The sequence below is a fragment of the Rhinatrema bivittatum genome, unplaced genomic scaffold (assembly GCF_901001135.1).
Source record: "Rhinatrema bivittatum unplaced genomic scaffold, aRhiBiv1.1, whole genome shotgun sequence".
Taxonomy (NCBI): domain Eukaryota; kingdom Metazoa; phylum Chordata; class Amphibia; order Gymnophiona; family Rhinatrematidae; genus Rhinatrema; species Rhinatrema bivittatum.
Window position 1 is genome coordinate 159,893 of NW_021820700.1, and position 132,416 is coordinate 292,308.

General features: G+C 45.3%; 1 protein-coding gene across 1 annotated transcript; it reads left to right on the forward strand.

The window, feature by feature from the left end:
* Nucleotides 1–13,214: 13,214 nt before the first annotated feature.
* On the forward strand, nucleotides 13,215–121,565 carry LOC115081971 (dedicator of cytokinesis protein 5-like; the record flags this gene model as incomplete). The annotated part of the gene is made up of 6 exons (XM_029586208.1): nucleotides 13,215–13,712; nucleotides 84,789–84,872; nucleotides 98,917–98,957; nucleotides 108,949–109,004; nucleotides 109,736–109,832; nucleotides 121,417–121,565. Coding segments are annotated over exons 1-6 (470 nt in total), but the record flags the coding sequence as incomplete, so codon positions are not given.
* Nucleotides 121,566–132,416: the final 10,851 nt, after the last annotated feature.

Sequence of the window (132,416 nt, forward strand, 5' to 3'; positions counted from 1 at the left end):
GCGTGCGCCGACCCCGGATTTTATAAGATACACGCGGCTACGCGTGTATCTTATAAAATCCATCGTACTTTCGTTCGCGCGCGTGCGTATGTTTTTAAAATCTACCTCAGCGTGCGCAATGGCTAAGATAAAATGTCACTGCAGAAACTCAGAATAAATAGAGAGGGAGAGACACACACACGTATGCACACATATAGGAACATGGGTCTCAGTCCTTATAGTTCATATTCCCCTGACTTTAACAGAACAGCAGTGCTGTGTGGCTTAGACCAGTAAAATGTTTTGGGAGATTGTGCTTCTTTAAACGGTATGATGAGGGTACCAGAAAATTTTGAATTGCAGGTACTCAGAGCTTGAACATTTCAGCTCTGCAGAGAACCCTGTTGGGTCCTTCCGGTTGGGATGTACCATAATTGCAGGAGGAACGGAAGTCGTTTGGGTGTAGCTCCCCCCATGTGGGAGGCTGTAATGGTAGCGTCCTGACTCTATAAAAACTACTGCTGCGATTGTGCAGGGTGCCTTTGAGGGAGCAAAAAGTTTCAACTTCTTGAACTTTCACAGCTAAGATTGTTTTCTAGATGCCAGGAAGAAGTTATGGGAGGTCTTGAAGTTGCAATGTGATTGTGACTGCTTTTGATAGTTAGCAAGATTTTTTGCAGCCTTTTGTTAATTTTCTTTGTGCGTTCCTATTTGGTTTCTGTTAGGCTAATTAGCTCCATAGCTCTTTATCTTTCCTGAATCGACATGTTTTTGTTCTAATTTGAAATATGTATCTATCTTGTTTATTTGTGTTATTTTTTTTCATTTTGATGTGGATGGATATATTTATTTATATATATATTTCACTTTTCAATAAAATATTATTGTATTTATTGTACCGCTAAAATGTAAATAAAAAAAAAAACAAAAAGAAAATGCTTAAATGAAACTAAATAAACGTTTTTGCCATGTATAATATGTTGGGATGATTAAAGTTGCCATGAAAGAGGAGCAGTTCAACAGTAAGAGGACTAATAGAGTTACTGGACGTCTGTTTTGAGTCGTGAGTACGTCCTGTATGTTTAGGAGGAGCTGTAGGCCTCCCCCCACCCCCTTTTTGCGTTCCCATAACTTGATGTTTATGTTAAATATCTTTACTAGCATTATAATCAGTGCAACAATATAGTTAGACAACCTGGGTATTTTATAGCAAGATAATGCTCCATAATAATTCCAGACACAATCCTTTCCAAGCCAGGAGTTTGTTTCTTATACTCCAGAAAGCCCTCCAGGTCCCTCCTCCAACCCAATCACACAATAACGACATCAATTAGGCCATCATGGAGATTAAGAAAAACCCGTCTTCCTTTCCCTGATAGACTAGTGAGATACGCTCCCCAAATCTTTAGGAACCTTGTTTTTAAAGAAAAAGCAGTCTTGGCAGCTCGGGATTGCATGACTAACATCTGAGGAAGCGCATTTATGATGGGGAGGCCCTGATCCTTCCACACGTAACTTTCTAGCTGGGAGCTAGAGGTCAGTCCCCTTCTCTCTCTCTCTCTCTTCCCTCCCCCTCCCTTTTTCTCCCCTCTTTTTGATTCTCCCTTAATCCTGTCAATCATTTAATCTTTCCTCCCGTCCTTCCTCCCCTCCCCTCCCCCCTTTACTCTCCCCTTCCTTTTGTTCATCTCTTCCCCCTTTCACCACCTCCCCATTCTTTTCCCATCCCCTTCCCTCTCCTTCTTTCCCTTCCCCTTTTCCCCTTTCCTCCCTCCCCTCCTCCTTCTCCCCTCCCATGTTCCCTTCTCCCTTTTTTCCCTTTTTTCTTTGTTTCTTTATCTCCTTATTCTTTCTCCTCCTTTTTCGTTGTTCTTTTTGTATTTAATTTGTATTATTTATATCTTCTTGCCTTTGTTTTTGAGGCTATTTTAATGTATTTACAAACAGTTTTAATACAGGTGCCATAGGGATTTCACGTATTCTTGTTTTACGCTGCTCTTTTCTACACTCACACTTAAGGGATATTTAAGCGATGTTTTGGTTTTTGTGTGTTTCTAACTTACAGGTCGATACTGTAACATGCGGTTGAAGATTTCCCGTCTGTAACGTGCTGGGAGCGCACAATTCGGACGCGTAAGGCGATTCAGCGATACAGTCTCCAGTTTCATGCGTCCTTAGCACTTCTTAAAACAGACGCATAACCCTTTCCGCACGCAGCGTGTATATGATATGTAAATGAACGAATTAGCTGTATAATGAAGGAATTAGCTATTCCCCTACGATACTGTGACGCGCGCTCAGATTATCTCCTTTGTAACCCGCTATTTTGCCGCGTCCTTAACCTGTTAGTTTACCGCCTACCCTCTACTTGGTGTTAGTGTGGTGTTCGAAAATTAAAACGGGAATAAAGTGTAAAATATGGGGGTAAAACCAAAGGGAGTAAAGTGTAAAAAACATTGCAGCGTAAGTTGTTTATATATATGTATAAATACCTGTCACTTTCCGAATCCCCCAGGCGTGTGGTCTTCGAGGCGGCGGCGGGAGCCAGGCGGATGGGCGCCCGTTCATCCAGGCGGCGGCGGCAGGAGCCGGCGAGCGGGTGGGCGCGCATTGGATCCAGGCGGCGGTGGGAGCCGGCGGGCGGGTGGGCGCGTGTTCGATCCAGGCCGTGGCCGGGTGGGCGTGCATTCATCCAGGCAGAGGGAGCCGGCGGCGAAAGCGGCCTCCGGCTCCCTCTGCCTGGATGAATGCACGGCCCCCGCCGGCAGTGAATGAATGCCCGTGCAATTTCGGCGCTCAAGGCAGTCACATGCCGTGACGTCAAGCATCGTGACGTCACGCCTTGAGCGCCGAAATCGCACGGGCATTCATTCACTGCCGGCGGGGGCCGTGCATTCATCCAGGCAGAGGGAGCCGGCGGCGAAAGCGGCCTCCGGCTCCCTCTGCCTGGATGAATGCACGGCCGCCTTGAGCGCCGAAATCGGGAGGAGAGGAGAAGGGAGAAGGGACTACCGTAGCAGGCCCGAGCCTTGCTACTTTTTCGGGTTTTTTTTTTTTTTTGCTTCTGGAGGAGGGGACAGGACTGGGGCTGCACCGGAGACCGGACGGGGCCACGGCAGGTGAGCGGGGGCTGGGGGAAAGTTTGCCAAGCATCGGGCAACATAACTGGCCACTTCCTGGTACCTGTCATTTCAAATGTCATTTGAAATGACAGGTACCAGCGCGGCCGTGAAGCGTTAGGCCCGCGAACCCAGGATACTGTATAGGCGCTCTATACAGTAAAATGGGTTGCGCGGGCCTAACGCTTGCCTAAGGCTTCGCAGCCGCGGCATGCATTTGCATGCAATTTGAAGAGAGTATCGAGCGGTAGGTGAAGAGAACTGTGCGTGCGGGGAACGAGGGTGCACCTGACACTGCCGCACTCTTTCTACCGCGGCCTTAGAGTATCGATCTGTTAGGGGGTTATTTATCCCATGCGAAAAGGACCTTTTCGCATTCGATAGAATGCAAATTAGGAGAGGGGAGGAGCCGGGTGGGAAGGGGCGTAGTTGGGGCAGGGAGGGGCAGAGTCGTGGTGTCTTCTCTGCCGGCGATAATATTACTAACATTATCGTCGGCAGTAGCTCGTCGAATAGCACCATCTTTCACGGTTGCGCTATGTGGTCCGAAAGCCAGCAGCCGGCACACCGCTGTGGTGTGAAGGCTGCAGGCTTTCGCAGGCCCGCCTCTCTACACCCCCCCCCCCCCCCCCCCCCCCCCCCCTGTTTTCACAGGATCCATCATTCTGCGAGGAATGATGAATCCAGGCCTTAGATTTAATTGGTTCTACTGCTTGCCCCTGGCTGCTATGCATAAAGTACATTATTATATTTATTTGCTTATTTTCAATGCATGATTTATGGTGTGACATGAATCTGTATGCTATATCTATTATTTTTCTTATAGAATTATTGTCCCGTCCCTGATGCCCCTGAGTCGTTAGCCAAAACATGGGCCATGTTGGGTTTTGCATTTGAATGTGGTTTATGTTTTGGGTTTTACAAGTTTGTATTTTAGTATCTCTATTTAAAATTGGTTTTATATAAAATTCATGTTATATTATTTCTCTTTATATATACTGTCTTTACTTTGTATTTTGTGTTCCTTTAATATATTTTATATGTTTTTCCACTAACATCACTTTTTTTCCATCCTCTTGCTGTAGGACTGCTCCTCTTTGATGCCTATTGCTCAGAGCAGTTTTCCTTTTGCTTCTCCCTGTTTGTTTTCTGATGAAAGTTGTCACAGCCCATAAGGAATCCATGCAAAAAGGAAGAGATTTCCCCGGAAAATGATTAGAGTTTAAAAAAAACAAAGAAACATTTGAGCACCTCAACAAACAGAGCAAATCTCCTCATAAATGTGACTTCCACTATAATTAGTATTTCCCCACTTCTATAATATTCAGCCAGTGGCCGTCCTTCGTGCTATGGCTGTAGGGGTTTTGTTTGGTGGGAAGAAACAAGCCCTGAATCCCCGGAGTGGTGCACTGTACTCTGTGCTAGAGAGTGGTCAAAATATTGCAGTTTGATACTTAATTTAAAGCTCGTTCCTGCTCCCCCCCCCCCCCCCAAAAAAAGTGACTTACAGGTACAGTGCTCCTCATAGTGATCTCGGGGGATTGCATAGAACCGATCTGGCAAAATCATGTTAACTTCTATTCTAATGCTGTTTGCACATCCAGAGTAGATATCCCAGGAGTATCTAATGCCGGATGGAACCCAAACCATCAGCAACTATTTAAATCCTGGAGCATTTTCTCAGTGTGAACGGAACAAAGGAGTGAAACCAGATTAACTAATCGGGACTAGAATACTCCATTTACTAATGGGCTTCTTTAATTTCAATGTGACCATCTAGTCAGAGCTGGAGTTTAGAGCTTTATGTCACGTAATCTTGAACTGTGATATTTCAGCTTTCCTTTTCTGCACTTCAATGGCATCTTCCCTTCCTCCCTCCCTCCGGATATGTTTCAGCTTTGCTGAATTTTTTTGAAGATCTTCTTTGGTACATTGCCCAAGGTCGAGATTCCAGGATACTTAATAACACTACACTTTCTTGTGGCTTCTGGATGCTGACATAAAGGTCAACAAACAAGTTGTAGGTGAAATGCCCTTTGTATTGGACAAACATAATACATCTCTGACTTCTCTTTTGAGGGCTCTGTTCACTTCATCAGATCAGGTTACTGCAAAGGATGATATTGCTCGAATTTACAAGTTGTGTTACAGTGGTGGCACAAAGTAAAAGGCTTGGGATGAGGTGGAAGAGGGGGGCGATATGTTAAAAAGGGAGAAGAGTGACAGACAGGGCCAGTGAAAGGGTATTAGGTGCAAACCTTACAGTCTTGCTCCCCCCACCAAACACACACAATTAAAAATGATGTATTTATAATAGATTTTACGTGAAAAAGGACACATAAAAATAATCACAACATATATATTAAATGCAAACCAGGAAACCCTAGAAAAGAGACGCTTGGAACTCATATGGTATAAGGCCTACTACATACAAAAACATGTGTTTGGTATGAGCCTGACCTTCGGAAAGCCATGAGTAAACTGAATTACAAACCAGAAGATCATTAACTGCTAGCACTCAAACAGTAACATCACTACTTATAAAAAGGCAACACTGGAAATACGACACCAGGCTCTTAATCACCAATACACCTCTTATTAGGAAAACAGAAAAAGCCAGGCTGTTATAAATCCCTCCACCAAAACTACACACTAGCACAGGGGTGGCCAACTCTGGTCCTTAAGGGCCACAAACAGGCCTGGTTTTTAGGATATCTGCAATGAATATGCACTGCCCCCTTTGTATGCAAAACTATCTCATACACATTCATCGTGGATGGTGTGAAAACCTGGTCTGTTTGTGGCTCTCCAGGACCGGAGTTGGCCATCCCAGCATTAGCAAAATACCTCATCTTGGTCACACGTGCAAAATGCAGTTAGACCCTCACCAAAAACAGAATAAAGAGACCATAAAGTATAAATAGAAATGTGTAGTCAAACACTGAACTGGAAACAGCAACAAGCCAGACTCTGTATTTAGTGCAACAATTAAAAAACAGAAACACCACCATACCTCATAAAACATCAAACAGCATCAAGAAACTTAAAACAATCATACCATACTAATAAAACCATACTAGTAAAACATATTTCAAAACAGCTAAAGAACAGCATAACAGGAAAGGCAGGATAAAAAAATATCTCAAAATAGCAGATACATTAAACAACCACCAATAAACTAATAAGAATTTTTTAAAAATTCCGTGTGCTCCATATCTGGGAACTTTTGATTTCCAATCACCTTGGGATTGTCGTTCATTGGTGAAGGGTGGGGGTTGAGCAAAAACATTCCCGTCTCTCTCGCTCTCTCTCATACTTACACTGATGCTTTCTCTCACACACACACACACACAGTCATACTGTCACATACACACACACACTCATGCTCACACACACACACATGCTCACACACACACACACACACACACACACATTCATGCTCACACCACACACACACACACACATGCTCACACACACACTCACACACACACACATGCTCACACACACTCATGCTCACACACACACATGCTCACACCACACTCACACACACACACATTCATGCTCACACCACACACACACACATGCTCACACACACTCACACATTCATGCTCACACCACACACACACACACATGCTCACACACACACACTCATGCTCTACTTTCACTCTCCCTCCTTCCTCCAGGAACGCATAAGGAACAGCAGCAGTAGTAGCATCCTTGGGCAGGTCCCGTTTCCTCTCTTGTTTGCAGCCAGCCAAACTGCTTCTGCACAGTACTCCTCTCTTCTTGCTGCTGTGACTGCCACCGTGTGGGCTCAAGCAATGCCACTCCTCTCTTGGGCCTCCCGGGCAGCCTGCGTTGCTCCTGCTCAGTGCTCCTCTTCCCTCGCTGGTTTCTTTGGCTGTGTGGGCTGGCTGATGTTGCTTTGCCTCCAAAGTCCTTTCTTCTGGCCCGCAGGGCCAATGCCCTTCCTGCTCCTTACTGCTGCTGCGATTGGACCTCCTTCTTCCTGCCCCATAGCCTAAGAAACACGACTTCCTCTTCCTGCCAAAGTGAGGATAGGGGTGATGGGAAAAAGGAGCTCTAATTACCAAACGTCTTGGCAACAGCTAAGAGTCCGGAGGCTATGCTGCTGCTTAAAGATGATATCTGAGTAGGGCCGATAAAGGTGCTAAGGGTTTGCCCCCTGTGATGGCCGCTTAGTCTGCCTAGTGCTTGCACTGACCTTGTGACAGAGAGACAGCAGGATTGTGTCTGGTAATGGATGAGGAAACCTGTGTCCCTATTAAATCCTTTTATTTTTATTTTATTTAGATTTATATTCCGCTTTTTGCACTTTTTTCAGCGCTTCAAAGTGGATTACATTCAGGTACTGTAGGTATTTCCCTATCCCCAGAGGGCTTACAATCTAACAGGCGGAGCGCACTGTTAACCCGTGTTTGGACGCTCATTTTCGACGCGCTAGCTTTACCCCTTATTCAGTAAGGGGTAATGCATGTTGATGTATGTTGCATGTTGATGGCCCTATTAGGTATTCCCGCGCGATACAGAAAGTAAAATGTGCAGCCAAGCCGCTCAGTTTACTTTCAGAAACTAGCGCCTACCCAAAGGTAGGCGCTAATTTCTGCCGGCACCAGGAACGTGCACAGAGACGCAGTAAAACTGCTTTTTTGTACTCCCTCCGACTTAATATCATGGCGATATTAAGTCGGAGGCCCCAAAAGTTAAAAATAATAAAAAAAAAAATAAATTTAAAATCAGCCCGCGGCTCGCGGGTTGAAAACCGGACACTCAATTTTGCCGGTGTCCAGTTTACGAACCCATGGCTGTCAGCGGGTTTGAGAACCAACGCCAGCAAAATTGAGCGTCAGCTGTCAAACCCACTGACAGGAGAGTGGCCTGTGCGCGCGCCGGGAGAGCAGGCGCTCTCCCGCGAATTTTACTGTATCGGCCTGTACGTTTGTACCTGAGATAATGGAGGATAAAGTGACTTGCCCAAGGTCACAAGGAGCGATAGTGGGACTCGAAAGTTTGTTTTAGAGTATTTGGTCATATAATTGTGAATATCTCAAATTATTGGTTAACTCTGTTTGTCCTTTTTGCTATCCTGATCATTGATTCAGTGGTCTGACTGGAGAAATGTCTCCTCCTCCCTCCACCTACCAAGGTTTTGCCTTCTTCTTTGTGATGCATTATCTTGTTTCTTCAGTAGCTTTATTCTTGTCCTTTAACATATGCCCTGTTTTGCCAAAATAGCATCCCTCTTCACATTTTCTGCACTGAATAATATATACTACAATAGAGGAGGTGCATGAACTGGTTCCCCTTATGCTGAATGTTTTTCCCAGGGAGAAGATGAATGCAGGAAACACTGCCAGGTTACACTGAAAGATTCATGACTTTTCAGACTAAAACCACACACAGGCCCCGATGAAATAAGACATACGTAGGGTCCTTTATTTTCTGTTTAAACCGATTATCACCCTAATTTTAGACTGATTAAACAGCAGCTCCAGAGTTGCAGAAGCAGTGTTTCAAGGCCTTCAGCCACTGCTGGAAAGCAGTGCAGGGCAAAACACCTGCAGCTTTACAAATCCCACCCTCCACCAATGAAAGTGCTCACCCTCCAGTGCCACTGATGTGCTGTTTCAAGTCCCACCCCCCACCAATGAAAGCGCTCACCCTCCAGTGCCACTGATGTGCTGTTTCAAGTCCCACCCTCCACCAATGAAAGCGCTCGCCCTCCAGTGCCACTGATGTGCTGTTTCAAGTCCCACCCTCCACCAATGAAAGCGCTCACCCTCCAGTGCCGCTGATGTGCTGTTTCAAGTCCCACCCTCCACCAATGAAAGCGCTCGCCCTCCAGTGGCGCTGATGTGCTGTTTCAAGTCCCACCCTCCACCAATGAAAGTGCTCGCCCTCCAGTGCCACTGATGTGCTGTTTCAAGTCCCACCCTCCACCAATGAAAGTGCTCGCCCTCCAGTGCCACTGATGTGCTGTTTCAAGTATTGCGCCCCCCCTCCCCCCACCAAGCAGCCAAAGGGGTAGATTTTATAAAGTTGCGCGAGCGCGTACTTTTGTTCGCGCAGCAGGCGCGAACAAAAGTACGCTGGATTTTATAAGGTATGCGCTTAGCCGCGCGTATCTTATAAAATCCGGGGTCGGCGCGCGCAAGGGGGTGCACATTTGTGCAACTTGCGCACGCCGAGCCCGGCGCGCGCTGCCTGTTCCCTCCAAGGCCGCTCCGAAATCGGAGCGGCCTCGGAGGGAACTTTCTTTCCACCCCCTGCACCTTCCCCTCCCTAACCCACCCCCCCAGCCCTATCTAAACCCCCCCCCTTCCTTTGTTGGCAGATTTACGCCTGCTGAAAGCAGGCGTAAATCTGCGCGTGCCAGCAGGCTGCTGGCGTGCCATCACCCGACCCGGGGGCTGGTCCGGAGGCCTCGACCACGCCCCCGGGCCAGCGCCACGCCCCCGGTCCCGGCCCAAACCGCCCCCTGACCCCAGACACGCCCCCAGACACACCCCCTCCCCGCCCCTTTTACGAAGCCCCGGGACTTACGCGCGTCCCGGGGCTGTGCGCACGCCGGCGGCCTATGCAAAATAGGTGCGCCAGCGCGCGAGTGCCCTGCGCGCGTAAATCCAGCCGGATTTACGCGCGCAGGGCCTTTAAAATCCAGCCCAAAGTGCCTGCTCTGGCCTTCAGGAGCACTTCACGGCAGGCTCTCTGGCCCCACAAAAAAGACGTGCAATGCTGCAGAGCGTGGGAGCCTCAGCTGAAGGAGAGAGCAGATACCTGGAGCCACCACTTGTAAGGAGGAATTGCTGTTGTAATGGTGGGGGAAAGAGAGATTCTTATTGGGGGTGAGGGGAAAGGGAGGGACATGCTAGGCAGGGAGTGCAAGTACAGATAGGGACAGGGATGATGCTGAGTGGGTGAATAGGAGAATCAGCTTAATATTCTTTTATTGTCCTGGTTTCTGTCCACCAAAATAAACTCCTATATTTACCCAGAAACAGAATGAGTCACATGTTTACATTGATTTTCTTCTGATTTTGTTCTTGTCATAATAAACACTGATAAACTCCAGAGTAAATTTTAAAAAATAAAAGACAAAAATGAGGGTCCCTAGATACTTTATTCATGCATTACAAAAAAGGTTAATTCCTGATGCAGTAAGCTAATGACCTGGGAGTTAAAATAATGTGCTAACCCCAAACTGTGCATACAAAGATATGCCTACCATACATAAAACATGACTTATGCGCCTAATCATTTTATTTGCATAAATCCCCACTCAACGAACTCCAGGTTCATCCTTATAGACAAACACTAGCCCTAGTAACTTTACTTCACCTCTGACCAGGAGACACATATCTAGTGTTAAGAAAATATCAGTTAAGCATATTACTCCTGGGGCAATTCTGTGCAAAAACAATTTAAAATTCTGCACACAAAAATTTAAAATTCTGCAAAATTCTGCATACTTTATATTGGTAAAAATAACACAATATATAACAGTCTTTAAATAATTAATGTTAAATGTAATACAGAAAAACGTATTACTTGAAGATGCAGTTTTAAATATTTGAGCAGAATTTCCCTAGAAGTTCACTGTAAGAGTGTCTCTTCCACCCTCTCTCCTTACTCCCCTGGCCACTTTGCCCTCTCAGGCCCCAACTCCTCCACCTGCCACTATCTCTCCCCTCCCCCTCTAGGCTCAATCCCTTCCACTCTATCTCCCAGAGTTTGACCCCTCTCTAAGTATTACCCATCACACAGGCTCCCTCTGTCTCTCTCTCTCTCACACACACAAAGGCTCCCTCTGTCTAGTGTATATACAACCCCTGTCATACAGGCTCCCTCTCTCTCTCATGCACACACACATACACCCTCATACACTCCCTCGCTCTTTTTGCACACTGACACACACACACACACACACACACACCCCCTCATACAGTTTCCCTTTCTCTCTCCCACAGGCTACCTATGTCTTTCTCACACATTTCTGCACATTGGCCCCCTCTCTCGTTCACCCACCCTACACATATGCTCCCTCTCTCTGTCTCTCTCCCAAACACATACACCCCTTCACACAGGCTCTTTCACACACATACACACATCCCTTTACACAGGTTCCCACTCTTACAAACAAGTGCCCTCACATACACACAATCCCTTTTTCATACACTCCAGTTCCCAATCTCTTACACATATACACACTCCTTCACAGTCTCCACACATAGGCTCTCTCTCTCTGGCCCTCACACCCTCACACTCACTCTCTTTCTCACTCCCCAGGCTCTCAGTCTTACACACACACACACACACAGACACACAGACACACACACACACACAGCCTGCTCCATCTTCACCACAAGCGGTTTGGCCTTTGCTGGCGACACGCCTGGGCCTGCTTCATCTTTGCTGTGAGTGGAAGGGTCTATGCTCACAGCATGTCGGGGCTTGTTCCATCTTCGTTGCGAATGGGATGGCTTCCACTAGCGGCACACCGGGGTCTGCTCCTTCTTTGCCATGAGTGGGATGGGCTCCGCTCGTGGTAAGAACATAAAAACATAAGAACATGCCTTACTGGGTCAGACCAAGGGTCTATCAAGCCCAGCATCCTGTCTCCAACAGTGGCCAATCCAGGCCATAAGAACCTGGCAAGTACCCAAAAACTAAGTCTATTCCATGTTACTGTTGCTAGTAATAGCAGTGGCTATTTTCTAAGTCAACTTAATTAATAGCAGGTAATGGACTTCTCCTCCAAGAACTTATCCAATCCTCTTTTAAACACAGCTATACTAACTGAACTAACCACGTCCTCTGGCAACAAATTTCAGAGTTTAATTGTGCGTTCAGTGAAAAAGAACTTTCTCCGATTAGTTTTAAATGTGCTACATGCTAACTTCATGGAGTGCCCCCTAGTCTTTCCATTATCTGAAAGAGTAAATAACCTATTCACATCTACCCGTTCTAGACCTCTCATGATTTTAAACACCTCTATCATATTCCCCCTCAGCCGTATCTTCTCCAAGCTGAAAAGTCCTAACCTCTTCAGCCTTTCCTCATAGGGGAGCTGTTCCATTCTCTTTATCATTTTGGTTGCCCTTCTCTGTACCTTCTCCATCGCAATTATATCTTTTTTGAGATGCAGCGACCAGAATTGTACACAGTATTCAAGATGCGGTCTCACCATGGAGCGATACAGAGGCATTATGACATTTTCCATTTTATTCACCATTCCCTTTCTAATAATTCCCATCAATCTGTTTGCTTTTTTGACTGCCGCAGCATACTGAACCGACGATTTCAATGTGTTATCCACTATGACGCCTAGATCTCTTTCTTGGGTTGTAGCACCTAATATGGAACCCAACATTGTGTAATTATAGCATAGGTTATTTTTCCCTATATGCATCACCTTGCACTTATCCACAATAAATTTCATCTGCCATTTGGATGCCCAATTTTCCAGTCTCACAAGGTCTTCCTGCAATTTATCACAATCTGCTTGTGATTTAACTACTCTGAACAATTTTGTATCATCTGCAAATTTGACTACCTCACTCATATTTCTTTCCAGATCATTTATAAATATATTGAAAAGTAAGGGTCCCAATACAGATCCCTGAGGCACTCCACTGTCCACTCCCTTCCACTGAGAAAATTGTCCATTTAATCCTACTCTCTGTTTCCTGTCTTTTAGCTGGGGCCTGCCAAATTCTGCCCTCCGCAGTAATGCAGAATTGCCCCAGGACTAGCATATACACCACTCTGCATTGAGGAATGCTAGCATCTAATGCTTTGATTAATAGATTTGAATGGAGGACCACTAATTGTTTAGCACAGTTTTACGCTTGAATGCACAATTTTTTTGTGAGCTAACTTTGGAAGTAAAGTTATACACACAAAAGAGTGCACATAACCATACATTAATATGTGTGCACAACTGAGTGCACCTTATTACACTGAGGCCTGAAGGAGAGAAGCCAAAGAGATTCAGAGGAAAATGCAAGAATCACAGAAAGCTTCAGTAGGTGGCAGCAAGAACTCCGAGAGGAGGAGTTAATGGACTATCCAGAAAAAAAAAAAAAAATCCCAGAAGTTTGCTTGGGTTCTGAACGCTCGACCGGGCCGAGGCCCGGCACCTGATAGGGTGGAATCAACCCGGATCTGTCATGCTGAAAACCGAAAGGGCTACATCTCGCAGGCTCAGCAGAGACCCTCCCAGCTCCAGCCCTTGCTAGCCGACCTGCCATAGCAAAGCCACGCATCGCTTAAAGCAGAAGAGAAGGGAAAAGTAACAATCACAGCAGCAGCAGCAGCAGCAGCAGGAGGAGGAGGAAGGGAAAAAGGAGGGGGAGGGGACAGGGAGACTTGTCACTTCTGGAATGTGCGGCTAAGAGCAAGGACAGGAAGAGAAAGAGAAGTTTTTCTGCAGCCTGCGTCCAGCTGCTGCGTGTCTGGGCGGCGATGCCGGGGCGCCGGCCGCGGGCTGGAGGGGCGCAGGAGCGCAGGGAGCGCTGAAAAAGGCACGCAGGAGACCTGCGCGAGCAGACATGGCTCGCTGGATCCCCACCAAGAGGGAGAAGTACGGGGTCGGTGAGTACGGTTTCTACCTCCCCTGGACCCTGCGGTTTCCAGCCAGGATTGATTCAATGGCTGCTCTCCGGACGTGATCGGAAGTGATTCCGTTTCGTCTTGTTTGAAATCTCATTTCGAAGGTGACGTCTGGGATGTCAGTTCTGTGCCAAATCTCAGGAAGGGGCTGGTTGGGATTTCCCCCCTCCCCCCCCCTAAGGCTATGGTTGGGGATCTGGTCTACAAACGGCCTTTAACGCCCTACAAATGAAATCACAGCAGCTTGGGCAGATGTCTGCAAAGGAAAAGTGGGGCTTTGCTGTTCGGGGGGTTTAAGGAAAGGCTCTGCAGGGGGGGGGGGGGGGGAAGGGTCGGATGATGCCTGAGAGAGCTGCGTTGGGTTTAAACAGAGGGGGGGGGGGGGGGGTGTTGTAGATTTCTTTGATCGTCCCTTTCCCGGAGTCTGTTTCATCTCCTTTGATTGCCCTGTGAAGTTTTGCTGGAGAAAGGTAATTACAGGACCGCAAGCATAATAACCCCCAGAGGCGGCTGCACCCTATGAAACCAAGCTTGGAGCCTGTCATAGGGACCCGACGGGGATGGGGAAGCCGTGTTTAGGTGGCCACTGTTTTCGGTGATCCTGTCTGATCACACATGTAAGGCGTGCACAGGATTGAACTGAGACCCTGGGGCTTCCTCCATATCTTCCCTGCGTTGCTTGTTCAGAGCACTTAATAAAATTAAGTCTCCCCCCCCCCCCCCCCCAAACCGCTGAATTACTGCAGAGCCAACCTGGCTGAGTAAACCTAAGCTGTGTTCTCCCTTTATTAGTTGTAAACCTTGGGCAATTAGGAAATTCCCATTTCGGTGAAAAGAGCTTGAATTTCTATTGTTAGCAGAGTGTGAGGCTAGTGAGAAGTGTGTAATAGGGAAATGAACTAGACAAAGTGTCAGCTGAGCCCTTGGCTGGATGTCAGTGCTGCTGCCAGTTAGGGTAGGTGTGGCAGTGTGACCGTATGCCCCCTGGCACCAAGTGTACCCTACCTGCAGCACCTGAAGGCATTCCACGCTGAAGCACCAGAAAAAGCAGAATAGAAATCAAATCAAAATAAATACCCAGGGGTATCCTAACTCCCACTAAAGTGCCCTTAACCCTCCAGAGGCTTTCTGATACGATAATACGTTTTAGGCTCCCTTTCCAGTTTTGAAAATTCCAATGATGCTTAAGGTGTCTTGTGGCAGTGTTTCCCAACCTTTTCCTGGAGGCACGCCTAAACAGTCTCCAATCGGTCTCATGCATATTCATTATGGACATCCTGAAACCCCACTGGTTAGGTGTGCCTCCAGGAGCAGGTTGGGAAAGAGTTTATTTATGTATCTATTACTTGAATTACAAACAAGTCATTTGTAGCTTCACATTAGAAAGTGTAAACAGTTTGGAGTAGCAGTAATATCACAATATAATTTGATAAATGTAAGCTGTTCCTCCAAATCTAAACTCTAAATAGATGAACAATATGCCTAAGCTCCAGTGGTTGTGACTCTAAGGAGAGCTAGCCCCATTGCAAACTCTGGATTGTAGCAGTTTGTTTAAGGCAGTTTGAGGTGGGTTCTGCTATTAGCATTAAAGGCCTGATAGAAAAGCCAGGCATTTATTTGTTTCCTGAAGTAAGAGTAGTCATGCATTTGTCAGAGCTCTTCAGGGAGGCAGTTCCAAAGGGCAGGTGCTGCTCCCAGGAAGGACTGATTTTGTGTATCTGTTCTTCTGATCTCTTTTGTTGATAGGGTTGTTATGAATTGTGTGTGTGTGTCTTACGGATCTGGAAGGCAGGTATGAAGAGAGCCTTTCGCTCTGCTACTTTTAGTCCATCTCCTCTTAGAGCCTTGTAAGTCAGTGTCAGAGTTTTGAATTTTGTTCTGTATGTTATTGCGAGCCAGCGTGGTACAAGTATGAATGATGTGGTGGTTTTTTTGTGGAGGGGCCTTATCTGATCGACAACGGTTGGCCAGCTCCAGCTCTTGAGAGCCACTAACTGGCCAGGTTTTCAGGATATCCACAGTGAATAACGCATGAAATAGATCTGCATGCAATGGAGGTGGCGCATGCAGATATGTTAACATGTGGCTACTGTGGCATGAAATAACCGCACCTAGGCTTCACTTCTCAATGAAGCAGGTGCGGCCTTTGTAAATTGCATAGTTGAAGGTTGTGGCCCTTTACGGTTGCTTGGATTTGTGACAGTTTTTTTCTCTTAGCCCATTTGTTTTGCTGAGCCCTTACTGATTGTTCTATAAGTAGCCCCAGGAAAGGAATATTTGATACTGGGAAGTAGTTTTCAGGTTTATCTATTTATTAGTAGCAGCACCACAGCGTTTTATTTTAGTTCTGTAGGAAGCATGCCCTCAGAGAGGGAGGAGATTACAATTTGGATTTATTAGAATTTAGGTGCTTATAAGTCCCTGCCCCAAAGAGCTTACAGTCTAGATGAAGCAAAAGAAGATAAAGTGACCTTCCCCAGGTCACGAATAGCATCAGTTAGGGAAAGTGGGATTTGAACCCTAGTTTCCCGGGTTCTTGCCGCTTCGCTATGACTGCGGGGACCACTGCTGAGACGTAAGCGTCCAGGAGCGGGAAGTCTGCGGGCAGAACCGGCAGCCGGTCCAGCCCAGTAAGGGGCCGATGCAGTATTTGTCAGCAGAAAACGGGCGCTCAGCGTTAAGCGCCTGTTTCCCTAATGCGCGCCCAGCCACCTCTCCTGAGCACACATGGCAATATTTAAATTAGGGGTTGAGCCAAAAAAGGAGGCGCTAGGGAAAATGTGTTCGCCCCTAGTGCCTCCTGGGCATCGGGCGCACAGGAGAAGAGGCTGTCCAGCGGGTTGGGAAAACAGACGCTCAATCTACGAGCGTCTGTTTTCTCCCCAACTACCGGCATAGACACGCACAAGATACCCGGCCCGCTACGATACTATTAGGAGGAATCACAGAAAGCAGGCGTTTTCTTTTTTTTTTTTTTCAATGCACCCTTGAGCATGGCGTGCCTTTATACCAGCCCCGGGTTGGTGTAAAATTTGCCGCGTAGCGGTGGGTGCATTGGCCGTGATGAGCGCTGTTAGCTACGCAGTGATTTGGAGGCGCGTTTTGGATGCGCTAATCCCCGTGTTGCATCGGCGGTTATGGACGCACGTCCACTTGCTTGTCAGACTGTGCGCTAGCCACTGCACATGGTATTGCATCGGCCCCCTAAGTGAGCAGCTCTGGGCCAGTCTGCAGGCTTTGGCAGAGGAAAGTTTGGGCAGTAATGTGCTGCTATGGACTGAGACCCGGACCGCTCTTGTAGAATGTTAATTTAATAATAAGAGAGCGCTGGTTTTTCCCTCGTGAAACCCAAGCCTCTATGGCCTCTTTCTCCTTGGTTACTGGGTCCTCTGGGACAAGCTATCCTTTTCTCTCTGTTGGGATCCTGAAAGCTGTTAGTGGGCAAAACTGAATTATGTGTGTGCTTTAGAATTCGGTAATCACAGGCTATTCCTAGGATAATGCCTTACATCTGGCATTCCTGTGTTGAAACTATGGCAGTAGGAGAGTGGTGGTGTTAAACCGTTGGTGAGACCTATAGCACTTCTTCAAGGCTTGCAAATGGGTCCATTTTTTTTTTTTTTTTTTTAGGATAGGTTGATGCAATGCTAGTTTTACTCCCACCGCTGAATGCATGGGACTGTGGTTTCAATTTCTGCATTGATTTAAAAGCAAGACTGCATCTCCCAGCATGCACTGGAGTAAAACCAGGACTGGATCAGCCTGTCATGAAACATTGGACACCACATATGGAAAGTTAAAGGGCCACATGTTTTGTCTGTAGCAGCTGAGCAGCAAAACAAAGTGCTGTAGGACAGAAGAGCTGCTATTGAGAAACAGAACAGGTGGCCAGTAGAAATAGGAACACAAAAGGATTTTACAACTTAAGGGGCCGATGCAATAAAGTCACGTAGAAAGCGGGCACTGAACAGTCAGCGCCCGCTCTCTTAACATGCCCCAGGTGCCCCCAAGGGGGGAGGTATGCAATATTTAAATTAGGGGGTTGCGTCAGCAAGGAGGCGCTAGGGTCGCGCCGGTCACGAAAACCGATGCCGATAAACCTGGCAGACAGCCATCACGAAAACTGAAGCCGATAGACCCGGCGTCAGTTTTCCTTACCGGTGGACGGCAGTCACGAAAATTGACCCCGGGTTTATCGGCGTCAGTTTTCGTGATGGGTCCAACTGTCTATTATTTTTTTTTTAACTTTTTTTGTTTCTTTTATTTTTCATTCTACTTAATATCATAACGATATCACAACGATATTAAGTAGGAGGCAGTACAGAAAAGCAGTTTTTTTCTGCTTTTCTGTACTTGTTTTTGATGTGCACAGCTATTAACGCCTGCTCCAGGCAGGCGTTAATAGATGACAGATAAAAGTGCGTCCGAGATGCACATTTTTTTTTTTTTTTTTTGCATCAGGAGTGAATGTCTAATAGCCTCAGTCACATGTGTTTGCGTGTGATGAGCGCTATTAGATTCACTCCGCGTTGGACGCGCGTTGAATATGCGCTAATCCCCTTATTGCATTAGGGGATTGATTAGCACCTATTCTATCCGCGTTCGACTGCGGGCTAATAGTGTACTCGGCTGAGCACACTGTACTGCATCGGCCCCTAAGTGACTTACCACTCAATCCAAATAATTGGCATACTTCTCTTGGGAATATAGACGCTGATGTTCGGAAGCCGTTTAGACGGATAACTGAAAAGCTGTATGCGGCCTAGAATTTAGCTGCATAATTCGGGGGCGTGTGGAAGGCATTTCGAGACGGGCCAGAGTTAGCCGCATAAATTAGCCGCTTAACCAAATCAGTTAACTCTGGTCGCACCATAGGGCTGTCCTAAAGTTAGCCGGATATATTTATTTGGCTAATTTTAAGATCGCTAGGTATATTCAGTGGCGTAGCCACGTTGCTGAATATCCCTGGTGCAAAGGAGATTACCCGGGGGTGAACAAGAAATTCCTAGCTTACATTTACCCTCAGATTACACAAACAATTTTTCGTAAGTGTTTTCTCTTGTACGGAGCGGCCAGGAGTGTATTTGGGCAGGTGCATCCGTGGTAAATGTTGCAGGCTGGACAGCAGCATCGGGTGATTATACAACTGCCTGCCCGCAAAAAAAGGGATGGGCCGAGTAAGTCCTGGCCTTATTCCCATTGTATGCAAGGTGTTGTAGTTTTGCTTTCCTTAGAACTACATCTTCCTGCATGCAGCGGGGTAAGACCAGGCCTGGCCCAAACTGTCCCTTTTGACATGGAGCAACATGGTCACCCTCGGTCAGCTAGGCTAAAGTGAGACAGCTCACGCTTAGAAGTCCCGATCTCTTTCATTACCCTCATCCCTGCACTGCAGGCTTCTTGACTGGCTGCATCTGTTCATTTAGGATTAGTGGGGCTGTAATTCTGAAGGCATGATAATACATGAAGCCCAAACCCATTCATTTTGCATTCCATTTCAGGCAGGCCTCGGGTAAACGTCTTCCTAGCTTCCTGGCATGGACGGGGCTGGGTTTTTGCTTTGGATCTGTTCTCCTAATGTTTCTCACTTCCTTGAGCAGAACAGGGGCATCTTGTTGCACCATTAATACAGGGGGTTGGAAATCTCCTCAGATTACAGAGAGAGAAGGTCTGAGAGAAAGAATGTGAGGAAGACAGACAGAATATGTAGAACAGTTTTCCACTTAATAAAAAGATTTATTCTCACCGAATGCAAATAAAGGAAACGGATATAACTCACAAGATGAAGAACCAAGAATTGGCCCAGGAATCCCCTTCCTTCCTTCCTTCCTTCCTGTCTGAGCAATGAGTGGAGGTCCATTTAATTAATATTCCTGTTTCCCTCACTTCACTCTCTCCTTCCCACATATAACAGGGCAATCGTTACGGCTCTTCATCATAGCCACAGAGCCTGGGCTTATTTTTCAAAATTGTTTCTTCTGAGCTAACTCTGCGGTCCCTTTTCCTTAATGAGCAAAGCAGAACTCGGGTGTCAGGGGAAGTGAGTAGAGCGCGCCCCCCCCCCTCCATGAAGCAGCCCTGAGAGGGCCTGATACAGCGCAGGACGTCCAGTGCCCATAACACAAGAGAGGGGAGGGCCCGGCTGAAGAGACCCCCTAGGCAGGGAAGAAGCAGGGACAATTCTATCATACAAGACAAAGCCTATCCAAACCACTAAACTCCAGTGGAGCTGTGCAGTGCTGGAGGGGCGCCAGCAGGGGGGGGGGGATATAGTGTAGGAGAACGGTGACGGTGGGAAGGGGAGCTGCTGGAGTGCAGTGACAGTGGGGGGGAGTGTGGGGCTGGAGCCTGCTGGCAGTGGAGAGGAATAGTGTAGGAGAACGGTGACGGTGGGAAGGGGAGCTGCTGGAGTGCAGTGACAGTGGGGGGAGTGTGGGGCTGGAGCCTGCTGGCAGTGGAGAGGAATAGTGTAGGAGAACGGTGACGGTGGGAAGGGGAGCTGCTGGAGTGCAGTGACAGTGGGGGGAGTGTGGGGCTGGAGCCTGCTGGCAGTGAACACTGTGCGCCCAGTCTGCCTCACAGTTGGTCCAATTAGACGCTCTGTAGAGCTTCCCTCGTTAGTCGCTGAGCATGTTAGGCCTTCCTGCCTACAGCAGCTTTCTCCCAAAGTGGTGGGGGGGGGGGGGGGTTTGCTGGGCCACTCCTGGGCTATTAGATCCCAGAAACTGCACTCTCCTCTGTTTTAGCAGCGATTCCATTAATTTACTCAGCACCGAGGGTCAGCCCTCCCAGCCTTTAGTTTTCAGACTCCGCCTTCCTTCCACTTTGTGAAGCTGCCAGGCCAGTTCTGTTGCTTTACTTTTAGTTTTGCTGGCTCCTCGCGCACATACAGTCTTCAGAAAATTATTTGAAATCTGCTTCACTTCCATTCCTATTTGTGGTAGTTTCCTGTGGTCCTGCTCTGCCTCTGGGCCCTTTCTTGGTGAACACTGAAGAGAAATATTTGTTAAGCAATTCTGCTTTCTCCTCATCAGCCTCTGTATACAGTATGTACCCCCCATCACCTTTGAGTCTTATACTTCCACTTTTCCACTTCCTCCTGTCACTAATATATCTAAAAAAAATTGTCTCCTTGCTTTACATTAGCTAATTTTTCTTCCATTAGTGCCTTTGCTCTTTTGACTACTTTCTTAGCTTCTCATAGCTTTTCCAGATATTGCCCCTGTCTTCCTCTTTCTGCCATCTCTTGTAGATTATGAATGCTAATTTTTTCCTCACCTTTTCAGCCACTTTAGAAAACCAAAATGGCCTCTTTTCCATTTTCCCTTTATTTACTTTTCAAACAAAAAGGTTTGTTGCCCTTATGATGTCTCCTTTGAGTTGTTCCCACTGCTCTGTACTCTGGCTTATCCCATCCAGTTAAAGCCTCCTTGAGGCTTTCCCCCATTGATTCACTAAAGCTTTTCTCCCATTCTGTGTCTATGGGGAAAATGCTTACTAAGTGAGATCCTTAGTTTTTCTGAAGTCCAGGACCCTTGCCTTTGAATGAGCCACTACTGCTTGTAATCTGATACTGAACTGCGCCATCCTGGGATCCTCATCAGAAAAACTCCCTGTTTCTCAGTACCAAGTCCTGTGTCCCCCTTTCACATGCTGCTTCTGTGACCAGCTGTCACCCTTAACAGTGACCATTCATTTCCCTCTCCTAACCCTCTGTGGCTGTGATTGCTACCTTCGCAGCATCCCCAACCCCAGCTGACTCAGGGGTCGATGCAATACAGTGCGCTCACACGAGCGCACTGTTTAACTCACTGTCAGACGCGGGTTAAATAGGCGCTAATCCACCCCCTAATGCAATAGAGGGATTAACGCCTATTTAACCCTCGTCCAACGCGGAGTGAATGCAATAGCACTCATCACATGCAAATGCATGTGAAAGAGGCTATTACTCATTCACTCCACATTCAAAAAAATAAATGTGCGTCTCAGACGCACATTTATCGCTCGGATATTAACGCCTGCCTGGGGCAGGCGTTAATAGCTGAGCGCATGTAAAAGAAGTACAAAAAAGCAGAAAAAACCTGCTTTTCAGTACTCCTTCAGTAAAAAAGCAAACAAACAAAAATACTTTGGCAGACCACCGAGTTATTGAAGACCGACGCCGGTAAACTCGGCATCGGTTTTCATAACTGCCGTCTGCCAGTAATGAAAACGATTACCGATAAATTCGGCATCTGTTTTTATTACTGGCAGACAGCCGATTATGAAAACCGATGCCGAGTTTACCCCCTAATTTGCCTATTGCATGGCGCCCCACTTGCAGGCGCCATGCGTGCGTTAAGAAAGCAGGCGCTGAAAAGTCAGCGCCTGCTTTCCGCGAAAATTATTGTAATTGGCCCCTCAGATTGCCGAAGACCCAAATCAAAACAGAGACCTTCTACATTGCAGCAGTGGTGTAGCCACGGGTGGACCTGGGTGGGCCATGGCCCGTCCACTTTAAGCTTAGGCCCAGCAACTTAGCCCGGCAACCTGAGAAGCTGTGGTGAAAGAGGGAAGGCAGCCCAGGAGGCTGCCGGTGGACCCTGTTCCACCGGTGACCAAAGAGAAGGTGACCTGCGAGGCCACCGGTGGCTCCCATCCCACTGGAGGCCAGAAACAGAATGAGGCCTGGGAGGCCGCCAGTGGACCACATCCTACCGGCGGCCGAGAAGAGCAACCCGACCGGAGAGAGCTTGTTCACCTGCTCTTCCTCCTCCTCTTCATGTGCTGGCCCTACTGAACTGAAAACGCTTGCAGCTATCGTGTGCTCTATGCTGATCTCGCAATGCATGAGATCAGCATAGTGGAAGTGATAGCCGCAAGAGTTTTAAATAGCACAGGGGCCGGCACACGGGAAGGAGCAGCAGCAGAACGAGCTCCCCCTTCTGCTCCTCATGGGAGGACTGCCTGTGTCGACATGTTTTCGAGTGAATGGGAGCCTGCCGTGTGTGTGTAAGCCTGCCTGGGAAAGGGGGTGTTGGTGTGACTGGGAGCCTGCCTGGGGGAGGGGAGTGTTTTGTGTGTGAGCCTGCCTGGGGGAGGGGGGGTGTTCGTGTAATTGGGAGCCTGCCTGGGGGAGGGGGGTATTGGAGTGACTGAGAGCCTGTCTGGGGGAGGGGGGTGCTGGTGTGACTGGGAGCCTGCCAGGAAGTGTGTGCGTGAGAGAACATGGGAATGGAGAAGCTGTGTGTACGTGTGAGGGAGAATATGTGCGTGGAAGTGAGAGCCTATGTGTGAAGGAGTGTATAAGAGTGGGAGCCTCTGTGTGTGTGTGTGTGTGTGTGTGTGTGTGTATGAGCCTGCATGCGAGAGCCAGTGTGTTTGTGTGGGAATGTGAACCTTAGTGTGAGAGAGAGAATGTAAAAGTGAGAGCTTGTGTGTGTCTGTGAGGGGGGAATGGGAGCCTGCCTGTGACAGTGCGAGCCTGGTGTGTGTGGGAGTGGGAACATGTGAGTGAGCCTGCATGTGACAGTGAGAGCCTGCGTGTGAGGGAGAGCATATGAGAGTGGGAACCTGAGTGGGAGCCTGTGTGTATGTGAGAGAGAGCATGCAAGAGTGGGAGCCTTGTGAGAGAAAGCATGTGTTTGAGAGAGTGCATGTGAGAGAGAATCTGTGTGTGTTTATGAAGAAGAAAGGAAAGAAGACAAGAGGAGAGAGAAGAAACAGAAAGAATAAGAGACCCTGAAAAAGGAATTAGGAAAAGACAGACAAGAGGAACAAAGAAACTGGGACCAACCAATTTGAAAAATAAGATCAGACAACAAAGATAAAAAAACAAATATTTTGACTTTCAGCAATTGGAATATGCTATCTTTAGGAATGTGCATTACTTATAAATTTGTATTTTGCTGTTTCTTCAGTATGCCACTGTTCACAGAGTCTGAGGCTGGTTTCTCAGGCTTTCCATTTCAGTTCTGTCTGTATGCCACTTGTTCTGTATTGCACATGGTGACAGAAGTGCAGTATTTTGGCTAGTTGTTGTTTCTCAGTAGGGATTTGTTGCAGTTAGGCTTGTTCTGTATGCCCACTATGTAGTGTATTAGTGTTCTAGGGCTTGGTGTAATGTTTGCCTTTGCTGCCTTTTTGTAGATAAGGTTGCTGCTGTTTGAGTCCTCAGAATTACTGCTGTTATGATATAGCATGGGAAGGTTCTAGGTGTTTAGATTTTATTTTGTAGGGATTTGTTTTACTTCACAAAGTGTTTGGCATTGGAGGGAGTTTGTTTTGCTGTCACTGAGGTGGCACCAGCATTTGAATATATTTTTTTTGCATGTCCTAGTTCTGTTCTGCACCTGTTATAAATCTTAAGTTCTTGGGATGATTATTATGATTACTGCTGTTTTATTGTGGTTATGATATTCTCTGCATATTTGGAAAGAGAATTCATAAAAGAGTACATTGATATTTGTTTTATTATGTAATTCGATCTGATGTTTCTGTTAAACTTATGTTACTTTTTACATGATATGTATTTATAAACTGCAATACATATACAATACATTAATATAGATTAATAAGGTATTTTTAATGCTGGTAAATGCTTGAAATAATAGAATTAAAATATTTTAAAGCATCTCTTAGAGATCCACTATCAGATGCACTGTAAGGCATTATTTATGAATATGAGTACAAATAGTAGGGCCTAGGCTTGTATGTCAACTGCCCACCCATGTTAACCTTGGCCCCCCCCCCCCCCCCAAAAAAAATAAATTCATGTCTGACTGTGCCACTGCATTGCAGTGCTCAGTCTTGCCACTGTTTCACCAGGCTGACTCAGCTCTGCATTTCATTATTGCACCAGGCACTTCGCCAGTCTGGGGTCAGCACTGCTTAGCAGTGAGCAAGGCTAAAAACAAATCCAAGGTGTATGCCTTTTGTAGTTCAGTTCAAGGTTGTTGGAACCTTTTCAAAAGAGTGGGGGGGAGGTAGCCCAGACTAGAAGGCAAGGGTGGGGGCCATCCTTATGCTGCTGACATCATCTTGACCCCTTCCTCCTGAATGTCATTGCTCATGGCCAGGTTTAGACCTTATGTCTCCTGCACGTCACCTCACCCCCTCCTCCTGACCTCATGATTTCCCCTCTCCCCTGATGCCGTATCCTGTCCCCCTCAAAACTTCCCTGCTTGCTCTCACCCCAACCTACCATGGCTTCCTTGTTTATTCCCTTTTCCCCATGGCTTTCCCACTTGTTCCGCCCACCATAAATGTGCATTCATTGTAAACGAATGCAAAAAAAATAACATTTTTGGTTCATATGAATGATACGTACTGAAAATAGGCCTCAAATATACACACAAATATTTTTGTATATTCATACTTGTTCAGTAAAAAAAAACAAAAAACAGGTCTCCGGTGGGACCAGGACTTGGCCTAGTCCTGTCTCTGGGGTCTGGGCCTGAGTCTAGGCCTAGGTATGATGCCAAGACCTAGGTCTAGACCTGAGGCCGTCTCCCATTGCTGAAGCCTAGGCCTGGTGGGTCTGATGCTGGGGCCCGGCCAAGGCTGGCTCCTGTCACCGAGATCCAGACTTAGGCCCGATCCCAGCACTGGGCTTCTGACATCTTATTTTTTTGATCCACCAATAAAAATGACATCCTTTGCCCAGAGGATGTGCAGCAGTGAAATTGCCCTGGAGGAAAAGCAGAATATAAATAAAAATAAATACATGTCTAGGCCAAGGACATTATTTCTAGTCACTGGATCAAGAAAAAGTGCTGGAAGGCCTGCTCCTAGGCCTCAGGTCCAAAGCCCTTGGCCTTAGCAGTACCCAGGTTTTGGCGACGGAACCCGCCATGGGCCAGGACCAAGCCACGGATTTAGGCCTGGACCTCGGTGACAGGGACCGGGTCTCCTGCTCGGCGCTGGCATTGGGCATAGGCTTAGTCCCAGGTCTGAGTCTCGGTGACCGGGGCCAGGCCGAAGCTGGACCCAGCATTGGGCCTAGCCCGGGTCTCAGTGACTGGGACCTGGTTCTAGGCCTGGGCCTCAGCAACCGGGATCCGGCTTTAGCTGGGCCCCAGTGTCAGGCCCTAGGGTCGGACCCAGGCTTTCACTTTGGCAACCAGAACCTGGTCTCAGGCCTAGGTTTAGGCCCAGGTCCGGGCCTCTTCAATAGGACCCAACTTCAGGTCTAGGGCTTGGCAAAGGAATCCAACCCCGTGCTGGATCCTAGCATTGGGCCTGGGCGTCGGCCTGTTATTCTTTTACAGTGAAGTCGATGGGGACCTTCCCCTTTTCATTGTAAAATGAAAAATGAATGGAACAAATGAACAAATATATTTTTTTTGTTCCAGAACTAATGAAACTAATCGAGATATCCACACAAAGGACAACAAACCAAAACAAAATTTTTCAAGACTGGTTTTTCCACACTCTCCCAGTGCCCCTTCCCCTCCCCCTCCAAATTTCCTGGGTTTCACTCTCTCCTCTCTCACCAAAGTGAACCGGTCTGTACTGACTTTAGATGGCTCTCTCAGCAGAGCACCAGTAGTGCTAGCAGGATCAATTAATGTGAGGACTCACTGAGGCCACATGCACTGACAGGCCTCCCCTCTATGCTGGCTTCCCAATGGGAGGTGGGGTATGTGAATGCACATGGGCTCATTTTGCCCCTTGCTAACTCTCTGCTTCACTGTTGTTGCTACATTTAAGGTGCTATGAGTTCTACGGCCATGGGGTAGGAGTTTTTTGTTGAAAGGATGGGTGCCTTGACCAGCCCATTCCAGCATCATCCTGTCAGCAAGTAGCGAGATTGATCAACCATTCGCCACCTGGTTCCATCAATAATATAAGATCCTATGAACTGAAAACGCAAACGAACCCAAACTCAACGTTTTGCTGTTGGACACTGGAGGAGGGGAGTGATCTGCTGTCATGGCTTCCCCCAGAGAATGTGTAATGTGAGAAAAATGCCTGACCCACCCTTGATTTCTGGCTTGTCTAACATCATTCCCAAGGAAGAAACATTCTGAGTTTTATCTTTTTTTTTTGTGTTCACTGCATCTGGTGGTGAAAAAATATGCAGTTTTAACTTGTAAAAAGCTTTTAGTGAGTGATTTTCCTACAAGCAGACCACTGATCTCTGCTTAATAAGGAGGACTTTTCACTGCTGGGGAACCGTTTCATCGGTCTCAGCCTTTCATGTAACACTCGAAGGAGTGGAGAAGAACCCAAAGTCTGAAGTGTTGGATGGCAAAGGATCAATAAGGGAAGGAAGGGTTGGGATTGGATCTTCCCTGGGATGACACTGGGAAGGTTTGAGGACCTGATCCCAGAGGATTCCTTAGCATGCTGGGCAGATAGATGGAAAACTCTTAGCTGTAAATATGCATATCAACAAGATGTTTGGGAGCAGATTTTGCAGACCTACTGCTTAAGAAGACCAAGAACATTTCTGTTTCTTTCCTTCAGTTTTAATTACAGTACAAAACGATTAGTGGATTCACCAGGCCCTATATAACGAGCAGGGCACCTACAAATCTGAAAATCTGATAGCCACAAGAAACAGTGTAACCTGATTTTACATCTGATATCATGTCCCCATCAAGACCGAATTTAAGATTTTGGCCCCCTTAGGGACAGTGTGATGATGGCGCCCGCTGCCTATGCCTAAATACAGGTCAGGTCCCCAACCTAGATCTTTCTTTTTAGAAATGACCCTCGTGCTTGGCAAGAAGTGAAACGAGCAACCTCCATTTCATTTGACTAGCTGATATGGTGTACATCAGTGGTCCCCAACCCTGTCCTGGGGGCCCACCAGCCAGTCAGGTTTTCAGGATATCCTCAATGAATATGCATGAGAGAACATTTGCATGCACTGCCTCCATAACATGCAAATTTTCTCTCATGCATATTAATTGTGGATATCCTGAAAACCTGACTGGCTGGTGCACCCCCAGGACAGGGTTGGGGACCACTGGTGTACAAGACAGTAACAGCAGCTTAGAGAACAAGGCCAGGGGCAAAATCAGTAAGACAGGGGAACAATAGACAGCTCAGCTTTTTAGGATATCCCCCTCACATATGTTGCCATATTCTGATTATCCCAGACACCAGACCTGATGGTGACCTTTGGAGGCCAGCATTGTCTTACGATATGGAACTATCTGCTGACTGCATGGAAGGAACCAAAGAAGAGAAACCATGGCAGCTTCCATAGGAGCGCAGTCTATTTATTTATTTATTTATTTACTTGTTGAGTTTTATATACCGTCATTCGGTGAAGCCATCACAACGGTTTACAAGATTCAAAAGGTAGTCTCTTGACATATGCGAATTAAGGGAGTCAATCAAGAGAGTCAATGCCATATCTATGACGTAGTAAAACCTCTGAAGGTAATAAACTAACCCTAGGGGAGCCTCATAGGTTGCATGATGTTGGTGCACCATTACACTACTAACTGCAAGCTCCAGCAAGATGATAATAAACAGATGAAAATCAATAATAGAACTGTTCATGTTCTGAACATGGGGACGGGCTATATAAGACCTTGCTAGAACATGCCTCTTATTGCCCTGTTGACTGTTTATGTTAAAAGCCTGCTCAATAAAAAATGTCTTGAACATCTTTTTAAAGATTGGGTATAGGTCATGATATGGAATATCACAGAATAGTGGACCAGTAACAGAGAAAGCTCTGCCATGTAAGCGAATCATGGAGAGGGTGCCTCCAACAAGCCACATTGCACAAATCTCAGTGCACCCAAAGGTTTAGGGATGTGCAGCATGGCACTGGCCCAGAGAGATGAGCTATTACTCAGAAGCATGTGAATTAGCATTACCGTTTTATGTTGACTCCTCCACTGGACTGGTAGCCAATGGGGGCACCAGGGTATAGGAATGAGGACTGAGCCCTGAACTGAGTTTTTAGGTTATGAACGTGCAACATTTTTCTCCCTCCCTCCCCCCCCCCCCAACCCTCTGTTAGCTGAGTTGTCTGAGTTTGCAGCCGTCCTTCATCTAAAATCTGGTGTATCACTCACAATGGCAGCCGCTCCAGCAAGCGTCCAGCATTCATCCAGCCGCTCCAGCAAGCGTCCAGCATTCATCCAGCCGCTCCAGCAAGCGTCCAGCATTCATCCAGCCGCTCCAGCAAGCGTCCAGCATTCATCCAGCCGCTCCAGCAAGCGACCAGCATTCATCCAGCCGCTCCAGCAAGCATCCAGCATTCATCCAGCTGCTCCAGCTGCTGCAGCCGCTCCAGCAAGCGTCCAGCATTCATCCAGCCACTCCAGCCGCTGCAGCCGCTCCAGCAAGCGTCCAGCATTCATCCAGCCGCTCCAGCAAGCGTCCAGCATTCATCCAGCCGCTCCAGCAAGCATCCAGCATTCATCCAGCCGCTCCAGCAAGCATCCAGCATTCATCCAGCCGCTCCAGCAAGCCACAAACATTCATACAACATAGACCGCACAAATGGCCCCATTTTTCACAATTCCAATTCTCCAACATAATACTCCACCTAAAAGAACTTCTTTCCGATTTGCCCAACAACACAACCTTAAATCCCTCTCTTCAATTCTAGTCACTCCTTCCACACAACTGCTAGGCCTCACCCTTTTCTCTTTAAGCCTCTTCAATGCTCAATCCCTTACGAAAAAGTCTGTAATATTGAATGACTACCTCATCGATGTGAAACCGGAGATATGTGCAATCACCGAAACATGGTTAAAACCATCAGACACAGCAATAATTAATCAACTACCTACAGAGGCATACGACTTCTTCTCGCTACCTCGTCATAAAAAAAAGGGAGGAGGCATTCTCTTAGCAACTAAAAAGGACCTCAGATTCTCGCTACAGCAATCCAATTCCAACTCAAAACTTGAATTCGGCTTCTTCACATCAGACAAGCTTCAAATCCTCCTCGTATATGCTCCCCCAGGACTCTTGGAATCAGATGCCTCTCCACTGGTCGAACTAACCTCTTCCCTCATCAACTTTGACTCGCCAGCCATCATTCTAGGGGATTTCAACATGCACGTTGATAACCCTACCCCATCACCTAACTGTGAAACCCTCCTCACAGCTCTCACAGCGCTAGGCTTCACTCAAATAGTTAATAAACCTACCCACAAAGCCGGCCACACGTTAGACTTGATCTTCATTAACACTGCAATCAAGACAGTATCTATACCTAATTGCACAAAGGTCCCGTGGTCAGATCACTATCTCATAACTACTTCATTCTCTATAAAAGATACCAACCCGGCTTACATTCCTTTGCCCTCCTTCAATTACAGGAAAACCTGCTCCCCAGAAGACCTTAACAATCACCTATCTCCACTACTCCACCAACTGGACCTGACAGATCCGAACGCAGCACTTCGATCATGGAACACAATCACCGAAACTATAGCCAACAAACTATGCCCTCTTATTACAAAAAAACCACACCAGAATTCCTCCAAAAGACAGCCATGGTTCTCAGCAGAATTAAGAAAGCTCAAACTCCAACTAAGACAATACGAGGCTAAATGGCGCAAAAACCCAGGAACCAACACCCTTTCAATCTACAAAGCATCTCTGCATCAATACAAATCAAGCACCCTAAGATCCAAGAGGGACTACTACGCCTCAAAGATACACGACCTTGTTTTCGATGCCAAAGCCCTTTTCAGCTATGTAGCCAACCTCACACAAGTTAAACAACCTGAGATCTCTCATGACCAAGCTCAATCAAAAGCAGAAGAACTAGCTCTTTTCTTCAACAATAAAATCAACACTCTCCTATCGCAGCTCCCCACGAACCCCACTGTTCCACTAACCACTCCTCAACCCTCAATCAACTACACTCGTTTAGAAGAACTCGACACAACTTCTTCCGCTGAGATCCAAGGAATCCTAAGGAAAATGAAACCATCCTCTCATCCTTCGGATCACATCCCAGCCAAACTACTACTAGCAATTCCAGAATCTATCTCCAAAACCCTGGCAGACATCATAAATTGCTCCCTCACACAAGGACTCTACCCAGACAACCTCAAACTTGCCTCACTCAAACCCCTTCTCAAAAAACCAAATCTCGACCCAAACGATCCTAAAAATTTCAGACCGATAGCTAACCTCCCATTCATAGCCAAGATAATGGAAAAATTGGTAAATTCACGACTCTCAAACCACATTGAAGACAACAACCTTCTATTTCCATCACAATACGGATTCCGTAAAACCTTAAGCACGGAAGCCCTCCTCATCTCTATGACTGACTACATCATCCTAGGCTTAGACAAAGGACAAGCCTTCCTTCTGATACTACTTGACCTCTCGTCTGCATTTGATACGGTCAATCACTCCCTTCTCATCAACCAATTATCAGCCATAGGTATTTCAGGCACTGCCCTATCATGGTTCAGAACCTTCCTCAGCAATAGAGGATATAAGGTCAAAATTCATAATAAAGAATCCTCTCTACACCCCGCAGCAGTAGGAGTCCCTCAGGGTTCATCCCTGTCTCCTACCTTGTTTAACATTTATCTGTTACCCTTATGTAAACTTCTTACTGACCTCAATCTCAAACATTTTCTATACGCCGACGATATTCAGGTACTGATCCCCATCGAAGAATCGCTCGCAAAAACACTGTTGTACTGGGAATCCTGCCTCCAAAATATCAAACAACTGCTTACAAATCTCAACCTGATAATAAATTCATCAAAAACGGAACTTCTACTCATCACTCCTGAAAACAGTTCCATCACATACACTCATCCTATCGTACCAAGCACTACACAAGTGAGAGATCTTGGAGTTCAAATTGACAATCACCTAAACCTGAAAGCCAACATCAACAAAACCACCAGAGACTGCTTTTATAAGCTCCAAGTGCTGAAAAGAATACGACCTCTCTTCCACACACATGACTTCAGAACGATCCTACAATCAATCATTTTCGCAAAGCTGGACTATTGTAACACCATCATGCTTGGTCTCCCTTCATCACATACCAAACCATTACAAATGGTACAAAATGCCTCCGCCCGTATACTCACCAACACCAGGAGAAGAGAACACATAACACCCATCTTGATGGACCTCCATTGGCTGCCCATCCACTTCAGAATAATCTACAAGGCCATTCTCACCATTTTCAAAAACATCCATCAATTAGCCCCAATCGATCTCCATATTCCTCTCCGATTACACCATTCCACAAGACCGACAAGAGATGCTTACAAAGGATCACTTCAAGTACCTCCAGCCAAGACTACCAGACACATCACGCTTAGAGATCGGGCATTCTCCACAGCCGGTCCAACATTATGGAACTCCATTCCCCCCGATCTTAGAATGGAACCCAACATTTCAACATTCAAGAAAAGACTCAAAACGTGGCTGTTCACACAGGCCTTCCCTAACTCCATCTAACTCCATCCAACTCCATCTAATCTCCCTTCATGCAACAAGTTCCGCTAGCATTAGCGTTAATAGCCACCTTTCACAATGTTATTTATACTTGTATATAACTATCTGATCTTCATTTCCTCTCTCATTCCAAGTTATTGTTATCCTTGTTATATGTAACTGCTTTTCTGCACTATTGTTTAAATGGTAAAGTTTATTATAATTTCACCCCTGTTTCTTGTGAACCAGCATGATGGGACCACCGTCTTGAATGTTGGTATATAAAAAACTTAAATAAATAAATAAATAAATAAATAAGATCACTCAATGGCAAGATAACAAGGATGGTGTTTGCTTCGTCCGGCCACTGGGGCTGAATTGGATTTTTAGGAGCGTGACCATGTGAAGGCACCTGAAGAGGGCAGGCATTACAGTCCCTATCAGCTTGTGCATTGGTTCAGGTCAGCAGCTGCTGATTGTCCTGTGCCTCGCGCATTTCTGACCATAAGAAGTGGGTATTATCTTCTAGGGATATGCTGTCATTTTAAAACGACTGGGAAATAACAACATTTCTTGTTCCATTCTGTGTTGTTCCTCATCTGATGTCATTTCATTTTGTTTCAGTGTGTGCTAAAATGACAGAAGCAAAACAAAACAAAAAAAAACCAACCTACTAGAAAAGACAATGACAAACAAGATGAAAGCTTTTTCTGTACACACCCCTGGTGCTTGGCATTCACTAGTGAACAGTTTTGCCACATAAATAATTAGTTTTTGGACCCCATGAAGTTTTCCTGAATTTTGTAACTATTTTTGAGTTCAGAGCTAAGCTCTCTGCTGAAGTTCTTGATAATTAATGTGGTCGCGTAGCCTGGCAGGACATTTTTCCAAACGTGTGTGGAGTATTGTGAACTATTAACATTTGCACACTGGGTGAGCTTAAACAGGAGGAAAGGAGGATGAAAGAGAGAGAGAGAGTTATATTGGACATATTTTCATGGAAAAACTAATCAGCATCACATGACCTGAGCATTCCTTTCAGGATAGATGGTGAACGTTGAATTAATAGTTTGATTTTTTTTTTTTATAATTCTAAAAATACTTGGCAAAATCACAGGCATTTCTCATAGAAAGGTTGTTTTTTTTTTCTTTTTTTCTTTATTGGATCAATGGAATGGTAATGTTTCTTGGAGGCTTGAATGCATCAAATGTTATGGGAGGCTTTCTGGCATTACTAACCTTTTATTATGCTATATGATTAACTAGTGTATTTTGATCAAAGCTGACATTTATTTCTTTGCTATAAATATATATTTTAAGTCTGGTTTTAAGTCTTTCTTAACCTAATGTTTGTATGTGTGTGGAGTGTGCTGGCTGAGTTCTGCAATGAATGGAGTATTTTGGGCTACACATAAGTAAAATGGGAGTTGTGTCCAAGAGAGTTGAACATTTAGATGGAGCAGTAGAAACAGTTCTGTTGGGCTTTTTTTTAATAACTGCAGTGTTAATTTTATTTGGGCTGCATGTGTGTTTTTGGTACCATGTTCTTTTTTCTGGTAAGCTGGAAAGGTGGTGCTATAGCCCTTATGTGGTGCTAAAGATGTGTAAGTGAAGTTTGCCATGAATATTGAGAGAAGGTGTAGTTGAATGACAGTGGTGGAGAGATTGCCTCTGATGTGGGGTGCTTGGGGGTTTGATTTCTCATTAATGTGTTGTGCAGTGAGTTCAATTCTTGTTAAATGAAGTGGCTGAACATGTTGATAGTTTTACTTTTGTGAAAGTGGATATGTGTCTGTAGTGAGGGGGTATCTAAATTGGGGTATTTAATGTAACAGGGGAGGATGTAGTACTATGGGGGTAATTCATTGTTTCATAGGGGGATGCTAAGTCTTTCTATATTTTATATTCTGCTGTTTGCCTTTTGGGTTCCTGTGCAACAGTAATGGACTGGTTCTTAAGATCTAATTCATCTCCAAGTGGAGATCGGATGCAGGCTCTTTTTCTGCCTGCTAGCTTATGTTCTGTTTTGTATCAGTCTGGTAGAAGGAATTTGTTGTTCTATAGGTGCTTGATATGCTGTTTTTGTTGTGACCTGAATTGTACTTCATAATGCATTGCCTACTCTGGTTGCTTTTATGTTCAGTTTTCCTGATTCAGTATGAAAACGTGATTAATTTTGATGGCATTTAAACTCAGGAGTGTAAAGGTTATTTCCCTTAATATGAATGGGTTTAATTACCCAATCACATGAAAAAATAGGGTGCAGATTTAATGCTTCAAAAAACCCCCAAACATTTATGTTTTTTGAAAGTTTCAAGTGTAAAGGTGACTGGATAGTAGATTGCATCTTTTCCTCTGCAAATAAAAAGAAAAATGGAGTTGTAGTACTTTTTTAGGAGATCCTCTGATGTTCAGATCTTATTGCAGGCATCAGAGACAGATGGGAGATGAGTGTAGCCAATATAGAGGATAAGAAAACTCTAATTTATATGCTCCAACAAAGCACTCACCAGAAGTTTTTCATACACTAGCAAAGAAGATGGAATTTGGGATATATTCCTTTTATATCAGGAGGAGATTATAAGCAACCTCTCGACTTTGTGCTCGATAGACAGTCAAACTGTAGACATACTTATCCTAAAACATTTGCTCTGAAATGTGTGAGGTGGGGGTTAGTGGATCTCCTTCCTCCCGCATACTCACTCTCCTGCCCCCCCCCCCCCAAATACACACACACCTACCCCACAGTCCCATACCTCTCCCCTGCCCTCCCCCCACACACAAGGGTGAGGAGAGGAGAAACAATGGGGGGAGGGGAGCGACAAAGTGAACAGTACAAGGGGGAAAGAGTGCCCCCCAACACACATGTTTACTTGCATTGCCCTACTACCACCCCCACATCACCCATACCACTCCTCACAATCAGTAAAAAAAACTTGGCTTGGAGGCAGTATTTAATGATTGTTGTATTTCTGGTTTATAATATTTATGATAAATTGCTATTTATTGTATTATTTTTGTGTTTTGTGAACTGCTTTGTGTTGGACTATGTCCAAGGAAGGTGGTGTACAAATATAACATAACTTCCATAGGGCGCTACACCTGGCTAGTAGGGATGGAGTGGAGGGGGTAAATAGCCTAGTGGTCAGCACAGTAGCCTGTGACCCAGCAAAGCCAGGGTGCAACTCCCAGTGCTGTTCCCCATGACCTTGGACAAGTCACGTCAACCCCTATTAGATTGTAAGCCTTCTGGGGAGAAGGAAGTAATTATAGTATCTCAGTGTAAATCCACTGAAAGGTGGAATATAAATACATAATACTAGTACATAGGATGGTGCAGTGCAGAGAAAACCAGAGCAATGGAATTACACTCCTTTTCAATCACTATCAGGCCAGTGCAATATGGACGCGCTAAAACTGTGCGTCCAAACTTGGCGCCCGTTTTCCTAACGCGTATCCATCCATCTCTCCTGGGTGCGCAATGCAGTAGGCAAATGAGCTGCAGTGCTAAAAAGGAGGCACTAGGGGACATTGTGCGTCCCTAGCGCCTCCCCGGCATCAGACGCCCAGGAGAAGTGGCTGTCCGTTTTACGGGTGTCTGTTCCTAATCTGACCGCTGGCAAGACATTTTAAAATTTATGTATTTTTTTTTACCTTACTCCTTTTTTCGGTTCCTTTGATTTAACATCGCCACACTATTAAGTCGGAGGAACTATAGAAAAGCAGCATTTTCTGCTTTTCCGTTAACTTTAGGGGCTTCTCAAGACTTGATGCCTGCTCCGGGGCAGACAATTATTGAGAGTAAAAATGCGTGCATCAGGCTCACATTTTTGTTTTTACATAAGTGGATAATAGCTAATAGCCTCATTAATATGAATTTACATGTAAGGAGGGCTATTAGCTATGCGCTGGTTTGGATGTGCGTTTTAGACGCGCTAATCCCCTTACTGCATAAGGGATTATGGACGTGCGTGCAAAACGTGCGTCCAAGCGCTCATTAATCTGTGTGCTAGGCTCAACGCACAATATTGCATCGGCTCGTATATGCTGAGTGTTCAAGCCAAGCAGGATGTGGTCTTTGGAGCAGGCATGCTTTGAACAGCCTTGACTTGTCGTTAGTATGGGCTTGGGTACATCCCACACATTTGGACTGGTGTAGAAGAATAATAAGGAAGGAGAAATGTAATCTTACCTGTTCATTTCCTTTCCTTGAATCCTGTTAAATCAGTCCAGGACCCTTTTGGGAAGGCAGCAGCTGCACTGATCTGGTCAGCTTAGTTATGAGGCTCAGAGCTTGCAGAAAGTTTTTATTCCCTTCAGGGAGAGTCTGAATCATATCTTAATTCTTCCTTTCAGGTTTTGATGTTCCTCTTGTTTTCGCCTTTTTGGGTCTTAGGGAGGAGGCTTTATCTTGGGGATTTTTTCTGTTTGGTTAAACAAAAAATGTTATGACGGTTTTTAGGGTTGTACTTCCATTTCTTTTGTCATAGAGATATGTCCTTCCTCTGCACTGCATCATCCTTTTTTTAAAATTGTTTATTTATGATTCAAAAATTAAAAGCATTTAAGCCCAAGGATTTAAAGTAATGAACAATAACAAGCAGGAAACAGATTCTGAAGAACATAATTATACATAGCTAGGGTTCCTGTTAGTCCCCCTACTAGGATTTAGTTAGAAGGTACCACTAGTGTGGGGAGGAGACATAGTAGCAGCCTTGTGGGTTTAAGCTCCCCCAGGTAGAAGCTTGTGAATGGTAGGCTCCTCTGGCAATTAAAGCTTTGCCACCATTTTACTGTGTGGATTCCCCTTTTGCTTTTGCAGAGTCTTTTCTTGGCTGCCCTCTTAGTTTCTATATTGAGTTGTTGTCTTCATGAAGCTTTTTCTTTGGATGGAAGTTTTCTTTCCACCCTCCCAATTCATCCTATAGTCTTCCATAAATGTATTTGGAATGCCCACTAACTTGGGCCTCGGTTAAGCTAATTTAATTTCTGCTCTACCATCAAATGGGAGAGGTTCCCTTTATGCAAGCGGGAGCTGGGATCATTAAGACCCAAGGAGAGGATGACTTTCAGCCATCCCGAGGAGAAGCATGAAGAAGGGGAAGCGAAGAGAGGATGTGGGATCTCATTCAGGGCCCAAGGCGCATCTTATGGAGATAAGGAGAAGAGGAGCTACAAGAGTATCATACTGATCCTGAAAGGGAGAGAAGGAGAAGAGCTTGTGCCATTCAGGTACTCTGACGAGATTAAGGAGAGGAAGACAATGAGGAGGAGGCAGGAAATAAATGACTGTGGAATATGAAGTCCATCATTTGATATTTTACCTGCATTGGGAGGGAAGCCATTAACGTGCCCGCTATCCAATGGAAGGGAAAAACCCCTCAACTTAAAAATTATATCAGTTGGAATTAACATCTTAAACTTGAGAAAGACTGCAAGAAGTCAGAAATTTATGTAAAAGTACATCAGTTAGCTGTAAAGAACTTTATTTCATCTTTTTACCATCTGTCAGTAAAAAGTATTGCTGGAAACTACCAAGATATTCAGCGTTGTTCTTATTGCATAGTGACTTTGATGCTTATTCAAGTTGTGATCATCACTGCAGTATACAATAATAAAAATTGGGATTTAAGATAAGCGATGTGAAGGGCCTTGAAAGAGATCTCCCCCCCCCCCTCCCCCACGCAGGAAACCCTGAAATAATATGTTTAGCCATCAGCAAGTGAACTGACAACGCTATAATTTGAGATATGGCCTCTGGAACTACGATCCGGGTTCAGTCATCACAGGGGGTTACGCGTACACTTGAAAAATGAGTACACCATAAGGGAGTAAAGACTAGGGACAAGAATCTAGAGAAAAGGTAATAGAATCAAACAGAAATAAGAGCTGGTTTCAGGATGATAAACTTTATGGAACAGAAGTGTCCTCAGAAGCGCCGCCGTGATCCTGGCCATCAACTTTAAATAAAGGTACTGGGTGGGGGTTGGGTGGGAGAAAGGAAAGGTTTGGGGTGAGTGTAGGGGATCGGAGATTCAGAGGGCCATTAAATAAAAAACTTACGTATTTAAGGGGAGGTTGGTACAGTGGGTGGGGGAGGGGTTCTCCCTGCGCTACTGAATGTTTATTTTATTTAAATGAGCTGTTTTTGGGGGGGGGGGGGTGGAAAGGGCGGCCCCGGAGAGAGGTGGGGGGAAAGGTCGCATTAGGATTTTTTTTTTCTTCAGCGTAACTTAACCGGATATATTATATTCTTCACGAGACACAATATGGTTTCCGTAAATCACATAGCACTTAAACTCTCCTCATCTCCCTCACTGACTACCTCAGTATGGGCCTAGACAAAGGGCACTCTTTCCTATTAGTGCTTCTCGACATCTCCGCAGCGTTCGTCACGGTAAACCATTCCATTTTATTGAATCGTCTTTCAGACATAGGGGTATCTGGATCAGCTCTTCGATGGTTTGACTCATTTCTCAGTGACAGAGGCTACAAAGTCGAAGTCAATAATAAGGAATCCCCACGCATAAATATCCCCTGCTTTCTTAAATTCAGATACCATTTTTGTCTCCACTACCTCCACTGGGAAGCCATTCCATGCATCTACTATCCTTTCTTTAAAGAAATATTTCCTAAGAATATTCCAGAATCTAGTGCCTTTTCACTCTCATCCCATGACCCCTTGTGCTAGAGCCTCCTTTCCATTGAAAAAGGCTAGCTGCCTGTCCATGGAAACCTTGGAAGTATTTAAATGCCTCTATCCTATCTCCCTTATCTTGCCTTCCATCTAGGGCAGCGGTTCTCACCGCTTGGTGACACACTGGTGTCACGATACACCAGTGTGTCACCAAGCACTGGCAGGTGTGTCGCGGCTTCCGTGCCCCGCTTGTGCCTCCCCATTGGTGGGACTGAAGAGTGGAGAGATCTGTGCACCGCTGTTGGAAGCCAGGAGAGACGCTGCGCCACCGCCGGAGCCAAGGCCGGTGGAGCCGAAGAACGGAGAGACACAGCGCCACCACTGGAGCCAAGGCCGGCAGGGCCGAAGAATGGAGAGACGCTGCGCGCCACTGCGGAGCCAAGGCCGGCGGGCCAAAGAACGGAGAATCCCTGCGCACAGCCGGAGGCAGCTGGAGAGTTGTTGCACACCGCCGGAGGTTAGGCCAGCGGCGGCTGATAAGCGGAGATCAGGCTTATTGGACCAAACAATGAGAAGATGATCCATGTGAGCTTGTGTGTGTGTGGTAGAATGGGTGCCTGGGTGCGTGAGTGGCAGCTTTGTCTGTGTGTGTGTGGTAGAATGGGTGCCTGGGTGCGTGAGTGGCAGCTTTGTGTGTGTGGTAGAATGGGTGCCTGGGTGCGTGAGTGGCAGCTTTGTGTGTGTGGTAGAATGGGTGCCTGGGTGCGTGAGTGGCAGCTTTGTGTGTGTGGGTGTGGGTGTGTGTGGTAGAATGGGTGCCTGCGTGCGTGAGTAGCAGCTTTGTGTGTGTGTGTGTGGTAGAATGGGTGCCTGGGTGCATGAGTCGCAGCTTTGTGTGTGTGGGTGTGTGTGTGGTAGAATGGGTGCCTGGGTGAGTGAGTGGCAGCTTTGTGTGTGTGTGTGTGTGGTAGAATGGGTGCCTGGGTGCGTGAGTGGCAGCTTTGTGTGTGTGTGGTAGAATGGGTGCCTGGGGGTGCGAGTGGAAGCTTTGTGGGTTGTGGTAGAATGGGAGCAAAAGCATTTGTGTGTGATTGAGAGCTTGTATGTAAGTGCCAGAGTATGTGTGTGATTGAGAGACAGACTGGTCAGGAAGATGTGTGGTTTGTGTGTGTGTGAGACAGAGACTGGTCAGCGAGGTGACTGGTGTGTGTGAGACAGACTGGTCAGGGAGGTGACTGTGAGAGAGAGATAGAGACTGGTCAGGGAGGTGACTGGTGTGTGTGTGGGGGGGAGAGACAGAGACTGGTCAGGGAGGTGACTGGTGTGTGTGGGGGGGAGAGAGAGACTGGTCAGGGAGGTGACTGGTGTGTGTGTGGGAGAGAGAGACAGAGACTGATCAGGGAGGTGACTGGTGTGTGTGTGGGGGGGAGAGACAGAGACTGGTCAGGGAGGTGACTGGTGTGTGTGTGAGAGAGATAGAGACTGGTCAGGGAGGTGACTGGTGTGTGTGTGTGTGAGGAAGAGATACTAGTTAGGGAGATACTGGTCTGTGTGAGACAGAGACTGGTTGTGACAGGTTGTGGGCCCTAAGGAAGAGGACTGTGAGGACAGAGCTTCAGCAGCCCTTGCTGCTTCTGGTGAGTGTTATTGGCCTGCAAGGGAAAGGAGTAGGAGAGTTGCTGGAGAGGGTAAGTAAAGGCGGCTTTTTACGTTTATTTTTCTTGATTGACTGCCATTTTAATTATTGGGTATTGTGTGATGTGTCTGCTGTTTTGAAATATTTTATTGATATTTGGACAATTTTTAATAATTTTTATGAGTTTTTAATTGTTGGATGTTATTCTGTTCATCAGCTGTTTTATAACATTTATTACAAAATTATTACAATTATTTCTAAGTGGGTATCTATCTATAGCAGCTTGGCTTGCTCTGTTTTCCTAATAGGAGGAGTATTAATGTTTAGGGCCTGGTTAAATATTTGTAGTAGTAAATTACTGTCTTTTCATAAGGAGGGGTATTGTGCCTGCCAGTAAAGAGAATTTGTTGTGCTTTTTCTGAGATGTCATCAGAACCAGAATATCTTTTTTTGTATGGTGAGTTGTACGGGTAATGCCCTAGTTCTGCTCTGCACCCATTTTTGGGGGTCGAGGGGGGTTCATGAGGATGCAGAATGTATATTTACATTTTACCCCGTGACGGTCTCATGTTCAGTGTGTCACGCATGTGAGAACCATCTGTCAGGTGTGTCCCGGACGAAAAAAGGTTGAGAACCACTGATCTAGAATATACGTGTTTAGATCTTTAAGTCTATCACTATAAACTTTTGAAAGACCATTGGTCATTTTAGTAGCTATTCTCTGGACCAACTCCAACCAGTTTATATCCTTTTGAAGGTGGGGTCTCCAGAACTGTACACAGTATTCCAAATGAGGTCTCACCAGGGACCTATACAGGAATAATATCACCTCCCTTTTCTCTGCTGATCATTCCTCTCCCTATGCAGCCAAGCGTCTTTTTGGCTTTTACTGTCACTTTATCTACTGTTTGGCTACCTTAAGATTATCAGATACAATCACCCCCAGATTCCACTCTTCTTTTGTGCCTAGAATAATTTTGCTTTGATTACTTTGTGTGATATTGCGATAAATCTAATAAATAATAATAATAATCACTCCAGTGCTGTACCTCAGTGCATTGGGTTTTGCATCCTAAGTGCATGACTCTGCATTTTTCAGCATTAAATCTTAGCTGCCAGTCTCTAGACCATTCCTCAAGCTTCGCTAGATCGCTCCCCATGTTTTCCACACCTTCCTGACTATTGCAGAAAAACCTTTCCCGACAATCCTTCTGCTATGTCACTGTCAAACATGTTCAAAAGAACCGGTCCCAGGACTGATCCCTGAGGCACCCCACTAGTAACAGCCCCCACCTGAATTTAATCCACTTTGAAGTGCTAAAAAGCGGAATATAATTCAAAATAAATACAAATAAAAACACCACACCTGCACCCTCATGGACCCCATTCCCTCCTAAACCCTCCACCCCCTGCCAGCCTTCCAATCTGCACCCCTTCACATTTTCCCCACTGAGTTCCTTCCGGCATAGACCCTTACCCCCCATTCCTCTACCCACACACCTGGAGCTTCTATGACTCACAAATCCAGAGCGCAGGGATCATAAAAAGCGCTTTTTGAAGTTGGCATGCAATTCTAAACTCCTCTTTTTGGGGTTTTGCCTAGAATCGCCAAAGTTCTGATCACCCTAGAACGGCCACTGGCAAATGTTTTTGCCACTATGTTTTAGGTTGCATAATGGAAAGAAAACAAGTTTTTTTTGGTACACAAATTGATGCTCTGCAATAAGTACAGACAAGAATTCTGCATTTTGTCTATTTATTTCAAACTTTTGTTGGCATAGTCTGTGACACCTAACCGGGAGTGGTTAACACCTTAGAACAACAGAGTTCACGGAAATATTTAACTATATGTTAGGCTCTATATTTGAAAAAAACATAAGAATTCCTTACAATACAAATTAAAATATCTCTATTTCACATTTTAACAGTGTTTTTACAGGTATTTGATGACATTTTTCACATCGAAATACAGTTTCACTAGAACTGCTGCAGGCACTTTTTTATGTAATTGAGAAGTATAAAGGCTAGCACAATCTGTGTACATGATCTCAGCTTATGGCTCTATGACTTTTCATCATTATTACTTTCAGTATTGTACATATCCACAATGTAATTCGTTTGACCTAAATGTACTGTATGATATACAGTACACATATTGACCTAGTTACAGCCTTTGTCAACAAAGGCTAAAACCATCAAGAGTAATCAGTAATCAAGAAGACAGATACAGAAAAACCTTTTCAAACCTTTACAGACCTTTCTCACTTCTGACTCAAAACCTTCCCCTTTCTCTTTCTTTTTAACATGCTTGCACATCTATTAGTATTATACAAATACTTGCCTTTATTTATTCTCTCCACTGTACACTCTACTGTACTCAGGACCTTGTATGTCATTACTATTACTACTAATAATAATGTTACATGACAAAACAGGACAAGCAGAAAAAGAGACGCATTTGCTGGCACGAAAACATGCCACCGGCGGATCTAGGGTGAAACATATTTGGAGCAAAAACTGAAGGGGGTAAGGGTGCAAAATTTTCAGAAATCAAAGGTCATCATAAATGGTGCAAAGTCCAAAAATCTCAACCCACTGCAATCATGTACATTGATTGTGCAAGCCTTTAAACTTTGCACTAGCACAAAAATGCGCCACTGGCGGGCCTAGAATGCAACACATGTGGAGCAGACACAAACTGATAGAGGGCTGAAAGTTTTCAGAGATCAAAGGTCATAAAATTGAGGGAAAGTCACAGAATAGCAACCCGCTGTGATCATGTACATTTAGGGATAGATTTTAAGACCTATGCATGGGCGTACATGTACGCGAGCTACGCGCACACATGTACACCCGATTTTCTAACATGTGCGTGCAGGCGCATGCATGTTATAAAATCGGGGATCGGCGCGCGCAAGAGGGTGCACACGTGCACCTTGCGCATGCCGAGCTGTGCTGCCTTCCCCCGTTCCCTACTGTTGAAGTCCCAAGGGCGGGACACAAAACACTACCCCCCACCCCACCTTCCTTTCCCTTCCCCTACCTCCCCTGCCCTTTCCCCCCTACATTTTTCTTTTGTTTTATTTCAAAACTTACTTCAGCCCTGGGGCTGAAGTAAGTTGGGTGCGCTGGCCAACTGCCGGCGCACGATCCCCAGAACAGCAGCAAATGGCCGCTGTGCCGGGAGCCTCTGACCCCGCCCCCAGGCCACCCCACCCACACCCAGCCCCCAGACTGCCCCTTTAGTAAAGCCCCATGACTTAGACGCGTCCTGGGGCTTTACGAGCATCGCCGGGCCTTTTGAAAATAGGCCCGGCACGAGTAAGACACTCTAAAACGTAAATCCACTGGATTTACGTGCGTAGAACTTTGAAAATCCAGTCCTTATTGTGGAAACCTATTTGCTGGTGGCGGTTCTAGTGTTAACAACCATACACACTCAGTCATGGGAAAAAAAGAAGGCACAGGGTCAATAATTCTCCGTTTTCCTCCTCACTCATCCTTTTATTAGGTCACCAAACAGCATGTCAATACATAATCTTTCAGGTGCCCTATCCAGCCATTCCTTGCATTTTCCATCAAGGTATGAATGAAGAGTCATAAGAATATAAGAACTGCCATACTGGGTCAAGCCAAGGGTCTATCAAGCCCAACATCCTGTTTCCAACAGTGGCCAATCCATCTCACAAGTATCTGTCAAGATCTCAGACAGTAGATAGATCTCATGCTGCTAACACTCAGGGAATAAGTAGTGGTTTTCCTCAAATCTACCTGGTTAATAACAGTTTATAGACTTCTGCTCCAGGAACTTGTCAAAACCGTTTTTAAAACCAGCTACACTAACTGCCTTTATAATGAATTCCAGAACTTAATTGTGCATTGAGTGAAAAATAATTTTCTCTGATTTGTTTTAAATAAGCTATTACTAACTTCATGGATTGTTCTCCCTAGTGTTTGTATTTTTTGAAAGAATAAATAACCGATTCACATTTACCTGTTCTCTTCCAGTTAAGATTTTATAGACCTCTGTCTTATCTCCACTTCACCATCTTTTCTCCTAGCTGAATATCTCTAACCTCTTTACCTTTCCTCATAGGGGAGGCATTCCAACCCTTTATCATTTTGGATGCCCTTCCCTGCATCTTTTCAGTTCAACTATATATTTTTTGAGATGTGGTGACCAAAATTGCACACAGTATTCTAGGTGTGGTCTCACTGTGGAGTGATACAGAGGTATTACAACAGTCTCCATTTTATTTCCATTCCTTTCTTATTAATTCCTAAATTCTGTTTGGTTTTATGACCCCTGCTGCACATTGAGCTGAGAATTTCAAAGTATTGTCCACGATGATACCCAGACACATTTCCTGGGTGGTGACCCCTAATATGGAACCTAATATCATGTAACTACAGTGTGGATTACTTTTCCCTATGTTCATCACTTGTCTATATTAAATTTCATCTGCTATTTGGATGCCCAGTCTCCCAAGGTAATTAAAATTTCCTATTATTACTGTGCTGCAAAATTTGTTAGCTTCCCTAATTTCTGTTAGCATCTCATAGTGTCTGTTAAGTTTGGCCAGGTAGATGGTAGTATACCCCCATTGCTATACTCTTCCCCATCACACATAGAACTTCCACCTATAAAGATTCTGCAGTGAATTTAGTCTTCTAAATTTATCCTGTTGGACTCTATGCCATCCTTACACCATTATCTCATCCATGCATTGAGACTCTGGAGCTCTGCCTGCCTTTGGGATCCTGTGCATGGAACAGGGAGCATTTCAGAGAAAGCTACCCTGGAGGTTCTAGATTTCAGCTTTGTACCTAAGAGCCTAAATTTGGCTTCCAGAATCTCCCTCCAACATCTTCCTATATCATTGATGCCCACATTTCCATGACAACCAACTCCTCCCAAACACTATCTAAAATCCTATCTAGGTACACCAGGCAGGCAAGTTACCAAGCAATCTTTATCTCCACCAGCCACCCAGCTATCTACATTCCTAATAATCAAATCACTAATTATAATGGCCAACCTAACTCTTCCCTCTTGGGCACAAGCACTTGGAGACCCATCCTCAATGTTAGAGCATAATGCATCACCTGGAGAGCAGGTCATTGCTATAGAATCATTTCATGGTATGCCAAGGTGATGCTTACCTCTTCAAGGCAGTATAGGGGCTATCAGACTGGTGTTGGACTATTATTTATTTCTTTGATTTATATTTGGCTTTTCAGGCTCTTCAAAGTGGATTGCATTGAGGTACTATAGGTATTTCCCTGTCCCTAGCGAGCTCACAATCTAAGTTTGCACCTGAGGCAATGGAGAGTGAAATGACTTGCCCAAGGTCACAAGGAGAGCAGTAGGATTTGAACCCTGGCTTCCCTAGTTCAGTTGCTAAAGAAGTAGAAATGCATAAATGAAAGCCCTTTAAATTTATATGGTGTATTTTATGTTACTTTGGCAATGACCTGAGAGGGAACAATTATTAATCAATAGTTAAGAGCTCATTCACTCCCTTGTTTTAGTTAAATCCCTGATTGAAATTTGGTGTGAAAATGTCTCTTGTCCTCTTATATGCGTAAGAAACTATAAATGAATGAATGTGCTTATTAGTGGGTGAGAAAGAAAAAAAGACACACTAAAACATATTCTACCTATCCCTTCTTTTAGTCAGGCACACACTAAACAGTTATCTACCTTTTCTTTCTTTTAATCAAGAACATATCAAAAAATGTTCTAACTTTCCTTTTGTTTAGTGAGGCACACACACTTAAAACATTATCTAACTTTCCAGTGGTGTGGTGGGGAACACAGCCTCTAGAAAACGTTACTATTCTTCACCTGCACCCAGCCCAAGTCAGAGAGCAGCTGGGAAGATGGAAATACTGCACAAGGCATTTTTATTATATTTGAATAAGTGAAAACCTGTGAGATATCACAGAAGCTGTATAATATTAAGTGAAGCCAACCAACCTTTATTATGTACACCAAAATCCACAACCAGAAAAGGTAAGACAGAAACAAGAACCAAAAGAGCATCTATCACCTAAATAAAGCATTCTATACAATTAGTACATCCGCTGCTCATTTATAACACTTCTACGCCATAGGTGATATAATCATCCAGTCCCGGGGTGAGCATACGTTTTGAGCCGCAGCCCCCATTCCATCCATACAATTTGTTGGGCTCCCCACCCACCAAAGTTGGGTAACATCATGTATATAATAAATATATATATATATATATATATATATATATATTTATATATATATACACACACACACACACATCATCATCCACACACACACAAACACATATACACATACACATATATGTCAAAGTCTCTCACCAATCAATCAGTTGTTGAACTGTTTGCCAAATAGCAGGCATTCACGTTGCCAGCCAGAAGCTCAAAATTCCAGTTTTGATTCTCTTCAGGTTGCTGAAAGGAGCAATCAGTTACACACAACACAAAGAGAGGCAGATAGCACACCACATCCAGTCAGGCACCTGACAGCAATAGCAGCACAAACTGCTTCCGCTGCCAGACACACTGTGAATGAACACAAAACCCCGCAAAAAAGACTCAAAATCTATACAGGAAACCTATCATAAGGTAACAGTAGTAACATCAAGGACTCAAACCACAAGAACCCTATATATATGAAAAAGCAGCACTGTCAATATTACACTGGGTCCCAGAATACCAATGCACCATCTATTGAGGAAACAAAACAAACCCAATTGCTATAGATCCCTACACAGACTGTACACACTAGCAGAATCTCTCATCATGGTCACACACACAGAGCAGAAACAGACCCTTACCAAATACAGAATACAAAATAAAGAAACACAAATTAGACAAAAACTGAAATGGAAACCCCCAAGAAGCCAGACTCTGTGTATTAACAATGGAAAAACAGAACCACCATTCCTCATAAAACAAATAAAATCAAGAAACATAAAGCATCAGTTATAATAGTAAAACCATACTAATAAAAGAATATTTTAAAACTACTGACAAATAGAACAACTTCTATTCATTAAAGTCATACTTTTTTTTTCAATTTCCCAAGCACAAATAAAATATTTCAAAACAGCACATTTAACGAATAACACCCAATAATTAAAACTAATAATATTAAAAAGCCCTTGCTGTCCATACTTGGGAACTCTTGATTTCCAGTCACTCAGAAATTGTTGAGGATTAGGGGGCTGGGGGAGCACACAAACTTTACCCTGTCTCTCTCACACACACACATTCTCTTTCACACATACACTGTCATGTACACATACATACATGCTCTCATACATACCCACACACTCTCATACACAGGCTCTAAGTCCCTCTCCCCCTCCACACACACAAGAGCTCTTGCTCCCCCAGATTTCCTCATACACACACAGGCTCTCACCCACTCATACCCCCAGGCAGGCACTCATTCATTGTCTTACACATAACATAGACAGATTCCCAGGTAGGCACCCATTTATTCTCACACACAGACCCCCTGGCAGGCATGCATTCATAATCATACATTCACACACAGACAGACCCGCAGGCAGGCACCCAGTCTCTATCACACACACACACACACACACACACACAAACACAAACACACAGGCATTCATTCTTTCACACACAGACAGACTCCCAGGCAGGCACCCATTCATAATCACACACACACAGAAAACCCCCCAGGCAAGCTCCCATTCTCTCACACACAGACCCCCAAGCAGGCACCCATTCTCTCTCACACACAAGCTCCCATTCATACACGTATCCACACTGAAGGCAGGCCCCCTCTCTTTGTTTTGCTGGCAGCCCTGGAGCCTCTCTCCTCTGCTGCTGCTGCTGCTGTAGTCATCGCCGCTGCCGCCATTGTGTGGCTTTTGGGGAGGAGCCGATCACTCATTGCTGCTTCTGTCTCCTCTGTGCTGGCCCCGCGATATTAAAAATTGGCGGGGCTAGCACTTCCTCCATGCCTATCTCCTGCATCGTGAGGATGAGGTCCACTGGTGGCTGCACGACCTCTCTCCCTGTTTTTTTTGTCCACCAATGGGATCGAGTTCACCAGTGGCCGCATGCACTTTCCGCCCTGGCATGCCACTGGCCGGCTCACTACTGCTGGTGCCCCCCTGGAAGCTCGTTTGCGGGCCCCCGGGGGGAGGGGCATGCCTCCCCATTTGTTCACCCCTGATCCAGTTCAAAATTGTTCCTATGTCTCCATAAGCCCCCACACTCAGTTGGTGGTTCTAATGGCTGTATGTCAATCTCAATCCTTGATGAACCAAGAACACTGTCCTCAAATGGTGGTGGGTCTGGCAGGGTGAGTATGTCTCGAGTTAAAGGAGGAATTGGTGTCACTGGACATCAATGTGACCTCTCAGGTGACCAGTGTGGCGACACCAGATCTGACCATCATTGATCTGGCCTTTGTAAGACAGAGGGCCAGTGATCTTGTTAAGGGAAGCAGGGACCCACTTTGATCCAGCCACATAACCTCTAGCGAACACAGGCTCTTATAGTGTAAATGAGTGCAGGGTAGAGAAGTCCAGGGAGTGCCTCCATTTCCTGCCTGAGCTGTAATTCCGCAATGAGGCTGGGATTGAGATGGTCTAAGCATGTCTTCAGGTGGTGTCCCATAAGCAGTTCTGAAGGACTGACCCCCATTGTTTGACAAGATGTGCCATGTTGCGAGATGAGAACTGGGTCAATCTCGTCGCTCGTTGCTGTGTTGAGCACATTTGTTTGTGAATCAGGGTGCCTGTTGTTCCCCCATGCATTTCACCATTGAGTTTTGATCTGCAAACTCGTTTAAAGTTGCCTTTCTTTTTGCAGAAATGACACTCTACCACTTTAAATCTGGATACGGAATGTCAATGCTCTCCTCAGCAGCTAAAACATGAGTTTGGAAGCACAGCCCCTTGGGTTGGCAGCTGAGTGGCTTTCTTATTGTGGCTGATACTGTCCACACCGATCACTGTGACTTGGATTTCTTTCATGTGCTGAAGCCCGTTTCAGCTGCCGAAGCCTTTTCCTGTGCTGTCACAAGGGTCAGATTTGGCTCAGCAAGGAGATGGCTTTGAAATACTTCATTTTGGACCACACAGACTAGACAGTCACGAAGCTTGTCATTTAAAAATTCACCAAATTTGCAGTACTCTGCGATTCTATATGCAAGGTTACCATTAAAACCTTGATTCCATTTGTGGAACTAAAACCTTTGCACTCTGATGTACAGCGTTGGTGAGAAATGGGCCTTTTGCAGCACCGTGGTCTCCCCATGCATCTTGGACTTTGCCGAGGCTGGCGAGACCAGTGAGCATGTACCGTACTTCCACGCAGTAAGAAAACAGCCCATTTCTGTTCAGGGATCTGACTCTTACTTGCTTCTAAACAGAATGGCAGTTTCTCTGCATACGATCTGTCCCACATCAGATTCCTGAATGTGACCCAATGGCGACCATAGCTGCAGGCGAATGTGTTGCCTTCTGAGCGCCAACTGATCATGCTGGGACTCCCCAGTCAAGAACTGCACAGTCTTGTCCATGTATATCAACAGTAGCAAGATCACCCCGGTGTCACAAGAAAATGGGTGTAGAATAGTAGGTGATGCCAGCAGATACTATATTAACCAACTTTTACATCAGTACACACCTAGGTGGGAGCTCCACAGCCTAAAACGATAAAAGAAAGAAACAAGAACCAAGAGAGTAGCGAGCAGAGAACATGAAACATAGAAACATGACTGCAAAATAGACCCTATGGCCCATCCAGTCTGCCCACCTGTCTAATTGAATTAGCATTATAATCCTCCTCACTTCCTTGGAGATCCTCTGGATTTACCCCATGCTTTCTTGAATTCAGATACTGTTTTTGTCTCCACCAATCCACTGGGAGGCTGTTCCACACATCCACAACTCTCTCTATAAATAAATATATCCTAAGATTACTTTTGAGTCTATCCTCTTTCAACTTCATCATATGACCCCTCGTTCTAGAGTCTCTTTCCATTGAAAAAGGCTCATCTCCTGTGCAGGGAAACCTGTGACATATTTGAATGTCTCTATCGTATCTCCCCTATCTCGCCTTTCCTCTGGAGGTATACATGATCATCCTTTAATCCATGGTTGCAGCAGTTCATTCACCCATGTGAGAGTTGCTGATGGTTTGATCTTTTGGTTTTCTTCTGAAAGTCACTCTGGTGAGTGCATGCAGCTCTGGTTTTCTGAGCATGCAGCTCTGTTGGATCTAGATCCCCGCAGAGCATTTGCAGGCTCCAGGGAGGTTATGCCATCGAATCTGGCTAGATTTCTCCTGGATTGGGAGTCTGCATCAAACCATTCCTGCGGTGAGTAACATGGACTTGCACCAGTCCGTAGATAGTGAGCCTCAGCTAATGAGAATGAACTGCCCGAGTTGGATGGTGAAATGCATCAGAATTAATTTACCAACCTTGCTGTGCACTGATAGTGTAGGATTTTAAAGATTTTTGACATCTATCCCTTGCTGACGATATGATGCAATGTTATGTGTTTGTGTCAAATAAACAAGTTTGGTGGACTCAGCTGAAGTGCCCCCTGTGTTGCTTGACGTGCAGGGTCCAGTAGAACGAGTAAAAACGAGAATACCTGGGGCCGACCTCCTCTGCAGGCTAAGGGTAAGATAGAGAAATTCCATTCAACTAGAGCCCTCCCTGCTGCATGCATAACAGAAGTAGAGCTTTATAAAGAATTTGGGCCCACATCTAGCTTTCTGGTTCTCCTCCTCCTGTGCACCAGGAAAGGGAATTCCCAACCCGTGCTGACTGCTCTCTCCTCCTAGGGAGGGTTCCCTTGATTTGCACTTATTCTCTCTCCTTCTGGGGATCGGGGATCCTTTGGCCCGCATTAATAATTCTCTCTTCTCCCGGGGAGGGGATCCTCCAGTTCTCGCTGTTTTTCTCTTGGTCCGGGAGGGGGTTCTTTGGCCCGCACCCATTCTGTCTCCTCTTGGGGAGGGGATTCCACAGCAGGCACTGATTCTCTGTCCGCCTCTGGAGGAGATCCTTTAGTTCTCCCTGAATCTGCCTCCTTGCCCCACTCTGATTCCCTCTCTCCTCCTGCGATCTGGGGAGGAATTCCCTGGCCCCGTACTCTCACTCCATTTCTGCTCTCCGAAACTGGCAAATATCCTTCTTCTGGAAGTTTTTCTAAGTTTCAAATTTGAGTGACTTAAGATTTATGAATTTCCTTTAGATCACTGGCAAATTTTCTTTTTAACCTGTGTCATTATGAGATAAATGAATGATAGATACATGCAAAGATTATGGGAGACTGACACACTCCTAACCTCTTGTACGTGTTTTTAGTTAGTAACCCAAGAGGCTCACAAGAGCCTGCATTGTGTAATCACAGTTGGTGTCTGCCAGCTCATTGATTAAGAAAGGGGTTGTTGGTGTCTGGTGAGCACAGTGCAGCTCAGACAAGGAAACCAATCTCTCCAGTTGGAAACGTTAATTCTTATCTCAGACTATGAATCCAAAACCCTCCAGCACACCACTCCTGCTCCTGCCAGACGCAGGGCTGGAATTTCATGTTTGAAATCCTCTCTGTATGGCCAACATTCCTAAAATATTTGAAAAGAGATAAAGGAAAGTTGTGTTCAGATGGTCAAGGTTTTCATAGTCTGCATTTTTTTTTTTGCTTTTTGGTTACTGACTTGTAGTCTGTTTTCCGTGTTGAATAGTAAAGAATAGGATGTACACACTTTTATCACACATGCACTCCCTGCCTGAGCCATGTGCCCAGTGCCTTCAGCTGTCCCACCGTATCATAGGAAGTGTGGTTATGTCGGTAATAAAGTATAGCTCGGAGTGGGAATGGGGGCATCAGGTCGTACCCCACTATGCGTACAATTTCCTAGGTGTATCCCTGTGCCATGTGCCTGGTCAGAGAGGCTACCGTACGACTCTCAAGAGTCTGGAAGTGTTGAAAGCAGTCGCATCAAATGGTATGAAATCGGCAGTGGAGCAGACCCAGTGAAAGGAAGGCCAACTCTTGCACGTGCAAGCAGTGTTATTGAAGAAAAGAATAGTTAGCAAGTGGCATAATCCTTGTGGTCTCAAACTTGAAATGAAATTCAATAGCCTGCATTTGCAGAACAGCTGCGTGCAGGCTGATAAAAACTCAGTGGCTATGAGCTGGTTAGTCAGGGAACCCGATGGATTCATTTAAACAGTCAGAGATTCAATGAATGTAAGAAAATGTACTCAAGGGATTTGTTTTTTTAAGTTAAAGATAGAGCCCGCAGTTGAGAAAGCCTGGAGCTCATGAGGGACTGCCGTTGTAATCGTCAGGTCGTCCTTCATCTTATGCTGTTGATTAATCTCCCAAGTTTGTTTTGTTTCAAAGAAAGACAGTGCTATTGTGCCCCAAGGCAGAAAAAAACCCAAGATCTTTGTGCAATAGAAAAAAACAACCCCTAAATGTTCCAAACCAAGTGGGAATCATATTCTGCCCTGTAGGCAGTGCCTGTGTTTTGGATGGTAAAAGTATGTTTGCACATTTGCTTGATTTGTGATTGGGTGACCTACACCAGTCAGCTTCTTAACATAAAGACATAGTAGAGCAGATAAAGACTAACTGGCCCATCCAGCCTGCCCAGTTATTCCTGTTCATAGTGCTAAGGATATAACCCAGCTGCCAGCCATCGAGGATACTGCTTTTTGCCCAAGTCACGGTTTGGTTCTCTACCATCTTAGCAGATGAGCATACAAGTCCCCATACATAGGCCAACACCCACCTCCAACCCAATGTCTTATCCTCAAGCTTTCTAATCTTGCATACTTTTACTTGACCATCTCTTGCGCCCTGTTTTGATCTTCTGCCCAGGTCTCCTTTCTGGTTTTATCTTTTTTTTTTTTTATATTGTCCTCATGCACTTCCATGCATCTGAGAATTCATAGTTTACAGACGAGGTGATAGACCCATGAAGTTGATAATGATCAGCACAGCAAGACTTTCCTACACTAATCTGCCCAGTAGTCCTGGGTTACTTTTTACATTTAAAAATATATTTTCCATTACGTTTTCAGGTAGATTGGCATGCCAGTGTAATCTCTTTTTTTTTTTTTTCATTCATTGACTCTAATGTTCAGCCTTAGGATACTACCTAACCCCCATGCCTGATGCAGTGCCTAATGCAACTACTTATCTTGGGGCCAATATGGCCACGCTAAAAACGGGTGCTCTTATTGAGAGCCCGTTTCCCTAACACACGCCTATTCACCTCTCCCAGGTGGGCAGTGCAATAGGGAAATGAGCTGCTGCGTTAAAAAGGGGACACCGCGGGAAATTCTTTGTCCCTAGTGCCTCCTCGGCAACGGGCGCCTGGGAGAGGTGGCTGTAAGTGCGGCTTAGGAAAATGGACGCCCAGTACGAGTGTCTGTTTTCTCACGCTATTGGCACAATATACACGTATAATATATACGGCCTGGACCGTGTACATTGTGCATGTATATTGTGCACCCTTAAACATTTTTTTCCTGGTCAGCCTTTTTTTTTTTGGTCTTCATTCAGGGTCTGTGGTTCCTCCTACTTAGTATCGCCAGGAACCACAGAAAGCATGATTTTTGGTTTTTTGTTGAGCACTTAAGCGTGGAATGACTTAATGACTTAATGCCATCCCCAAGGCTGGCGTTAAATTTTGCACATTAAATAGGACAAGTTAGGTGCACAGCTATTTTTTGCATCCTGGGATTAATGGCTAATAGCCTCAGCTACTTGAATTTACATGTGATGAGCACTATTAGCTACACTCTCGATTGGGCGCGTGTTTTGGACTCGCTAATACTGTTATTGCTTCAGGCATTAGCTTAGCGTGTCCAAAACATGTATCCAATAGAGAGTTAAACGATGCGCTGGCTTGAGCGCCCGATATTGCATCGGCCTATGCTTTGAATTGATTAGCATGTGCAAGATATGTTGGAGTGGAGTGGTTAGAGCAGTGGGCTGGGAAGCCAGCATTCAAATCCCACTGCCACTTCTTCTGATCTTGCGCAAGTCACTTCACGTTTACTTCCTCAGGTGCAAATTTAAGATTTGCACCTGAGGAAGTAGATTACATCTAGGCATTGTAGATAATTTCCCCTCAGGGAAATTATCTACAATGCCTAGATGTAATCTGCTTTGAAGAGCCTGAAAGGTGGAATATAAATCTAAAATAAATTTGAGTTATTAAGTATTAATTAGCTTTTATGTTGTAAAGAACTGAAAACATGCAAAAAAACAGTTATAAAAAATTAGAATGCTGCTGTTGACATGGAAGCTCTCTGGATACATATTGGGGTCAAAAGCCATTTAGACAGATAATGTAATAGTTAAATGGCTTACCCGGCTATATTCAGCCTTTAGCTGGCTAATAAGTTAGGAGGTAAGAATTTAGCCAAATAAGTTAGGGACAGTCCAAGGGTGTAACTGGGAGGAGTTGAATTAGCCGGCTAAGTTAACTGGCTAACTCCATTATTCAGAGTTAGCTGGATGACTTAGCCAGCTAAGTCTGGTTGAGTCAAAGAGCTGTCTAACTAATTAACAGGGTTATTTTTCAAATCGCATTAGGGCGTTATCGCGCAATAATGCCGTAACGCAAGCGATAATTAGCGCATCGCACATTGCGCATACAAAATAGAAATTAGTATTAAAGTGGGAGGAGTTTGGGTGGAGTTAATGAAAATTGGGGTCTGCTAGTGTTACGTATGATACAGTATCGAAGTCAAAATTAACAATAAAGAGTCACCCTTAACAAAATCAACACTTGGTGTACCACAAGGATCCTCCTTATCTCCAACCCTCTTTAACATATACCTCCTCCCCCTCTGCCAACTGTTAACAGACCTAAACCTAATTCATTATCTGTGCGCAGATGACGTGCAGATTCTAATCCCCATAACTGAATCAATCTCAAAAGCGCTCACCCATTGGAATAAATGCCTTCTATCCATCACTAACCTACTCAACAGCTTAAACTTGGTACTCAACGCCTCAAAGACAGAACTTCTCCACATCTCCTCAAACGAAAACAATATCTCCCCTCCATCACCACTCAATTCTCTCATTGCCTGTAAGCAGGTTAGAGACCTTGGGGCAATTCTAGACAATCGATTAAACCTAAAGAAAATGGTCAATACAACCTCCAAAGACTGCTTCTACAGACTTCAGGTTCTAAAACGACTGAAACCACTCTTATTCTTCCACGACTTCAGGACAGTTCTCCAAGCGCTTCTATTCGCCAAAATAGACTACTGTAGTGCCCTTTTCCTAGGCCTCCCCAAATCCACGACCAAACCACTGCAGATGATACAAAATGCGGCAGCGAGATTGTTGACCAGTACAAGCTGCGGCGAACACATCTCACCCATCCTCAAGAACTTACATTGGCTACCAGTAAATTTCAGGATTCTATACAAATCAATCACCTTAATCCACAAAACCATCCATCATCAACTTCAACTCGACCTGGAAATCCCATTCAAACTCCACTCCTCTAACAGACCTACTAGAGATATTCACAAAGGCACTCTGAAATATCCCCCCACTAAAGCCTCTCGCCTCTCTACGACCAAAGACAGAGCTTTTTCGATAGCAGGCCCATCTATCTGGAATAGCATCCCATCAAATCTCAGATTAGAGCCATGCCTTTTAACTTTCAGAAAAAGACTTAAAACCTGGCTCTTTCACCAAGCCTTCGCCGATCCACCAGTCTTTCACTAGTTGTCCTTCAATCTAACCCAGCCTGGCATTTATACTCATGAACAATGGACTCTGAAACTTCTAGGTTAAACTTCCAGGTTAAAGCACCTTTAAGCTTTAACCCGTACGCTCTTTGGTAATACGTTGTAATACGTTATAATTTCTTCCTGCCTTATCTTCCTTCCAGCTTGTTGCAAGCTTCCAAGTTCTCCTCCCCTGTTGATTGTAACTTTGACTTATTCCTACCTATTGTTATCTTCATTCACTTGAATTGTTACTCCAGTTATACCCCTTGTTAAATGTAAACCGATCCGATATGGTTATTTACTATGAAGGTCGGTATATAAAACTGTTAAATAAATAAATACATAAATTATCACAGGCGAGTAGCAGAGGGTGTACAAGCCTGATGCAGATGCTACAGATCAGGCACACTTCCACAGACTGATTGCCATCCCTGTAGTGGGCCACCTTTGGGATCTGGATGCTACCTGTAAGGTCATCCTTACCTTACACGTATTGGGGTAGATTTTCAAACCGCGCGATTTGGCGTATTTTTGCTGGCGCATCAGGCGCAAGCAAAAGTACGCGGGATTTTAGTAGATACGCGCGTAGCCGCTAAAATCCTGGATCGGCGCGTGCAAGGCTATCAATTCCGTATAGCCGGCATGCGCCGAGCCGCGCAGCCTACCCCCGTTCCCTCCGAGGCTGCTCCGAAATCGGAGCAGCCTCGGAGGGAACTTTCTTTTGCCCTCCCCTCACCTTCCCCTCCCTTCCCCTACCTAACCCACCCGCCCGGCCCTGTCTAAACCCCCCCTTACCTTTGTCGGGGGATTTTCGCCTCCCGGAGGGAGACGTAAATCCCCGCGCACCAGCGGGCCGCTAGCGCGCCGGGACGCGACCTGGGGGCGGGTCCGGGGGGCGCGGCCACGCCCCCAGACCGCCCCGGGCCATAGCCACGCCCCCAGGCCCGCCCCCGGAACGATCCCGACACGCCCCGAAAACGCAGCGCGGTTCGGGCCCGCCCCCGACACGCCCCCCCTCAGAAAACCCCGGGACTTACACGAGTCCCGGGGCTCTGCGTGCGCCGGTAGGCCTATGTAAAATAGGCTCACCAGCGCGCAGGGCCCTGCTCGCCTAAATCCGCCTGGATTTGGGCGGATTTAGGCAAGCAGGGCTCTTAAAATCCGCCCCATTATACCTACACCCAAGCTATGCTCAGACAACCAAAAAGGACTGAAATGTACAGGCTGGGTAAACAAGTGTGGGAGTAGCTTGCTTATTACGGCAGTTACTACCCCTAAACAATTAGCAAGATACTTCACTTAGATGCAGCACCAGCACTGCTATCTATATTTATGGCGGGGGGTGGAAGGGAAATAGAACCAAAAAGTTACTTATAAGGGCCAAGAGTAACAGCTAAGTATGAAAAAAATAAGTGCAAAAGCTTGCTGGGCAGACTGGATGGGCCGTTTGGTCTTCTTCTGCCGTCATTTCTATGTTTCTATGTTTATAGGGGTGGCAAGCAGTCTGTGGAAGTGTGCCTGGTCTGTAGCAACAGCATCAGGTCTATACGTCTGTGGACATTGTGAACCACATTACTACCTCACTCCTCCCCATTTATCACACAGCAGCTGACATTGTATCAGTACACTCAGGAAGTACACATCATATTAGGTTAACAGTGAAAGCTAGAAACAGAGGTGTTCACACACACTTTTATTCCAGACAACAAAAAAGGGGCAGAATATCTAGTCTTGCGAGAGGATGACTAACTTCCAATTAACACTACACATGCTGTACATGTATACAAGATTCAGTGTTGCCATGAAGCAACTTGGCATGTCACATACATGGCCATGTAAGCAGGAATTAGCTAACAGTATGGCGTGTGAAGAAGGCAACAAGAGGCAATGTTGAAGGTCCCCAGTTATGAGCTTCTTCTTAACCTCTGGCTGTCTTCCTTACCAATATACCCTGAGGTTTATGTGGTATGGCCTAGGCCACATGGTCTTACCTGTTAGATAAGTGCCAAGTAGCAATGTGCCAGTGCATTCTAGCATGCAAGGTCATGTGGAGGGCAAGCCTTTAACCATCTCAACCGTTAACACAAAAAGCACACAATGAAAGGAGACGAGGAAGTTTGTTTTTAAAAACAGTGACCACTTTATTAATAAAGACATGTAGTGCATTGTTCGAAATAAAGTTAATTTCTTAGGTAATCACATTATGCAAGGACAAGATAAGAAATAGCACAAAACATTGTTCATTTCATGATCTGCACATTCTGTGTACGCCTGTACAAAAATACACTGAAGGCATCATTACATATACAAGTTTAGCATCTTATCCTTAATGCACAATCATGATTACCACTAAGAACATAGAAAGCAGAAATGGTACCCCAATAACTACTGTACTGCTGCAGTGTTAGAGGTTACAGCAGCACTACTATGTGCTGTACATCCAAAGGCCCCAGACAGTCCATGTTGAAAGAGTGCACTCAAGAGGACAGCCTCAGGGGCAAGGCAGCAGAGTTCAGCATGAAGGCTCTAGACAGTCCTTGTTGAAAGAGTGCATTCAAGGGGACAGCCTAAGGGTCAAGGCAACAAAGTTCAAGTAAAGGCCCCAGACAGTCCATGTTGAAAGAGTGCACTCAAGGGGGACAACCTAAGGGGCAAGGCAGCAAAGTCAGCATGAAGGCCCAGGAAGTCCATGTTGAAAGAGTGCACTCAAGGGGACAGCCTAAGGGGCAAGGCAACAAAGTTCAAGTAAAGGCCCCAGACAGTCCATGTTGAAAGAGTGCACTTAAGGGCACAGCCTCAGGGGCAAGGTAGCAAAGTTCAGCATGAAGATAGCAGGACTAAGACCAAAATGTTCAGCATGAAGGCAGCAGGACCAGGACTGGAGAGTGCAGCATGGACTCAGAAGGGGCAGTAGAAGTCCCAGCAGCATGGAGGCAGCAGAGACCCAGCAGAAGACCCAGCAGCATGGATGCAGCAGGAGTCCCAGGAGGAGGAGACCCAGCAGCATGGAGGCAGCAGGAGGCCTAGCAGAAGACCCAGGAGCATGGAGGCAGCAGGAGGCCTAGCAGAAGATCCAGGAGCATGGAGTCAGCAGGAGTCTCAGGAGGAGACCTAGTAGCATGGAGGCAGTAGGCGGCCCAGGAGGAGACACCAGCAGCATGGAGGCAGCAGTTGCAGGAGCTCAAATGAGACACCAGGCAGTAGTTGCAGGAGCTGATATGAGACACCAGCAGAATTGAGTAGGAGATGAGACATGACGACAAGAGGCAGCAGGTGGACACTGAGTGGAGGGAAGTTAAAGGAGGCTGGAATACATGCAGAATATTCAGGAGGCATTCTTAGTGTGCTGAATGAAAATAGTTGAGAGTACACCATCCGTTCTGCATGCTGGCACAGCAACTCTGTTATGAGGCCCAACCTAGCTGTCTTCTTCCATCTAGACCAGTGGTTCTCAACCTTTTTTTGGCCGGGACACACCTGAGAGATGGTTCTCAGATGAGTGACACACTGAACATGTAACCGTCATGGGGCTAAATGTAAACATATATCATGCATCCTTGACCCCCAACAATGGGTGCAGAGCAGAATTAGGGAATTACCCGTACAATTCACCATACAAAAAAAGATATTCTGTTTCTCCTGACATCTCAGTAAAAGCAAAACAAACTCCCTTTACTGGCAGGTACAATACTTCTCCTTATGAAAAGGCAGTAATTTACCACTAATGCATGTCCTATTGAGAAAACACAACAAATAAGATTTATATAAATGCCTACATGCTAGTAAAATACCTCACTTCGGTTTCACACACAGAACTGACCTTCGCCAAGTACAGAAAGACCACAAATTATAAATATGGAGACAAACTGGAATGGAAAACCAAAAAAGCTACTCTGCATGCAGTGCGAACCTGGAGAAATGGAAAGAGAAATATAGCATCTAACACAGTCCCAGGATCTGCAATAATGCACACAAAATAATCCACATAAAGTTACACCTGCATTATGGAACTCACTCAAACAGTAACAACCCATCTTGGACCCCTAAATTCTCATGCCAAAGTGGCGATCTGCAAAACTTTCCACCACAGGTGCATCTCCTGGAATTGACGTAGATGTGGAGAGCAACGTGATTACAAGGCAGCCCCTGAGAAGACTGCTGACATCACTGTCAGATGTAAAAGGCATATGCTCTTAGACATGCAGCAAACGTGTGCTCAGTAAAAGAGGACATAGGAATGAGATTGTATTGTGAGGACTGGAGAAGGTACAACTTGTTGCAAGTATTTATTTATTTATTTAAAGGCTTTTATATACCGACTTTCTTGATACAAATCAAATCAACTCGGTTTACATCGAACAAGTAGGAACTATAACCAACCAAAAAAATAGAGACAGTTTGAAGGAGTATAAAGTTACATTATAACCAGGAAGTGTTGACTTGGAGTAGGAAATGAGAAGGCGTACGAAGAAAGAGTATAATATTTATTTTATTTATTTATTTATTTATTGTTTTTGTTATACCGAGTTTCATGACAGGCATCACATCAACCCGGTTTACAATTAACAAAGTGTGAAAAGCATAACGTAGCGTATTAAACAATATTCTCAATAAGAACCTTGAACTTTTAAATACAGGGAATCAGAAAAAGGATGTGAGAAAGTTACAATAAAACAGGGAAAAATTAACTTGGAACTGGAAGAGGGGAGAGAAAGAACAGAGCAATATTTACATTTCAGCCAATTAATGTAATAGAGTAGCAAGATGAGTAAATAAGACTATGCGAATAAATGTGGCGGTACATCACTATGAGACGGAACATGCATAACCAGAAGGCTAAATATGACACAGAATATGAATATATGAATAAATATGACACAGTATTTAGATCCAATTGTGCTGTTGCGTGAAGGTTTTATTCAGGGCTTGGAAATGCTTTTTTGAAAAGCCAAGTTTTTAGTCTTTTCCTAAATGTTAGAGAGCATGGCTCCTGTCTCAAATCTGGTGGGATAGAGTTCCAGAGAGCTGGACCTGCTGAAGAGAAGGCTCTGAGACTCAAGGATTTATGTTGGAAGGTTTTGGCCTTTGGAATTTGGAGTGACTCTTTGTAGTATTCCCTGATGGGTCTGACGGAAGTGTATTTTTTAAGTGGTATTTGTAGGTCGATTTGCGTGTGTTGATTGATAGTTTTGTATATGATGTTGATGGTTTTGTACATGATTCTATAATGGATTGGTAGCCAATGGAGGTTTTTGAGGATAGGGGAAATATGGTCAATTTTCCTGGAATTTGTAAGGACTCTGGCTGCAGAGTTCTGAACCATTTGTAGAGGTTTGGTATAAGAAGCTGGGAGGCCTAGTAGTAACGAGTTGCAATAATCTAGTTTGGAAAAGATTATTGCTTGCAAGATTGTTCTAAAGTCCTGAGCGTGGAAAAGTGGTTTAATTCTTTTCAGAATATGCAATTTGTAGAAGCAATCCTTGGTGGTTTGGTTAATGAATGGTTTGAGGTTGAGACGATTGTCTAGTATGGCTCCTAGATCTCTTACATGGGCTGTTTGAAGGAGTGTGGGTGGTTTTGGAAGTATGTTATTGTTTTCCGGTGATATGAGCAGGAATTCTGTTTTCGAAGCGTTGAGCACAAGATTTAGACTGTTGAGGAGAAGTTTAATTTCTAATAAGCAAGTGTCCCAGTATTCCATTGTTTTTGAGATTGATTCTTTTATGGGGATCATACATTGGAGTATGGGGATCATACATTGGAGTATGAATTTATCTTCAGTGTCTGTAGAATACCGGGACCTTAGTGAAGGAAAATGGCCAAGTCAGCAGTTAACTGCATTCAGTTTCAAAGAACTTGGTCCATCTTGGACAGAAGGTGATTGTGGGATGAAGAATGCCATTGCTGCCATCTGTTGCACTAGTCGTCCCGGTGCAGTTTCAGTGTTATACCTGCTGGGGTCCAGTCTATGAGCCTGAAGTTGCTGACACTTTTATGACCCTGGCTAATTTCTCCAGGAACTAAGCTATGGCCTTACCTAACGAAGTACCAATGGCGGAAGAGGTTTCTGAGAGGCCAAGTTCCCCCAAAATGTGCTGGGACCCAGAGCTTGTTGTGCGAGAGGATTTTGAAGGTGAAGGAGACCCTGGTGATGGGGAAATGTTCACCCAAATTACGTGGCGTGAGTGTCACGATGGTGTTGGCCAGAGACAGTGCAAGTCTCAGTCCATTGGAAAGGGTGGAATCCTTAGAGAGGCCTACATGGATGACATTAGAATGAATCCCATTTTACTGGTAAAAGAACCAGAGTCTCCATCAGGGGCTGAGTAGATAGAGACCTGATAGGCGCTTGTGCCTGAGATCTCTGAGAAGGAGAAAGTAGTGGCTGTTGTGCCAGAGCCTTATAATCTAATCTGGCAGTGGATCCAGCTACAAGATGTCCAGTGATGAAAGCCATGGAAGGCTACTTGTGTTTAGCTAGCCTTGCCTTCAGCTTTGTAAGCCAGATTCTGGTGTGAGCCATGAGCTGGCCAAAATAGGCAGTTGCCAAATTGGTTGCCTAGGGAGAAACTGTTGCACCAGTATGTGGAGACGAGGTGGGGGTACACCTCTATGTTCTCTTTGATCTCATGTATTATATTGAGATCCATAGGAATGAATAGTTGAGATCCATAGGAATGTAGATATTATACAACACTTATTTATTTATTTATTTATTTATTTATTTATTTGTGGGTTTTTTTTCTTGACCGGTTATCGTTACCAGTTTCTTGACCGAGATATCATGCCGGTTTACATGTAACAGAGGTAAAAAACAAAGCAGGAAGAGAGCAGTTACAAAAAACAGGGTAACAGAGAACTGGGAGGTGCAGAGGCAGTTGCACGTGGGAGCGAGAGATAAAGGCTAGGAGTTGGAAAAGAGAAACTTAATTACATAATGACGGATCCCAAATTATGAGCAGAAGTCTCATATTTAGTACAAAGTCATATCATATCTTGTGGAAATCATATCATGTGCAAATCATGACCAGAGTACATAAATCCCATTTACTGAGGTTATTCAGAGGATTATCCCTTGGTGTTGGACACTCTAGGCAAGCAACTAGAAATGTGGAAATGGGGCCGCAGCATAAGAAAACATGCTCAAAGGTCTGGGTTTTGCTGGGTGGAACTGATGTAGCAGAGCCTCACCCACAGTGGTACTGTTGAAGAGCCATAGTGACTTGATTGTTCGGATTGTTGACGTTTGAAGTTGGTGTCCAATGAGGTCTGCCAGACTTGGAGGACTGTTACAGACTTGCTGCCTGAAGGGAAACATCAGTTCTATAGTTCTTGATTTATTTAAAGTGAGAGTTGCATCCAGAAAATTAGGTGTCAGAGGAAGTACCCAGAAAAGGGGGGGGGGGGGGGGGGGGGCGGCCTTGACTCAGAGATTTTACCTAACACTTGGATTTTATTTTCTGTTCTGATTGGTGCACTAAGCTGTAATGTACTGGATGTGGATTTTGTTTTTATGCAGTGACCAGAAAAGAACCTTATTTTTTGGACATCTACTGTGTGCCGTGTAAGTCTTTTGGCCTTGACTGAACTATTTGCAGAAGAGCTCCAGAGGAGAGAAAAAACCTCTAATGGCCTTGAAAGATGAACTCTTTTCTCCCTTTGTGGGAAGAACACCCCCTCCCCCACAGAGCTATGTGTCCTGTACTGGTCAATGACCTCCCCCCATGACCCTCTGTGCTAATATAGGAGTCGAGGCAGAGGTTACATGAGAAACCTTGCCTGCTCGATTCCCAATAGCTCCTGCCTCGCCAGTGCTGTTTCTTCTAATGGCTTTTTGCATGAAGTGCAGCTTAGATCCTACTAAAGGTCAAAGCGAATGTATCAGATAACATGGGGGACGTTCTGACAGAAGGATGCCCAAGGGTTAGATATGTTTCTGGTGAGTGATGGTGGATTCCTTCCCCAAGGTGAATGGGACAAAGAAGGGAGCATAAAAATGCCTCCCAAAAGGCACAGGGGGAGTTGGTCAGGAGATTTTGACCAGTAAAAATCTGTGACTTGGTGAAGAGTAAAGAACTGGGATAAAGGGAGGTACTGTAAGATGTTGTCCTAGCCTGACTTTCCAGCCCTTGGAGTGTCCTTTGAAAGGAAGAGAAACCGTTTTTTGGTGGTCCAGAAGTGGGACCTGCAATGCCTGTCCACTAGGAACTGGTGGGGGGATTTTCGTGGGTCATCTATTGAGTTGTGAATACTGTGGGAAAAATCAAAGAGAGACTCTGTAACTTCTTCTGGGAGCAGCAGAGAACCTGGGGAAGAAGGAGCAGAAGGCTAATCCTGGAATAGACATGGAGTGTAAGATCTGATTCCTGGAAAGTAATTTCAGAGGAGTATTGACTTTTTGCATTCTTGTGCCTGGATTTTCTACTATTTTTCTGTGGACATGATTATTGTACTTTTCTTCTGTTTAGAGCACAGCCTTGATGTGGTCATTGTTTTATTTTGAAGGTAACCTACCAAGTTTAACATAAAGAAAAAAACAAAAGAAGTGTACACCCATAAAGGCCAAATTAATATAACAATTTTTGAATCTGGTATCAGAAGAGTTTAGATGCGAAAATTAATCTCTTTGGGGTAAATGTTGAGAGGCCAGCTGGCTAAGCAACATAGCAGATAACACTCATCCGGATAAGTTACAAAGAATGCCGCTGAATAGCCGCATACAATCAAGACTTAGCTGGATAGTAGCCTAGCAACGTCAGACGCAGCACCGGGCTTAGATCGTGGTAGGATGCTACCGCGATCTGGGGAGGAACTTCATCAAATAAAGGTACCGGGGGGGGGGGGGGGGGGGAGAGGGAGAAGGTTGGGGTGGCTGGGGAGGGGGGGAATCTGGAAATCTTCACTTTTTTAATATGGGAAGCAGCAGGGGGTAGGGAAGGGGGGGAATACATGACATTGGGGTTGCGGCCCTAGTATTTTTTTTTTATGTTAAATTCAGAGATCTTTCAGGAGGAGATAGCAAGTTTGGCCTGCTGGGCCTTTGGAGTTTAGGTGGGAGGGAGACGGGGACACATTTGGGCCTGCCAACCCACCATTTGCACTTTTTTTTCCAAGAAATGCCACTTAACTGGTTATATTCTTTTGAATATTTACAGTTGTGTTAATTTATACGGCCACACAAAGCTTAGAAGCAGGTTTAAAGTTATCTGGCTAACTTGGCCAGTTTCATTTGAAAATCGGCTGAGTTAGCCAGTTAACTTTGTCACACCCTAGAACGCCAGCAGAACGCCCCTCTTATCTGGCTAAATTATAATATCCGGCTATAATTTAGCTGGATTACAGGCTGAAGAGCCCACAACTTGCCATTTAGAGGGATAACTTTGTTATCCCTCTAAATGGCTTTTGAATATTGATCCCAATGTCTCTTGACCGCAGTGGGCTTCAGGCAATTCAGAGACATCGCATGATTAAATCATTTACCAGATTATCTTTTAAAGCGATTTTATAATTTGTCAAAAAATGTAAAAAAGTGTCAAATAAATTGTAAATAATAATAATAGACTTAACTTGTTAATGCCAGAAGCTGGTTGAACAATGGTGATTAAAATGCCGCTGTTTTCAATAGTCTGACATTTCAGTTTTAACGGACCAGACATGGATCACGTATTGGCAAATACATTGATTTCCTCCGGAGTTTGTTCAACAATATGTATTAATTGTTTAGAAAAAATGTTGGCGTCCAGTTAATGGCCTAAATCCTCAATGCCCAGGCAATATATGAGAAAAGGGCTCTGCCAGGCCGATCCTCCCACCCTCCAATCCTTTCCTTGTAAACATAAACATTTGCATATCTCAGTTCTGGTTATGGCCTCCCTCCCTTCTATGGTCGCTGAAAATTAAAGGCCCAATTTTAAAAGGGCCGCCCGCGTGCATACAAATGGGGGGTTACACGCATGGCTGTGCACAGTCGATTCTCTTGGCTAAATCAATAAGACCATCCAGGGATTCTAGGTGCTGGAAAAAAAAGACATAGATGGGTTTCACTACCATGGCATGACATCTCTTCTGTAGTTCTTCCTTTCCTGCAGCCCCTCCACAATCTCAGCTTGGTTCTTTGACTCTGTTTGATAGTTGTTTAAACTGGGGTGGTTTGTCCAGAGAAAGCCCTCATTCAGGAGGAAGAAATGCAGAAAAGTTGCTCAAGATTAACCATTTTGATGTTCTGAATGTGATAAAAGTTAGAGTAGTGAGAGAGATTTCATGCAAAACCAGAAAATCAGTACATGGAACACCATGAGGTAGGCTAAAGAACATGGGGAAAGGTTTCTAAATGAAGCAACTATCACCACTTTCCAGGAAAACTACACCACATTTATTAGAGAAATCATTTGGATGTCCTACATGTAATAACCATCTACTTCAATAAGCCCATTTCAGAATAAAATCAAAATTCCACCCAGCAGTTAGGTCAAGTTCAAGCAGGGGAAGAAAATAAAAACTTATTAAAAAATATATTCTTATCAAGGTTATTTTCTTAAAATGAATCTGATAATTGGCACTGTTCCTTAAAAGAATGATTGGCATCCCCCGTGCTTCTATACCTTGCTGCTACCTTACCCCTCATGCTACAGCTTGGGGGTCTTTGTGTCACTCAGCCTTGCATCCATTGCCCAACTTTACACCTTGGAGTTGTCTTTGCCACTGTGCCTTGCTGTCATACCCCAGACCTTACACCTTGGCGTTGTCTTTGCCACTGTGCCTTGCTGTCATACCCCAGACCTTACACCTTGGAGTTGTCTTTGCCACTGTGCCTTGCTGTCATACCCCAGACCTTACACCTTGAGTTTTCTTGCCAGTCTGGGGGGCAGCTTTGCACTTCTCATGTTGCTTTGGTGTCTTGAAGTCATTCTTTGTGTTGCTTGGCCCTTTTATCATTACCTGTCTTGGGGTTTTTTCCTCCTTCATTCCCCCTTCATGGTACGTTATTCCCCTACGTTATTCAATATCTATCTTCTCCCGCTTTGTCATCTCCTTTCCAATCTAAAGTTAACCCATTACTTATATGCAGATGACGTCCAAATCCTTATTCCTTTCACCGAATCACTTCAAAAGACCGTACTTTTTTGGAACTCCTGCCTCCTCTCCATTAACAAACTCCTGTCTAACCTTAACCTGATACTCAACACTGACAAGACAGAATTCCTCCTGATCACTCAAGATGGCACCCTTCCATTGAATAGCTCTCACCTTCCATTGAATAGCTCTCACCTTACGCCGCTCCCAGTTCTCTCCCCACGGGTCAGAAACCTTGGGGTGGTCATGGATAACTATCTGAGCTTTTCTGATTTCATCAACACTACGGTTAAAGAGTGCTACTACAAACTCCAAGTTCTAAAAAGGCTTCGACCCCTCCTTCATTTTCACGATTTCAGGTCAGTGTTACAATCCATCATCTTCTCGAAAATGGACTACTGTAATTCACTGCTTCACAGTCTCCCAGTCTACACCCTAAAGCCTCTTCAACTGTTACAGAACGCTACAGCAAGGTGTCTCACTAAATCCAACAAAAGAGATCATATAACACCAATTCTAAAGAAGCTCCACTGGCTCCCAGTCAAATCTCGAATCCTGTTTAAACTTCTATCAATCACCCACAAAGCCATATTCAACAACACTCCACTGGACCTCAGAATCCCTCTTCAGCTTCACACCTCTTCCCGACCGCTAAGATTAGCACAAAGAGGAACTCTACATGCACCTCCCATGAAAACATCTTTAAGTAAAAGAGCTCTATCCACAGCAGGCCCCAAACAGTGGAATCTGCTTCCTCCGGAGCTAAGGCTGATACATTGCCCCAACACGTTCAAAAAAAGACTCAAGACATGGCTATTCGGTCAAGCATTCCCTTAACTTACTTAGTCTTCCACAGCTACCATAGACTGTTTTCATACTGTTGACGTCCAGAACCTATGCTCATGTTTTTACTCATCAATAAGACATTTCCCCTCCTCCCCCCCTCCACGAACAACCTTCCTTCCCCCTCCCCCCCCATTAGCAAACCTCCCTCCCCATGCGCTAGTTTCGCTCTAATAGTGCATACTGCTACTGTTCCTAGTTATGTTATGTTATATTATCCAAGTTGTTCACTCCCTTGTTCATTGTAAGACATATGTTGTCATTGTTTTTCTACTTGTTATAATGTAAACCGGAGTGATAAGTAATTCTGTTACCTGAACTTCGGTATATAAAAAGTTATAAATAAATAAATAAATGGTACTTTAGGATGCTGATGCCATTTTTGCTGTCAGGTAGCCACTTGAGATGCCATCAGGGGTTCGTGTCAGTGTTGCTGGTGCCTTCTTTTGGTGCCTTAGGGTTTTCTTCGCACCTTTGCTGCTTTTTTGCTCCTCTCACACAGACCGATACAGTACAGTGCGCTCCGGCGGAGCACACTGTTAACCTGCGTTTGGACGCGCGTTTTCGACACGCTAGCTTTACCCCTTATTCAGTAAGGTTTCCGAACCCGTGGCTGTCAGCGGGTTTGAGAACCGATGCCGGCAAAATTGAGCGTTGGCTTCAAACTCGCTGACAGTCGCCGCTCCTGTCAAAAAAAGAGGCGCTAGGGACGCGCTAGTGTCCCTAGCGCCTCTTTTTGCCGTGGGCCCTCATTTGAATACTAAATCGCGCGCACAGGAGAGTGGCCTGTGTGAGTGCCGGGAGAGCGGGTGCTTGCCCGCTCTCCCGCGACTTTTACTGTATCGGCCTGACTGATTTGGAGAGCTCCTGCCAATGCTGGTACCCCTTTTCCCTTTTATGGAGCCTTAGGCTATTCATGCCACTTTTGGTGGCACTTTCCACAGTCTATCTATGTACCTTGGAGTTCTTTCCCCCTTCTGATGATTTCTTCCCAAAAGTTCTAAGCAATTGATCAGATAACTCCAATTCTGGAACCAAAATAAAGGCTGTAATGCTTTCCTCATTGACTTTAATGAAAAATGAATCAAATGAAAAAAAACAATTTCTTTTGTTTTAAAACTACAGAAATGAACTGGGGTCTCTAAAAAACAAATCAACTTTTTCTCTCCTGCATATTCCTAGGTGGCAGTGGCATTTGAATCCTAGTTCTCAACTCACTGCTCTAATGGTTAAAACAAACTTTAATGTTTAAACTTGGAGTCTAGCCACTAGGCCACTCCACTCCTTCTCCCTAATGTTATACATTAATCATAATATTTATTTATTTAAAATATTTCTATACCAATTGACCAAAACGGTTTACAAAAGTAATTAAAATTAAATAATAAAATAAAATATGGTAAAAATAAAATTGCATAAACATAAATAAACATCTAAAAAATCCAAAAGAAATAAACATAATAAATCATAAATAAAAGTTTAGAGAAAAATACAATTTACTTTTTAATCCCTGTACTTCTCTAACATCTTAATAAATCATAAAACTAAAAACTCCCCACAATGCTTTGCAAAAACCAAGAACAGAGAGAAAGTGAAGAACTGAAAAACCTAAAAGAGGGATTTTACAGATATATAAGCCTTCTCTGATTGGCAGGATTTTTAGTGGTCAATAACTGCAAATGCTTCTTTAAAAAGATGTGATTTTAGTGACTTTTTGAATTCTTTGCTGTTGGAAATTTGTCTCAAAGCATTTGGAAGCGAGTTCCATTATATGGGACCTGCTACAGAAAAAGCCCTTTCTCTCGTTATAAAGGGAAGGATGGGTTTTATTTGTGCTCTCTGAGTTAGGCCTCCAGTCTGATATAGAAACAGAGAGGCCCATGCCTTGCCAGTTCCTTTCATGGCGCTGGAAGGTAGAAGGATAGTAAGCAGTTTTTACAGTTTTTTCAAGTTTCTACACTTTTGAACTGTTCCATTCCTGGCAGACTGTATCCCCTGCTCAGAGTGGTCAGGAGGGACTGTATATCTTTTCGACCAGCAAAAGAGGAGGTGGCAGCACCCTGCTATGAGAAGAGATCCCGAGTCAAGTTTTTGCAAGTTTTGTATTTTTCCACCTTTTGGGAAAAGGAGAGAATTTTCTGCCCCCTTTTTTTTCCCCCCGAACTGGAGACTTTTAGTAACTGTTTCCAGTATAGGCCTTTCCTCCTGGGAGGCCATCATCTATCTGTCGAAGAGGAACCATCAAGGGAGCAAAAACAAATCTGGAGACACCCAATGTAGTTTCCACCCTGGGACACAGGACACTGCCAGGTGAAGTCGGGATTCGATGCGGACCTCAGGTACCATGAGAAGGGATCCGGTCAAAGTTAGGATACCCAACCACTTTGGGACCGTGCCAAGGAGGATAAGTCAGTTCCAAGCCCCTGCCTGAGGGGACACATCCGCAGAGTTAGAGAGCATTCAAATCCTGGCTCTTGTAAATCTGGGAATGCTGGAAGTAAATGGACATGGTATATTTTGCATCTGTTGATTCATTTAAGAGGGATTACAGTGAACTTTAATTTGAACACTCATCCAGTGACTCTTCCCTGGTTTGTAAGTGTACCTGCCTCAAAGAGCTATAGTAACACATACACACACACAGAACATCATTACTGCTTGGGCCAAGAAGGTTTCCCCTCTCTTCCATCCCGCTTCCTTAGGGATGGAAGAGAGGGGAATGAGGAGCGTGAAGGCAGTGACACTCCATAACAAAGGGTTACACGTGTATGTCATATTGATGCATCTCCTGCAGCCCCCTTAGTGCTAGGCCTCAGTGGGAAATTGACCCGTTGCAGCAGAGGAGGACCTGGCCCATGTGAGGAATAAACAAAGGATATCTTCCTGGACAGGGAGGTTGAAAGGTGAGACCCAAGGGGGTTAAATTTTACAGCTGTTGTCTTATAATTTATAATAATTGTGGCTCAAATTAGGAAAACAAAAAAACATAAGCCTGAGGTAATGAAAGCAAACCTGTTGCCTTCCTGCAGCGTGAAGTTCTTGGCAATTTGGATTGTGCAGTGCCCGAACTCCTCACCCTGTTCTAATGAGACCGCAAGACTATGAGATCAGCACAGGGATCTGAGCGGCTGTGCTGTCCCTGGAGAGGTGCCAGAGGTGCGCCTGAACAAGGCAAGAGGAAAGTAGCACAGAAACCTTAGCCAAAAACCACTGGTGCAGCCCAATGAAAACTTGATACCCAGTGTCTTGCTAGCATTGATATCTAAGGAAGGAGGAACAGGACATTGAACTGGGAAGTCATCACAAATCCTGGATCATAAATTGAAGACTTCCATCTGCCACTGCTTACCTGCATGGTGGGCATCTCTCTGTGTAGCTTGAACCTCGTGGGAAACAAGGCTCTACGCGGGCCCGGATTTAAGCAAAATTTTGATGGCACCAAATATCCAGGCCAACGAGAAGCCTGCTTGCTATAGTGCCATGTGCCAGCGCAGCTTCAAAGGGGCATCCATCGCTATGGCACTGCCTATGGGCGCCATAGTCTTAAATCCAGCTCTGGTTCTATGCCTTCATTCATCTAGCTGTATTGCTCAAGAAAAGATAATTCTTAATTATGATCGTCATCTATTCTTCACTGTCTCTTTCAATTGTGTTAGGAAACTGCACGAAAATCAAGGCCATGTGGCTGCTCTCATCTCGGGGGACCAGAAATGAACCTGTCACCACCGCTTCTACTCTGTTTGTTTCCGTAGAGAGCTGGAATGATTTATACCACTAGCTCTGCCCCATTTCTTTGGGGGACCCAGAACTGATTTACACCACTGGATCTTAGTCTGCCTTCTTAAGTCTTGGAAAAAAGACTGCCATTCTGGATTGTTCCACCAGAAATTAAGTCCTCTGTAATGGACACAAAAAGGGGTTGAAGTCTTGACTATTGGCATTGTTGCTCATAAGTTTCAAACTTTGTGCTAATTCAATCTTTTTTCCTGTCTGATTTTCGTTTTGCAGCATCTGTTTCAGGATCACTCTTTCTCCTCCACCTCTTCCCTGTAGAAGAGGAGGAGAGGAGCTGGATTATTTATTTATTTATTTAACAGTTTTATATACCGACCTTCATAGTAAATAACCATATCAGATCGGTTTACAATAAACAAGAAAATAACTGGGGTCGCAATTCAAGTGAACGAAAGGTAAACAATAGGTAGGAATGAGTCAAAGTTACAATCAACAGGGTAAGGGAACTTGGAAGCTTGCAGGAAGCTGGAAGGAAGACAAGGCAGGAAATAAATAAAAACAAAGTGATAACATAGTGCGTACGAGTTAAAGCTTAATGGTGCTTTAATCTGGAAGAGTCAGAGTCCATTTGCGTGAGGACAACTAGTGCTTGTCTGGTGGGTCGGCGAAGGCTTGGTGAAAGAGCCAGGTTTTAAGTCGTTTTCTAAAAGTTAACAGGCAAGGCTCTACTCTGAGGCTTGATGGGATGCTATTCCAAATAGATGGGCCAGCTATTGAAAAAGCTCTGTCCTTTGTCATCGAGAGGCGTGAGGCTTTAGTAGGAGGGAATTTCAGAGTGCCTTTGAGAGTATCTCTGGTTGGTCTGTTAGAGGAGTAGAGTTTGAATGGGATTTCCAGGTCGAGTTGAAGATGATGATGGATAGCTTTATGAATTACTGTGATCGATTTGTATAAAATTCTGAAATTGACTGGTAACCAGTGTAGGTTCCTGAGGATGGGAGAGATGTGTTCGCTGCGTCTGGTACTGGTCAGCAATCTCGCAGCCGCGTTTTGTAACATCTGCAGTGGTTTGGTAGTGGATTTGGGGAGGCCTAGGAAAAGGGCACTGCAGTAGTCTATTTTGGCGAACAGTAGCGCTTGGAGGACTGTCCTGAAGTCGTGGAAGAATAAGAGTGGTTTGAGACGTTTCAGAATCTGTAATCTGAAGAAACAGTCTTTGGAGGTTGTGTTGACCATTTTCTTAAGGTTTAGTCGATTGTCTAGTATTACCCCAAGGTCTCTAACCTGCTTGCAGGTAATGTGAGGGCTGTGTGGTGATGGTGGGGAGATATTGATTTCGTTTGAGGAGATGTAGAGCAGCTCTGTCTTAGAGGCGTTGACAACCAGGTTTATGCTGTTAAGTAGGTTAGTGATGGATAGAAGGCAGTTGTTCCAATGGGTGAGCGCTTTTGAATTAGATTAGAGATTTTGATTAGATTAGATTTGCTTTTGATTAGAGAGCAGAGTGGCTGTTCTCTGCTCTGTCTGCTCCAGGCTTTCCTGCTCCCCATCGGAACCACTAGGCGAACTAGGCCTGGGCCTAGGGCGTCAACCATTAGAGGGGTGTGAGCCATGTGGGGCCGCGAGCGGCGGTGACAAAGAGGAGTGGAGATTGCCACACGGCTCGCACCCACTAATGGGGGGTGGCTGTGCGGCCTGGGGGGGGGGGGGTGGAATTCCTCTTTGCTGCTGCGGCGCTGCCACTTGAAGCATCACGTGGCTTGCGCCCCCTAATGAGGGTGGCAGCACAAACAGGGGTGGGGGGAGTGGATGCAAGGCAGAAGGTGCCTAGGGTGCCTAATCCCCCTGCTCCGGGCCTGCCTGCAGCCTACCTGAGGAGGAAGGGCTGGAGCTGAATACCCTTTCTGCTCTACCTCTTTAAGACTGAAAGGAAGTGGTGGAACTGAGTTCCAGGCCGTCCCCGCCCCCCCCCCACAAATTAAGCCCTTCCTGTTGTAAAGTGCACTGTCTTTCCTAGTGTTCTTGCTTAATGCACTACACTCTGAACTTGTGCCAGAGGGAGCAGGCTGCCCGTGACTCAGTAGCTTTGCAAGACAAAGGTTACCAGATTGTAAACTGCTGTGGGAGTAGGTGTGGTAATTACAGAGCGGTTAGAGCAGTGAGCCAGGAAACAGGAGAAGCCCTGCCCGCCAGGGCTTGCAGCTTCAGGGACCTGTGGCACCGAGCAGGCCATTTTTCATCTGCTTTTCCTAATTGTTATTACGGTGTTTCCCAACATTTTCAAGCTCAAGGCACACCAACCTCAACAAAAATGTCGTATGGCACACCGGTCTCCATGGGACAGGCAGTGCGGACATGTAGAGGACTCATATGGCCAAAAGAAGAGAGAGGGAAACACTGAGAGCCCCACTAGTCTCTACTCCAAATTTTAAAGCAAAGGGGTTTGGAGGGAGGGCATGAGACATACGAACCCATCAAGATGGACTAGTTCCCCCTGCATATTATATTCTGCCATCTGGCTCTTCAAAGCAGATTACATTCAGGTACTCTACGTATTTCCCTATCCCCAAGGGCTTATAATCTGAGCTTGTATGTCAGGCACCAGAGAATAAAGTGACTCGGCTAAGGTTAGAAGGAGTGAAGCCTGATTTCCTTGCTTCGTAGCCCACTGCTCTAGGTGACTCCTCCACTCTTTGGGCTAGCATACGAGTGCGAGAGAAGGGAGAAGTCAGTGTGCTGCACGCGCCCGGCTCGGTTAAGTGTTCCTTGCTGCTGCTCCCAGCGCCTGGTGCATGGCTATCCCGGTCTCATTCAGAATCTGCAAGGACTCGTAGGAGGTGACAAGAGGGGGAAAACAAGGAGGTGATGTATGCAGTGATGGGCTGCAGAAAGCGGGGGGGGGGGGGGGGGGGGGGGGGGGCCTGGCTAGCCACGCCCTGCATGCTGCCCATTGACTATCACTCCCTGGGATTCCTGCTGCAGCTGGGGAGAAGAGGCATGCACCAAATGTTTTTAAACATTTGGTGCATGCCTCTTAAACTGTATTTTTTTAAACTATTTTTTAAACTTTTAAACTTTAAACTGTATTTAAAGTTTAAAGTTTCTATTGGGAATATTGTTTATTACGTTACGCTCTGCTCTACACACATTGTTATCTGTAAACCGGGTTGATGTGATGCTAGTCATGAAACTCGGTATAACAAAAATAATAAATAAATAAATAAATAAATAAATAAATGTTCTCAAAAACTTCTACCTGTTTAAGAGCCATTGCTAGTGTCCCTTGTGACTGCAGGGGTGCCGATAGCAGAAACCCAAGTGCTGGTCCGGATCTGAGCATCAGGTGGTGATGACTTCCCTGGCACACTGGTTGGGAAACACTGGGTTATTACACCCGCTTACAATATGCCCTGAGAGCTCAGATAAAATAGACTTCAGAAAAGTGGAAAAAAATATAGAAGAAATACAATATCATTGGCAGAAGAAAAAGACACTTCTAACAGAGTCCAAAAGAAGAGTGAGTGGAGCCAAGGAACGGGGAAGCTGATATTTGAAGGATCCAGTTAGTACTGCTGCTTTAAACATAGGAGCTGATTTACTAAACTGTTAGGGCAGTAATGTGCCCCCCTCCCCATTGCTTGAACGACTGAATTGGCTACCTGTGGCCCAAGGAGTAAGATTTAAAGTTCTAACCTTGGTTTAAAAGGCCATTAAGGGGGAAGGACCCTCTTGTTTAGTTAATCTGTTATTTGACTTTGGACCCCTCGCTCTTTGCCCTCAGCAGGCAAGCAGTTACTTATTATACCCTCAGTATTTTATTTATTTATTTATCTATTTAGTGATTTTTTTTATATACCGCGGTACGTTAAAAACATCACCTCGGTTTACAATAAACAATAAATCAGCAACAAGCTTTACAGTAAAAGAGGGTAAGAGACCTGCCAGTGAGCCTTTTTTTTGTAGCAGGGCCTGTATTGTAGCACTATTAACCTTTCTCTGTTGAGAAAATATGTCCATTCAGTCCTACTCTCTCTTTCTTATCCTTTAGCCAGTTAACCAATTCATAATAGGACATTTGCTAACCTAGGGGCCGACGCAAAAAAAAGTTGCGCTGAAAGCGGGCGCTGTGTGTTCAGCGCCCGCTTTCCTAACGCGCCCCCAGGCACCTCTCCTGGGGGCGTGATGCAATATTTAAATTAGGGCTCGCGCTGTCGAGGAGGCGCTCGGGGCGATTGGGCACCCCTAGCGCCTCCTTGACAGCGTGTGCCGGAGAGAGGTCCGCTGTCGGTGGCTGTCCGCTGGTTAAGAAAACGGACGCTGAATTTATCAGCGTCCCGTTTTTCCTAACCAGTGCACATGCAGGGCTTAGGAAAATGGTCGCTGATAAATTCAGCATCCATTCTCCGAACCTGATTACTGGCACCAGAAGGAGTGTATAAATCAATATTATAGCGTCGGGCACTTAATATTTATTTATTCAGTCCCTCACTTACTGCTGATTGGTCCCCTTTACTGTCACATGACAGTGAAAGGACCAACCACCTTTCAGAAGGCTGTCCTGAAAGGGGATTGCTCCTTTCACTGACAAATTTCAGTGAAAAAGACCAATGGGCAGTGAAGGAGTGAATAAATTAATATTAAGTGCCCGACGCTTTAATATTGATTTATACACTCTTTCTGGTGCCAGTAATCAGGTTCGGAGAATGGATGCTGAATTTATCAGCGTCCATTTTCCTAACCCATGCATGTGCCAGGGGTTCAGGAAACAGACGCTTATCAACTGAGCATCCGCTTCCTGCACCCCACTGCCAGCGCTTTTTTAAAACTTTTTTAAAATTATTTTTTTAAAGAGCTGTTCCTCCTACTTAATATCCCAAAGATATTAAGTAGGAGGCAATACAGTTTTTTCTGCTTTTCTGTACTAGTTGTTGTGGCGCTCAGCAATTAAAGCCCGCTCCGGGCAGGCATTAATTTCTGATCACTAAAATGTGCCTCCTAGACTCACTTTTTTTTTTTTTTTTTGCATTGGGAGTGAATAGCTAATGGCCTCATTCACATGCATTTGCATGTGTTGAGCGCTATTGGTTTCACTCCGCGTTGGACGTGCGTTGTAGAGGCGCTAATCCCTTAATCCTGTGCCCCCTGCTTTCAATCTGATAGATGTAATGAACTGATGGTCCTTCCCAGACAAATTGCCGCTGTTATACAGGATAATACTATAGAGTTCAGGTCTCTTTGTGGGAGTTGTTTTGGCTTTTGTTTGGAAGAGGCAAAGAAGGAAGGCCCACAGGATCTATTTACCATTCCTGTTCACTAGAAATGGCAGTGGGTTTTTTTTTTTACATCCTCTATGTCACTTTTTAGTGCTTGTTTCCTGTGTGTGGTGTGAAAGTGCTGTTCATGTGTTTGGGTTGGCCCCAATCCAGGAAGCAATACATGTCAAATGCTGCTTAAAATGAATGGCGTGTGTGATAATATGTGTTTCCTTATTTAGTGCTAGAAGATTTCTCATAAGACATGTTACAAATAAAAAGAAGGAAAAAATATCAGATCTCTGTTAAAGTGTGATAAACAGCTTTTAGGTTGGGTAGGTGCTGGCTCCACTGTCTCTGCATTCCTCCAGCGATAAAAGACCCTTTGTAAGAACAAGTTACTCAAGGGAAGCCTTCTGAAGCTAACTGTGCCTGCCAGCCCAGATCTGCTCAGTTTTCTGATCAAAATCCTTGTTTCTTAGCGTCCAATCAGATGAATCCAGAACAAGTTTGTCGTGCATCTCTACCAGCAGTTGGAGACGGAGCAAACTGACGTCACGGTATATATATATACCCCTGCAGTGACATCAGGCTGCCAGTATTCTTCGTCTCCAGCAGATGGTGGACGTGCATCTCCCCACTGGGGATTACCTCATTTTAAAGAAAAGGAGATTTCAGGAAATAAATTCACCCCGCTCTCCTGCGGTGATACCAAATGGTCCCTCCCCCAGTTGAGAATTCCTGAGTTGATTTCCGTGGTTCCCCAGATGAGTGCCTTGGTCCATTAGCTGATTTTTCAGCCAGCGTGAACTTAGCTGCTTGAGCAGCTGAAAGGCAGCGGGTGCAGGAAGCCAAGCATGGCTGTGACGGCGCATGCCCTCTCCCCTTGCAGTCAGAGACCGTCTCAGTACTCAGACAGGAAAAGTGAGCTTCGGTAAGTTTAAAAAAAAAAAAAGTTTATACAGAGACTTAGAAGGAGGTTTTTTTGTTGTGTAGGGCTTCCTCCTCCCCCAGTCTCTGTGCTCGGTGTGCCAGTCTGACATTCGTCCCGCTCCGAGGTCGAGCGACATGGGCAACCTGGCGGGTTGAGCAGCCTCCTTAGACTAGGCCCTGCTCCGAGGCTTTTCGCTGCGTGCCACGTGGTAGGCCACAAGGGTTCTTCGCGCGTTTTCTAAGGCTGCCCTCTACAGGATTGTTGGTCCATCATGTGCATCTAGCTGTGCATCAAGGTTGTGCACCCAGTTTTTGGATGCACAGTCAGGCCTTCTGGTCCGCGTGCCCACTTTAAACGCCGTTTACCTCTGCGCACAAGTACTGTGTGCTTAAGTTTTTTCTGCGCTTAATTTTTGGCCGCCTAGGTAAGTGCCTAAGTGTGGGTGCCTGAGTGTTTGACACATAATTTTTGAGCGCTTAGTTGAGCACATATAAAAAAAAAAAAAAGTAAAACTGCTAGACACATGACTCCGGCCATTGCTCAGGGCACTGTTGGCCCTAATGACGCCTGTAACTAAGAAGACTGAGTGTCTTTCTCTTTGCATTGCTTGTCATATTCGGGCGTCTCAGCCAGGAGTGCCCGCTGATTTGTGCCAGCATTGTTTGGAGGCTCAGGGAGAATTGTCTTCCTTTGATTTCACTAAACCTGGTTCTTCCCAGCTGGATGTGGGTCTGGATAAAGACAATTAAGGTGGGGCACCTGATTTTGGAACTCCCCTGATTTCTCAGCAGGGGAAGGTAGCTCAGTGAGTACTCCTCAGGTTCCTCAGCCCCATCCAATGCTCCTCGGGCAGAGGCGCAGGTAGGAACCTTTCATGGACCTTCTGTTGAGTACTCCTAGAGCAGCAGCAGAACCTCTGGATAGAGATCCGGATGGCATGGATGATGACACCGATCCTGCCTCTCTGGAGAATGATGAAATCCCTCCTGGATTAGCACCGTATAGAACTATCTTACGGTTTTTTCATAGGGATGAACTGCCAGCTCTGATTTCCCAGACCTTGACAATGCTTGGAGTTCCTGGGGCAGATTCAATGTCTGAGCCAAAGAGAAATTACATTTTGGTTTCCTTGCGTAAAGCCTCTTGTTTTTTTCCCATGATGGAGGCCAGTCAAGAACTGATTGATCTTGAGTGGGGCACCCCAGAAGCTAATTTCAAAGGGGGTTGGATTTTGGAAGGCCTGCCAGCAGCGGCAAGGACGGCTCCCTTGCCGTCCGAGGACCCCAGAAGGAAGCAGGAGCAGCTGTGATGGCCACAGCCGCGTGGTAAGGCTCCCGGCAGCTCGGCCCAGCCACGCAGGGCAAGAGAAGAATGCGGCTTCCATGCCACGTCGGGGAGAGCAGGAGACTGCTGCGGCCTCCGGGCCGCGAAGGAGCGCCGCGCTGAAGAGGACCTCAGCGGCCCGACTGGCCGCAAAGGTAGGGGCCTGCCTGCGCTTGTCGCGAGCAGGTTCACAACATTGCCTGATTCAGGGGTCGGATAAATGGTGGATCCTTGTCGGCTCATCCTGATATGACCCATTTTCTGAAAGGAATGAAACATCTTTGTTCTCCTTTGTGGTTTCCGGTGCCTCTATGGGGTCTTAATATGGTTTTGGTTTTGCATTTTTTTGGCAGGTCCTACATTTAGACTACTACTTACTCTGTCCTTGCGGTTGCTGACCTTGAAAACCGTGTTCCTTGTGGCAATTTGTTCTGCGTGTAGGGTTTCCGAACTACAGGCCTTGTCTTGCTGGGAGCCATTTCTCCAGGTGACTCCAGGGTCGGTACAGCTGCGTACTGTTCCTTCTTTTTTACTGGAGGTGGTCTCTTGAATCAATCCATCTCCCTGCTGTCTCTGGACAGAGAGAGAGAGAGATGTAGAGGAGTATCGTCTGTTGTGACCCTTGGATGTCAAAAGACATATTACCAAGTATCTGGAGGTTACTGAGCCTTTGTGGAAGTCGGATCGCCTATTTGTCCTTCACGGTGGTACTAGACAGGGAGAGCCAGCCTTGCGGGCTGGATTAAGGAAGTTGTCATGCCCAGTAAATGCTGGGAAGCCGTTACCTAGCCAGGTTAGGGCTCATTCAATTCAGACTCAGGCAGTGTCATAGGTGGAAGTTAGATTGTCTCCCATCGACATTTGCTGAGCTGCGACGTGGTCCTCCTTGCACACCTTTTCCAGGTATTATCGTCTGGATGTGCAGACCCAAGAGGATGCAGCCCTTGCAAGTGTGGTTTTGACAGCACCGCAGGCAGCCTCCTGCCCTATTTGGGAGTAGCTTGGGTACATCCCACTTGTTCTGGATTCATCTGACTGGATGCTAAGAAATGAGAAATTACTACTTACCTGATAATTTTCTTTTCTTTAGGATAGTCAGATAAATCCAGCATCCCGCCCTTGGCTGCCAAATGATTGTGCTATGGTCCTTCTATGTGGATATGTGTTCCAGGAGTTACTGGTAAATGTTAATCCAGTCCCTAGACGAGTGTTGATGTATTCTTTGCCTGAGCTCAGTGTTTCCTGTTGGCTGACTACTGAAATGGTTATCTGTTATTGATCAAGTTTTGTTAGTCTGTCCACAGTTGACTTTTGAAGAGAATACTGGCAGGCTGATGTCACGGCAGGGGTATATGTACTGTGACGTCAGTTTGCTCTGTCTCCATCTGCTGGTAGAGGTGCATAACCCACTGGTTCTGGATTCATCTGACTGTCCTAAAGAAAAGGAAATTATCAGGTAAGTAGTAATTTCTCATTTTCCACAATAGGATTCTGCATATTGGAAATAGGTTCCAAAGCACAGGATGTGTTTATTATGTAGGTGATGACATCCAGCAATTGGCCGATATCATTGTACAATGCTGTTCTATTGACTATGGATTGTTTTTTGACCTTGCCTGTTTAAAACTATGGGATATGTATGTGATAATGAATATTTGAGCGTTAAGTTGAGCAGGTGTGTCCAGCAAGCCGTTCCTTGCACAAGCATTGCAAAGGTATTGTTTCTCTGCATTGAGTTTTATTACTTTGGGCACAGTTCAAAAGTCACTATGACCTGATAGATCCTGCATTGTGCAATCATTTTTACCAAAGGAAGGAGGGAGTGTGGACAGTGACTGTTCAGTTAGGCACTTGGGATTAGAAGAGTACTGCAGATCATGGAAACGCGATTGGGGAGTACACCTCTCATTTAATTCCTAACAATGCATAAGGAGGAGGTATGGGGGGATGGCTAGAGAGGAGTAAAGAGACTGTTTTTTTGATAAACCTCTCCTAAAACCACACTAAACGGTGAAATGTATTTAAAAAAAAAAAAAAAAGAAAAGAAAAGAAAAACCTTTGCTAATTTTCTTGCTAGGCTTGCATGGGACAGCCTGCCTACCCTCTCACCATAATAATTTTATCTTTTCCATGTTTTGGGTCTGTCACACCATGAGTTCTGCTTTCCTCGTGGTTCATAATAGGGTATATCGTGTTACTGGAGACATGCTTCCCTATTCCTGTCCCTTATCAGTCGTAATGTCTTTTTTTTTTTAAATAGCAAAAAAGGATTCCTTTTTCCCTCGAACCTTCCAGTCCTGCGCTCTTATCATTGTTGTGGTGCTCCAAGAAAAGCCACAGCTGGGAGGTTATGGGGGGCGGGGGGAACCCCCCATAACATCTGGTGTTTGTGTAATGCTGGCAGCATAGGCAGTGCTGCCCATGCTAAATGATATGTTATCTCCACACCATGCTTTCTGTACCAAATGCCTGGAACAGCCTTCCTGAGCAGGTGCCTCCTGCTCCCATAGTCAGATCCCCACCTGACGTCTCATCTCGTGAGATTGCTTTTAAACCCTGGTTCTCCCAGTCCGTGGCCTTCTTGACTTTAACCATTTTCTAAGTAAAAAAACCTCCTAGAATGTCTTTGTCTTGACTAGAGTGCAGGCTCCACCAGCAGGGACGTAGCACTATAGCAATGATCAATAGTAGTATGGGCTTCCTCACTGTAGAGCGTGTACAGACCTTGAACTCAATAAAGCTGCCTGTAGAAAGAATTAGCCAGAGCAGGCACAAGGGTCAGATTCAGATTTTGGGGGAGAAGGACAAAAGTTTGCAAATCGGCTTGCTTGCAGCAGTTTGAGATGATGCAGCTTTTGCCCTTCTCACCCCCCCCTCAACCCCCTGGATGTAATTTCATTCAGGAAATCCTCATGCGAGGAAAAGCTTCTGCAAAGAAAAAAAAAAGTTGCTGTTTTGTGGGACTTCCTTCAGTTTTAGGGTGTCATTTAGTAAGCCGCGATATTTTACTGAGGGAGGCACAAAATATCGGGGGGGTCATCCCTGGGATATTTAGCCTCTCCCTGACAAAATTTTGCGGCGGTCACGCTGTGAGATTTTTGATCACAGGAGACATGCACGATCAAAAATTGTGCATCGAAATGGGGCTAACTCGTACGATGGTGGCTCACCTCGGCCGGGACCACCATCGCATTAATAACCCCCCCTCACCCCCCCCCCCCCGGGAGTGTCTGTGGACGCCATCACCACCCAACGCCGCCTTCTGAGGCAGCATTGATCTAAAAAATAAGAAACAAAAGGTTAGAAACCGCTTTTGAAGCCCCGCTCCCCTACCCAAACCACTCCCCTTGATCTTAAAACTTACCTCAGGACCCCAGCAAAACCATCTCCTTTTCAATTACCCTCCCCCAGCAGCAGCCCCCACCTTTTCCCTCTCCCTTCCACTCCTGGTCAGATTTGACAGAATCCCTGGGATCTCCTCCCCAAAACCCCTACCAGAAAAAGCAGGCCCTGGTGGTTTATGGTGGTATCACAACCCCCTGGTCCCCACCCCTAACTCTTCCAAGATTCATTGGGGTATAGTGGGGGCCCTCTCTAGCTCTAGGTCTGGTCAGGTGTTACCCTGACGTTTCTCCATCGCATGACTGGGCAAACGGGACTTCGTCCACGTGCAAAGACTGGTCCCCGGACTTTGTGCCTATCCCATAATAGGGGCCAAGTCAGGTTGATGCCATTTTGGAAAATAGCATTGACCAGGCTTGGAGCTAGGGCCCTCTCTATACCCCAACCAGTCTGCTGAGAGGTAGAGGGTGAGGGTGGCTCGGGGTGCCCCTACGTCACCAGGATCTATTTTTTTCTGGTAGGGGTGGGGTGGAGGGCTTAAGGGGATCACTAGACCCCAGGGATTATGTCAGATTTGACCAGGGAAGGAGGGAGAGGAAACTGCTGCTAGGGGGACGGTTTTGGAAGGGATGTTTTAAGACTAAGGGGGTTTGGGGAGGGGGTGTAGTGTTACTGCATGGTTTCTAATCTTTATTTTAACTTTTTCATTGTGCCCAGGGTGGGCGGGGGTCCTCCCCAAACCCCAGGGTTATTTCAGCATTGGGGGGGGGGGGTTATAATTATTGGCTGGCCTGTCTCTTTAACAGGCCTCCCGGTGACATCAGGATGTGCGCTATCATGCCAATGTCTCCAAGAACAAATAGCTACACTGACCTGAAATGTGATAAAATTACGTGGCTGAAGTTTTCAAAGAATTGATTATTGATGATCTGCTTTGCATGCATTTGGCAGTTTTTTGCATGCCGATGCATACAAAGCAGCTCATTTCAATAGGGGAGGAAATCTCTGAAGATATTGCCCTATAATGCAATAAACTGAGTTTAATGCATGATAAATGCTGTTCATCTTGTGTTATAGCCATGACATAGCTTAGTAAATATACCTTTTAGTTCTTTCAGGTAAAAGGTTACACAACTCTTTTTACTTTCAGTCTGTTTTCTATGGGAAACCCTTTTTCCCCCTTCCTGAACAAATCATACCCTGTTTCAAAATTATGTAAGCAAACTGGACTAGTGGAGGTCCATATTGAGACACTGGCTGGCAAGCAAAGTTAACCAGACAAATGTATCCGACTACCTTTTTTGGGATAGTCAGCAGTGCACCCATGCTCCTGAATATACCCGGTTATGTTACAGTTAGCTGGATAAGCCCTAACCTTATCCAGCTGTTAGCCAGATAAAGCTGAAAATCAACCAGAATGCACCCCACCCTGTGCCCGTGCTAGCTGGACGACTTTCTATTCAGATAAACAATTATCTGGCTATCTTGGTCAGCGTGGCGGTGTTTTCAAATCCTGCCATTTTTCTGGCTAAATTTGAACTTAGCTAGACAAATGGCACTGAATATTATTTATTTATTATTTATTATTTATAGACTTTTCTTTGCCGACATTCGTGAGGCACATCATACCGGCTTACATTGAACTGAAAGGAGGAAAATACAATGAACAGAATAACATGTCATAGTTAAACGCAAATGGTGTAAGATATATATGAACCTCCTGGTAGTGTTTTTCCACCATTTTTTAAAATTCTTGGTCCTTCCTGTGCCTAAAAGTTAATTATGGCCCCACGACTGCCAGTGCTGGACCATCGATCTTTAGACAGGCTCGGGCACTGAGTGATGGAGGTGGATGTGAAAAAGTGATCTCTGAATTCCCAAGCCCTGAGCTGTGACTGCTGAATAAGACTGTACATATCCTGTCACCTCCGGAAGGAAATTCTCTGATGATTAAAAAAAAAAAGTAATGGAAACAGCAGGTTTGGGGCTTGGAGATAAGAGATGCATAGCAAGAAGATTAAATGATTTCATTGTTTAGTACCAAAAAAAATGCAAGGGAAGCGAACGGCGTGTTATTGTGATCATGAGCAGTTCATTATGGGGATGTTAATTCTGCTTGCTCCTTCTTCGTCCCAGCAATCTATAACTACGATGCCACCCAGGACATAGAGCTGTCGCTGCAGGTCGGAGACACGGTTCATATCCTGGAGATGCACGAGGGTAAGTTCAGAGCAACCCCCTTTCCTGAAATGCCTCTTTCTATCAGAAGAATGCTGTTTCTCCCTCTCTTTATGCTGCCAAAGGACAGCAGGGAGCAATGGGCCTGGACCACAGACAAAAATTATGATGCAGCCGTGCAGTTGCAGAGATCATCTACAGAAGGCAGGTTCTGCGGCTTCTAAGGTTGTATCAAAAGACTTCCATGTTTTTGCCCAGGCGCTCAGTAAGTAGAGGGTTAGGGATAACTTTTCATTAACTGTATCCCACAGAGTATTGTACCATGGGAAGGGTAAACTTGCCTCTCACCATATCCCCCTGCACTTGATGTGGAAGCTGGGAGTTTTAGGCTGGAGCAGGCCCGTCCGTCTGCCATGGCCATGACAAGGCAAGCATGAATAATTTATCATTCGTAACTCATCTTAAAATGTCCATCAGTACCTCATTCACCTTTACATCAACTTAGTTACAGATGTTACATATCTGCATGCAGACACCTAGCACTAAGAGAGAGAAAAACAAATGGAGTTAATGATATCCAGTTGTTAATATCTTCTCAGTAACTTCTATTTTTGAGATATGGTTTTAAGATTGGGCCTTGCTACGAAATTTTGTTCCTCGTTCTTGAAACATCCCATTGTCACTTGGTAGTACGGTAGTTCATTGCAAGCAAAAATAACATTAATACTTAAAGCTGGTGGTCTGTAGGGCAGCCCCTGACTTTTACCCTGCTTGGAAAGATTCTGGGCTCTGAAGACGACTCTGAGCTCTAGATGGAGTAAGATTATCCTGCTGTTGGGCTAGCCTCCCTCCTCAGATCAGGAGGCTTCCTGGCTATAATCCGAAGGAGGCACTGCTACTGTTTCCCACAGGGCAGTTACTTAACATCTGGGCCAGGTCTGCAGAGCACAACAGGAGCTGCTGTCGCGCCGGTGAGAAACAGCTGCTGTGAAATGGAACATCTGTGCAATGAACTTGGAAAGCGCGCAAAACCTTTCAGTCTTATGACGTGTGGCTGGTTCAAACCTTTCAAACGCTGAACCTTGTTAGCAAGCATGGTTTTCTGCACTCAGCAGGCCTGTCCTCTCCATGGGAAAAAAAAAATAAATCAGCTGCCTTGATTACTATCAACCTCCATTCATCATTGGCAATTCCCACAAATACTCTGTGTATTCTCATGGCTGGAATGGAGTCTAGGATCCTGGAGAACCCCTCATGGGTTCTTTTACTGGCCTATTCTCTGTTTTAATCCTTTTCTTTTCTTACCCTTTTAAGTTAATCATTTGATATATTACTTTGGCAATACATGAAAAATTGTCATGCCAATAAAGTTATTTGAACCTAAATCGGTTTCCCCATATTGTACAGATATTGTACAGTCCTTTATTTCAGTTTCCCACTACAGGAGTTTTGGAAACTATTTTTGCCCCCATTTCAAAAGGCAAAATATTTCCAGTCACCACATAAAGCTAGGGTAACACAAATATTCTACACGAGTCAAATTAGGTTCCCCAAGCCATGAGGCCAAATATTGTGCATGTGAAGGGGGAGGGGGGCATCAGGCATTTATTAGACCCCACCTCGGAAAGTATAATCACACTCCGATGGGGGCCATAAACTTATTTATATTTTTTTGAGGCAGGGACACCTGATTAGCTCTTCTTGCAGACTCCTTCCCTTGGATGTGGATTCTTTTCTGGGGGGGAAAGAGTTAACTTTCAGGGCCCAAGTACTAGGGGAGACTTTTTCTCTTTGTGTTGTCCCTGGGAGAAGGGTCTCACTTCCTCTGTTTCTCTGTCCGAGTCCCCTGGGAGAGGGATATCTGCACTCACGGTGTACTGTTTGCTCAAATAACCACTCTGGAACCACTTGGTTAGTGTTTAAAATTAAAGTCTTTACTGTTCAAACACTGATGATGAATGGCGCAATAACTTAAACTGCAGCACCCCAGAATTCTCTTGTTTCCTAGCGTGTAGCCGGATGGCCTCAGGACCAATGGGTTGTGCTCCCCTGCCAGCAGATGGAGACGCAGTCAGGTTTCAAAGCTGATGTCACCCTAGATATACCCCTGCAGTGACCTCAGCCCTTCAGTATTTCTCTGTCTCCAGCAGGTGCGTTGATGCTTTCTCTATGGGGTTCACTGTACCTTTTGGAAGGAGAAATTCTACGTTTAAATTGTAGAAAAGATTGAGCCCCGCTCTCCCTTGGTGATACCGAAAGGTCCCTCCCCCAGTTGTGAATTCCGAGATCTCTCAGAGGTGTGCCTTGGTCCGGTAGCCGATTCCCAGCATGGACTTTGCTGCTGAAGCAGCTGAAAGGCAGCAGGTGCAGGAAGCCGAGTGTGGCAGTGTGGTCAAAGCCCTCTCTCCCTGCAGCTGGAGACCGTCTCTGTGCTCAGCCGGTAAGCACTGAACCCAGGTAAGTTTAAAAAAAAAAAAAGAGAAGAGGATTTACTCCCGACTCAGAGACATTGAAGGGGTTTTGGTAAGACTTCCTCTGGTCTCCTTGCTTGGCACACCATACTGACGTCGTTCCCGACATCAGTACGGTGTGGTACGTTGGGGTAAGTTGGGGTAAGGGGGAGTGGGCTTCCGAGCGGGTTGAGCTGCCCCCCGGTGGGCTAGGCCCCGCTTTAGGCTTGGTCGGCACACTGCATGGTAGGCCGTGGTGGCGCCATCTTGTGCGCTTTTTTGTGCCTGTATTGCCCACCATAGAGCTTTGGTACGCACAGTGTGTGTTGACTTTGCACACGCTGTGAGCCTAACACCATGCACAGGCTGTGGCATAACGTCATGCATGTACATACGGGTACAACTTACTAGGCGCAGAATACAAATAAAGACGGATGCACAGGCTGTGTGTGAGCCTTGCTGCAGCCCGCGTAGGCACCCAAAATCTGTGCGCATAAAATTTTAAGTGCTAGCCGTCTGAACACGCAGTTACTATCACCAATGGTTCCAGCAGCAAAGAAACATAAGCACCTTTTTCTCTGCGCTGCTTGTCATATTAGGACTGCACAGTCTGACCTGGATTCTTGTTTATGTCAGCAGTGAGAAGAAGCCCAGGGAGAGTTGGCCTTCCTGGACTTTGCTATGCCTGGTTCCTCCCATTCAGAGAATGGGTCAGCCACAGCCTTAACCGGAAGTACCCCGGATTTGAATAACCCCGGGACATCCATGGGAGAAGGAAATTTAGCAGCACGTACCCCAGTACATCATGGGCTAGGCATGGACCCAGCCACCTTCTTTTGGGTGGAATTCTTTCAAGGCCTTCAAGCCTTTGTATAGGCGCAGTCTGCTAGCTCACTAGCCCCTGTCCGGACGGAACTTCAGCCAGTAAGCCCTTCCTCTCCTGGTCCTATCGGCAGACCTTGAGGCATGCTTTGACTCACTAAGGGTTTCCCTAGCAAGGGCCTGTATGGCACAGACAAAAAATATAATTCAGATTCCTTGGAAGATGGGGAAATCCCCCCGGTTCAGAACCGTATTGGACCATGTTACGGTTTTTCCATAGAGACAAATTGCTGGCCCTGGTTTCTCAGACCCTGAAGTTGCTAGAAGTTCCTGTGGTGGACTCTCTGATGGAACCAAAGAAGAATCCCATTCTGATTTCCCTTCGGAAAGCCTCTTGCTACTTTCCAGTACTGGAAGCCATCCAGGAGTTGGAGACGTCAGTATGGTGTGCCAAGCAAGGAGACCAGAGGAAGTCTTACCAAAACCCCTTCAATGTCTCTGAGTCGGGAGTAAATCCTCTTCTCTTTTTTTTTTTTTAAACTTACCTGGGTTCAGTGCTTACCGGCTGAGCACAGAGTTGATGGCCCCCATCATGTATTGCCAAAGTAATATATCAAATGCCCCAGAAGCAAGTTTTAAAGCTGGACGAGCATTAGAAGCTCTATACCCACTGGAACCGGCAACAAGAGAACGTTTGCGTTTCACTAAAGTGGATGTGTTGGTCTGTGCCATCTCTAAGTGAACAACTATCCCAGTGGAGGGAGGAGTAGCCTTTAAGGATGTGCACGATAGGCGGATGGAGTCCATTCTTAAACAAGTCTTTGACGCAATAGCAATGACCTTACAGATTGCTTCTTGTTGTGCCCTGGTAGCTCGTTCGAGCCTGCTCCTCTCTCGAGAGGTGGATGACTCAGGAGTGAATTCCAGGGCGGTTATGGAACCTGCCGTTGCCTTTTTAGCTGATGTATGCTCGGACCTAGGTGGTACCTCGGCCAGAGGAGTGGCCTCAGTGGTGGTGGTGGCCAGAAGACAGCTATGGCTGTGGAATTGGTCAGCAAACGTAACCTTGAAGGCAAATCTCACAAAGATGTCCTTTAGAGGATCACTCCTCTTCAGAAGCGAATTGGAAAAGCTGGCCAGTAAATAGGGTGAATCTCCAGTACCCCGGCTACCAGAAGATATGAGAAAGCAGTTACAGCACCCTTCGCCCATTAGAGGTTGTTCCAGGGGCTCCCAATGCTTTCGCCCCTACAAAAGGACCAAGACATTTCAGAGGTCTCGGTCCTTTAGGTCTCAGTCCTTTCAGAGTTGGTAGCCCAAGAGAAGCTCAGGCTCAAGTTCAGGTTCATCCTGAACCCCCCAATGAAGTTTTGCCGACCCACCCTTGGAATGAGGAAATAGGGGGTGGACTGTCCCTCTTCTACCAACGGCAGGTCGAGATCACTTCGGACAAATGGGTACTGGAGGTCATATGAGAAGGATATGTGCTGGAATTTCGCAGTGCTCCTCAGGACATATTGATGATATCTGCTTGCCACTCCCAGCACAAGAAGTAGGCATTGGAGACTACCCTGTTAAGGCTCCTCAGGATGAGGGCTATAATCCCAGTACCTGCACCCCAGGAAAATATAGAAACATAGAAATGATGGCAGAAGAAGACCAAACGGTCCATCCAGTCTGCCCAGCAAGCTTCACATTTTTTTTTTCTCATACTTATGTTACTCCTGGCTCTTAGTAACCTTTTGGTTCTATTTCCCTTCCACCCCCACCATTAATGAGAGAGCAGTGTTGGAACTGCATCCAAGTGAAATATCCAGCCCAATTAGTTAGGGATAGCAACCGCCGCAATAAGCAAGCCACACCCACGCCCACCTGCCCACCCAGTCTAAATAATTCAGTCCTTGTTGGTTGTTGTCTGTATATAGATCCACCTTTCTTCATTCCCCCTGCCGTTGAAGCAGAGAGTTATGCTGGCTATGCATTGAAAGTGAAGTATCAGTCTTTCTCCCCTGCCGTTGAAGCAGAGAGCTATGCTGGATATGCATTGAAAGTGAGGTATCAGACTTTCTCCCCTGCCGTTGAAGCAGAGAGCCATGCTGGATATGCTTGAAGTATCAGTCTTTCCCCCCTGCCATTGAAGCAGAGAGCCATGCTGGATATGCTTGAAGTATCAGTCTTTCCCCCCTGCCGTTGAAGCAGAGAGCTATGCTGGATATGCATTGAAAGTGAAGTATCAGACTTATTTGGTTTGGGGTAGTAGCCGCCGTAACAAGCTACCTACTCCCCGCTTTTTTGTTCATGCAAATCCTTTTTTCCACATTTCCCCTTGCCGTTGAAGCTTAGAGCAATGTTGGAGTCACATTAACCGTGTGTATGTTTATTGAATAAGGGTATTATCTCCAGGTAGTAGCCGTCATTCCCGCGAACCACCCACTCTTCATTCACGTCCTCTAGACTTTAATATGGGGCGTTATTCCATCTATTTATGCCGCCCCATTATATTTGTCATTCGTTTTTTTTGACAACCTGTTTATTTATATTCAACTGTTATCTATAATGGTTTTATTTATAAATGCTTATTTATAATTATTATTTTTTTCTATATTCACCTGTTATTTAATGATTTGACGACTTGTTTCAATGTAACGCCACAGCTGTGACTGTTCTGTTTCAATGGAAACCGATTTGATTTGATATTTTTATCAAGAATGTCGGTATATAAAAAATTATAAATAAAAATAAATAAAATATTTCATCGTACCCAAGAAGGAAGGTTCCTTTCGCCCCATTCTGGACCTCAAGAGCGTCAACTGACATCTACGAGTGATTCATTTCCGATTGGAAACCCTACGCTCCATGATAATGGCCGTACAATCAGCCTCCCACATTGCAGAAAAAGACGTCAGAGCAGACTTTCTAAGCAAAGAGAGTCTGGATCCAGGAGAGTGGGCGTGGTTGGCCAAAGCCTTTCAGCGAGTAGTAGATTGCTGGGGCCTCCCACCCATTGACCTGCTGGCCGCATCTCACAATGCGAAGGTTCCACAGTTCTTCAGTTGCAGAAGAGATCAGTTCACCCTGGGGATCGATGTTCTCGTTGGCCCCTCCTGGGCAGGGTCACTCACAGAATCGAGCACATCAGGGGATTAGTCCTACTAGTAGCTCCAGATTGGTCCAGACATCCGTGGTATGTAGTCAGGCGGAGACTCCTGATGGAGACCCCTCTGTGCCTCCCACTGCACAGGGACCTGCTACAGCAGGGACCAGTCCTTCATGAGAATCCGGCTCAATTCTGTCCTTCGGTCTGGCCCTTGAGAGGGCTCGCCTGATGAAGCGAGGATATTAGGCGGCAGTAATTGCCACCTTACTCTGCGCGCAGAAATTCTCTACATCCCTATCGTATGTGCGGATCTGGAGAGTATTTGAGGCCTGGTGTGAGGAACGCGGTGTCTCCCCTCGAACGGTCAAAATCCTACTAATTCTGAAATTTTTGCAGGATGGCTTGAATAAAGATTTGAACCTTAACTCCTTGAAGGTTTAGGTAACGACTCTCTCCTGTTTCAGGGGCGCCTGTTGGCTCATCCAGACATGGCTTGTTTTCTGAAAGGTAAAGCACCTCCAGCCACCCCTACAGTGGCCAGTTCCCTTGTGGAATCTTAATCTAGTATTAGTTTTTGGCAGGGCCCTCCTTTCGGCCACTGTGCAGTCTTTCCTTGCGTTTATTAAGCCTGAAAATGATGTTCCTGGTGGCTGTATGCTCGGCACTTCACATCTCTGAACTACAGGCATTGTCATGTTAGGAACCGTTCCTCTGGATGATTCCAGGAGTGTTATAGCTTCTTACCATTCTATCCTTCTTGTCCAAGGTAGTCTCAGAGTTTCATTTGATCAGTCCTAGATAAGCACAAGGTCACGGGAGAATACCGCTTCCTCTACCATTTGAATGTCAGTAGGCTTTTGGTGCGGTTTCTGGAAGTTTCAGAACCGATCCGAAAGATGGACTGCTTGTTGAAGGAAGCAGGGCAAACCAGCTTTGCGGGCTACCATAGCTTGCTGGATTAAGGAGGTGGTCACAGGAGCCTATGTGGAGGCAGGAAAGCCATTACCCCTTCAGGTTAATGCTCATTCCACTAGGGCTCAGGCAGTCTCATTGGGTGGAAGCTAGAATGCTGTCTTCCATCAACATCTGCTGAGCAGCGACGTGGTCTTCCTTGCACACCTTTTCCAGGTTCTATCGCCTGATATTCAGGCCCGGGAGGGTGCAGCCTTTGCAAGGGCGGTGTGAACCGGACTATGGACAACCTCTCACCCCAATCGGGAGTAGCTTTTGCACATCCCATTGGTCCTGAGTCTATCTGGCTATACGCTAGGAAATGGAAAAATTACTTACCTGATAATTTAGTTTTCCTTAGTGTAGACAGATGGACTCAGCATCCCGCCTACGGCTGCCCAAGAACAGTGTCAAAGATTTGCCCGTGGAGTGGATATCGATTCCAAGAGATCACATGTAAGCCATCATCCAGACCCAAATCAGGGCATCTGTAATCTTACTGGGGTTCAGTGTTTATGTTTGGTTAAATACAGTTATGGTTATCCATTTTTAATCAAGTTTGTAAATGTAGTTTTTTTGGTAGTATGTCCACAGTGACTTTTGAAGAGAATACTGAAGGGCTGAGGTCACTGCAGGGGTTTATCTAGAGTGACATCAGCTTTAAAACTTGACTCTGCTGGCAGGGGTCCTGAGTCCATCTTGTCAACACTAAGGAAAATGAAATGATCAGGTAAATAATTTCTCCATTTTCTTCTCTTACTGTCATTTTCCCTCTATCTGTACAGGACTCACATATTAGGCCAGGGAAACCTCCACCCTCCAGGGCTTGGTTACATGGAGTTCCTAGGTGAGCAGGGTCTCTTTAACTTGGTCAAAATCACTTCCCATCTGGTAAAAATAGTAAAGAGTCTATGCCACAGAGAGTTTATCTTTTCTCCCTCCCCAAGGTGGTGAAAAGACCATATGGGTGTCCCCCGTGATTTGTGATTTCCCTTACTCACCGTTAGTAGATTTTCTAAATCTCTTGGTTTCTTACACAATCTCTTTATTTCTTCTTTCTGGATCCTTGATGAGAGGGACCCCCTTGAAGTAATCAGCTCTCTTGCCTCAAACAGGAAGGAAGGGCAGCCAAAACTCCCCCCTGGATCTTGAAATCAAAGTCTTTTCCCTTCAACTGAATTTAACTCTGGAGTTCCTCCTTGCAGCAGGTCACTGACCCCTCCTTCCTCGAGGAGGGTATGGCGGGAAGGTCTTCCCTAACCTGCACAGCCCCAGGCACAGGGTTCCCCTTGCCCTGGGCCCAGGTAGTGTACAGGCTCTCACAAGGCTCCTAGCACTTAAACTCTTAAGGCCAGAAAATATCCCCAGAGGGAGAAAATCCTAACCAGCCAGGGAGTGGACTGGATAAGGAAACCCCTCCCGATCCTGGTCAGTGTCCCCAGGCAGGATTTGCCTGGGCCTGAAAAAACTACTTAAGCAAAACTCCTCACTACCTCCTAACTCTCAGCAAACCATAAGGGTCTGCCTCCCGAGCTCTCTGTAGAAAGCTGCTATTTAGACTCTCAGGGAGATGGCTATTCCAGACCTCTCGATGGAAAGGGCTGTATCTGAATGATATCCTCCCCCTTACACTAACCTGCACTCTTACTAACTGAACTAACAGACATTAATGTTAACAGACAAAAGGGGTCTGTTCCATTTAGTTAAGAACAGGGCCGGTGCAAGGGGGTTAGGCACCTTCTACCTCGTGCCCCCCCCCCCCCAATCGCGCTGCCTTCCCCCCCCCCCCCCCCCGGTCATGCCATCATTCCCCCCGGTCACCCTACCACCCCCATTAGGGGTTGTGAGCCATGTGGGGCTGCGAGCCGCCCCACATGGCTCACGCCCCCCAATGATTGGCACCCTAGGCCCAGGCCTAGATTGCCTAGTGGTTAAGAATATTGCTGTGAACAAACTCTGCAATCACTTGCTGTTGGAGGCTGGGGGTTTAGAAGAAGTGTCTCATAAAAAGAAACATCATTCCTAGTATTGATTATGTGTGAAAAAGGTCCCATGTAATCTTGAAAGCGCACGTATTACATTTTTTTTTTGTTGGTCCAATAAAATGTATCAGAACCCAGAGATTCCTCGTACCAAGTATGGGAATCCTGCTGACTTTTAAATGAGCTGTAGAAGCCATAACATTTACAGAAAGGGCTGTTTTTTTGGGCCAAAGTATATTGCTTTTGATAGACATTTTTTTCTGATTTGATCCATATGGTTTTCCGAAATGCATGTAGACTTTGGCCAGCATTCTATTTCAAGCTTATTTCAAGCAGTTGAAGGAAGGTGACCATGACTAAATCTGCATGACAAGTTGGCATTCTTCTGTCTCCTGGGACTCATTTTACGCCGGAGGATTGATTGGCAGTCTGCAGGCAGTTCAATGCTTGAATTACCATAAGTAGCAGAGGAATTTATTGTTTCTCTTTCTTCAACACGTGCTAATCTGTTTTAACTTGAAAAAAATCAAAATCAAAACAAAAACTGGAAGTGCTAGTCAAATTACTGCCAAATATCCAAACACAAATTTGCCTTGAAACCATCATTTCGAGATCTTTTGCTGAGGCTGGTTTCATAAGACAATAAATACTTGGTGATCAGGACTTGGAGGGAGTTCAAATGCTAGATTTTGCTAAAAGAAATGTTGAGGTTGTGGAAAGAACTTTGTGTGCTGCAGTTCTACCGGTAGCTGGCAGTAAGCGTATTTATAAATCTAAACTTGATGTGCTTCGGGAACATGCTGGGTGCATGGGTTATGGAGCTAGCAAGTGATCTGGTTTCCGGAAGGAGACATCAGGCCAGCCCTGGCATTGTGACACATCCCGTCCTCATGAGTGTTGGTTCCTACAGTACTGATACCAAATGGAGGAAGCATCACACTGTGTTGGGATTTAAGTTCAAAAACCAAGAATGGTCAAAAGTCTACGATCCCCCACATCTGCCCCAAGACTCAACAGCATAGCGGTAATATTGAGTGGGGTTGGGGGGGGGGGCAGGCATTATGTAAACTCTAATCTAAATATAATAAAGAAGCTGGACACTGGAATGGGGTTCCACCATAAAACCTTACTAACGTAATAATTCAACATGAATAATATGGGACTTGATACAAATTTATCTGATAATAGCCATAATGCAATTGTGAATCTCTCAATGTCTCCCTCCTGGTCTCTTTTTTCTGTTTGGATGGAAAGAGAAGTTGCCCTAGACAAACTGGAAAAAGTCCTCCTATCCCTTTAGGGATTCCCTAAAACACTGGGATCCACTTTTGATCTGGAACTCTTCATTTCTCTCCTCTCGTGTACCTTGTGAGCAGCTCTGCAGCTGTTTGCTTTAAAGGAGCACCAGTATGGTGGCTTTTTTCCTCCTCTCTCCTCTTGGTTTTGGTGCCAACTGGGTATCCACTCCTCCTTCAACCACTTGACAGATTTGCAATGGAATCCATCAAGATGAGGGACACCCGGGTGCCGAAAATAAACTCAACTCTTTATTCCTCTCTAGGATAGGAAGGGTGAATAAAACTTCCTCACACAATGATTAAACCACTCAAAAACAAGAGATAATTTACCAACCACTGTAGGTGAGTAGGAAATACATTTCTTAACTGAATATGACATCAGCTAAGGCTTTGTGTCAGTACTATGCAGACTTAAGAGAAATGAAAGGAAAAGCTCCTTCCCTTTCAACTTCAAACTAAAAAATCCACACAGTCTCAAGAGATCACTTGCTATTGTGAAAAGTAGAATACACCATTGCAACATTCAGTGTTGTGGCAAATATGCTACATTCCTCTATTTTGCTTGACCTTCTAGAAGACTTCTGTCTTTGGTAGGGATCCCAATGGGGCTCTACATAATGTAACCACATAATGGCCGAGTCTCATACTTGGGGTAATGTTTCCTTAGTTTTTAATCCATTCTGGAATGATTATAAAGTGTATTTCATTCTGTATCGAAGAACATAAGAACATAAGATATGCCATACGGAGTCAAGCCCAGCATCCTGTTTCCAACAGTGGCCAATCCAAGTCACAAGTACCTGGCAAGTACCCAAACATTAAGTAGATCTCAAACTACTATTCCTTATTAATTAATAGCAGTTTATGGATTTTTCCTCTAGGAATTTATCCAAATTTTTTTACACCCAGCTACACTAATTGCCATAACCAAATCCTCTAGCAATGAATTCCAGAGCTTAACTGTGCACTGAGTAAAAAATAGGTCTGAAATTTTAATTTTTAGTTCTTTCAGAACTCTGGTGTGTATACCATCGGGTCCAGGTGATTTACTACTCTTCAGTTTGTCTGTCAGGTCTACCACATCTTCCAGGTTCACCGTGATTTGGTTCAGTTCATCTGAATCGTCATCCTTGAAAACAGTCTCCGGAACAGGTATCTTCCTCAACATCCTCTTCAGTAAACACCGAAGCAAAGAATTCATTTAGTCTTTCCATGATGGCCTTATCTTCCCTAAGTGCCCCCTTAAGAATTAATATACAGAACATGAGATTTCACATCGATGTTTGTAAAAGACAGTTTTCTGGAATTGTTTGTACAAATACCTATTGGTTTTACTTTGCATATTATATTGATAACAATGTAAGGGTTAATTGACTTCTTTGGCATCTTTTGCTCCCTTCTGACCATTATTTCTGTATATTCCTTTGCATAGACAGACAGACATTAACTCTGTCTTACTGAAAACAAACTCATTGATCTCAGGTTTTTTGTTAGTAGGAAATAGCCTGAGAACTTGGCTCTGCATAGAATATGTCTCTTCTCCTTTAATATTTTAGGTGGATTGAAAGCTTTCTGAAATGAGCATTGGTAGAAAATGGATATGAAAGATGAACATTTGGTCAACAGCTGATGAGTTGGCCAACTCTGGTCCTTGAGAGCCACAAACAGGCAGAGGTTTTCAGGATATCTATAATAAATATGCATGAGATAGATTTGCATACAATGGAGACAATGCATGCAGATCTTTATCTCATGCATATTCATTGTGGGTATCATGAAAACATGGCCTGTTTGTGTCTCTCTTGAACCAGAATTGGCCACTCCTATTTTGCTGTGTTCTTTCTGTGAGAGAATTGGTAAAGGTAGTGAATGAAGTCTGGTTTGGTTGGAATGAGGTGTAGAATGCCTGGTGTACACCTGCCCTGGACCAGGCTGCAAAATAAAGATGACCCTAGCTAAAGCCCTGTAAGACTACTGGATTGTCAGCCCGTCCTGCATTAAAGTAGGCAGAGCGGTAAAGCTGTGTGGCAGTTTTGGTTTGCATTTTGGAAGAGAAGAAATGGTATTCTTTCTACAGCCTCAACATTTTTTGAGCAAAATCTAGCATCTGGATCTCCTCCAAGTCCTGATCACCAAGTATTTACTTTTGCCTATTCCTGATTCCAGGACTCATGGTTTGGGTCCCCTGGACTTACCCCTTCCAGTACTCATCCTGTCTGGTGGGGTTGTCTCCAGTTTTTGATTTTGTCCAGGGCGTTTGAGATTGTTGGACTCTCCTTGAGATCCCTGGTCCCTGGCTTTTCCCTGGGATGGCCAGGAGTAGAGAGAACCAGCTGGCCCCAGCTCACAGCCTGTGGATGGAAGCTCCGTGATGACGTGCTGCAGGAGAATCGCTATGGAATAGATTTTGAGAGAAACTTTGTTTTTTTCTGATTTGGGGAAGACGTTTTTATTTTTTTTTTCCACCCTTCCTGCCCAGTGGCGAGAATAGAAGAACAGCAGAGAAAGAATCAGGAGTAAGAACTTTTGTTGTCTGGAGACCCCTTCAGAGTCTCCACCTTGGGAAAGAAAAGAAGATGGGTAGGTCATAGAGACTGAGGACATTTGGATTTAAGGTACGGTGGGGAAAGGGATTCCACGAGCCATAGGATACTCATGGCCCATTCGAGATACTCATCAGTCCAATGCCTGGAGGGTGAGACACAGTCACTGAGTCAGAGAGAAAATGGTTATCATGGACATGGATGTACCCATATATAAATGTACATGGTGTCACTTGATTAATTGGAAGCTCTGCAGTAAATTTGATATGAAACACTCATGAAGTGTGCCTTGCCTGTTGTTCCGCACCTGCACCTAAGTAACAGCATCATAACCAGAGAGAGGTTTCCAACCCTGTGCTGTGGGCCCTGGAAGTTCAGCTTTCCCCCTACTGGAGAATTCACACCCTGAGGTTGGTAAATACTGTGAGGACTTAGTAAGGGACTGAGTGTGACCCCCGAGCATTTTGGCCAAAACCCCAAAGTAGGGGATACACTTGGGAGCCTTGGGCTGTACTGGAGGCCTGTCTTAATAACAAAGGCTCTCAGGCTTTTAAATGTGCTAATTTATGACCCAAAACCAAAATCTTTTGGGGTGCCCCTGGAAGGAAAGACCAACTCCCTGCAACTAAACAAGGAGATACCTTTTTTGGTAACCTGATTGCTTCTGTCGCTCTCCATATTCCTTCCCTTTATCAGAAGCTAATTTATTGGTTATGGACTATAAAATGATCTCCTTCTGACTGTGATGTCAACCTGGGAGAAAGTAAGATGAAGTTCTGTTGCTGCGTTTATCTGTGTGTTTTCTAAATGCTATATACATAAGTATATTTAGAATATTCGTTTTCCTTCTTAATGGCTTGTGTTGGTTAGTAATATGCATTCATGCCTATTCCTTACTGCCTCTTTTATGAAGCTTTCTGTATTTTCTGTTGTATCCTGACAGGCTGGTACAGAGGATACACTCTCAGAAACAAATGTATAAAGGTATGGTTTATCTTTTTTAAATATAAATTACAAAATGGTTGGGCTGGAGTTACAGTGGAAAAAATACTTAGCGTATTTCTATCTTACTTAAACTACTGGGACTTCATTTTATGAACATTCGGGGCAGATTGTGAATTTTTTTTTTTTTTTTTATGGACCAGATGTTGCATCTGTACTCTCTGCAGCCCTTTAATTGTAACCTTCTTGTAAACTCTGTTCTGTTAGCATGCCATTCCATCAGCTGGGAAGTAATGGTAGTGCAGCCAGTCTTGTCCAGTTCCTTCCTTCCTGCCCCTGTACCAGAAGGAGGCGCCATGTGCTGAGTTGGGAAAGGGAAATATGTTAAGGCTCTCATTGTATAACAGTTTGAGCCATTCTATCTTTTACCTGTACAGGTGAGAAGCCATTACCTTGCTCTGTATACCTGCCACAGAGGAAAAGCCAAAGCACTAATGATTCACAAACATGGCTGCCTTAATCTGTCATTGCATCATATTATTCACCCTGCTTCAGGTCTCTCTCTCTCTCTTTCTTTCTTTAGCCCAGGTCCCTGGTTAATTTTTGAGTTGCTGTTTCTCTATTGTGACATTCTGTATTACACAAAAGGTAGTGTTATCTGCTTCACCACTATAAAAACCCATGGCTTATGAATGGCTCTAGTTCTGAGCTGTTAAACAATCTTTGAATCTCCAGCCCCCATCAGTGTAACTCTAGAGGTGAAAGGTGTATCTATTTGCTCATCACAGCAACACTAGCATTTACTTCAGTATGGATGGACATTCGGGTGGCTGCTAACTTCTGTGTGCTAAGGAACACTGAGCACTGCAGCAAGCACTTGGATGGAGTTGGGGGATAGTAACTTTTGCTTGTGTATGGGCATTACTGGGCCCAGGATTAGCATAGTGATATACCCCTGGAGGATATAGCGAGCTCGCTAGTAATTCTAAAGCTTACCAGGCCTGTACTAGTAAGCATACAAATATACAAGGTCCATGGTTACTTATTTCATGTGAAGAACATTGCTCAGAAACTGTTTGTATTGTTTGTATTGCTGGTATTTATATCTTTGATTTAACCTTTTCTTCTTTATGCATTGTCTTTAATGCAATTTGTTCTTGCAGTAATAAAAACAGAATTGCTTATTTCGGTGTGTTTGCTGGTGCACTGGAAAAGTTTCCCTTGGCAGTCTTTTCACAGAAGGGGAATCCATTATGACACAGGCCACTCCCTTGGATGGGGGTACATTAGCTAGATGTGTTCCTGTAAAATGAAACCCTCATGTGGACATATTAACCTCTTAAGAGCCATAAAATATTCTCAAATAGACAGAAGATAAGTGGGATTGAATTTCTTCCAGCAGTCCCAAAGATTATTTTGTAAGAATCAAAGGTGAAGATGACAAGGGCTGAAATGGCACACCAGTGAAGACCAAAACTTTTAAGAAATGTTGGATTTGCTTGGGAGAGATGTGGAGGTGTCAGAGTAGAAAAGAATTTGGAAGGCCTTGAATTGGTGCACTGCTAATATGACTCAGAGTGACTTAAAGTGAGGCAGCCTAGACCAGGACATGGCCTCAACCTTCAGGATCCAGAATGGGCTTAAGAAGGGTTGCTGGAAAAGGCCAATGTTCAAGCAGCTTAATGGCTGAAAGCTGCATAGTGAAACTGGACTCTGAACTGGAATGCTGATGAACGGACCTGAACAAACATTCACAGGGAGTAATGGACTGAGTTCAGTACTAATTGTAAATAAACCTGTATCCTGTAAATATAAACTCTTGCATTCAAGTATAGAGAACTGCGTTGTGTCCTGAGGGCCCTAACCTGACAAGAGGGCAATAGCAGAAGAGGGATGAGAGTTTGGATAAAAGATGTGAGGGGAGCTGGTGTTGAGTTGCAGATGGGAATTTATATGCTTATATACCCAAAGTAGAAGAATCTTCCTCCAGGGACAAACAGGATAGTTGTCCTCACTCATGGGTGACATCATCAGATGGAACCTGGCACAGAAAACGTCTGTCAAAGTTTCCAGAACTTTAACATGACATACTGAGCATGCCCTATACCACACATCCACATGGGGTCCCGCTTTAGTTTTTGTTCATTAAAACTTGTGGAAAACTATTTTCCCGATTTTTCTGGGGTTTCTTGTGTTCCATCGATGCTGGGTCCCTCTCAGTTCCTCCCATAGCCTCTTTAGCTAGGTTTCCTGCATTTTCAGGTAAGTTTCTTTTGCTTCGACCTCTCCCGTGGCAGCGGTGCCTCGGTGACTACCGGTCATCATTGCCTGCCACCATTATTGTTTTGCGACTCTCTTTTTTTCACTTCAGTCATGGCCACTACCAGTTTTCGTCAATGCCCTCGGTGCTCGAGGGCCATGTCTGTCATGAATCCCCATGATATATGTGTCCTCTGCCTGAGGGTGTTGCATGATGTCTGGGGTTGTCACAAGTGCGCCCAAATGACGCCGAAGGGATATCACAAGTGACTCTACAAGATGGAGAAACTGTGCGGGCCGGGAAGTCCAAGCTATTGACTTTGGCATTGGTGGCGTTGGCACTGATGGACCTTGGAACGCAACCGATGGACACCACACCATCGACATTGGCGGGACTGTCAGTTCGTTTGATGCTGCCGGTGGACAAGGGCACTGGAGACCGCCCATGCTCGGTCTCCCTCCAGATCGAGGAGGTCAGGTTACTCATCTTTGACCTCAGCACCGGGGAAAGACCAGACTGATCACTGAGAGAAGCCGAGAAAGCATCAGCATTGGTCACCTTTGATGCATGATGCCTGGCACAGGGATGTGCTGGCTCGTGCTGTGATGCCCCCGAAGCAACCCTGTGGCAATGAGTACCCATCCTCTGTCAGTGTCGGGGGTCTGCGACGGTCTCCACTGGTCCTGGTGCCAGTCACTGATCCACCTCGGGGATCCAAGGAAGATCTGGCCACCCCCACTTCCTCCCAGTCAGTGTTGGCTTTGACAGCTTTCGAGGAGGAGCTGGAGTGGCGCGTCCAACTGGCAGTGGCGCGGGCACTATAGGGCATCGGTCCTGTGGTACTAACAGCACCAATACCAGATCAGTCTGCTTTGGTACACCTGCTGGCATGGCTCAGTGTGCTCATCAGTGTGTTACCGACCTGGCTGCCTCTGGTTCCCAGGGGTCATTGATACCCAGCGGGACACCGATGCTTCCCCCAACCAATGTGGTGGTTGTTGCCAGTTCCTCCTCTGAGGAAGCTCTGCCTAAGATGGCAGAGACACCATGGCCTGCTGCCCCCCATCCAGCTTTGCCGGGGCATGCACCGGGTTTGCTGGTGACTGTGCCTCTGGATGAAGGCCGAGCACCCAGGGCCCCATCCCCTGTTGATTACAGTGAGGATGAGGGTCCCTGGGACCCCTGGGGGGGATGATACTATGGAGCCCTCTGACGAGGGCTTGGATGATCTCCCTCAAAACCATCTCCTCCAGAAGAGCAAAAGAGGGTCCTTGATGGAAGATTTTTTTGCGGATAATGGCGGATGCCATTCCATTTCACTTGTTGACAGACAAAATGCCAGGCACAAGATGCTGGAGATCCTCCAGTTTGTGGAGCCACCTAAGGAAATCGTAGTAGTTCCCAGTGCACAATATCCTTAAGGAGCTGCTGTTGAGGATATGGGAACAACCATTCACAGTACCTCCCGTTAACAGGAAGGCAGACTGGGTCTAACTCATCTAGAAGGCTACCAGATTCAATAAGTGTCAGCTCCCCCACCAATCGGTGGTCATCAAGACCACCCTCAAGAGGGCTAAGCGCTCTTGGACCCATTCCTCGGCGCCCCCAGGGAAAGACCAAAGGGCTGTAGACGCTCTTGGGAGGAAAGTGTTCCAGGCGGCTATGCTTATTGCCCGCAGTGCCTCCTACCAGCTCTACATGAGCCAATACTTGCAGGACCTCTGAAAGCAGGTGCAGGAGATAGCTGAGCAGCTGCCTCAGCAGCAGCAGGACTCCCTCCAGTCGCTGGTGCAGAAGGACCTGTAGTGCGGAAAACACAAGGTCTGGGTGGCCTACAATATTTTCGAAATGGCAACAAAGGCCTCTGCAGCGGGAATCGGCGCACACAGATTGGCATGGCTGTGGGCCTCAGATCTTCGTCCAGAGGTTCAGGAATGGCTCACTGATGTGCCATGTACTGGAGAGAATCTCTTTAGAGATAGGGTAAGGGCACGGTGCCCAGTTGCGGGACCAGCATGAAACCGCTGGCACTCCGGACCCGTCCTCCTCATCCAGGAGGTCAGCAAGGCAGGGGCAGAGGAAGTTTTTCTATTGCCCCCTCGCTCCTGTCAGCAGCATGTGAGCTCCTGCCACCACCCTAGGCAGTAGAGAGCTCCTAAGCCCCAGCTGCTGCCTCAGTCAACTCCCAGGACGGAAGTTTTCCATGCCGGGCTCCATCTGATGATGTCACCCATGTGTGAGTACTAACATCCTGCTGTCCTTGGAGAACACCTGTTACAGGTAAGCAACTCTGCTTTATCTGCTTCATTAGCTATGTAATATTGTGCATTGGGAAGATGCTGTCATCACATGGTACAAAGATAGCTGTGAGCCTGTGAATGAGAGGATCTGCCTGATGCTGGCCTGATTGGGCACTACTTGTAGTATAATTCACTATCGTTTTACAGTATATTCTGTCATCATATTAATAGGAATTTGAAGGAACAGAAGAGAGAGGCATAGCAGCTCTTTTATTGCCATTCCCTGAGTCAATACCTATTCATCACTGGAGCAGAATTTAGTTTCACTTGTGTAATACTTTCCTCTTCTAGTAATTTCAGGCAGCACATGAGCTGCATCAGTCTTCAACAGCAAGTGCTGTCGGCTAAGATATTTCCATATGTCCTCAGTCTCTTGCTTGCACTTGACTTTTTCCATTCCCTTTCTGCCCTCCTCATTCATTTTCTTTTAAAGCTTATTTTTTGGTTTTCCTCATTTTCTTTAGCATTTATTTTTCCTCCACGGCATATATCTCCCTCTGTCCCCCTGGCTGTCTTTCCACAGCTTATTATCTTGGCTCCCCTCCTTCTAGTCTCATCTCCTCCTGTTCCTTCTGATTCCCTGCTCACTTCTTCTTGCATTTTGCCTCCACCATGATCCCTCTCTTCTGGTTTACCTCCCCTATCAGCTCCCCCTCCTGTCTGTGCACGCAGCTCCTTTCCCAGTCCTTTTCACCTCACTTCCTCTTATGGTTCCCTTCATCTAACTACTCATCCCAGCTCCTCTTGTTATTGTAGCCCATGTCCTCTCTCCAAATTGTACCCACTTCTTTCCCTTTTCTCAGCTATTGTCCCTTCCTCCCGGCTCTCTCTTCTACTCTCCAAGCCCCTCTCACCCACACAGCCTGTGTCTATTCCTTTCTTTCTCCCAGTCTCTCTGCCCCTAACCTTCTCCTCTCCCAGTAGAATTCCTTCTTTCAGTTCCTCTCCCAGACCCTCAGAACAGAGCTCTGTCTCCTGGCCAGTATCCCCTTTTACATCAATCGCCCCATCTCCCAGCCTGCATTACCTTCCCCTCAATCCTCTTCCAGAAGTTATCTCAGCCCCATCTTTCTTCCTTTCCTAGTCCCTCTATCAGCAGCCATTCCCATCTTCTGTGCACCTCAGAAAGCCTCTCTGAGGTGCACTATTGCTCCTCTCTGCTATTGGTCAGATATTCCACAGCCAGCCAATAGGCTGCAGGGGGAGGTGGGAGTAGTAGCAGGGAGACAGGGACTTCCTGTCTTCCTTCATCTATGGCCCTGCTTCGTGTAGCTCTCAGCTCTTAATCTACAGGAGTCCAGGAGACAATATTAGCTCTTCACCCATAGAGCTGGCACCTATGAACTTGCAAATTTTGATTAACCCTAAAAACCAAACCTTTTGGGGTGTCATGAGAATGGGGGGGTTATTAGCTACTGCTTCCATGGTGCAGTCACATCTAGACTACTATGTACAGTTCTGGTTGCCACATTTTAGAAAGATGTGGAACTGAAAAAGGTTAGGAGAAGGTCAACCAAAATTCTAAAGGGAATGGAACAGGAAAAGTTAAGGCTCTTCAGCTTGGAGAAGATATGATTGAGGGGAATACTGGTAGTGGAAAGGATTAATCAGATTAGAGAAACTGATTCTCTGTAGGTTCTGATACCGTATGCCAGGGCAGAGGGAAGTACTCATGTGGTCTCCATAGTTAATGTGGAACCCTTACCCACTCTCTCATTACCTCTCACCTAGACTATTGCAAGATGCTCCTCACAGGTCTGCCAGTAAGTCAGCACTCTCCACTGCAATTCATCCAGAATTCAGCTGCATGACTTATGTTTTGCCAAAGTTGCTACACCCATATAACCCCTCTTCTTAAGTCACTACATTGGCCCCCTATCTGTTCCCACATACAGTTCAAGCTCCTCTTACTCACCTACAAAAACCTTCACTCTGCAGCTCCTCACTACCTCTACTCTCTTATTTCTCTGTACCCCCTCTTCATGCTCTCACTCATCAGATAAGTCATTCCTATTTATGCTCTTCTCCTCTATTGCAACTCCTGACTCTTTATTTTCCACCTGGCTGCATCATTAGTTAGTTAGTTAGTTGTTACACAACTACTAAGAAAACTGTTTAAGTTCACATAACTTTTCTGTTACACAACTGTTAAAAAAATGTATACTTTTGTAAACCGTTGTGATGGCTCAACCGAATAACGGTATATAAAACGCAACAAATAAATAAATAAATCATATACTTGCAATAGATTTCCTTAGCTGGTGTGTCATGCTACCTCTCTTGCCTTATTAAAATCCCATCTAAAATCCCATCTTTTTGATGCTGCTTTTAAATCTTAACCCCTGATTGTCCCACTTACAGCTTCATTAATTTTTAACTATTTTCTTAATAAATGAAATTTCCAAAGTCTCTTTTTCCCTGTATGTTTGTCTTGATTAGATGGTAAACTTTACCGAGCAGGAACTGTCTGTTATGTTTTTGTATAGCGCTGTGTACATTGAATAGTGCTCTAGAAATGCTAAGTAGTAGTAGTAGTAGATATGATAGAGGTCTATAAAATCACGAGTGGAGTGAAACAGGTAAATGCAAACCAGTTGTTTACTCTTCCAAAAAATAAAAAAATTAGGGTACACTCCATGAAGTTAGTAAGTAGTACATTTAAAAGAAATTGGAGAAAATACTTTTCCACTCAATGCACAAAAACTCTGGAATTAATTGCCAGAGGATGTGACAAAAGCTGTTAACATAACTAGGCTTTAAAATAAGTTTGGAGAAGTTCCTGAAAAAAAGTCTATAAACTGTTCTTACCCAGGTAGATTTGAAAGCCATGCTAATGACTGGGCATAAGCAATATAGAATCTGTCTTCTAAGTGCTGAAAAAAGTGCGAAAAGCGGAATATAAAAATCTAAATAAAAAAAATAAATATTTGGTATCCTTCCAGGTACTTATAACCTGGATTGGCCACTGTTGGAAACAGGATCCTGGGCTTGATGGACCCATTGGTCTCACCCAGTATGGCAGTTCTTATATTCTTATACCTTACAGCGCTAATGGTTTCTAAACTAGTCCTTGTGAGTTAGGTATTCAGTAAATCTCTAATGAATGTGCTTGAAATATACTTGCATATGCTGATTGTAAGAATCAGATTTCTGTGTGCGAATGTTTTTCATGCATATTTGTTAGGGATATCCTGAAACCCAGGCTAGCTGAGGGGGGCCACCGAAGGACTGGTTTAGGAACCACTGATGAAAAACACAATCAGGCTGATGCAATATCCGCACAGGGAAAAACAGGTGCTCATGATTGAGCGACCGCTTTCATAACTCATGACCATCCACTTCTCCCGGGCACGCGATGCAGTAGGCAAATGAGCCGCTGCGTTAAAAAGGAGACCCTAGAGGCAATTGTGCATCCCTAGCGCCTCCTTGGCATCGGGTGCCCGGGAGAAGTGGGCTGTGCACAGGTTAGGAAAACAGATGCTCGTAAAAATTGAGTGTCCCGTTTTCCTAACCTGTCCACCGTCAAGACATTTTTTATTTTCTTATTTTTTTTGTTCACGGAGACAGTGCATGCAAATCTATCTCATGCATATTCATTGTGGATATCTGGAAAAATAGACCTGTTTGTGGCTCTCAAGGACTGGAGCTGGCCACTCCTGGCCTAGTTCCCCCCCAAAATGTGGGGAGTCCCAGGGGTGGGGTTAGGTCAGACAGAGGAACTAAGCTGGCTACCATAGATTTTGAGTATGCAGCAGTTTCTGAGTGCAGAGACAGTACATTTAGTTAGCTATATTTATCCAGCTATATTTACAGTAAATCCATTTTCAGCCACAATTTAGCCAGCTTGGTTGCAGATGAAAGTACCCTACAACGTTTCCAGCTATCACAAAGAGGACTAATCACATGCTCAGCACCATTTTGGAAAACTGATTCCAGTGATTCTTTACAAAATATATTTGCAGAGACTAAGAATCAAGTTTATGGGCGTAGTTGGTTTGCAGTCCTTCCATCGAGCCTGGAGTTATATGCCCTGGCTTTCATTGTCATTTTGGTGTCCAAACACATGAAAGTACTTCTGATTCCATATTTGCAAAACTTAAACGGAGGAATCCTTCGCTGAGTATATGTAAGTTGAAAAAGGGTAAACAGAATCGATTTAAAGGCGGTAAGCACTGGCCTGAAGGGCATATTGCATTCTCAAACCACGTGACTTCTGCAGAGGTTTGCTGCATCGGTGCAGATGACAAGAGCAGGGGGAAGGTCCTCATCCAGTGTTTGATGGCTCTCGCAGCTTCTGAACACTGAAAAAGGATATTAGTGCAGAAAGGATGGCATGGGCCTCACCTTTAACGGAGAGGTAAGGGAGGACTCAGGGCCCACGTGGAGGTGCTTGCTTTCCTAACAACTTAGCAGGAACAGCTGTTAATTGCTGCTTGGATATGTCTTGTGCAGCTATTTCAAGCCTGTTTAATGTCTCCACAGAAGCTTTATAATAGCAGCAGGAGCAACAGTAATAAAACCGCACGTTTGCATCACACCCTCAGTTCTTTCCTCTGGATGTGGTGGGAACAAAGGTGTCATTACGTGCTGCAAGAAGTAAAAATCCTAGGATTAGAGCAAAAGCCGTTGGAATGTCATTAATTAATGCAGCATTTGGGGTGATTTGCATTTTGAGTACATGGCAAACTCTGAATGTAATCACTGCAGTGTCATTATCAGGTTTTACAGGCATTAAAACAGTTATTCCGTTGAAAAAAATGAGACTCTTTCTTCTTGGATCGAACAGAGTGGCTGCCATGTTGGTGCATTTGAATGCACAGAAATGAAGATGTATTGTTCTCAGTAAAAAGAAAAAGGAAATGAAGGTTAACAAAAACAAAAAATATATAAAGTGATACCTTTGTATTGGACTGACAGTACATTTCTTGACTAATTTTCGAGAGCTAATACTCTCTGCCTCAGGTCATTCTATTTTGACTTAAGGAAGAGGGTATTAGCTCTTGAAACTAGTCAAGAAATATATTAAAAGATAGCACCTTTCATATATATATATATATAGTGTTTTTATTTGATAACCTTTATTTCTGTGCATTCTTGCATAGAATTAATCTAACTCAGCCTTAATGGTAGACAAAGCTATAGTTTTAGAACAAAAAGTGAATGTGTTTCTGTAATTACACAAAGAACGGTAATTCTGAGGAAGTAAATGGAGCTGAGAAATTTTTGCAGTGCATTTTTTTAGAATTAGTACAGATAACCAGTAAAAGAGCAAACTGTTTGTGAAATAACCAGTTGGGATTAGAACCCATGGACTACTTGTTGGGTAGTGAAGCCTCATCGCTGGATCCCACCTCCTTCTTGCCTTGGATTTCTGATGTAGAACCTGTCCCACCATCCCTCTCTCATGTGTGCCAGTAGAGTTCCCTCAGAACTGGGTCTTTATAGCCTGACTTAAACAGCTCTCTTTTCGCAGGGCATCTTCCCAGAAACTTATATCCATCTCAAAGAGGCTACAGTAGAAGACAGAGGGTAGGTGTGTTTCCACGTCTCAGCCTGTCCCTGTCCCTTTCCCACCCCCACTGACCCATGCTGCTGAAAGTTTCCATATTCGGGCTTCAGTGTGGCTGGTTTAGTTTTTTATTACTGTCTAACTGAGGATACCATCCTATAGACAGCAGCCACTACACTATGAAGCCACTGAATCAAGGTGGCGTTTATAGTATTGGAGATGCAGAGAACTCATATTCTCAGCCAGCAGGATCCTTAATCAAGAATCAAACCTGTTACCCAGACTTGGCCCTCTGGCAGTACAGCTGTTAACTACTGTGCCATCAAGCTAGCCCTGACATAGTGGCTTTTAAACAGATACCAGAATTTTCCTATTAAGTGCATCTAAAGTGCATTTTATGATGTCAGAAACACAGAAAATATTTTTGAAAACGTCTCTGCATTTATTTATTTATTTCTTCGACATGTTATTTACCACTCTACAGAGGCCCAAAGTCTCTGTAGTTTCATTCTTAACTGCATCACTGAAAATAATATTCAGTATTGCTGCAAAGTCTATTTTAATTCTGTGCAACTGAAGAATCGACATCTTCCCTTCAAGGGCCTGCATTCCATGAGATGCCTACACTCCTGCCTTTAGAACCAGTCTGGGATCTTATTCTGCTGTTCATTTGTGGGCTTGCTGTCTGCAGATTCAGTCTTTACACAGTATGTGAGACTGTGGAGTCTTTTTTTTTTTTCTTTCTCTTTAGACAGCATGAGACTGTGATCCCAAGTGAGCTGCCTCTGGTCCAGGAGCTTACCACTACACTGAGGGAATGGGCTGTCATCTGGCACAGGCTCTATGTGGTAAGTTACTGCTTTCTTCTGCTTTCCCTGGGCAGGGGAAGGCCATTTGAGTAACTTCAACCTTATATGTTATCTCGTATCTTTAAGAAATGTCTGTTGGCAGAAACCTAAAAGCTCTGTGCCCTTTTAGATCAAGGTGCAATTTAACTTTAGTGAAGGTGAGAGAAGGATGAGGGAGTTTCCATGGGTTGGGAAGAGGGGTGGTAAGGGAATAGGAAGAGACAGATTGATTTAACTTGATTTTACAAGCTAATCCCAGCCGAGCTGGAACATTTGCGTGCCATTTAGTACACAAAACTATTATACTACAACATTCACTGCAGTTTGCCCTGACTCTTGAGTTGTATTCAGCTCCACAGTAATCAGCCTCAGCCTTAAAGATTTCTCATTTGCTGGAGATTCCTTACAGGTTGTGCTATCTTTTTTTTTTTTCCTTTGCACTCAGGCAGGCCAATCAATATCGATGGATTATGCACTCCTATCAGCAGATGGAGACAGACTAAACTGACTTGCTGAAGTCACCGACATATAGATCTGCCCCAGTATCAGCCTGCCAGTATTCTCCATCTCCAGCAGATGGTGGACGTGCATCTCCCTAGTGGGGATTGCCTGTAAGGAGAAAAAAAAAAGAAAAGATTGAGCTCCTGAGGTGACACCAGGCTGGTCCCTCCCTTAGTTAAGAAGAGAGCGTCTGAGGCAAGAGAGTGCTCAGCGGTGAAGGCTTGTACCCTCTCCCACTCTAACCACTGACTTGATCGTACTTTCAGCCAGGGAAGGGCTGAGCTCAGGTAAAGGAAAAGGGGGGGAAGTGATAGACCCCTTTTCCTTACCGGGTCATTTCTCTCCCTCGGCACTAAGAAACCCCAATTCCTCCCACCTTCTGGGAGTGAATGGAGAGTGGAGGCGGTGCGAGTTGGCAGATAGAGCAGCATTCATCCTAGACCCTACATCGTAGATTGGCTGTGTGGCAGGCGGCTAAGCCGCAGCAAAGCACACTTACAGGCCGATACAGTACAGTGCGCTCCGGTGGAGTGCACTGTTAACCGCATTTGGACACACGTTTTCGACGCGCTAGCTTTATCCCTTATTTAGTAAGGGATAATAGCGCGTAGAAAACCACGCGTCCAACCCCCCCCCCCCCCCCCCGAGACTAATAGCGCCGGCAACATGCAAATGCATGTTGATGGCCCTATTAGTCATTCCCGCATGATACAGAAAGTAAAATGTGGCAGCCAAGCCGCACATTTTACTTTCAGAAATTGGCGCCTACCCAAAGGTAGGTGCTAATTTCTGCCAGCACCAGGAAAGTGCACAGAAAAGCAGTAAAAACTGCTTTTCTGTGCACCTTCCGACTTAATATCATGGCGATATTAAGTTGGAGGTCCCAAAAGTTAAAAAGTAAAAAAAAATAAAAATAAAAATCGGCCCGCGGATCGCGGGTTGAAAACTGAACGCTCAATTTTGCTGGCATCCAGTTTCCGAACCCGTGGCTGTCAGCAGGTTTGAGAACCGACGCCGGCAAAATTGAGCGTCGGCTGTTAAACCCGTTGACCAGCCGCTGCTCCTGTACAAAAAGAGGCGCTAGGGACGCGCTAGTGTCCCTAGCGCCTCTTTTTACCGCGGGCACTATTTTGCATAGGCCACCCTCCTGAATCCTGAAAGTCGCGGGAGAGTGGCCTGTTAGGCCGTGGTCACTGATTTTTTTTCCTATGCGCTCAGGCACTTGTGTGAGTTTGCGCAGTGTGGCTGTGGCTTAGTCGGTGTGCATGTACGCGTGCATGTGTGTGCACAAGACCACAGCCTAGATTTGAGTGCGTACTTGAGTGGGTACAGCCACGCACACATTGGTGTGCGTGCAGGAGACCACGTGGAACGAGCGTGGCCTTTTCATGTTGGATAATGGCGTCGGGGCTAAAAAGTCTAAATGCTTTTCTATTTGTGTGGCTTGCCTAATCTGGGCCATCCAGTCGTTGCTCTCACTTCGCTTATGTCAGCGCTGTCTGGAGGCTCATATTGATTTGCCTCCCAATGATTTTGCTGCCATTGGGCATCCCACTTACCGATGGAGGACTTGGTGGAGAGGGGCACAGGAGGCGATACAATGGACTGTTCCCCTCCCCCCTTGTTCCCGATGGGAGGGAAATCCCTAGGGGAGGGCTTGAAGAGTGCCATGTTTGGTTCTATGGGTCCTGGTATAGATTCATCTTCCTTCTTCTGGGAGGAGTTTTTCCAGGGATTACAGGCCTTCTGAAAAGGCATCCAGCAGAGGCTAAGGAGGCCCGTAAGGTGGGGACATGTCATAGCTCTTCCCACTTGGTGTCCAAGTCAGGAAAATGCTGTAAAAAGGCTATCCCTGGTGAGTTTGAGGAGGATGAGGATCATGACCCGTCAGATGATTTCGGTGGTGACACGGGTTCCACATCTCTGCAAGTGGGTGAAATTCTGCCTGACTTGGAGCCACATAGGACTCTACTTGCTTCTTTCACAAGGATGAGCTGCCAGGTTTATTGACTTAGACTCCAAAAACACTTGGAGTAGACGGGAGTGACGCTACAGGATTAAAAAAAAAAGATCCTATCTTGGTTATCTGAGCAAGGCATCCCATTTCCACTCCTGGAACCAGTGCAAGAGTTAATTGACCTTGAGTGGAACACTCCAGAAACGAGTTTTAAAGGAGGGCGTTCCTTGGCAGGCCTGTACCCCTTGGATCCGAAGGCAAGGTATGTTGTGATTCCTAAAGGTTAATGTCTTGGTGTGTGTTGTCACCAAGTGAACCACCATCCCACTCGAAGGGGAAACAGTACTGAAGGATGTCCAGGATAGAAGGATTGAAGGCACCCTCAAGCAGGCGTTTGAAACAATGGCAATGAATTTGCAAATAGCTTCTTGCTGCTTCTTGGTGGTTCGAGCAGGTTTCCATTCATAGCGAGCTGTCATTAGAACCAGGAGCTGCACTTTTAGCTGATGCGGGCTGTGACTTGATGCGTATGGCCACTAGAGGTGTAGCCGCTTGTTGTGGCTCTAGAACTGGTCAGCAGATATGATTTCTAAATCAAATTTGACAAGGTTACCCTTTAAGGATTCTCTCTTGTTCAGGAGTGAGTTGGTGAAGATAACAAATCGATGGGGTACATCCAAGATTCCGCGATTGCCAGAGGACAAGAAAGCAGCATTGCATTTTTTTGTGGTGAGAGGTTGCTTCAGGGACTAGCAGTATTTTCACCCTTACAGAGGTGCAGCAAATCAGACGTCTCATCCCTTTGGAAGATCCCAGACCTTTCAACCTAAGAAGCCAAATAAGAATGCGAGCTCTGGGACCAGAGCATCTCAGTCTTCACAATGGTGTGGAGCCCATCCACCAGTTCTGGAGATAGGTGGACGTCTATCTTGCTTTAATCACAGGTGGGCCTAAATCATGATGGACTAGTGGGGTCCTGGATGTAATGAGAGATAGTTATGCTCTAGAATTTCTTCAGATTCCTTTGGATGCCTTTATGGTCTCTCCATGCAACTCACTAGCAATGAGTGTGACAGTAGAGGCTACATTGAGAAGGCTGATAGTCCCAGATCGCAAGAAAATATGGAGCGATATTCTATTTATTTTGTCATTCGCAAGAAGGAAGAGGGTTCCTTCTGACCGATCCTGGCTCTGAAGGGAGTTAGCTGGCATTTGCACATGACTCACTTCAGAATGGAAACCTTATGCTCTTTAATTATGGCAGTACAGAAAGCGATTTCTTCATTTTTCCATTCTAGGGCACCATTATCAGTTACAAACTCAACTGTTCAGTCTGGCTACAGTGCCAGGAACCGTCTCCAAGGTCATGGTGGTAGTAGTGGTGTCTCTGCACAAGGAACATAAGAACATGCCATACTGGGTCAGACCAAGGGTCCATCAAGCCCAGCATCCTGTTTCTAACAGTGGCCAATCCAGGCCATAAGAACCTGGCAAGTACCCAAAAACTAAGTCTATTCCAGGCTACTGATGCTAGTAATAGAAGAGAATAGAAGTGGCTATTTTCTAAGTCAACTTAATTAATAGCAGGTAATGGACTTCTCCTCCAAGAACTATCCAATCCTTTTTTAAACACAGCTACACTAACTGCACTAACCACATCCTCTGGCAACAAATTCCAGAGTTTAATTGTGCGTTGAGTGAAAAAGAACTTTCTCCAATTAGTTCTAAATGTGCCACATGCTAACTTCATGGAGTGCTCCCTAGTCTTTCTGTTATCTGAAAGAGTAAATAACTGATTCACATTAACCCGTTCTAGACCTCTCATGATTTTAAACACCTCTAACATATTCCCCCTTAGCCGTCTCTTCCCCAAGCTGAAAAGTCCTAACCTCGTTAGTCTTTCCTCATAGGGGAGCTGTTCCATTCCCTTTATCATTTTGGTCGCCCTTTTCTGTACCTTCTCCATCGCAACTCTTTTTTGAGATGCGGCGACCAGAATTGTACACAGTATTCAAGGTGCAGTCTCACCATGGAGCGATACAGAGGCATTATGACATTTTCCATTTTATTCACCATTCCCTTTCTAATAATTCCCAACATTCTGTTTGCTTTTTTGACTGCCGCAGCACACTGACCCGATGATTACAATGTGTTATCCACTATGACGCCTAGATCTCTTTCTTGGGTGGTAGCTCCTAATATGGAGCCTAACATTGTGTAACTATAGCATGGGTTACTTTTCCCTATATGCATCACCCAGCACTTCTCCACATTAAATTTCATCTGCCATTTGGATGCCCAATTTTCCAGTCTCAGAAGGTCTTCCTGCAATTTATCACAATCTGCTTGTAATTTAACTACTCTGAACAATTTTGTATCATCTACAAATTTGATCTATTTATTTATTTATTTAAAGGCTTTTATATACCGGAGTTCATGCACTAGTGCATACCACTTCGGTTTACACGGAACAAGGAACAGAAAATTACATCAAACAGATTGAACAATTAAACAAATATACAATTACATCCAACAATTGGGTATAAATAACATGGCTAACTTAGTAGGAACTTAGAGTTAGAGGTGAAGGAGAGAAATAGTACCAAGTGGTAATAGAACAATGTTAATAGCTAAATAATAAATATAAATAGTAAATACAAGTTCTTATAATAAATACAGGTGTTTACAGATTACAGTCTTCATGAAAAGTTTACGTCTACAGAATAGGGTTAAGTAAATAAGAACTGGCGGTTATTTCTATAGGAGTGAAGACTTCAAAACTAAGGTTACATCTGGATTAAGAGGTATTGGTGTAGCATGTTCAAATATTTAATGATTTGGAATTGTGAGACCAAGGATAAAATTAGGAGTTGTTTGATATGATTATAAAAGCGAGAATGATTCAAGTTCTGGGATGTGGTTCTGAGCTAGACCTTTAAGTGAAGGCTTTTGTAAAGAGCCAGGTCTTGAGTTTCTTTTTGAATGTTCGAGTACACGTTTCGAGGCGAATGTCCGTGGGGAGGGCATTCCAATGAAGGGGGCTGGCAGTCGAGAATGCACGTTTCTTGATTACCTCACTTGTCGTATTTCTTTCCAGATCATTTATAAATATATTGAAAAGTATGGTTCCCAATACAGATCCCTGAGGCACTCCACTGCCCGCTCCCTTCCACTGAGAAAATTGTCCATTTAATCCTGTCTTTAAGCCAGTTTGTAATCCACAAAAGGACATCACCATCTATCCCATGACTTTTTACTTTCCTACAGGGCATTCTAGTCCAGCTATATCTGGATGACTGGTTGATTTGAGTCAAGAATGTGGAACAGAGTTAATTGGCATCTCGCAAAGTAATCTGCCTCCTTCTGGAGCTAGGCTGGGTGGTGACCTTAGCGAAAAGCAGTTTACATCCGATGCAGACCTCGAAGTGCGATTTGATATGACTCAGGACAGAGTGTTCCTGCCAGAGAAGTGCATCTGGAAGTTGGTGACTTAAGTTCAGTCCTTGAGGCTGGCCATTTGTCCAATGGTGTGGACTTATCTGCGGTTCTTGGGGTCAATGGCGGCCATGTTGGAGGTAGTACCTTGGGCAAGGGAGCATATATGGCCACTTCAACGTGCGGTGTTCTCACAATGGAATCCGCAATCACTGGAGTACACGGTAAGGCTCCACTTGCCGATGGAAGTGAGCAAGCAGTTGCAGTGGTGGTTGCAAAGAAACCACCTCAGGAAAGGAGTGCCCTTGGAGACACTGGACTAGTTGGTGCTTATGACAGATGGGTCGAGTGGTGAGCATAATGTCATACAATGCCACACTGGTTATCTACATGAATCATCAGGGTGGAACCAAAATTCATCAGGTGTCCGTAATTGGCAGAGTTTCTTCTGGCATTATCTGCCTTTCATATTGCCAGGAAGGACAATGTGAGGGTCAATTTTCTCAGCAGATAGGCCTTAGACTCAGGAGAGGTGGAGCTGGCAGATAACACCTTTCCTCTAATAGTTTCTCGATGGGGTCAGCTGTATCTGGATTTAATAGCAAGCTACAGCAACATGAAGGTGTCACAGTTCTACAGGTGCAGAAAAGACCTGAGAGCATTGGGAGTTGATGCCATGGAAATGTGTGTTCCCTCCCTGGCCGATGATTGGCAGGGTAATTTGGAAGATTGCGAGTCATACTGAGACTGTGCTTCTGGTGTCTTTGGATTGGCCACGGAGACCATGATACACCAACCTCTCGATGACTCCTAGTAGGCAGTCCTATGAGACTGCTAGTCAGGGAGGATTTTCTGCATCAAGGGCCAATTGTACATAAAAATCCGTGTTGGTTCTATCTTACGGTTTGACCCTTGAGAGGGATCATCTGCTGAGGCGTGGTTTTTTCTGGCGGTGATTTCCACATTACTTAGTGCTAGAAAGTTTTCTAATTCTCTGACTTATATTAGAGTTTGGAGAGTATTTGAGAACTGGTGTGGGGTGAGAGGTTCTCACCCTCTCAGAGTAGAAATCTCACTGATTTTGGAATTTTTGCAGGAGGAATTGGTTAAGTGATTGGCCCTAAACATCCTGAAGATGCAGATGGCAGCTCTTGCATACTATTGAGAGCAGATTAATGGTAGGCTGTTGTCCTCCCATCCAGATGTGTCTAGGTTTTTGAAGGGAGTCAAGCATCTATGGCCTCCCTTGTGCCTACCAGTGCTTCTTTGGAACCTTATTCTGGTATTGAGCTTTTTGGCAGGCCCTGACTTTCGGCCGCTGTGTGATCTCTCCTTGCTGCTCTCTTTGAAAACAGTTTTCCTGATAGCGATCTATTTGGCGAGGCATATTTCTGAGCTGCAGGCTCTTTTTTGTCGTGAGCCATTTCTACAAATAACTCCAGGGGTGGTGCAGCTCAGAACTGTATCTTCCTTTTTGCTGAACCTGGTATCAAGTTCCAGTTAAATCAGTCTATTTCCCTGCCTCATCGGATAGGGAAAGATGAGCAGAATTTTTGTTTGTTATATGCCTTAGAAGTGAGGCAGCATGTGATGTAGTACTTGAAGGTTACTCGCTCTTTGAGGAAGCCTGATCATCTGTTCTCCATGTTGAAGGTAGACAAGAAAAACTGACATTGCGGGCAACAGGAGACCGTTGGGTTAAAGAGGTCATCATGGCTGCCCGTTGGATGCAGATGTTCCATGGCATAGACAAGTCAGGGCGCATTCCATTAGAGCACAGGCGGTCTTGCAGGTGGAGATATGGTTGTCTCCAATTAAGATTTGCCAGGCATCAATGTGGTCCTCCTTACATACTTTTTCCAAGCATTACTGCTTGGATGTTAAGGATCAAGAGGACACGGCCTTCATACAGACCGTGTTGACGGGAGCACAGGCAGCCTTCCACTCATTTCGGCAGTAGTTTTTGGTACATCCCAGTGGTGTGGCTTGGCCTTCCTGAGTGCAGAGGAGGGTGAAATTATTTCAACCTGATAATTTTCTTTCCTCTAAGGAAGGCAGGCCAATCCACAACCTGCCCTGGGCTGCCTACATGATTTTGTTTTCAGTTTGTCTCATATTAGGGCATGGTACAGTGTTCTTTGTTCTGAGTCGTTTGAAGGACTGGTAAGTGAAGAACCAGTCCCTAGGATGTATTTCTATTTTTATATAAAATGTTATGTCATTTTATTGTAAATTTTACTTTAATATGTTAATTTTATTCTAAGTCAATTTTATTGTAATTTTATTTTATTGTAATTTTATTACTGTTGTAAACCGTTATGATCGCTACACCGAATGACGGTATATAAAATCAGTAAATAAAATAAATAAATAGGATGTTACATTTTTTACTGAGCTCAGAACTTTTGAGTTGGCTGGAAGTAACGAGTCATTGGCTGTTAATAGTCATGGTTCAAATATAATCAGTTTGCCCACAATTTGGCTTTTCTAGAGATACTGGCAGGCTGATGTTGGGACAGGGCTATATACTATATGATGTCATCGAATCAGTTTACCCTGTCTCTATCTGCTGGTAGGATGTGGATTGGCCTGCCTTCCTTAGAGGAAAGGAAATTGTCAGGTAAGAAAGAATTAATGTCAGCTTTTTTGATCAATGTAACCATCATTCAAAGGTGATATTGCACTTGGGTTTTTGAGAGACCACAGAGATCCCTACTTCTCAGGGCACATGAGAAGGAGGAGTCCATGTGAGCTGAAAAGATCATCTATAGCCACCATTTGTATAATTCTTATGTTGGTCAAATTAAAGGCATCACAGCCCACACAGTTGATTTTTAACCAAGGCAAATATGGTCACTATAACTGCCTGTGCATTAGGATTGTGCTTAGAAATTAGTTCAATCAAATGTATTGGAATGCTTTCAGATTGTTTTCTGCTGTATGACTTAGCCTGCACTGTTTTCTCATGTGATTCTTGGCTCCCCTCTATTAGTATAGTCCAACCGGGGCTTCCAGCTTCTAGTGGTTTAGAGCCACAGAAGCCATGAACCCTGCAGAATGTTCTGGCCACAATCCATCGCTCACCGTTGTGATTCTAACCAAGTTGCTTAAACTTCCTCCCCATCGTCACACTTCATTTGCTACCTCTGCAGGCCAGAAACCATTGTAACCTTGGAATTTTATGTTGCACAGTGCTGAGTATGCATTGGCACCAGTCATGGCAAAGCACTAGATTATCGGCCGAATTTTAAAACGGGCGCGTGCGTAAAAATCGGCACTTACGCGTGTGGTCGGGCCCTGCGCGCCCCAGGTGCATTTTCAAAAGGGACCGGCCGTGTGCGTAAGTGCTGATGCGTGCACAACTGCCGGGCCTTGAAAATGGGGCGGGCCGGGAGTGTGGTCTGGGTGGGGAGGGGCGGGGCGGGACAGAGGCCATTAGTCGCTGTCCCGGGGAAGCGCGCACCAGCAGCAGGCCGGTGCGCGCAGATTACTTTTGCTCCAGAGGATCAGTAAGTAAGAAAACAAAACAGAAGTAAGTTTAAACAGTCCGCTTTAATTGGAGCGGACTGGGAGGGAACTGGGGAAGGCCCGATTGCTGCGCATAATTTACTAAATTCTCCCCCCCCCCTGCGTGCACCGTCCGCACATGCGCTCGCAGATTTTAAAATCCGGCGTGCGTGTGCATGCGGCCCACGGATGTTATGACATGCGCACACGTGTTATAAAACCTGCGCATCCGTGTGCGCAGGCTGGGAATCGTGCGCACGTGGACATGCACGCGCGCCTTTTAAATCTACCCCTAAGTGTTTTGGAGTGAGCACTGCTGCTGATTCAGTTCACAATTGTGCCGTCTTAATAAGGCAGAAGAATGGTTTAATTCAGCTGCAGGCCAGCTTTTGGTCCACTTGGGAAAGCCAGCCAGCTTCCCAGCCCATTTTATTTCTGCACATCCAAACTAGTTTTTATGACCTCAATAAAATAATGGTAGAAGCAAGCAGCAGCCCTGTAATTATGGTGAGGGGAGTGCTCTAGTTTCTTGCTTTTCTGCTTTCTTGCGATATTGAGCCTATAAGTGCTAAAATTTAGAAAGAGGGATGATTCACGTTTCCATGATTTTGCCTTTAGGCAGCATAAGAAAACCAGGTTATAATTGTGCATAATCAAAATAAATACTTGTTAACTATTTGGTCCCAGATAAGGGTGGGGTGGGGATCAATTGACCCAAATTTCTCTATGGGGAATGATTAGAGTTAAAAAAAAACCAAATTGCAACTGATATGAAAGTAGATATTCAGTGAAAATATAAAAAAGTAAGATATTCGACCTAGCCTGAGAAAAGAAATAAGGAACATGCTATGGATGCTTCATATACATTCTCCACCGCACATAGAAATAAAAAAAAACTCCAGCCATTCACCCAAACACTCGCACACTATTTTTTAGTCACCTCTGGCTGTCCTCAAACTCGATGGCCTTTATTCCCACTCCAGGCTACTGTTACGTCAAGCCCGAATGCTGCTGCTGTCGCATGGCTCTCTTTACTGAATCTGATACTTTAAAAAGACATTTCTACACATTTAAGGGAAGGCTGGAGAAAATATAGGAAAACTAGCTGCTACAAAATCCTCTATTTGTATTCTATCAGATAAGATGCAAAATTAATATTAACAATCTTCCTTATTTTTAAAGATTGAATGAAGTTCCCAGTGTTAAAGGGTGCTGCTTTTAAAGGGTCAGTACTGCTTTACCCTAAATCTTAATTATGGTCTCGTTTATTTTCCTGGACCAAGCAATACCATGTTCACCTCCTCACCACAGCCTCTAAGTCACCGCACATTTATGATTTATAGCAAGAGGCAAGCAGTGCTCTTTTTGCCTGTAACTGCAGCCAGAAACACGTTTCCTCCAGAGAACCACTGTGTGGCATGGCATCAGTGCTTTTGAGTACAGTCATTTTTTTATTTTTTTTTAATTCATTTGCCTAGAGGAGAATTGTTAACTCTGTGCAGCTGTCCGTGCATGGGAGTGACCCATTCAGAGTAACATGAGAAATGTGGCCTTGTAATATATTCTCAGAGCACAGCCTATCCCCATCACCCCTCCTCCCTGGGTCTTAACCTGATATAAATGTTAGACTGTGGTAATACTGTACCATGCCTAAGCATTTCTCCGGGGCACAGGTCCAGTCCAGGGTAATGACAGAGTCAGAGAAGCAGGGACTCTTCAGTTTTTCTTTTATTTAGCCCAGTTGCTCCGGAATGTATCCTTGCTACCTGGATAACCTAAAATATGGTCATAAGCCAGTTTTAGTACCTCAAATTATTGATCTATGGGGTAACTATGACAATTAATGAGCAAAGTTAATTGTGTCCATGATCAGCTACTCCAGCAGTGCTCAAATCAGTTCTTGGACTCCTTTAGACAGTCGCATTTTCAGGATATCCCTAATGAGTATGGATGAGATATATTTGCATACATTGGAGGCAGTGCAAGCAAATCTATCTCATGCATATTCATTAGGATTGCCCTGAAAACCTGCTTATCTTGGGGGGGGGGGGGGGGACCGGGACCGGGACCGGGACCCATAGTCTGGTCTGGGCACCACTGAGGTGCTCAGTGCAGTACCTGAAGCTCTTGTAGAAGGGGCCATTGGACTAACCTTTGCTTGTGCTGTTTCTGTCTGCCCATCAGAACAACAAGACAACGCTCTTCCGCTATCTACAGCAAATGATTTACAGCCTGATCGAGTGGCGGTCCCAGATCCTCTCCGGAACGCTTCCCAAAGATGAGCTCCTGGAACTGAGGAAGAAAGTCACAGCTAAGATTGACTATGGAAACAGGTATAGGGGAGGAGTGCTCTCCAAGCACATCGCAACCCAGAAACCATCACTCTCATTATTAATACCTTTTCATACCTTTATCCCAAGTACGGCATCGTTAATATATAAGGGATGCATGATACAAAATGGTGTGGGAAGTTGAGTTGTGTAGAAGAGGGGGAGCGGTTCAGCAGGTACCTGATTACTTTGTAATTTAGCTGTGATCTAAGGCCCATGCCCCTACTCTTCAGAAACGCACCAGGTGGTCTTTAATGTTGCATAGTTTTGCACTTCATTCCAAGGTTGGTAACAGGGCACACCCGACCATATGATGTTCCAGTACCAGACTGTAGCAATTAATTCACTGATATTCTTGATTATCAGGGCTGGATTTAGGGATAGGCAACATAGGCTCATGCCTCCTTCCCTCAGCCCTCTGCCTGTCACTGGGATCTAGGTACATTACCCCAGAAGTTGTGCAGGACTGCAAAGCAGGAAACTGGGCTAGATGAGAGCCAGTCTTGCACCTAGCCAGCCCCTCCCCTGCAGGTTGAGCCCTTGGGTTCTGGGGGCTAGTAGGGTCTTTGCTGCGGTGGCAGTACATCATGGTGAGTCCATATAGGCTGGAGTAAGATGGGGGCAGGTTGGAGCAAGGCAGGGCAGGCTGAGAGCAGAGAGCAGGAACTAGGACAGGATACAAGCACAGAACGAGACAGGAATACTGGACAAGAGCAGGATGCTGACACTGGGCAAGGCAGGCAATAGCAAGGCTGGTCTGGGCAGGGAACGACAAGACCAAACAAAAACAGGACTGACAAGGCAGATAGGACAAGACTGGACAAGGATTAGGCAAGACAACACAGAACAAAGAACATAAAAACCCGAAGGCAGCAAGGATGGAGGCCTGAAGGCCCCTAGGTTCAGAGAGGCCAGGAAGCCACAAGGCAGAAAACAAGACTAGAGCAGGCGCAGAGGCCACAAGGCAAGGCAAGGCCTAGAGTAGGTCACAGAGCAAGGAGCAAGGAATGGCCTAGATAAGTTCAGGCAAATCCAAATCACAAACAGAGCAGAAGCTGCACTCAATATTGACAATTCAACGAGTGCAGAAGTAAATCACATAGTCCAAAGTATCTATGTTCAGAAGGACTATTTATTTCTTATTTCCAACAACTCCACTGTTATCATAAAAGTACTTCAAAGGATCCCCCAACATGGACCCATGTTTCGCCGAGGCGTCGGGAGGGACAAGCAGTATACAGAAATCTAAAGCAAAACAGACAGACGGACTATGGTAAACAGGCTATACGACATCTTAGTATTTCAAAGTTACAAAGGAAATTCTTACATACCTGAATTGATTCATAAACAGTTTTCATGGAGTGAGTACAACAGTACTACAAGAGGGTTTTTAAAAATCAGAGAAAAGGCGTCAAATATGAACGACCAATCAGCAAACGAGGAGACAGCCAATCAGAATACAGACCAATCAAAATTAAGTAAAGTGGACCCATTCCAGTTCCTTATTGAGTCCATGTGGTGTGACAGTGTCAAGCATATATATCCACTTCTGTTCCCTGCGAATAAGATAATCAGAAAAATTTCCCCCATGACTTGAACAGACAGGGATTTCTAACACAAAGAAATAAAGGTCATCAACGGTGTGAGAGCACCGGACCCAATGATCCACCAGCGGTGCATTTTCACGTAATAAATTCAGATTTGATTTATGTTCAATAATCCTAGCTTTGATTTTTCTTGTAGTCTTTCCCACATATAGCAACTGACAAGGGCAACGTATTATATAGATCACGCCACCTGAATTACAGTCAGAGAAGTCCCTTAATACATATTTCCTGCCAGTAACTGGGTGTTCAAAAAGTGAAACAGAGCTAGTGTGTGGGCATAGAGAGCATTGTCCACATGGTTTGTGTATACCTGTCCCCTGAATGAATATGCTCGTTCCACAAGTAGGTCAGAGTGTATCAATAAGTCTCGCAGGTTCCTACCCCTACGATATGTAAAGCGCAACGGCCCTTTAAACATGTCCTGAAGCAGCAAAGACTGCCAATGTTTTCGTATAATAAGGGTTACAGAGTGGCTCAAAGGGGAAAAGGGTAATATACAGTTCGTAGCAATATCTGGCTGCTTTTTTTTGGCACCTTTTCTCTGATTTTTAAAAACCCTCTTGTAGTACTGTTGTACGCACTCCCTGAAAACTGTTTATGAATCAATTCAGGTATGTAAGAATTTCCTTTGTAACTTTAAAATATCACAGTGTCGTATAGCCTGTCTGTTTTGCTTTAGATTTCTGTATGATACTGCTTGTCCCTCCCGACGTAGCCTCAGCGAAACACGGGTCCGTGTCGGGGGACCCTTTGAAGTACTTTTATGATAACAGTGGAGTTGCTGGAAATAGGATATAAAAAGTCCTTTTGAACATTGATACTTTGGACTATGTGATTTACTTCTGCACTCGTTGCGGTGGAACTAGATAAGTTCAGGACAAGAGCAGGCCAGGTCAGAGAGCCAAGGGTGATGCCTGAAGAGGCAAGGTGGTTATGGCAAGACTGGGTTATATAAGGCTGACTCTGGCATGGCAAGAATAGTGAAGTGGAGCTTGGCAAGGCTGGTAGTGAGGTTCACTGAAGGCCTCTACAGGAGGAGTCAAAGCAGGCAGGACCAGGGCTCAGAGAGGCTACATGGCAGGAGAAACCATGACACTGCCTATGAGCATCATAATCTTAGATCCGGCCATGATGCTGATTGTTTTGCCTTTCAGTACAGTGCCACAGTCAATGATACAGAACAGATCCTCAATATTTAGGAAGTGAATGGCAAGTTGTATTTCTGAAAAACAAAATATCACTGGGAGAGCAATTTTTTATGAAATTTGCCTATATATAAATTGGCTGCCTGAACCCTGAATCACACAATCTAGCTCAAAGTACATGTATGGTTTCATAGCACATGGACTTTTATCCTAATTGAGGAGAGACATTCCTGGGGCTGTGTTTAAGGCAGGGTTGGAAAGCGGCTCATTTAGATTGGATTTTCAAACCTACACATGCTGTTTTCCAGCACAGATCGGCCCGCAGAAAAAACAGGTGCAGAGTCTGCAGGTCCTTTCTACTCAGGGGCAGTTTTCAAAAGGAAAGTATTGTGTACCCTTTCTCTTTGAAAGTTTGGTACAAAGTGCATGCATAAAAAAATGTGCTGTGGAGTTTGCACCAGGGGGGTGGTGACTGTTTGAAAACTGCTCTCTAAATGAATTGAGATTAATATTGAGGGGGCGGCGAGTGGCAAGTTACCTGAGTATGCTTACCTGGTAACTTTAGCTGGGAGATTCAGCAAGACGTGTTTTCAACTGACTATACCCCATTAAGTTTAAAGTTATCCAGGTATGTTTACCCAGATAACTGTAGACCTTCTCTCAAGCCCAAAGATAAAGTTTACCTGGACAAAATCAGCTGAATATCGGTACCACCTGGCTAAGTTTAAGCCCAGACCTTGGAACGCTCCTTCCCCTCACTTTTTTTTTTTTAGTCTATGTACAATTTGCCTGGTTAATGACATACCTGGCTAAAACTTACTCGTTTGGCGGGGCAGAAAATTTAAAACTCTGGGTTTGTCTGGCTTAAGTCCGAACACAGCCGAACAAACTCCTCTGAATCTGGACCTCACTGAATTCTGTTTGAGGCATAGGCTATGAAGACAACCTCAGCCCCATCTCCTTCTGCGCCCTCCCCCCCCCCCCCCCCCCCACACACACATTACCAGCAAATGTAACATCTCAATGGTCTTAGACCAGATTACTGTACAGTTAATGGAAGGAGTCAGGATTCCCAAAACAACATTTATAAGTCTTGTTTCTTCTTCTGTTACACTCCATTACTTTGGGCATCTGACCAGGAGGTACTGCCTGTTCTTCTAGGACAAGCAGGATGATAGTCCTCACACATGAGTGACATCATTGGATGGAGCTCAGCTTGGAAAACTTATGTCAGCGTTTCTGGAACTTTGACTAGGTTCACTGAGCATGCCCAGCATGCCTTGTACCACGTATCCACTTCCATCTCTTTTTTTCCGTGGAGTTTTCGCCTCGCGGTTAAGTGAGCTTGTCGCTGTTCCTTCAGAAATTGCCTTGGAAAACTTTTTCACCAATTAATTTTGGGTTTTTTTTGCGTTCCTCCAACGTCAAGTATCTCTTAGTGCCTCCCTTAGGCTCCTTAGTCATGCTTTTCAGTGTTTCGATAAGTTTATTTTCGCTCCATTCCCCCTTTGGTGGCAGTGCCTTGGTGCTCGCAGTCTTCAACTGCCTGTCGTCACTGCTCTTGTTACCCCCTTTCTTTTCTTTCGTTGTGGCCTTGTCTGGTTTCCTTCGATAACCCCAATGTCTGAGGACCATGTGCATTACGGACCCCCATGAGGTATGTGTCCTCTGCCTGGGGGCATCGCATGACATCCGGGGTTGCCGCTTGTGTACTCAGATGACTCCCAAGGGACATTGTGCTCAACTCAATAAGATGGAAAAGCTCTTCGGATCGAGAAAGTCCAAGCCATCGACATTGACATCGGCGGCATCTGCATCGATAAAATTTGGAGTCGCACCAATGGACACCGTGCCATGTCAATGCCGCGGACAGATAGGGGCACCGGGGATGGGCCCCTGTCGGTCTCTTCCAGGTCGAAGACATCAGGTTTGTCGTCATCAACCTCAGCACCACAAAGACTGGGCTGAGCACCGAGGGAAGCCGAGGAAGCATTGGCACCAGTCACCTTCGATGCACGGTGCCAGGCTCAGGGAGACGCCGGCTCATGCCGTGATGCCCCTGAAGTGAGCCCACGGTGAGGAGTGCCAATCTTCCATCAATGCCGGGGGTCAACGACGGTCTCCACTGGTCCTAGTGCTAGTCGCCGATCCACCTCGGGGATCCAAGGAAGATCTAACTGCTACTCCTGCCTCCTAGTTGGTTGTGGCATTGTCAACTTTCGAGGAGGAGCTGGAGAGAAAAATCTAGCTGGCAGTTGAGCGAGCGCTGCAGGGCGTCATGCCTGTGGCACTGACGGTACCGATATCCATGCTTTCCATTCTGGAACCACTGCTGGAATGGCTCAATGTGCTCATCGGAGCATTACTGACCCAGCTGGCGTTGGTTCCCGGGAGGCCATCGATGCCCAGTGAGGCACCGATGCTTCCCCTGACAATATGATGCTCGTTGCCAGTTCCTCCAAGGAGGAAGCTCCATCAAGGCTGGCAGGGACACCGAGGCCTTTGGCCCCCTGTCCAGCGCTGCTGGGGCCGGCACCGGTGCCATCAGTGTCCATGCCTCTGGACAAGGGCCAAGCACTTAGGCCTCATCCCCTGTGGACTACAGTGAGGATGAGGCTCCTAATGATCCTTGGGGGATGACACTACAGATTCCTCCTCCAAGGACTCTGAGGGTCTCCCCTCAGAACCTTTTCCTCCAGAGGAATGAAGGAAGTATCAACCAGAGGACTTAACCTTCACAGGTTTTGTGCGGGCAATGGCCGAGGCCATCCCTTTTCAGTTGTTGATGGAGGAGGATGCCAGGAACAAGATGATGGAAATCCTCCAGTTCATGGAGGCTCCTAAGGAGATTGTGGCGGTCACGTGCATGGCAACTTTAAGCTGTTGTTAGTTTATGTGGACCCAATTGGTAGAATAACAGCCTTACCTGAGTCAGCCGAGAAAGCAGAAATCCTGCATGCTGTAACGGGTACTCCAGATCCACAAGAGTGGATGGAAGGCAAGTTAAATCCAGAGACAGTCCGAATCCCAGGGCAGGCGGCAGGCAAGGTAAATCCAGAGACAATCCGAATCCAAGGGCAGGCGGCAAGCAAGGTAAATCCAGAGACAGTCCGAATCCAAGGGCAGGTGGCAAGCAAGGTAAATCCAGAGACAGTCCGAATCCAAGGGCAGGCGGCAGGCAAGGTAAATCCAGAGACAATCCAAATCAAGAGGCAGGCAGCAGACAAGGCAAACCATAGACAGACCAGATCCAATTGAGAAAGCAGCGAACTCCGGAGGTAGCACCAGCATAATGACCCTGTAGCTGAGGCAAGGGCTTGTGCTGGGCTGTCAGCTTAAGTATAGTTTTTTTCCTGCGCTAGGCTCGAAGAGTGACGGGAGGAACGCTGACGTAAGGAGAGGAGCCCGACTGCATTGGCCCGTGTGGTGTGGTGCAGAGTGCGGCCATGCCGGACGTGGCCCTGATCATGTCGGGAGGTTGAGGGCAACACGGAGGTACAGATTTGTTTCCTAACACTGTTGCTGCTGAGGATCAGGGAACGGCCCCTCACAGTACCTCCCGTGAACAGGAAGGTGGATGGGGTTTACCTCATCCAGAAGGCTACCAGATTTGAGAAGCGTCAGCTGTCACACCAATCGGTGGTAGTTGTTTCCACTCTCAGAAGGGCAAAGCACTCTCAGACCCATGCCTCAGCACTCCTGGGAAGGATTACAGGGTGATGGACTCTCTTGGAAGGAAAGTATTCCAGGGAGCCATACTTATTGCCTGCATTGCCTCCTACCAGCTCTACATGAGCTAGTACTCGTGGAACCTTTGGAAGCAGGTGCAGGAGGCGGCCGAGCAGCTGCCTCAATAGCAGCAAGACACCTTCAAGTCACTGGTGTAGATGGGCCTGGAGTGCGGAAAACATGAGATGTTTTCAAATCGGCATTGAGAGTCTCTGTAGCGGGAATCGGTGCCCGCAGAATGGCATGGCTGCAGGCTTCAGGGCTCCAACCGGAAGTACAGGAAAGAGTCGCCGACTTGCCGTGTATGGGAGAGAATCTCTTCAGAGATAAGGTGAGGGTTGCAGTAGCCCAGTTTCGGGACCACCATGAGACCCTCCAATAACTCTCCGCCAGCACTTCAGACCCGCCCTCCTCAGCAAGGAGGTCAGTGAGACAGGGTCAAAGGAAGTCTTTCTATCGCCAAAGCAAGCACTATCCTCCGGCCCATTGCTCAAGTTCACAGAGAGTGAGTTCCCGCGGCTGTCCCAGACAGCAGAGAGCTCCCAAGCCCCAGCCGGTGCCCAGGTCAAATTCCAGGATGGGGTTTTGACTGGATTGTAGGGAGCATAAGCCAGCCACCTGTACCCGAGTTGCTGGATCCCCCAGTTGGGAGCAGGCCCAGTATAACCTCTAACCAGTGGGTTCTGTCCATCGTCCGTCAAGGGTACCAATTAAACTTATTGGATGTCCTGCCAAATTGTCCTCTGTGCCTGTTTTGGGGGCCAATAATGCATCAGGAGGTACTGATTCGGGAGCTCTCCACCTTCAACAGCCAGGGTGGTCGAATCTGTTCCACCAAAGAAAAGAGGGCAGGGATTCTACTCCCGGTACTTCCTGATTCTGAGGAGAACAGGGGGACTCCCTTGGAATGTTTGTACATGCGCAGAGCCCAATGGACCCTGAGATCCAGTGGCACCAGGCCACACAGAGCTTCCAGGATCTCACCCGAATCACCCCTTCTCTCTGGGTCTCTTTGACCTGGTGGCGGATACTCTCAAATTTGGAACGGGGAATATCCTTCCAGAGTCCCCCTACTCAAATTGTCCTTACCATGGATGCATCCACTCTGGGGTGGGGAGCTCATGTAGATGGGCTTCACACCTAGGTCCTCTGGTCCGCCCTGGAAACACATTGTCAAATCAATTTCCTGGAGCTCTGGGGATCAGGTACATGCTATGGGCTTTCAGAGATCGGCTGTCAAACAAAGCTATCCTGATCCAAACAGATAACCAGGTAGCTATGTAGTATGTCAACAAGCAGGGAGGCACAGGGTCATACCTCCTGTGTCAGGAAGCAGTCAAGAACTGGTCCTGTGTCCTGTCCCATGGGATGGTGCTCAGGGCCATGTATCTGGAAGGAACGGAGAACATGATAGCGGACAGAATGAGTCGTGCCTTCAGACCCCTCAACTGGGGTCTGGACCAGAGGGCAGCAAATCAGAACTTCCACCTCTCCAGGATCCCAGATGTGGATTTTTTCACGTCCCCCTGCAATAGAAAGATGACTCCGTTTTGCTCCCTGTACAGAACAGACCTCCTATTCCCTTACTGGCGAAGACACTCTTGAAGCTTCGTGAGGACAGAGGAACTATGATTCTCATAGCTCCTCATTGGCCGAGACAGGTCTGGTTTCCGCTTCTTCGTGACTTGACCATTTGAGAACCAATAGATCTGGGGACTTCCCCAGGACTCATCACTCAAGACTGAGGCAGATTGCGGCATCCCAACCTCCAGTTTTTGTCACTCACAGCCTGATGTTGAAAGGTTAATTCAGCAACTGCTCGGTGTGTCTCGAGTCCTGGTGGCTTCCAGAAAACCTTCTACTAGAAAGTCCTGTGGGCTGAAGTGGAGCAGGTTTCCCTTGTGGTGTGAGCAGAAGGCCTTAGATCCATTCTCCCCCCCACAAAAACTGCTTGATTACCTTCTACACCTATCGGGGGCTGGCTTGAAAACCAACTCTGTTAGAGTTCACCTGAGTGCTATTGGCACATAACACCATAGGGTGGAAGGTACACCCATCTCTGTACAGCCTATAGTTGTATGTTTCATGCGGGGCCTGCTCCAGTTGAAGCCTCTTCTAAGGCCTCCCGCTGTGTCTTGGGACCTCATCATGGTGCTAGGTTGGCTGATGAAAGTTCCTTTTAAGCCACTCTGTTCCTGTGACCTGAAGTACCTGACCTGAAAGGTCATATTTTTGGTGGTGGTCACTTTAGCGCGCAGGGTCAGTGAGTTCTAGGCCTTAGTGACTTATCCACTTTACACTAAGTTTATTCATGACAGGGTGGTTTTGCATATGCACCCTAAGTTCCTGCCTAAGGTGATAGGGTTAACCAGTCAATCGTCCTACTAACATTCTTTCCCAGGTCCATTTGCACCAAGGCAAACAGCACTGCACAGTTAGGACTGCAAGAGAGCCTTAGCCTTCTATCTGGAGCGGACAGAAGCCCATAGACAGTCCACTCAACTTTTTATTTCTTTTGATAGGAAATAGATTGGGAGTTGCTGTTGCCAAACAGATACTATCCAGTTGGCTAGCAGATTGCATCTCCTTCTGTTATGCCCAGGCAGGACTGCATCTTGGAGGTCATGTCAAGGCTCATTCTGTCAGCCATGGCAACGTCGGTGGCCCACTTGCAAGCAGTTCCTGTGGAGGAGATCTGCAAGGCTGTGACGTGGAGTTCTCTCCGCACATTCGCATCCCATTACTGTCTGGATAAGGATAGCCGATGTGACAGTAGGTTCAGCCAGTCTGTCCTCAGGAATCTCTTTGAGGTGTAGGACCCAACTCTCCCTGCCTAGGGCCCATTGTTTGGGTTCAGGCTGTCTCCCCCTTTGTTACCGACTGTACTGTGTTTGTTGGGCCCGTTGGCACCTAGTTGGTGCTTTTTGGTCCCTTTTTGTATTGGGGAGTAGCCTGTAGCTAGAGATTCACCCATGTGTGAGGGCTCCATCCTGCTTGTCCTAGGAGAAAGCAGAGTTGCTTACCTGTAACATGTGTTCTCCTAGGAAAGCAAGATGTTAGTCCTCACGAAATCCACCCGCCACCCCGCGGAGTTGGGTTTCTCCTATTTTTTTATTTTTATCTTTATAATAATTCTATGTCATGAGACTGAAGAAGGACCCCGCATGATGGTATAGGGCATGCTGGGCATGCTTAGTGTGCCTAGTCAAAGTTCCAGAAACTTTGATATAAGTTTTCTGTGCCGGGCTCCATCTGATGTCACCCATGTGTGAGCACTATTTAGTTATTTATTTATTTGAACATTTTATATACCATTGTTCCACATAAAGATCACAACGGTTTACAAAGGTAACATTCATATCTCTGGGTCAGCAAATAAAGATGAGTTACAGAGGTCTTCTTCATAAGTAGGCATCAAATGGCAATGCTCATTCCTTATTAACTAATTTTCTAGGACATAGATGAGAAGAACATAAAATCATGAAATATTACAAGTGAAAACACTGTATGTTCATATATTATATTACAAATTTCATATATTAGTCAGTGTATTGTACTTAGGTTCTTACATTCACATTAAGTTTATTCCTTATGCTTCAATTCTTATCTTTTGTCCATATTTTATTACTGTGGTTCTTTCTTTCTAATGTTTTTTCAGTTAGGTTATATGCATTTTTGAATAGCCATGTTTTTCGCTCACTTTTAAATCTCTTTCTGTCTGGTATCAAACATAACATCTCAGGTAGTGAATTCCAGAGTTTTGGATCTGCTATAGAAAACACATGATCTCTTACTTGCAAAAGATGTGTGCTCCGTATTGTGGGATCAGTCAATAGTCCTTTATTTTGAGATCTTAATTTTTGCTGAGGTGTGTATGGTTGTAAAGTCACTCCTAACATACAGGTATTACTGGAGAGAATGATTTTGAATATTAATGTTAATACTTTAAAATAGATTTGAGATTGTACTGGTAGCCAGTACAGTGAAATCGGCGGGTGTGATGTGATCAAATTTCCTGGTTCCTAACAAGAGACGTGCTGAGGCGTTTTGTAGAAATTATAATGGTTTTAGGGTTCTAGCAGGAAGACCGAGTAATAAGGAGTTAAATTATTCTAGGTTTGAGAAAATTAGGGTTTGCAGTATTTTGGGTGCTGTGGTGCTATTTCCAAAATGTTGGTAGCTGGCTTCTGGCACCATTTTGGAAATGGTGCTGCAGGACATGGAGGCCTAGGGGGATGCTCCAGCCACCATTGCTAGACCACCAAGGAATAATAATATGTGGTCTGAAGTTCAAGGTGGGGGAGACAGGAATCAATGGGGTGGAGTAAACATTTTGTACTTTCAAAGAGTGGGGTTACACACAGGCCACTTTT